Source organism: Lycorma delicatula, chromosome 12 (genome assembly GCF_047948215.1).
Source record: "Lycorma delicatula isolate Av1 chromosome 12, ASM4794821v1, whole genome shotgun sequence".
Classification (NCBI taxonomy): domain Eukaryota; kingdom Metazoa; phylum Arthropoda; class Insecta; order Hemiptera; family Fulgoridae; genus Lycorma; species Lycorma delicatula.
In genome coordinates this window covers 70,347,630-70,477,038 of record NC_134466.1, presented here as the reverse complement: position 1 = coordinate 70,477,038, position 129,409 = coordinate 70,347,630, and the positions used below count along the sequence as shown (strand labels likewise).

Below are 129,409 nucleotides of genomic sequence, written 5' to 3'. Positions count from 1 at the left end.
ATTCTAACGAACTCCGTCATATTTTATATTTCTCGTTAAAAACATGGGTAATATCGAACACAGCCTAATATGTTCAGGCATTTAAAAAAAAAACAATCAATAAAATTAACAGAATTGTTAAAAATAACTTCTAATGAAGCTCTCAGTTGTATAATACCGAGCTCAAATTTGACATTAATTTAAGCCCAAAATTTTATTTTATAATATAATTCATAAAGAAACAAAAAAAAAAAACTGTCGCAGAACTTTTCCTACGGTGCTGTTATTTGAATAAAACTTAAAATTTAACATTTACAGTAATAATAACAGAAAATTATTACGTACTTTTTTTATAAAATAAAAAATAACAAACAAAAAAGATTGAATAATGAGCTTCATAAACCGTTACAGTAGTTAAACAAAAAGATTATTCAAAAAATAATCCTACGTTTAATATCTGTTAACTTTTTTCTACCTTGATATCTCATTTTAAAAAAATATACGTCAAATTTTATATCCATAATAATTATGCAAGTGAAACTTGGACGATCGGAGTATCTGAGAAGAAAAGATTAGAAGCTTTTGAAATGCGGTGCTATAGGAGAATGTTAAAAATCAGACGGGTGGATAAGATGACAAATGAAGAGGTATTGCGGCAAATAGATGAAGAAAGAAGCGTTTGGAAAAATATAGTTAAAAGAAGAGACAGACTTATAGGCCACATACTAAGGCATCCTGGAATAGTCGCTTTAATATTGGAAGGACAGGTAGAAGGAAAAAATTGTGTAGGCAGGCCGCGTTTGGAATATGTAAAACAAATTGTTAGGGATGTAGGATGTAGAGGGTATACTGAAATGAAACGACTAGCACTAGATACGGAATCTTGGAGAGTTGCATCAAACCAGTCAAATGACTGAAGACAAAAAAAATAATAATAATTATAGGCGACCTGACACGGATTCATGAGTTATATTAAAAACTTATATTAAGAAAGACAGCTCTTTTCAAGAATAACAACCCCTCCTTATATATAGCTTACTAGGTGGTAAAGCGATTTTCGATTGCCTTCTTCGCAGAATCAAATAAAAAGTTGCCGATCCATCGAAATACATAATATTCAACAACACAAAGGTGTCTCTTTGTATTCAACTCGAGTAATAACTACATAGTAAAAATCATTTCTCTCAGGAAAAACCATTCTGATCGGTGAATCTTGTACCTACGAGCTTTATATTGATTACATCTATAAGGAAGACCGGGAATGTAAAGTAACAATTTAATGTAACCCTTTCTGTTATGAAACAAGTGTACCTATAAAGCAACTTGTTAACAGACTGGATTCATCAACGCGAAGCAAAAAACTAGTGAAGATAAATTGATAGAAATTTGTATTCATGTTCTTCTTATGGTGTAAGTGCACACTAGGAAAGGAGTTTTTGAAATTCCGAGTTTAAAGAGTTAAAATGAAATTTACTATATTTTTTTGTTTTAATTTCTCGGTAAGAAATGAAGGGAATTTATCTTGATTTTTAGTGTTTGAATCTTCATGTGAATATAAAAAAAAAAATAATTTCTACATTTTTTGAAATTCCGAGTCTAAAAGGTTTAAATAGATTGTGAATTTCTTTTGAAACCCGTCTAATTTTTTTTAACTTCTAATTAAAAAATAATGTCGACTTCATTTTTATTGTGTTTTTTCCTTGAAATTGGCGAAGAAAGGTTAAAAATATTTGAACAATGATTGTAATTTTTTCCGATTTACGATTATACAAAACGAAATATTCAATGGATTGGAGTTTGCAAATACTCTTCGGATAAATACCTAAAAACCACTCACGGTTTTTTTGAATTTCGATTTTTTAAGGGTTCGACGTTGTGGAGCGCGGCGCATCAACCAATGCAGCCACTGTTACTGTATGCGCGACGCGACTGACTGCACCTGCCTCCGACTACTTGACTAAAAAACATAAAAGTAATTAAAAAAATAATTGAGAAAACTTTATAACGATGTTTGTCGGGTAACACTAAGAACCGGGTAAAATACATTTTTACCCGTACGGTAACCGGTTATAAATAATATTTTTAAGATGGAGGCCGAGTGTTTTGAAACCCGCATTTTTAGAGCGCTCAAAGTATCGGATCCTGTACTGACCTACCTGTTGCTCTGAAGAAATTACAATGCATAGGTATTTTTTATAAATTTAACAGGCTTTAATTTTTATTCGTCACTATTATTCGCACAAGTATGGGTTTAATGACCGCTAACGGGGTTTAAATGGCAGAAAGGCTCCTGGAATAGACGGAATACCTGTAGAATTACTGCGCAGTGCAGGTGAGGAAGCGATTGATAGATTATACAAACTGGTGTGTAATATTTATGAAAAAGGGGGATTTCCGTCAGACTTCAAAAAAAGTGTTATTGTCATGATACCAAAGAAAGCAGGGGCAGATAAATGTGAAGAATACAGAACAATTAGTTTAACTAGGCACGCATCAAAAATCTTAACTAGAATTTTATACAGAAGAATTGAGAGGAGAGTGGAAGAAGTGTTAGGAGAAGACCAATTTGGTTTCAGGAAAAGTATAGGGACAAGGGAAGCAATTTTAGGCCTCAGATTAATAGTAGAAGGAAGATTAAAGAAAAACAAACCGACATACTTGGCGTTTATAGACCTAGAAAAGGCTTTCGATAACGTAGACTGAAATAAAATGTTCAGCATTTTAAAAAAATTAGGGTTCAAATACAGAGATAGAAAAACAATTGCTAACATGTACAGGAACCAAACAGCAACAATAACAATTGAAGAACATAAGAAAGAAGCCCTAATAAGAAAGGGAGTCCGACAAGGATGTTCCCTATCTCCGTTACTTTTTAATCTTTACATGGAACTAGCAGTTAATGATGTTAAAGAACAATTTAGATTCGGAGTAACAGTACAAGGTGAAAAGATAAAGATGCTACGATTTGCTGATGATATAGTAATTCTAGCCGAGAGTAAAAAGGATTTAGAAGAAACAATGAACGGCATAGATGAAGTCCTACGCAAGAACTATCGCGTGAAAATAAACAAGAACAAAACAAAAGTAATGAAATGTAGTAGAAATAACAAAGATGGACCACCGAATGTGAAAATAGGAGGAGAAAAGATTATGGAGGTAGAAGAATTTTGTTATTTGGGAAGTAAAATAACTAAAGATGGACGAAGCGGGAGCGATATAAAATGCCGAATAGCACAAGCTAAACGAGCCTTCAGTAAGAAATATAATTTGTTTACATCAAAAATTAATTTAAATGTCAGGAAAAGATTTTTGAAAGTATATGTTTGGAGCGTCGCTTTATATGGAAGTGAAACTTGGACGATCGGAGTATCTGAGAAGAAAAGATTAGAAGCTTTTGAAATGCGGTGCTATAGGAGAATGTTAAAAATCAGACGGGTGGATAAAGCGACAAATGAAGAGGTATTGCGGCAAATAGATGAAGAAAGAAGCATTTGGAAAAATATAGTTAAAAGAAGAGACAGACTTATAGGCCACATACTGAGGCATCCTGGAATAGTCGCTTTAATATTGGAAGGACAGGTAGAAGGGAAAAATTGTGTAGGCAGGCCACGTTTGGAGTATGTAAAACAAATTGTTGGGGATGTAGGATGTAGAGGGTATACTGAAATGAAACGACTAGCACTAGATAGGGAATCTTGGAGAGCTGCATCAAACCAGTCAAATGACTAGACAAAAAAAAAAAACGGGGTTTAAGGGCTCTGCCCATCAGACCCCATTGTGTTCATTTAGAAAGCCTACTTTCTTGAACCGATAAATAGTTTTGTCCTTTATTCGAGTCACAAAGCTTGTTAAATTTACGACCGTTAGGCTACGGTGCGTTACCCACCGGGTTGGTCTAGCGGTGAACGAGTCTTCCCAAATCAGCTGATTTGGAAGTCGAGAGTTCCAGCGTTCAAGTCCTAGTAAAGCCAGCTATTTTTACACGGATTTGAATACTAGATCGTAGATACCGGTGTTCTTTGGCGGTTGGGTTTCAATTAACCACACATCTAAGGAACGGTCAAACTGAGAATGTACAAGACTGTACTTCATTTACACTCATACATATCATCCTCTGAAGTATTATCTGAACGGTAATTACCGGAGGCTAAACAGGAAAAGAAAGAAAGGCTACGGTGCGTTATAATTAATTATAATCCAATAACATGATGGAAGCAGGAGTCATCGAAGAGCAGTTAAAATTTAAATATTACTAAGTTAATTGACTGTAAAACCATCAACCTCCGCACTGGGGCTACTGCAGTAACCATCTGTGCCACTCCGATACGATAAATTGAATAAAATAAACGTCTAAAAAAATAATAAGCGGAATTTAAAAAGATCGCATTATAAACTAAAACCGAGTAACTTTCTTAAATTTCAGTGTTTTTAGAACTCTGAAAACAAATTGAAGTCAAATAACATTAATCGTTAGTTTATGACGCAGAATTCAAAAAGGTGAAACTTAAAGAAGAAATGAGAAACTGTTATAAATTAGATCGCGACGGCTTTTTTTTTTAAATTTATTTAGAGATTAATTTAATATGAATTAATGTAGAAAGAAAAACCTGTTCACAAGAAATGTAGAAACTTGCAGTTTAATTTTTAAAAATATTTCAAGAATTATAATTAAAAAAATATGGATTTCAGAGAAACCATAGAAGCTGAATATTAAAAATTACTATGGGTTTTTAATCTGGTAATCCAACGCATAGGAAATATTTCAGGATAAAAGACACAATTATTAAAACCTAAAATTATCTTTTAAAATAAAGTTTTTGATACTATAACGTAAAAATGTTATAGTATGGCTTATCAAAGACAACAATAGACATATATAAAGGTATACTTTTTTCATACAATTTAAAAGGTTGGTAAAGTATTGCAGGGTACTTTTCCCAGGCCTTTTAAGTTGAAACTTAAAAGGTCAAGAGGGGCTGAGGCTGTAGAGCACGGTCACTCTCAGTATCTCGAGATTTCGCCTAACTAAGATCATATTTTTCTTAGGCACACTTGATAACGATTAAAAATAATATTTCAAAAAATAAATTTTTCAAAATCGCACCCCCACCCCAAAAAATTATTTAAATAAAGTAGTGGCTAAGCGGGTACAGTGTGTCATTAGTATCCCCTTTCACCACAAGGATCACTAATGTAGCACTGACGTGCAGCTGCTGTAGTCGTCTTTCTTTTTTGTTCTGTTTAGTGTCCGGCACTAGCTATTTGGTTTGATTAGCATTTCTCCCGCCACCACCCGATTCGATCGCCCTAAAGCATAAGACCGACTGTCTGTGCCACAAACGGCTACTGAGCCTCGAAACAGTTTAGCGACCGGTGTCCTAAATAGCTTCCTAGAGCTTACCTAACAGCGTGAGCGGACTAAGTGCGGTGCCATACACCACCGGATTACGTGTTCCAACCGCTCACTTGTCATATATTTACTAAAATGGGTAGGCGCACCCTGTCAACTACTAAAAATATATATGACATCCATATATTAAAATTTACTTTGTCCAAACAGCAACTCGCTGCCACGCCTTGGTCGCTGAATGCCAGAAAGTACCTGTCCACCACATTAAAGCGCTTGGAGCCCTAATTGGCTGGTTGTTAGTCATATATATTTCTAGGTTAGCTTCTCACAGCAGTGCGGTAGGAGTCTTTTCCCTTAGGTAAACTACTGATGTCGGTTGAACAAGCAACCGCATCAAGCAACTCTCACACGGTCGGATAATGCGGCTCTCGCCACATTGAATCGCCGCTTGTGAGCGGCCAATTTTCCCCTTGACCACTAAGTTCTAGGGTAGCCCGGTCTCTGACCTCCCCCCCCCCCCCCCACCTTCACGAGCGGGGCTGTCAAACATCAGGTGTTCATTTGACTGGACCTCCCCGCAGACGCACAGCTTATCAGCTGTCAGGCGGAACCGAAACAGATATTGTTCCGACACCAGTTTTGTTGTAACGTCACAGGTGAGCGGTAGAATTAAATAAATGAATAATATTTAAAGTGGCCGCTAGTACCGCAAAATCCGCGCGAATGATATACGGTAAGCGCGCTCGTTTTAATTACAATCATTGAATTAAATTAAAAAAAAATATTACATTTAAATAAAACTATATATATTTTTATAAAGATATATATAATATCATATATATATATATATATATATATATATATATATATATATATATATATATATATATAAGATATATTTTTTTTTTCACATTCAGATGGACCGCTGAATGTGAAAATAGGAGGAGAAAAGATTATGGAGGTAGAAGAATTTTGTTGTTTGGGAAGTAAAATTACTAAAGATGGACGAAGCAGGAGCGATATAAAATGCCGAATATCACAAGCGAAACGAGCCTTCAGTAAGAAATATAATTTGTTTACATCAAAAATTAATGTAAATGTCAGGAAAAGATTTTTGAAAGTATATGTTTGGAGTGTCGCTTTATATGGAAGTGAAACTTGGACAATGGGAGTATCTGAGAAGAAAAGATTAGAAGCTTTTGAAATGTGGTGCTATAGGAAAGATCAGATGGGTGAATAAAGTGACAAATGAAGAGGTGTTGCGGCAAATCGATGAAGAAAGAAGCATTTGGAAAAATATAGCTAAAAGAAGGGACAGACTTATAGGCCACATATTAAGACATCCTGGAATAGTCGCTTTAATATTGGAAGGACAGGTAGAAGGGAAAAATTGTGTAGGCAGGCCACATTTGGAGTATGTAAAACAAATTGTTGGGATGTAGGATGTAGAGGGTATACTGAAATGAAACGACTAGCACTAGATAGGGAATCTTGGAGAGCTGCATCAAACCAGTCAAATGACTGAAGACAAGAAAAAAAAAAAAAAAAAAAAAAAAAAAAATATTTTTATAGCCGTTCATCAGAAAAAAGCTGTGTGGCGGGAAAGTCCTACAAGTGTATTGTCAGTTTTTTTTTTACAAAAAAAAAAAAAAATTAAAATATTGAAAAAAAATCAAAATAAATTAAAAATAATTACTTTATTAAAAAAAGTATATTTATACATAATATATTTCCATGCTTATTGAAAACCTGAGGTATTGTTTTGATCTGGTATGATACTATTTATATAAGAAAAGTATGTACGAATAGAATTCAAACCAGTCCTGGCGTTAACAAACGGAAATAACGAAAAATATGGAAAGGTTAAAGCGTGAAAAAAATTTGTTTGTTTTAAACTTTGGCAAATTAAGTCTTATTTACTGCTAAAAATTATGAAAAACAAATAAGGTACACTGTATATACTCGTAAACATCTTGTATCTTACGCCGTGGCAACACACACACGCGCACGCGTGCACACATAGAGAGAGAGTGAGAGAGAGAGTTTTGGGGGGAGAGACAGAAAAATCGCGTTCACGTAAATACCATCAATCAAGATTTACAATTGCAGACTCAATCTACGCATAATTATCCTTTTTAACAACAGGTTTCCACGGAATCCACGTAATTATCGGAACACTATTTTTTACAGCCTTATTAATACGCTAAATCACTCGTAGTGATTTTCAAACACTCGAAACCACCGAAAAAAACTTTTGTACATTTTTAAAATTCAGTTTTAGATCTCTTAACATTTATATACCACTACTTCTGGTTATTCCTACTACATAACTTAATAGCCTTACAAAATTGAGAAACTTGTTTTCTAAGAATAAAATCAATATAATTTTTTTTTTCAAATATTAAAATGCATATAGTTAAGTGTGAAGAAGGTATGTGTAATAAATTACTAAATTAGTTGATGTAATAACCGTTATTCTGACGATACTAATATAATCTTTGAATATAAATAATAAACTGCGTATTAAATTTATAAAATAGGCCTATGTTTATATTGCACATGAATTGAAATTTTTATTAGATCTCACAGAAGATATTTATTAAAATAATTCAGAAAAAAGTGAATAATGTAACATACGTTATAATAATTACATTGCTGTTCAAGACACCTGTGCTGAATTTAAACAAATAAACATTTCCATCCGTACCTAGTCGCTTCTTCCTAATGAATCATATATAAAGGCAACGATATTATGTCATAAAGAAAATATCAGTCGGCTTTTGATCAGATCAAGCAAGTAAGCTGTAGATAAATTTATTGTCTTGTTTTGAATTACGATATTACAATGCACACCTGATTTAATTACCTTGAAATAAAGGTAGAGTATTGTATTTATATATATATTAAAAAAAGAAAGAAAAAACAATATTCCTTCTTATTTTTATAATTTTATATTGTTTTTTTTCAAAATATTTAATAATTTTTATACAGTAAAAGAAAAACATGCTACCTTCTTCAAGTGCTATAATTACTGAGCGAGAAGGAAAATATTTAGAAAAACATCGATACTCAGGTACGGTTGATGTAATAATGAGACAAACCGTCTCATCATTTCCCCTTTCATAATCTTTCTTACTGCGCATTAAGTCAAACTGTAATTCTGTAGTCGAATTATATTTGTTTAATATTAAACAAATATAATTCGTTTCCTTTTGAATACTTGATCCCTTTTTAAAGAACGTGTACCGCACGCGGGATACAATCAAAACGTGCGGTACTATCTTTTATGTTTATTTTGTAATTATGATGCTAGACCGATTTATACAGATTGTCCCATTTAAAACGCAACCCATCAATCACTCATCCATGAAATTTCAAAAGTCAAGCTTACTCCCTTACTCGTTACTGAAATGGACTCGTCCAACATCTGAACATCGCGGCGACGCAGTAGAACACTACCGATAGTAACAACGATGCAATCATAACGTTCAGCGTATCGCTAGAGAAAAGATGGTGTTTTCGCTAGATGAACGTGTTTTCATTGTGGAGTCGTACTTCAGTAAGAAATCAGTGATTGCAGTGCAAGATTTGTTTCGCCATAATCACCCAGACAAACCGGCTCCTAATAAAACATCAGTATTAAGGTTAGTTGCAAAATTTAGAGAGACCGGTTCTGTTAACAACAAGGAAAACAAAAGATCTGCGTTAATGTTGAATACAGATACAGTCGCTGAAATCAAAGACCGATTACTCGCCTCGCCAAATAAATCGATCAGACGTTTGTCTGCTGAAATTAATTTGTCTAAATCGACTGTTCATCGGGCGACCAAAAAATTACGATTACGCCTTAACGCATTCAAACGGTTCATCGACATCTTGAGCCCGACAAAGAAAAACGGCTACAATATTGTCAACGGTTTCGTCGATTTCAGCGCGAGGGAATTAATGTTACGGATTCGTTATTTTTCACAGATGAAGCACGGTTTCATTTGTACGGCTACGTAAACAACCAAAACAGTAGAATTTGGAGCGCTGAAAATCCCCACGTTTATCACGAAAAACAATTACACCCGCAGAAGTCGGACGTGTGGTGCGCGATATCGCGGAAGAAAATAATCGGTCCTATTTTTTTCGAGTACACCATTAATGCAGAACGATATCAGGATATTTTATTTCGTTTCATCGCACTCTTGGAAGAAGGAAGACAGACACTGCCGGCTACAACATGACGGTGCGACATCGCACTACGCAGGTTCAACTTCTGATTTCGTCGAGGAATCCTTTGGTAATCGTGTTATCGGTCGAGGCTTGTGGCCACCAAGATCTCCAGATTTGACTGCGGCGGATTTTTTTGCTACGGGGTTACCTCAAAGAAAAAGCCTACAGCGACAAACCACGAACACTTTAACGATTGAAAGTCAATATTGAACAAGCTGTATTAAATATCCAGCCACAAACTTTGAAAAAATTTGCTGGAAACGCTGTAAAAAGAATTGAAGCTTGTATTCAAGAAGATGGCGGCCACTTCCAACATTTACTCTAAATGTAAGGTAATGGATGGTAATAATACAAATTACATTTACATTTACACATACCTTTTTATTATTTCAATATCTACCAATATAAGGTTGGGTTGCGTTTTATATGGGACACTCTGTACATTCCAATCGTGAATCGAACCGCAAAACAACCAGTTTACAAGCCGATGTACTACACAGACCGGATATAATAGAGGCCCTGTTTTACATGATACTATTTTAAATTTGGAATATCCATAATATGAACGCAACAGAGTGAAAAACCGCGACGAGAAAGTAAACGGGAAGAAGTAATAAAGTAAAACGAACCGATTAAACGATGGGAAAAGACGATCCATCCTGAGATGAAAAAACGCATAGCGTGAGAAACAACGAAGAGTAAATGTCAAATTCAAAGCTATGCAGCGTTCAGATGATGTGGAAATTTTTACTTAGATGGGAACAGCAAATTAGTGACCGATGATTTTAGGTTGATCGGCTTAAATAAGAAAAATTATTTTTTTTTTTTTACGATTTAAAAAGAATTAACAGTAGATTATTTCTTATAGAAACAACATCGCCGATTCGCGGAATCGTACGTGTGGAAGTATCGAGTGAAATTACACGCTTTTCGGGAAGGTAGTCACTAGTGTTAAAATTATATAAAAAAAAGAAACGAGGGCGTTCGCGCTACGAAAAGTTACGGCTTGGCCCAAGGAGATTTAAATCTGAACGCAGATAGTATAACAGTGTTAAGGAAGAACAGAAAGATCGATAACAAATCAGTCACTCCGTATTGACAATCGAGCTCGGCGACGATTTTGCGCCGAGCTCAAGGTTTTAAAGGTTTTAAAAAGGTTTATAAAGGTTTTTAAAAAAAACCTTTATTTTGCTTTGTTTTACATCGTTTACATCATATAGCATTTTTAACGTGACATTGCTAGGTATTTGAATGGCAGACAAACCACTGTAGACTTTATTTGCCTTAAAAAACAAAACCATCATGTCACATATCACATACACTCACTCGATATTTACAATTATGTAATAACCATTAGAACCACAATCACCATATGATAAACCAACTCTTCTCTTCTCATATCTTCCGGCCAATTACAGCTTTTCTATGTTGAATTTTCCTAATTAAGCTTCTATTCTCGTTAACTCTCCTCATTATGTCTTCATTTATTGTTTTTTCTGTACATTTAATAGTCGCTTTGCTATCGGAGGGACAAGTAGACGGGAAAAATTGTGCAGGCAGGGAACGTTTGGAATGCGTAAAACAAATTGTTAGGGATGTAGGATGTAATCCACCGGATTGGTCTAGTGGTAAATGTGTCTTCCCAAATCAGCTGATTTGGAAGTCGAGAGTTCCAGCGTTCAAGTCCTAGTAAAGTCAGTTATTTTTACACGGATTTGAATACTAGATCGCGGATACCGGTGTTCTTTGGCGGTCGGGTTTTCAATTAACCACACATTTCAGGAACGGTCGAACTGAGAATGTACAAGACAACACTTCATTTACACTCATACATATCATCCTCTAAAAGTATTATCTGAAAGGTAATTACCGGACGCTACACAGGAAAAAAAAAGGGATGCAGAATAGGGATGTATGGGTATACCGAAATAAAACGAATGGTACTAGACAGGGAATCTTGGAGAGCTGGATCAACTTGTCAAATGACTGAAGACAAAAAAAGTACAACACTAATCTTCTCAACATTTCGTTTCAAATGCGTCTAGCTTTTCTCTTTTTCATTTTCTAACAGTCCACGTTTCATTTACTTCTAGACGTATATTACAAACGTAACACCACCAGTGTTACGTTTGGAAAGAAACATGAATGTTTCTATAAAACGCTTCCTTAGTCGTGGCAAAATTTTTCCTTTTTACTTTTTTTGTAATCTTGTATTAACACGGTATTTAAATATCTATACTGTTTTTACTCGTTTAATTCTTCTTTCTTTTGAGCAGATCTTCATCGGTTTATCATCTAATATCGTCACTAATCCAATATTTCAAACATCAATTTTTCAGTCGTGTCTTTGTATTTATAAATTAAAAGACACGACCGAAAAATTGGACGATAACCGGAGAAAAACGGGACGTGTAAAATAGGAGGCTAAAGTAAGAAACGAAAACTTACTGCGATGGATAGGGGATGGAAGGTAAACGCTTAAAAATATAAAAAGGAAAAGATGAATCGGTCGAGAAGAAAATGTCGATTGTTGAAGACCGGAATCGAGGAAACGCCGGATGGAAACAAGAAAGAGAAAGGAGGTAACAGATAATAGATTCGATTAAGATCGGAAGAAGAAAAGAGATCGGCACACAATCGTAACGCATGGACTGTATAGCGAATACCTATCGGAAGGTAGAATACAATTAATCGATTTACAGCTGATTTTACTTGTTTATTCGTTTATTCACACTTGCGATTATAGCCTCACGCCCGATTAAAATCGCCTTCCTTTCTCTTTTGAACGAGAGATGAATCTGTAGCGTATGAAAAAATTCCGGTCTTTCTAACTCAAAACCTTCCGGATGGTTGTTTAATGACCGAAACAAACATTTAATTTTAAATTTTAACTTACATTTAAATAATTTTTTTAACATTTTATTGTTTCCCATTTTATTACAATAATATTTTTAATTATTATTTAAGTTTTCACTTTTAGAATCCCGTACAAATTAAAAAAAAAAAAAATAGAAATAAAAAAATAAAAAATTATTTTACTTTATTGCAGGTTTTATTGAGACTGTAAAAAAAAAACAGGCTGAAAAACAGTTGTAGGACTTCCCGTCACGCGGCTTTTTTTCCGATGCACGGCTTACACGCACAACTTAAAAATATTTATCATTTTATTTAAATATATTTTTTTACAGCTGTACGTCAGTGCTATACACTAGCGCTCATTGTGGTGTCAAGGAATACTATTGACGCAGTATACCCACTTAGCCACTAATTTAGAGATATTTTTTGGGGTGTGGGTACGATTTTGAAAAAACATATTTTTGCAAAATATTTTAACAAATAGGTCTAAGAAAAATAGTACAGGCAATTTGTCATCAAAATAGGCTGTATTTGAAAATCCTTACCTACCGATTGATCTTTTGTCCATACGTTACGGATGATGAGGGAAGCTTAACTCCAGATTTTTAACATCCCCCTTCCATAGATTTTTGAAAAACTCGAAATGTTTTTGAAATGCGTTTTTCTCTGAATCTATGTATTTTAGAGAAACGTTTTACAAACAAAAAATGTAGAGGACATTTTCCTCTACAATTAATGTCTTTGAAGTTATGCCGTATAATTTGAAATTGAAATACTAGGTGGTGCTGAACTTGTAAACGAAGTTGTAAGCGAGTAGACCGGTTTCGAACACGTGCCCAATTCACAACATTTTCACAAGCTACAGCTCCAAAACGGTAAGTCGTACAAGAAAATTGTTTAAATAAAAGTTGTCTGTTTTTTGAGATTAACAACTTTTCCAAATGCAATACAGACGAAAAACAATTTTTCCGGTGAAAACCCCGAAAAAACACGTCTTTTACAACCTCAGCGCCACCTAGTATTTCAATTTCAAATTATACGGCATAACTGCAAACACATTAATTGTAGAGAAGAATGTCCTCTACATATTTTGTTTGAAAAACCTTTCTCTAAAATGCATAGATTCAGAGAAAAACGCATTTCAAAAACTTTTTGAATATTTCGGGTTTTTCAAAAATCTATAGGAGGGGATGTTAAAAATCTGGAGTTAAGCTTCCCTCATCACCCCTAACATATAGAAAAAACATCAATCGGTAGTTAAGGATTTTCAAATAAAAATACAAATTGACTGTTCTAATAAGACTTCATTAGGCGAAATCTCGAGATACTGAGAGTGACCTTGCTCTAGTTTCACCCCTTTGACCTTTTTAAGTTGAAAACTTAATGGCATCAATGCAACATATACAGAACTAATCTGATCGAGTTTGGTCAAAATCGGTCCAGTAGTTCTGGAGATATAAAGTGTGAGACACCGAACACACACACGTATATACGAATATCCGGAATAATTTCCATCCGGTTTTTTGGGTTCCTTAGGTGTCAAAACATAAAGATCCGGTGAAAACTGTTTATGCTCAAACTGGGCATAGAATACTTTCCTTTCTAAAGCTATAGCGCTAGACTAGAAAGTAAAATATTTTATTGCCAATTTCAAATTAGGCTGCGATTCAAATATGTAACTCGATTTTGATTTACCCGTGAATTTCTTTAAGTATATTACCGTAGGTTTAAAAAAAATAAATGCATGCAAAATAAGTACAACAAAATTATTAGATAGTTTTATGTTACTTCCAAAAATTTTCTAATCTCCAATTATGGAAAAAGACGAAATTTAAAAAAATAAAAAACATCAAAACCCACCGGGTCGGTCTAATGGTCTGATTTCGAAATCGAGAGTTTTCAGGTCCAAATCCTAATAAAATCAGACGCTTTTATTCGGATGTGAATACTAAGATCGTGGATACCTGTGTTCTTTGGTGTTTTTTTTAGCCTCCGGGACCACCGTTAGCTATCGCTTCAGAAGATGAGATGAAACGGCCCAATTTTGTAGCGTGTGAAAACAAGGATTCGAACCCGGGACCTCCGGATGAAAAGCCGAGTCGCTACCACGGAGGCCGGCGAATATAAATCAAACCTACAGGAACAGGAACATATTTAAATAAGAAACTATTATGAAAATTACACCTAAACAAGTAACTTCTCACTGTTTGTTAACTATTTTTTCTCTCAGTGCGAAACGTTGAAGTTGCACTTCAAGGTTTCCGTAATTTCGTTAACAGATTACATGAAAAAATACTGTTGAAATATGTTTATAAAACAGGAGCGAAAGCGAAAACGGATTTCGACGGAGTGTTAAAAACAGTCGCTTCAAATAAGCATAGAATATAGCAGACCTTGAACATATTTGGTCTGGTATAATATTAGTTACGTAAGTAAATTTGATCGTATATTTATAATGATTTTAAAATAATTAAGTATTAAATAAATCAGTAATTATTGTACTTATAATATGAATGTAAGTATGTAAGGTACAACAGAACCGTTCTGGATATACAAACGGCTTATTTAATAACAAACAAACGCAAGTTTAGTCGTGAGTCATGCTCAGAACTATTATACATTGTTATGAATGATATCAAAACAATTTTCCCCACCGTTCCACCGAAATTATATGCAGATTCAGCATGTCGATTAAAAACGACATTCTGTGATTTAAATTGTAACAATTTCCTGCGTCACAGTACGCTGTAAGCTTATGCCATTCATAAAATTCTTAGAATCCAACCGGTTTCTAAGAATTCAAGTTCTACGAAGTTATTCATCGAGAATTGACTGTCAACATAATCGTTATAAAAACATTAGATTACATAATGAAGATTATAAACGCACAATCTATTAACTCTTTTCTCACAGGAAGGAAGGAGTTAGAGATTTAAGTGAATAAATGAAACAAAATAAAAAATGCTGATAGTTTTTTAATAGTGGCCGACAAAGCTACGGTGAAAACTACTGCAACTTTTAATTTTGAAATCACTCATTTATTTATTTTCGCAATTACAGGCTAATCACCCCAATTAGGTTACTTATGAAGATGTAAATATTGTAGCGTGCGAAATAAAATACAAAGTCTGTCCGAGATTCGAACCTAGAATTTTCCGATTGAAAGGGAGACAGATACAGTTTCGCCGTGGAGGTCGATGCGATATTAAAAACTGAAGTACGACAACGATCTGTCATTAAAAGAAAGATTAATAAATAAATATATTTTTTATCTTCCAAAAACTGGAACGCTGGAATTTATAATCAGCAGTGAAAAACGTACGATTAATTTTTTAATCTTTAGTTGCGTAGGAGAAAAAATTTCCATCGACTTGCCCTATCTAAAAAATACGTATTTCAAGTTAGTAACGTATAGCTAAAAAATTGTTAAATTAAAATTTTATTGGATAATTAGCTGTAAATTAAATTATACATGAATTATACCGAATTATAATTAAACACAGCCATGAAGTTAATTACGCTACGTTGCATAATTAAGATCTGCTAACTTGATATAAAGTAAACGAACCATTTAAAACTATTAGTCGAAATTAAATCGAGCCGATTCCGTATAATTATCTAGCTAACTTCCTCAGCAGGCTTAAAGAATATTTATTTTTATAATTTACACTATATATATTATATATTACGTAGTGTTCCGGGAGGTATTCCTCGAACTTCAGGTACTGATTCAGGACACCAAAATGAGCAAAAAAAGTTCATATCGACATAAGTTCGGTTTTGCTTTGTTTTCCTTCTGGTCGCCATTTTGTGATTTTCAACAAAAACGTTATTTCTCATGAACGGGCAAAGCAAATCTAAGTAAGACTAGTATCTTGTTCTACAAAATAAAAAATTTAAAAATGGCAGCCATTTTAATTTTTTAATCTTCCATACCTTTGTAATTATTTGTTTGATCAAATTTTTCATTTCACGAAATTTATTAAGCATTTTATTTTGAACAAAATGACACCTTATTTGTAAACATCCGTTGTCAAACAACCGAGTTATTGCTGACAATTAATCCTTTCTTTCTCTTGTTTAGCCTCCGGTAATTACCTTTCAGATAATACTTCAGAGGATGATATGTATGAGTGTAAATGAAGTCTTGTACATTCTTAGTTCGACCATTTCTGAAATATGTGATTAATTGAAACCCAACCACCAAAGAACATCGGTATCCACGATCTAGTATTCAAATCCGTATAAAAATAATTGACTTTACTAGGACTTGAACGCTGGAACTCTCGACTTCCAAATCAACTGATTTGGAAAGACGCGTTCACCACTAGACCAACTCGGTAGGTTTGCAGACGATTAACCCGGCAGTAACCTTTCGCACCTGCCGTACTGAAAAGCGTATTGTTTGGGGAATACGTCTCGGAACACTCCGTATACTAGGTTTCTCTCTTTATCTGTTTAACCTCCGGAACCAACGTAAGGTATTACTTCAAAGGATGATATGTATGAATACAAATGAAGTGTAGCCTTGTACAGTCTCAGATCGACCACTCCTAATCCAACGGCTTGTTATAGTGGTTAAACTTGTCATCGCAGATCAGCTGATTTTGGAATCGAGAGTTCTAAGGTTGAAATCCTAGTAAAAGTAATTACTTTTATGCGGATCTGAATACTAGATCGTGGATACCGGTGTTCTTTGGTGGTCGGGTTTCAATTAACCACACATCGCAGGAACCGTCGACCTGAGACTGTATAAGACTACACTTCATTTACATTCATACATATCATTCTCTGAAGTAATACCTCATGGTGATTCCGAAGACTAAAGAGAAAGTTAACTATTGCTTAGATGTGAAGTTAATTTTAACCAAACCACCAAAGAACACCGGTATCAACGATCTTGTATTCAAATCCGTAACTGGCTTTGCTAGGATTTCAACCTTAGAACTCTCGACTTCGAAATTAGCTGATTTGCGATGACGAATTAACCACTAGACCATCCCTGTGGGCATACAGAGGTCTGAAAAAATTCCTAGGTTTCAAGAAGGAATAATATTTTTTGCAGTACTATTTTTTATGCGTAATCTTGAAGCTACAACTATTAATTTTTAGTTTACACATTCTCCGTCAGATAGCAGCTAGGTAAAACTATTGAAAAGACCGAGTTGTATGAACCAGGGTTTCAGTACGATGGCGTCGACATAAAAGAAAGCAGTGCGTGTACCGGTTCGCAGAATCATAAACAATGACTGTTGTACAAAGAAATTATACGCCAGTCTATCGTAGAAATTCTCCAAGAAATGAAGAGCGTATGTATGAGGTGTGAACAGTTTTTGGAAAGCGAAAGCGTTCTGAATGAATACTAATCAAGTAGGCCTAAAACAAGTCCAAAAACACAGAAAATATTCGACTGTCTTTCAAACGAAGTCGGGAAATATTCAATTCGTAGTGTTTCTCGTCGACTAAACGTTCTTTAAACCACTGGACGTGTTCCTGTTCGCAAGCGATTGGAACTTCGTGCTTAAGCGCTCCAGTTACTTCGTGAAATTAAACTTACGATAAGCCGTAATTTGTAACGACATCATTCTATTTTATGATGAAGCAACATTTCACGTTCATGGAGTCGTGAATCGACATAATCGTCGAGTACGGAGCTCGGAAAATTCACACAAATAGGTGGAATTCATTCGCAACTGTCCGAAAATGAATACCTGGTGTGGGATCATGCATAATCGAATTTTTGGGCCTTTTTTTTTCACGAGCAGACTATTACGAGCACAGTCTATTCGGACGTTTAAAGAACTCTGTTTCTTTGGACTGAAAGTATGGAGAACCTAATCTTCCAACGAGATGGAACCCATACTCTGATCATTTTCAACGTCAGGTTCCCAGAAGGCCGGATAGACAGAGAAACTCCCATCCCTTGGTGGCATCCAAGTCCAGTTTTAACGGCGATAAATTTCTTCTTTTAGGTCTACGTAAAAGACATCATATGCAAAGAAAAAGTACATTCACTCGACTACCTGCGCCAAAGAATAATAGCAGGCGTGAAAACGATTCCTCCAGACGCTGTCCAGAGTGTAAAGAACGAGGTGAATTATCGTTTTGACGTCTGAAGGGCTACAAACGGCGCTCATATTGAGTTATATTACGAGGAAAAAACTTTTGACTTTCGTGCAATAAAATGCATATCTTTGCGATTTTAAAAGTAATAAAGAAAATTCAATTTAAATCGGCGGAGTTCTTTTTCGGGCACTCGGTATATATTAGATTATATTTTTAGGATAAAATCTTATTCCACGTAAATGAATCATCGAGCAAGGTCAACGGTTTTAAAAGTTATCTTATTATGAATTTAACGTAACGTTGATGGAATAAAATTTCCCTCGTTTACGTAAGTGTAACCTAACCTACATATTATAACTTCCATTACTATAGGTCAATAAACAAGCAATATTTAAAAGTTATTGAAACGAATCTACTTCGTAATTGGATTTTTTCATCGCATAAATTCATAAAGGTATTTTAGACAAAGCCCCAAAAGGGCTTCTGAGTGCAGGTTTTGCAACTCTTAACATTCGTGGTTTCAACCGCGAAGGTAAAGAAGGATTGTGAGGGAATAAGTGTTACAGATGAATTACTATTTAAAAAAAAAAAAATGGGCTTAAATATAATAAAAGAATGGGGAGTTGACTTCTAGCCTTGATTGCAACGATGATACAATAGCGATTACAACATTTCGTGAGGTTATAAATTTTATCTTTGTTTCTATAAATTTCCCACCATATTTCCAAGTGACATTGTTAATTTACATACCTTATTTTCAAAGCTGAATGAAATCCAAATAAATTCCACTTAATAGATCTATTAAATATATATACAGCTAATAAATTATTCTAATTTTACAAGTACGGATTTTTTACTTCCTTGAACGATATAAAGGAAGTATTATAATCACGAAAAATCTCGGTTTTAAATTTCAATATAAATATACATTTTGACCAACCCTGAAACCATTTTGACTAGTTTCGGCGTGAGGTATGTACATATGAATCTCGCATAACTCAAAAACGATTAACAGTAGGATTTTGGAATTTTGTATTTAGATCTGTAGTAAAATCTAATGGTGCACCTCCCCTTTTGATTGCAATCTACTGGGCCAAAAATGTGTATACAGTCAAACCTGTAAATAAATCTAGAATGTTTCTTAACTGCAGTAATAAGCCCTAATTGAGAGTTTTTCAACGATATATCATGTACTTATTTTCACCGGTTCCAGAATTATAGCCGAATAAAATTTTAATTAATGAAATATTTGGATCTTACAAGGGAAGGCACATCGGTTAGAATCCAACTTATACATTTTTTTTTTAAATTTAAATATATTGCTTTATTAATAATTATTAACCTCTGATTGTAAAAAGTATTTAATAATAAATAAAAATTCAATAATAACAATACGAAAAAAAACCAGAAGCTATTAGTGAAATAAAATTTTATGCACTTTTCAAATTAATTCAAAAATTTTTACAATCAGAGGCTAATAATTATTAATAAAGCAAAACATTTAAATTTAAAAAAAAGTTAAAAAAAAAATTGTAATTGTGAGCTTGAACGTCCTCAACCTTAATCTTTTACAAATTTAAGTATGTTGAAAAATTTGTTATGTAATTAATAAAAATTCAAGTTTCAAAAGTCGGAGGAGTAAAATTACCTTAGTATTCTTCCTCAGAATCTGTAATGACAGTAGCGTTGTTATTAACTCCATCGTATAGCCAGGATACAGTGAAGCAAGACTGGACCGTAAATGACGTACTCGGGTCTTGTAATCCCTGTATTTTCTTTTGAAAAAGAACTCTGCGTGATGCCCGTGCAAGTGGTACTTACAATTTCCTACCGAGAAACGTTTGAACGCACTTTTCGCCACGCACGCTCGATTGTCTATGTATGAACTCCCGTGTCCGGATGTATGAAATTACATTTGCGGTTCGTCGCTAAATGTTGGTAGCCCTCGCGTTGTAAACAATTAAATGTCTTCCAGCAATCGCTAACGATTATTGTACCGAAAAGAATGATAGGCAATAAGGTGGCGTGTGTGATACCTGGTGTATCCAATTCTACAAGGTATTATATTGCTAAAAAGATCTGAAACAGTAATTTGGATTTACAATGTATATAAATTTAAAAAAACCGGTTATAGGGGTCCCCTACTGAAATCCAATTGTTTGTGTATATAAAAATAAAATCACCTACACGTATAACTTATTGTATATTTTTTTTTTTTTTGTCTTCAGTCATTTGACTGGTTTGATGCAGCTCTCCAAGATTCCCTATCTAGTGCTAGTCGTTTCATTTCAGTATACCCTCTACATCCTACATCCCCAACAATTTGTTTTACATACTCCAAATGTGGCCTGCCTACACAATTTTTCCCTTCTACCTGTCCTTCCAATATTTAAGCGACTATTCCAGGATGCCTCTTAATATGTGGCCTATAAGTCTGTCTCTTCTTTTAACTATATTTTTCCAAACGCTTCTTTCTTCATCTATTTGTCGCAATACCTCCTCATTTGTCACTTTATCCACCCGTCTGATTTTTAACATTCTCCTATAGCACCGCATTTCAAAAGCTTCTAATCTTTTCTTCTCAGATACTCCGATCGTCCAAGTTTCACTTCCATATAAAGCGACACTCCAAACATACACTTTCAAAATTCTTTTCCTGACATTTAAATTAATTTTTGATGTAAACAAATTATATTTCTTACTGAAGGCTCGTTTAGCTTGTGCTATTCGGCCTTTTATATCGCTCCTGCTTCGTCCATCTTTAGTAATTCTACCTCCCAAATAACAAAATTCTTCTACCTCCATAATCTTTTCTCCTCCTATTTTCACATTCATTGGTCCATCTTTGTTATTTCTACTACATTTCATTACTTTTGTTTTGTTCTTGTTTATTTTCACGCGATTGTTCTTGCATGGGACTTCATCTATGCCGTTCATTGTTTCTTCTAAATCCTTTTTACTCTAGGCTAGAATTACTATATAATCAGCAAATCGTAGCATCTTTATCTTTTCACCTTGTACTGTTACTCCGAATCTAAATTGTTCTTTAACATCATTAACTGCTAGTTCCATGTAAAGATTAAAAAGTAACAGAGATAAGGAACATCCTTGTCGGACTCCCTTTCTTATTACGGCTTCTTTCTTATGTTCTTCAATTGTTACTGTTGCTGTTTGGTTCCTGTACATGTTAGCAATTGTTCTTCTATCTCTGTATTTGAACTCTAATTTTTTTAAAATGCTGAACATTTTATTCCAGTCTACGTTATCGAATGCCTTTTCCAGGTCTATAAACGCCAAGTATGTCGGTTTGTTTTTCTTTAATCTTCCTTCTACTATTAATCTGAGGCCTAAAATTGCTTCCCTTGTCCCTATACTTTTCCTGAAACCAAATTGGTCTTCTCCTAACACTTCTTCCACTCTCCTCTCAATTCTTCTGTATAAAATTCTAGTTAAGATTTTTGATGCATGACTAGTTAAACTAATTGTTCTATATTCTTCACATTTATCTGCCCCTGCTTTCTTTGGTATCATAACTATAACACTTTTTTTGAAGTCTGACGGAAATTCCCCTTTTTCATAAATATTACACACCGGTTTGTATAATCTATCAATCGCTTTCTCACCTGCACTGCGCAGTAATTCTACAAGTATTCCGTCTATTCCAGGAGCCTTTCTGCCATTTATAATTTTGTATATAATTTTTATTTTTAACGTTAATCACACGAGGTTAGCAAGCGAAGCGAGCGTAGGTTATGTTTGATTAGATTATGTTGATTCCGTGTAATGACGTATCGCACACCATATCAATATAACCTTTTTTTTTTCTTTTTCCTGTTTAGCCTCCGGTAACTACCGTTTAGATAATACTTCAGAGGATGAATGAGGATGATATGTATGAGTGTGAATGAAGTGTAGTCTTGTACATTCTCAGTTCGACCGTACCTGAGATGTATGTTTAATTGAAACCCGACCGCCAAAGAACACCGGTATCCACGATCTAACATTCAAATCCGTGTAAAAATAACTGGATTTACTAGGACTTGAACGCTGTAACTCTCGACTTCCAAATCAGCTGATTTGGGAAGACGCGTTAACCACTAGACCAACCCGGTGGGTTACATCAATATAACCTATCCAAATATAACCTACGCTCGCTAACTTCGTCTAATTAACGTTAAATATACATATTATATATATATGTGCTAGTAGACAGCTTCATTGTATCCTGACTATGTGATGGAGCTGATAACAACGCTACTGCCATTACAGATTCTGAGGAAGAATACTAAGGTAATTTCACTCTTCCGATTTTTAAAACAGGTATTTTTATTAATTACCTAAAATATTTTTCAACGTACTTCAATTTGAAAAAGATTAACAACGTTGAGGACGTTCAGGCTCACAATTACCAAATATATATGTCGGATTCGAACCTATGTGTGCATGGTTAAGGATCCGACACGTTCTCACTTTCACCACAAACTACTTCAACGACGTGAAACAAAATTAATATATAACTAATATAAAATGCTGATATGGATACCGCAAAACAATGCGATGCAATGTGGTATCCACTACAATGCAACGGTGTAACTGTCCACTTTATTATACAATTTGGAGGATCGTATCTCACTTTCAAATGAAATATGTTTAAATGAAGCGTAACAAAATATGTGTATATGTAATTTAATAGGCGTATAAGGAAGTGATACGGTATCTACATAACATTTTTTTACTAAGGTTAAAAATGAATTAGTAAAATTTATGCGTGAAGATAAAGTTCTAGTATCAAATTCATCTTTGGTCTTTTTATTTTGGCATCTCGTAATTACGATTTATCCTAATGATAAATTTTATGTTTATATTTATTTTATCTTATATTATTTCATTTTATAGTTTATTTATGTTTATAATTATCACTCACATGTTCTTAAATATATTTAATAAACATTTGTCAAAAAATGACTCATCTTTTGTATTATTTAGAATGTTAAATGTAGTTTTTTTATTATTTCGTTAACAGCAATCGTTTTTATTGAAATTAGTAGTCAATCTGTATTTTTATTTGAAAATCCTTACCTACCGATTGTTTTTTCCATAGGTTAGGGGTGATGAGGGAAGCTTAACTCCAAATTTTCAACATCCCCCCTCCCATAGATTTTTGAAAAACTCAAAAAGTTTTTGAAATGCGTTTTTCTATGAATTTTAGAGAAAAGTTTTACAAACAAAAAATGTAGAGGACATTCTCTTCTACAATTAATGTCTTTGAAGTTATAATTTGAAATTGAAATACCAGGTAGCGCTGAAGTTGTAAAAAAAGGGTTTTTTCGGGTTTTTCACCGGAAAACATTGTTTTTCGTCTGTATTGCATTTGGAAAAGTTATTAATCTCAAAAAAAACAGACAACTTTTATTTAAACAATTTTCTTGTACGACTTACCGTTTTGGAGCTGTAGCTTGTGAAAGTATGAAAATATTGTGAATTGGGCACGTGTTCGAAACTCGTTTACAAGTTCAGCGCCACCTAGTATTTCAATTTCAAATTATACGGCATAAGTTCACAGACATTAATTGTAGAGGAGAACTTCCTCTACATTTTTTGTTTGCAAAACTTTTCTCTAAAATTCATAGATTCAGAGAAAAACGCATTTCAAAAACTTTTTGAGTTTTTCAAAAATCAAAGGGAGGGGGGGATGTTAAAAATCTGGAGTTAACCTTCCCTCATCACCCCTAACCTATGGAAAAAACAATCGGTAGGTAAGGAGTTTTAAATACAGCCTATTTTGATGACAAATTGTCTGTACTAAATGACACATCAACGCTTGACAACGCTCTGTATCGTACAGAACGATGCATGATATAGACGAAATGAACATTTAAAAGTCTATAGAGCGACATGCAGTTAAAATTTGCCAACCGTCTCTCTTGTACGCAAATAATCACTTCACAAACTCCAAATTCCAATTAAATTAAAGGAGAACTGGTATAATCAGGCATTACATATTTTTTTTGTTTTTTTTTTCTTTAGTCTGCACGACCACCGTTAAGTATCGCTTCAGAGGATGATATCAAATGGCAGCGTGTGGAAATTGCACCTGACCGGGATTCGAACCCGGGACCTCCGGATAAACGCCGAGATGCTACCACTCGCCCCACGCAGGCAAGCATTATATACACACTAAATTTGTATTGAGACCAGACTGCATCAAAATCAAACGCGCAAACAAAAAATAATCGCATATAAAACAGATGAGATTTTATTTCGGTAATAAGGAATGACTCGGATGAAATATACAGCGGCATGAATTTTATCGCTTTTACTTTCAAAATGAATCGAAATAAAAGTAAGATAATGAAATGTGACAGAAGGGATGATAGTGAGAAATTAAATCATAACATAGGGGGAAGACAACTTCCAAAAATAGAAAAAAAAAATTATTTAGCCGGTAAAATAATAAAAGGTGGACGAAGTAATGCTGATGTGAAGATTAGACGTTTATCTAAGCAAGTACACTTCGTAAAGTAGAGCGATTTGCTAGTATCAAATGCGGATCTAAGGGTTAAAAAGAAACTTTATCAAATCTTTGTGTGGAGAATGACGCTTTACGGTATTGAAACAAAGAGAATATTTAAAATAGAAAGGAAAAGAAGAATCCACAGAGATATATTTTACACTAAGATGTAAAAAATTAATTATAAAACGGGAAGAGATGTCACCAGAATCGTTAGGAAAGTTCACGTTCCGATTCAAAGAAGGTGCAAGTATGACCAAATGACTTTGATCCTTTAGATGGCAATCTGCAAAGTTACACAAGCTTACGTTTAGTTGCCGGTTTGTGGCGATCGAGTAAAGAAAACAATTTTTAACATTCTCTGAAAAATGGATAAAATTGGAGAAACCCTGAGGGACATAAAGAGTTAAATTCTACTTTACAGGATTCTTCCCCCTTCGTTTCCGACGATAAAAAAGCGGGTAACTGAATTACACGTCACAAAAATTCGTAATGCAGAATTAAATGTTACAGTACCTTCGGTACTCGAACATTTAATATAAAATGCCAAGCAAACCAAGCTTGAAATACTTCTTCAAACGAACTTGAAAAACCATGCTTGGAAGCATTTCTCCCGCCACCACCCCATTCGGTCACCCTAAAGCACCCGACCAAATGTATGTACCACAAACGGCTACTGAGCCTCGAACAGTTTAGCGACCAGTGTCCTAAATAGCTCCTAGAGCTTACCTAACAGTGTGAGCGGACTAAGCGCGGTGCCATACACCACCGGTTTACGCGTCCCAACCGCTCATTTGTCATATATTTGGTAAAACAACCCCGTAAACTACTGATGTCGGTTGAACAAAGCAACCGCATCAAGAAACTAACTTACTCGAACGCGCTTAAATCGCAAAAATCTATGTCGACAGTTTCCACTACATTTTATAGAACATTTTGGTTATAAAAAAGCTTTCCACTCATGGGTGCTGGATTGTTAACGTGTACCGTTAACAATCAGTCGCAATCGACTGAATATACTTCTCGACGGTATCTGGACCTATTTAAACGCGATTGCGTTGAGTTTCTTTGACGTTTTAGATTACAGTAGCTTCCTTCTTTTTCCTGTTTAGCCTCCGGTAACTACCGTTTAGATAATTCTTCAGAGGATGATATGTATGAGTGTAAATGAAGTGTTAGTCACATTCTCAGTTCGACCGTTCCTGAGATGTGTGGTTAATTGAAACCCAACCACCAAAGAACACCGGTATCCACGATCTAGTATTCAAATCCATGTAAAAATAACTGGCTTTACTAGGACTTGAACGCTGTAACTTTCGACTTCCAAATCAGCTGATTTGGGAAGACGCGTTAACCACTAGACCAACCCGGTGGGTTAGATTACAGTAGCTGAAACACGGATTCACTACTATAATTTAGCGTATAAAAAATGTCCCGAGACCGACCAAAATTCGAACCGGGAACTTCAAAATGAAGTTTGAGTCGCTATGATTCCGTCTCGAAGGTCAGCAAACTGGATTTTTCTACGTTTATTTAACCGTTTAAAAGATTAACAATAGAAATTTAATTTTTGTTTCCAAACTGAAACCGCATTTATGAATCATTAAAGATTTAAACTTTAAATTCTGTATTGTATTGTAATATTCTGCAGGTATATTTCACGATGTATGCGATAACATATAACGTATTGATTCTGAATTTTTTATAGGCGTATAAAAAAATAATAATTTTCGATTATAATTATAAAACATAAACGGTTGACGTCAACCGCATTCAGCAGATTACTACTGATTATTTATGTCTGAATAATCAAAATGTACCACGTGTTAAACCGAACTTGCACGTGTTAACATGTTTCGTTTTAACATCCCGTTACTCACACCGGTTTTATGTTGCTGCACGTTGATTTGTCGGCATTTCCTGACTGAGAATTGTTTTTCTTTTTGTTTAACGCGAAGGATTATTATTTAATATACAAATTACTCATCGTATGATTCAATATTTACATCATTTACGCGCGTATTTTATGACTAGGCTGTAGCTAAGCGGTTAAATTTTTATTACGCTACTCACACAATACGACATTTTTCTTAGATTCTTTGTTATAATTAGTAGAAAATAAGTCATTCGTAATAAAGATCTGCTGGGGATTCCGTTTGAAACTGGCTGTGAATAATATAAAATGGCCGCCACTTTGATAGAGTTAAAGCCTGATGTTTTTATTCAAAATTTTTGTTTTTCAGTACCCTTTAAAATGACGTACCACAATTCTACCTTTTCCATTTAATATTTTTACGCTGTCTTTCCGCAGGGGTTGGGAGTATGACGGTCTGATACCGAAAGATGGACACATAGCAACAATATTTATAGAATAATTGATGCAGTCTGACATAGAAAATATAAACCGTTTGAAAAGAATTTCCATTATCATAACCTGTTTTGTGTATTTAAAAATGTCGGCACCGCTTGAAACGTGTATTGGAAGAACAGCGTCCTGTGGTATGATTTTTACTTCCCAGTACGAAGTAAAGGAAGTATTGTGATCGTGAAAAATTCCGGTTTTCAGATTACAACGGAAATATCCATTTTGACTATCCCTGAAAACATTTGACTAGTTTCGGCATGACGTCTGTATGTACCTCGCATAACTCAAAAATGATTAGCCGTAAGATGTTGGAATTTTTTATTTAGGACGGTTTGGATCTAGTTGTGCACCTCCTCTTTTGATTGCAATCGACTGAACCAAAAGTGTCCAAAAAAGCCCGAAATCCAAAAAAATTTGGACTTTAGACTTTTTCTTAGCTGGAGTAATAAGCCCCATTGAAAAATTTTTAACGATATATCGTAAGTAGTACTTATTCACATTGGTTCCAGAGTTATAGCCAAATAAAATTTTAATTAATGAAATATTTAGATCTTACAAGGGGAAGACACATCGGCTTGAATTCGACTTAATCTCCTTTTTTTAAAATTTAAATATATTGATTTATTAATACTCATTAACCTCTGGTTACAATGTTTTACAATGAATAATTATTCAATAACAATAAAAAAAAAAAGAAAAATTATCAGAAATTATTAGTGAAATAAATTTTATATACTTTAAAAATGTGTATATCTAATAGGCGTACAAGGAATTCATGCTTATTTTTATCTCCTCACCGTCCTAAATTCACTGGCGGATGTTGGAACAGTACAATAAAAATTCTAATAACGGTGAACATGTTTTTAAATGAGTCGAACAGTTTAAATCGGGCAGAACTAACATTACTGTAACGGGAAAGCGGTGGAAATTTCGACTGGCGCTTTGAAAAATTACATTAATGAAATTTGGGAAATCGCTGAAATTTGTAGTGTGAATATCGGCACTGCCCATACCGTTACCCGTAAACTGAAACGAGAGGTAAATATGAAAAATTAAAATACACGACTGCCAGCAAAAATTGTTCTTTGTGACAACTTTGAATATAGTATAACTTTTTTCTAACTTTTTAAATCTATTTAAATATTAATATGAGTATATACATTTATGTAGCCTATGACACTCCCGGTAACGTAAGGATTCCTATGCGAAGTCAAACATCTAAATCGGCGGTTCAGCCGTTTTGATGCTACGGTGGAATAAACAACATACACCCTAAATAAAGTACTTCTTTTATTTTGGTCAGTAGTGTAAAAACATTCTTTTTAATTTTACAAATTCATAAGATTTTTTGTTAAGTTTGTTATTAAAAGTCGACTTTTTTTATTTTTCATAAACTTTATTAAATCAATTTCCTTAGAATAAAATTTTCTACCCGTTTTGATAATAAAATGTACGTATTTATTAGTCATTTAACAAAATTATTCTACTTTAAAACTAAAAAAAATTCTTTTCGTCACCGAATTTTTCTGTTTTACGCTGGATATCATGAAAACTACGGGAAATTCAGTACTTCAGTACTGAATTCTCGTAGTTCAGGAACCTGTTTTACTCGGTTTTTCAGGTCCAAAAACAAGAGACCATCAAGTTAACCGCTAATATACTGAAATTTCAAGGGGGGGGAACTGAAATCCGCGCCAAATATTTCTTTATACGTAACTCGATAAGAAAGCGTTTTCGGACATTTGTATCAACATTCTTCTTTATTTCAAGCCCTAGAATCAGTTTCCAAATTATATCCCTTTCCTTTTGAATCACCTGCGTGTATATATATATATATATATATATATATATATATATATATATATATATATATATATACAGGTGTCCCATATAAAACGCAACAAAACCTTATATTGGTAGGTATTGAAATAATAAAAAGGCATGTTTAAATGTAAATGTAATTTTCATTATTACCATCCATTACCTTACATTTAGAGTAAATGTTGGAAGTGGCCGCCATCTTCTTGAATACAAGTTTCAATTCTTTTTACAGGGTTTCTTGCAACTTTTTTCAAAGTTTGTGGCCGGATATTTAATACAGCTTGTTCAATATTGACTTTCAATCGCTCAAGTGTTCGCGGTTTGTCGCTGTAGGCTTTTTCTTTGAGGTAACCCCGTAGAAAAAAATCCGCCGCAGTCAAATCGGGAGATCTTGGTGGCCAGAAGCCTCGACCGATAACACGAATTCCTCGACGAAATCAGAAGTTGAACCTGCGTAGTGCGATGTCGCACCGTCATGTTGTAGCCGGCAGTGTCTGTCTTCCTCTTCCAAGAGTGCGAAATAAAATATCCTGATATCGTTCTGCATTAATGGTGTACTCGAAAAAAATAGGACCGATTATTTTCTTCCGCGATATCGCGCACCACACGCCCGACTTCTGCGGGTGTAATTGTTTTTCGTGATAAACGTGGGGATTTTCAGCGCTCCAAATTCTACTGTTTTGGCTGTTTACGTAGCCGTCCGAATGAAACCGTGCTTCATCTGTGAAAAGTAACGAATCCGTAACGTTAATTCCCTCGCGCAGAAATCGACGGAACCGTTGACAATATTGTAGCCGTTTTTCTTTGTCGGGCTCAAGAAGTCGATGAACCGTTTGAACGCGATAAGGTCGTAATTGTAATCGTTCGGTCGCCCGATGAACAGTCGATTTAGACAAATTAATTTCAGCAGACAAACGCCTGATCGATTTATTTAGCGCGGCGAGTAATCGGTCTTTGATTTCAGCGACTGCATCTGTATTCAACACCGACGCAGATCTTTTGTGTTCGTTGTTATTAACAGAACCGGTCTCTTTAAATTTTGCGACTAACCTTAATACTGATGTTTTGTTAGGAGCCGGTTTATCTGGGTACTTATGGCGAAACAAATCTTGCACTGCAACCGCTGATTTCGTACTGAAGTACGACTCGACGATGAAAACACGTTCATCTAGCAAAAAACACCATCTTTTCTCTAGCAATACGCTGAACGTTATGATTGCATTGTTGTTACTATCGGTAGTGTTCTACTGCGTCGCCGCGATGTTCAGATGTTGGACGAGTCCATTTCAGTAACGAGTAGGGGAGTAAGCTTGACTTTTGAAATTTCATGGATGAGTGATTGATGGGTTGCGTTTTATACGGGACACCCTGTATATGTGTGTGTAGCCTATGACACTTCCGGTAATGTAAGATTCCTACGCAAGATCATACATCTAAATCCATTCAGTCGTTGAGCTTTTATGGTAGAACAAACATATATACATACACCCTAAATACATTATTACACTCCTTTCTGGGCAGTCATGTAATAACGCAAAATATATTCAAGGTTGTGAGATTGTCAATCCAAAATCTCAGACCCCCGAATTCACATTTGTACGTAACTTAAACGACGGTTTTTAACGGGAAGTAAAAACCTTTTTAGACGGCATACAAATTTATGATGAAACTCATAAGCATCATTTTGAGCCGGAATCCGAACGTTAGAGCGTGGAACGGAAAAATCCGAGTTCGCCCGCCAGGAAAAAAATTCAAAACCTACGTGTCAGGCGGTAAAAAGATGATAATGGTGTTTTCGAGACTGTAAAAGGCCAATGTATTTCGATTATTTGGAGGAATAACATACAATCAACAGTGCCTAATGGTAAAAAAATTAATCTCGAAAAGCGTAATTATTCTGCACAGTAACGCCCGCACCATATTGCTCAAAAGACACGGAAAGCTATACCCGCCATTCAACGGAGTCGAGATGTGTTGCCACATCCACCTCACACCATTCATTTTTTTGTCCTCAGAGTTTTTACGTTGAACCGTTTCGGCAAGAATGAGCGTGCTATTACTCATTGGTACTAAGAGTTTAGAGTAGAATAAAGTAAACAGCGCAACCACCGCGCAGCTTGGTCATGGAATGCTAGACGGGTGGAATAAGATTGAGTCTGTGGTGTAACATACGAACATCTGCGCCCGCACGTATTCCATCGCTGCATTCAATACGCATACGTGATGAATGGCAACTAGGCGCGCTGTTTGATTTTTTTTACGAAATTTTCTTTTTGCAAATTTTTTCTTTTTTTTTTTAAATTCTCAGTTTTATTCTTTACAAAGGAAAATAGGACAGTATCAATCGGATAGATAATAAATAATGATACTCTATTATTTTGTTTTTAAATAAACCATGTTTTATTTTAGTCAGTCAAGTGGCTCAATGCCAGTAATTAGTTACTGCAATAAAATTTTCAGTTTGCATATCTGCAACCGCACTGTCTCTGAATACGCTTTTTCAAATTTTAAAGCACGATCGCGACATAATTTCTAGTCTTCAGCCATTAATTCAGAAAATTTTTGTTATGCCATTTGCTTAACTTGACCGATATTTTGCCGCGGTAAAACATTCTTTTCGGCTATCTGATTCTTTACTCTTACCCGATCGGATTAAGTTCAGAACGGTACGGTGGCACTCTTAAAACACTGTTTCCGTAATATTACAATATTTTGTCAAAATAGAATCGTTCGTATCGCACTTTATTTAACTTCACCGATCGATAAAGTTGGACTTTTTAACATCTACGGTGAGCTCGGAATATTTCTAATCGGCAACCGTTCTAATAACATTTACTTTCTACAATTTCAGTTCGGAAAAACGGTGTAATTTTTACTTCCTTGAAGAAGTAAAGGGAGGATTGTAACTGCGAAAAATTTCGGTTTTCAGATTTCAACAGAAATATACATTTTGACCATCCCTGAATCCATTTTGAATAGTTTCGGCGTGACGTCTGTACGTACGTATTTAAGTATCTCGCATAACTCACAAACGATTAGACGTAGAATGTTGAAATCTTGAATATTGGACTGTTGTAACATCTAGTTGGCACCTCCCCTTTTGATTGCAATCGACTGAACCAAAAGTGTCCAAAAAAGCCCAAAATCCAAAACATTTGTATTTTGGACTTTTTCTTAACTGCAGTTATAAGTCCTCATCGAGAACTTTTTAACGATATATCAGAAGCGGTACTTATTTTCATCGGTTCCAAAGTTATAGCCGAATGAAATTTTAATTAATGAAATATTTGGATATTACAAGGACAAGGCACATCGGTTCGAATCCGACTTCATTTCCATTTTTTTTCTTCGATTGAAAAAAAATCGTAAGTTATTAGTGAAGTAGAATTTTATCTCATTTTCATTTTAATTCAAAAATGTTTACAGAGATTAATAATTATTAATAAATCAATATATTTCAATTAAAAAAAAAATATATATATATATATATATTAAAAAAATATCTGTGAACGAAGTCGGATTCGAACCGATATGTGCATTATTACGGATCCGACACGTTTTCACTAGAGCGACGTGAAATAGAATTGATATATAAACTAATATAAAATGCTGATCCGGTCACCACAAAAAAAAGAATGTGATGCAATGTGGTGTCCGCCACAATGCGATTGTGTAACTGCCCACTTTATTAAAGAATTGGAGGATCGTATTTCACTTTCAAATGAAATAAGTTAAAATGAAGTGCAGCAAAATACATGTATATGTAGTTTAACAGACGTACAAGAAAGTCATGTGTTGCACACATCAGATTTTTTATTATGGCAAGGTGCATTGTCGAAAAATAAAACGGAACGAGGTGAAAATTTGGAATCGATTTTGTTTTCAGCCGTTTTTCTTAGTTATCGGTACTCGCTTTGTTTCTGACCAGATTAGGGACTTCTCCGGCGTGCATCGTTATCGATCTCTGTCCTTTCGTTATAGGTTTCTTGTAACCGTCAACAGAGTCATACGTGTATAGGACCCCTCAGAAAAAACTACTCGGCCGTCGTTTCTATACCTCTGTAAATTTTGAAAATATTTCCGCGTTTTTCCAGTAACACCTTTCCGTTACCGACAGTCTTTTTCCACCTAAAACCCGTATTCCGTAATATATTTCTTACATTTCACGCGTAAATTCGAAATCCAAATCTTTATATTGTATTTTTAAAATCGCTAACAAGTTATTTAACGACGGTAATATTTTATTGCGTATCTAAAAATTATATACGATGTTCCTTAAAACGTATCTTTGAAAATCATCGATACTAACTTTTTTCTTTATTCTTTTTCGAAATTTTCCTCGTGTACTGAAAGTTACATTTTCACAAAGTTTATTTTTTTCAGTTACAATTTTTCGCATCGTGTGAACTAATCAGCAACGCGAGTTTGTGTTTCTGAACGTAACATATCGTGATTTTTTTCTGAAATTTTTTTGTAGATGTTCATTATAATATATTTAGTCTGGTTTATTATAGTCACTCCCAATCCAGATCTACAATTATTGGTTGAGGCATTACACATCGTAATTCTAACTGAAAATACACTGACTGCGGAAGTAGTATTGAAAATACTAATTTTAGACTGTGAAAGGAGTATTGATCAATACTGTTTTAACAAAAGGCAGTACTATTTTATTACAACCACGCGAAGCACTAGACAAGAATGCACCGACGTTCGCCTTTTCCCTCCAACACACATGTTGTTCTACTGCGCATCGTTGTGTTTAAGCTATATTAACTTGACGCCCTCTACTAAAGTCGGGTTAAAAACTTGACGACTTAATAATATCATACTTTTATTTTTTTTTCCAAATATTTAGTTAAAACTTGTTACTACTTGAAGAAGATTATTCGCTTTAAGTCGGGTTGTTCACCGGTATTTAAAAGTTGTAATATTTTATCTAGTTTTCATATTTTATCTCCGAAAAAGAATCGGTGAGGTTTTCTTTTCATCGCTACCTTCAGAAATATAATATACGCAGAAAAAAACTGTTCGGTAATTATATAATGAGACCGATGTACGTTCAAAAAGACGATTGTAAAAATTCTCGTTACAATCTATTTTTAACCGCTAATCGTAACAAATTGCAAGGGAGTAGCTGAGCGGGGTGGATCGATCCAGGGTAAAGTTATCTAAAGCAATATCATATTTAAGTAATGTAAGAAAGAAATGAAAGGAGAGTGTGAATGGTAAAACGGTGGACAGAGGTAATCGATGTCTACATGTACATAAAAATTGTTCAGCAAGACAACGGTCGGTAACGAATTACCTTTTCTTCCGTACATTTACAACCGAATCTCTAAATAATTTCATATTGTTAACCTTTTTACTGTATTTTAAACTCTGAACGAAATAATATAGATTTTTTTTTTTTTGGTCTTCAGTCATTTCACCGGTTTGATGCAACTCTCTAAGATTCCCTATCTAGTACTAGTCGTTTTATTTCGGTATACATCCTACATCCTTAACAATTTATTTTACATATTCCAAACGTTGCCTGCCTGCACAATATTTTCCTTCTACCTGACCCTCTAATATTAAAGCGACTATTCCAGTAAGACTTAATATGTGACCTATAAGTCTGTCTCTTCTTTTAACTATATTTTTCCAAATGCTTCTTTCTTCATCGATTTGCCACAACACCTCTTCATTTGTCACTTTATCCACCCGTCTGATTTTTAACGTTCTCCAATAGTACCGCATTTCAAAAGCTTCTATCTTTTCTTCTCAGGTACTCCGATCGTCCAAGTTTCACTTCCATATAAAGGAACGCTCCAAATATGTACTTACAAAAATCTTTTCCTGACGTTTAAATTAATTTTTGATGTAAACAAATTATATTTCTAAGGCTCGTTTCGCCTGTGCTATTCGTCATTTTATATCGCTCCCGCTTCGTCCATCTTTAGTAATTCTACTTCCCAAATAACAAAATTCTTCTACCTCCCTAATCTTTTCTCTTCCTATTTTCACATTCAGCGGTCCATCTTTGTTATTTCTACTACATTTCATTACTTTCGTTTTGTTCTTGTTTATTTTCACGCGGTAGTTCTTGCGTAGGACTTCAGCCGTGCCGTTCATTGTTTCTTCTAAATCCTTTTTACTCTAGAATTACTATATCATCAGCAAATCGTAACATCTTTATCTTTTCACCTTGTACTGTTACTCCGGATCTACATTGTTCTTTATCATCATTAACTGCTAGTTCTATGTAAAGATTAAAACGTAACGGGGGTAGGGAACATTCTTGTCGGACTCCCTTTCTTATTACGGCTTATTTCTTATGTTCTACAATTATTACTGTTGCTGTTTGGTTCCTGTAAATGCTAGTAATCGTTCTTCTATCTGTGTATTTGAACCCTAATTTTTTTAAAATCCGGAACACTTTATTACAGTCTACGTTATCAAATGCCTTTTCTAGGTCTATAAATGCCAAGTATATCGGTTTGTTTTTCTTTAATCTTCCTTCTACTATTAATCTGAGGCCTAACATTGCTTCCCTTGTCCCTATACTTTTTCTGAAACCAAATCGGTCTTCTCGTAACACTTCTTCAACTGTCCTCTCAATTCTTCTGTACAGAATTCTAGTTAAGATTTTTGATGCATTAAATATAGATTACATTTAATAAAACTAATAAAAATATTTACAAAAATCCAATCGTTTTATTTTTAAATATGCATTTTTTAATAGTTATATTTTGAAAATAATTTTACAAAATTTATGCACGAAAAATAGGGTTTTCTACAATCAAATACATCTCCCTTATATTGTTTTTATCACTATTATTTACATTTTAACCTTAATGCCGATTTCCGTAGTGGAGGAGTGTTGTTAAAGTCTTGGTCTTCCATCCGGTGGTCCGGGATTCGAATCCCGGTCATACATGGCATTTTTAATACGCTACAAAATTTTCCATTTCCATATCCCACGCTCAAACTTCAAGCCTATGTGGCGATATCATCAAACCTAAAAAAAATTAAACAATGTCTCTCTTGATGTGTTTTTGAAATTGTGTAAATAATTTTAACCGTATATTATGAATTATACATATTTATTTATCCCCCTCCCACTAACGTATGCGCTGCAGTCTGTTCAACCGAACAATAAGGAACCCTCCACGGCCCAATGAGATGGAGATCATGTAAGATAAATGAGGTGTAGTCTTGTACAGAGATTCAGGCTGACTATTCCTGAGATGTACGGCTAATTGAACCCTGACCACCAAAGAAAACCGGTATTCACTGTCTAGTATTCACACGGTATAAAAGCAACCGACTTTCATTAGATTAGTAATAATATATTAGCAACAATTAATTAATTGCGGTTGACGGAGTTAATTGTAAATATATTTTACTGCTATTTTAATTAATTATTTTAAGCTTGTTTCTTAGTTATAAACAAAATCTTTCTTTTTGATATTTTTATTATAATTTACCTAAACATTTGTAATCGTTATGCATCACGTATAAGTTTTCAAACCCATGTTTAATAAAAGCACAAATGCAGAACGGAATTTATCACATGTTAAATTTTTGGGATCAGAGTACGTCATATTAAAGCGCAGCAAACCAAGAATAATTTCATATAAAATAAAATAAAAGTTTTCAGCCGGACAGCTTTAAGATTACTATGCTATCTATTATTCTGAACTGAATCGTATAGAAAATATCTGGTCACTAGTGAGACGACATATCGCTAAGAACAATACAAAAAATATTTAATCGTAGAAAAACATCTGCGAGAATATTTCGAGAGTATAAGTCGACTTTAATTTAATTTGGAAACCGAGTATGTGAAATCATTAAAAAAATGTCAGCGATTAAAGGAATGTTAATAATCAGTGCTGCGGATAAATGATGATGCAAGCAAATTACAGTTCACGAATAGCGAATAAATTACTCTTGTATAAAAACCTTAAACGATTATCAAAACCAAATATCAGCTGAATTTTTTTACGAGTCGCTTCTAATAGTAATAATAAAAGCGATTTATAGTTAAGGTTATAAAAACCATGTCGACAACACTGACGCAGTAAATCGCTGTTAACTAAGCAGATGTTGTATAGACAAGTATAATGCGGTTAATTTTTAAAAAGATTTTTTTTAAATACTTATTTGTTCTCGTAGATTATTACACTATCAAAAACTTATAAAAAATAAACATACCGTTTTTATTTTACGAATTATCTCTAAGTTAAACTATTGTTTGAAAACTGATATACAGCTGTCGAAAAACTATTCGAATCGAAAGCGGTCAACGACAAATCACGATCGGTTAAAAAATATTCATAAGAGTATAAGTGAAAGGATTAATTCACCTTCAGATTTTTGTAATGTTATGAAGTCGATAAATTTTTATTAACGGGAAGGATGTTTCTCTTCTCTTTATTAAGTAATATTTATTCATTTATCACCGTATATTTGATTTACTAGCATTTCTTCCGCCGCCACCCCGTTCGGTATTCCTAAAGCACGAGACCGAATGTCCGCGCCTCGAACGGCTACTGTACCTCGAAACAGGAAGCGACCTGATCGCTATAGCTCCTGGAGTTAACCTAATTGCGTGAACGGTATAAGCAGTCTATTAGACCGGTCGCTTTTGTGACCGGCCGTTCACTTATCATATATTTTATAAACGGTTAAGGGCAGCCCGTCTTATAATAAAACATATGAACGTCAATTAAAATTTAATCTCGTTGAAAGAACATAATATATGACAGCAATTCGCTGCCTCGCCTAAGTCGCTGTGCCAGCAAGTGCCTGTCCATCCTTTATAGCCGCTTGGAACTATAGATCGATGGTTGATCATTATTCAAGGGTAGCTTCTTCCAGTGATGCCGTTAAGAGTCCTCCCTTAAGAAAACTATTGACGCCGGTTGAATAATGCAACTGCATCAAGGAACTTTAACACGGTCTTACAGTACGGTTCATGCCACACTGACTCGCCGCTTGTGAGTGGCCGATTTTCCCCTTGACCTCTAAGTTCCAGAGCAGCCCGAGCTCTGGATCCCCCCCCCCCCAAAGAGCGGGGCAGTCGTACATTCGATTGGAAGGGATCTCCCCGCAGACACATAGCTCATCAGTTGCCAAGCGGAACCTGAATCTACATCGCTTCAAATTTACGTGGTTAATGAGTACTTCGGCTACCGTTGCCGTTAAAAATGATCTCGAGGCGTACCATACTCCCAAGTCTTGTATAAAATTATACGACGACCTTCTCTTAGTCCTGGTGTTGTATTCACGCTGCCGTGATCTAAAGCCTCATCTGCGAGCAGGAGATGGGCAACTGTACGAAATTTTGATCCGATGCATTGCGATAACCGTTCCGCTCCGCCCGACTCAAAACCACATCCCAAACACCTCGAATACTTACCTCTTCGAAACTTCCACATGGGTGCTTGAACGTTAACCACTAAATCGACTGGAGGGCCTTTCCCAATACGGTAATAGCCTCGTAGGAGGTTGTTTTAAACACACCAGCGCATACAATGACCACTCCTTAAATTTAGAATAAGTGCTCTATTGCTATCCAACCTATGCGCCCGTACAGCTGCCGCGTAAGTGATCTTACTTTCAAAGACACCCGGTATACCGTGTGGAATTGACGTCCCGACAGCTCATACTCCTTCCCAGAGATCCTTCTAAGTTTTTGCTTCACTGAGACGGCGTCTGCCGCTACTTGCTTGAAATGGTTGCTAATCAGCAACGTTTTATCAAACGGTACACCTAGGTACTTATGAACTCTCACTCTGCTGATTATACAGCCTTTATATTAAATGTAGGGTTTCGACTTAACGACAATTTGTCTGCGCACTTCAGAAGCGTATACTTCTCTTGGGCACAAAAATCTTTAAATTTTGATCGTACATCCAGCCCTCTGCAACTGACAAGTCCTCTTGCGCTCTTTCTTCCGGCTGCGGTCGTGAATTACCACGAACTAAAAGGAGACGGTCATCGGCGAAAGCCTGACCGTAACCCCTTCTGCAAATATCAATCCCTGAAAAATCAGGTTTCACAGCACAGGACCGAGAACCGAACCGTACAGGCTTTCACTGATTAAGGACATTTCCACAAATAAGCGCGCATCTTTGAACAGAGCCGTACGGTTAGACAAACAGTCACGTACACTGGCCTGTAGGGCTTCGGGAACAATGCGGCGTTCGAACTCATAGAAGACAAAACTTCAACACAAGGAAGGAAATGCTGCCTCTATGTCAATAAAAATAGCCAAAACGTTTTTACAGTGGGCGCTTTCCACCTCGGCAAGAGCATTTAAGATGCAATCCTCGGTGCCAACCCCTTTCATGAAGCCGTATTGTCCTCGATTAAGAAAACCGTTCGTATCGATGTTTTCTCGGAAATTCGGAAACAACCTCGGTTAAAGCAGTCGAGAGAACAGTCTATCAAGCGGCTGTCTTATGAAGGCGGCAAATGATGGAAAATATCCGGGTCAAGTTGGTCAATCCCCGGTGCCTTTTTCAATGCCGTTCGAGAAACCACTCGGTCTATATCTACAAGATCCACAGTCTTCACGCTAGGGAAGAGTGTAAACCCCCGTCCAGACGCCGACCTCTGCTTCACCTTCCGGAGCATCAAGGAACGCCTGGTAAGTCGCCACAGATGTTAAAGTGTGGTCTCGACCAGTAAACCGGCATCGAACGCCGGACAGTACGTGCAACAGCTATATCGTTGTATACGTTTAAATAAATGAAATCTAATCACAATGCTGGTGATTTCTTGAGGCTAAAAATCCTTAATATTGGAAAACGGATCTTTCCCGCCGACTATCGACACTGGAGCTCGGCTAGGCATGAATCCAAGCGCCGGCTTACAGCGCCCCGATATCTTTATTCCTCCGCTTTCCGCTTACCACAACTATTCAACAGTTCGGGTGTGCACGCCGGTTTCAGGTTATTAAAGCGGTGGTGATTTACTGAATAGTGCTGCGACCCAGACTCCTGTAAAATCTTTACAGGAGTAAATCGTGTGTTCTTTGGCAATAACTGAACGAAACCCGATTTCGTTTCACAAGATACCTAACCAAAAATCCACTGTTGTGGCAGTATCCGTCCCGCAAGGTTCTTCCATCGCGTAAACATATTTACACCCACCTCTATTACAAAGCCGTCGCCATCTATCTTTTTAGAAGGCTTACCGGTCAGTTTACGGACATAAACCTCTCGCATGTAGTTATTCCAATCGATTGCAATACCCGAACTGCCGATGATCGTAAAACCGACATCACTTTCTCGCTCCGATCGTATTTCAATCGGCAGTTACGACAGGCTATTTACGACTTTTCGAACCGTGTTATTACATAAAAACAAAAATTAACGTAAATAATACCATATTTACATTACACAATCGGTACGGCTACTGCCCCGATGGACGCGTTCACAAAAAATGAATTATCTAGTTTCCATTCCGAAAAGTTCTATTAAACAGAACACGTGGTTTTGCAATAGCCAGCAAGCGCAGCTTCCTTAGAGAACGGAAATTCCCGCATTATCATTTTGTTTTTAATCACCAGCAAGGTGAAATAAACCAAACAGAAACATAATTACAAAACCAATACTGATAACGTTGAAAAGGAGTTATAAAAGCTTAACGCTATTATATTTAAGCAGATAATGTTTTCTCCATAAAAGAAAAAAAAACGAATAACATACGATTGTTCAACTGAAATAAAATTACAAACGGTAGAAAGTACGATAATCTTAAAAGAATCGGAATGATCCCCTTTTATAAAAATAAAAAAAAAAAAAAAATACCATGAAATTTTGTGGATTAAAAGAAAGGTGTCTGAGGAGAAGTAAAGTAAGACCAAAATCATATTTTAACTGTAATTTATCAAGCGAGTTGTTCTGTTAATTAATCTGTAGTTCTTTACGTCATTTAACAGTTTAACTTCTGCTTAATTTAAAGATAAAGTATTTTACCCACCCTCCCATCAACCCCCCCCCCCACGGGCGCGCGCGAGCACACACACACACCAGAGTTATTTTCATTGACGTATTAAAAATTCCATAATTTGATTTCTTTTTTGTAACTAAAACAAATTCATTTATCACGAGGAAAAACCCAGTAAATTACTATTTTTTTTTTTTCATTTTGTTCTATGAAATAAATGTATTAATGTTTGTGGAGAATAAGTTAACATTATTTTCGCAAATGCTTCTCGCGCATGCATCGTTCGTTTTTGCATTTATTTAATTCTTAGTATTTTATACGAGTTTAATATTTTTTTATCTCTAAATATGAATTAATATTCATAGTTTATTAAAATATTAGTTAATTATTTACGCTTTATTACATTTAATTATTATTAATTTTAAGAAATAACGTATGAGTTTCGTATCATATACAGCACGGCACAAGGAAACAGGAAATTTTAAGATAACTCTCACAAAAGTAAAAAAACTCTGATGTGGACACCAAATGACATCTTTGTACGCCCATTACATAATATGTTCAGATTTTTTTAAAATGAAAAGTACATAAAATTTTATTTCATTAACAACTTTTCATATTTTTTTTTGTATTATTATTGGATTATTTATTGTTAAATATTTGTTTTTTACAGTCATAGGTTTACAGTTATTAATAAATCAATACATTTGAAAAAGTTAAAAAAAATATATGTATATGAAGTCGGATTCAAACCGATGTGCCTTCCCCTTGTAAGATCCAAATATTTCATTAATTAAAAATGTATCTGGCTATAACTCTGGAACCAAATGAAAATAAGTACCACGTATTATATCGCTGAAAAGCTCTCGATGAGGGCTTACTGCTGCGGTTAAGAAAAAGTCCAAAATTCAAATTTTCAACATGCTACGGCTAATCGTTTTTGAGTTATGCGAGATACATACGTACAGACGTCATGCCGAAACTAGTCATAACGGATTCGGGGATGGTCAAAAAGGATATTTCCGTTGAAATCTGAAAACCGAAATTTCTCACGATCACAATACTTCTTTTACTTCGTACAAGGAAGTAAAAAATAAATTTTGCAAGTTTTATTGTTGAAAACGAAAAGTAAATTTTACAAAAGAGAAAAAAAAAATTCAATTTCTATAAACAACGTCCAAAAGATTATGGCCATCGGAACCTATTCATATCTGGAAGCGAATGCTGAGATTTTGCATGGTACTTTGAAACATTTCCACGGGAATCGCAGAGATTTTTTCTCGAATCCTCGTTTTCGATTCAGCGATTGTCGTCGGGCGAGTAGTGAACACTTTACTTTTGACGTGGCCCGACAAGAAAAAAAAGCACACCGACAAATCTGGTGATCTTGGTTGCCAATGAATGTCGCCAAACCGTGAAATTACGTGGTTACCAAAAATCTGTTGAACGGCAGCCGTTGATGTTCTGACAGTATGGGTTGTAACTCCGTGTTGCTGAAACCAAGGATTATGATCAGGAAAGATTTGAAGTCGATCTGCTGAAAAGGTTTCAAGCATATCAACAAATAGTTCAGATGTTACTGTCGTATTCTCTCTCTAATCCTCAAAGAAATAATGCCCGATCACAGCTCGCGTTGACACGGCACACCAAACTTTAATCTTTTGGCTTTGTAATGGTGGTTCGTGCCATTGACGAGGGTTTTAAGCCGCCCGGTATCTGCAATTCTGCTTGTTTACATACCCGCTGATATGGAAATCAACCTCGTTCGACATGAAAAGGTTGTCAACAAAATCGGGTCTTCATTAATCTTTTCAATGATTTTATCACAGAATTGTTGTCGCAATACGTAATCTGATGGGTTTCAGTTCCTGTACAACTTGAATTTTCTAAGGGTGAAACTTCAAACCGCTGTGGAGTATTCGACGGACGATTATACGGAGTAGATTCGATGCTGATGCGCGTTTCCTTGCCGATGGTCATGGACTCATTCCGATCGAGGCCCGAACTGTTTTAATGTTTTCTGGGGTTCTTTGACCTCCTGGTGGTTTTTTTTATTAGAGCTGAACCCGTCTCCTAGAAATTCCCAATCCATGTCTTGATGGCTTGGCAACATGGAATGTGACCATGACATCCCAAATTATAATGATAACGGCATTCCCGTCGAACAGCAGTCACATTTTCACCATTCCATTTTGACTAGTTTCGGCGTGACGTCTATAGGTAAGTATTATGTATTTCGCATAACTCAAAAACGATTAACCGTAGGATGTTGAAATTTTGGATTTACGACTCTTGTAACGTCTAGTTGTGCATCTCCCCTTCATTTTGCAATCGACTGAACAAAGTGTCCAAAAAAAGCCCAAAATCCAAAAAAATTGGTTTTGATTTTTTTTAACTGCAGTAAGAAGCCCTCATTGAGAGCTTTTCAACGATATATCATAAGCGGTGCTCATTTTCATCGGCTCAAGAGTTATGGCCAAATGAAAATTTAATGAAATATTTGGATCTTATAAGAAGGCACATTGGTTCGACAAACTTCATCTCCTTTTTTTATAACAATAACAAAATATCAGAAGTTATTAATGAAATAAAATTTTACGTACTTTTCATTTAAAAAAATGTATATATGTAATTTAATAGGCGTACAAGCAAGTCATGTGGTGTCCCACATCATAATTTGTGAAACATCTGATTATTCGTTTTTGTTTTATCTTGTTGAAGATTACATCATGATAATTAAAAAAATATAGTATTAGATAGATGTAAGTTTTACATTTATTTAAAGAGTAATAAAGGTACTTTTACTCTATTTCAGGTAAAATAGGAATTAATAATTGTATATTTGTTGGAAGTGTTTTATGGAAACGGCATTTGACAGAGTGCAGTGGGAAAAGTTACTTGAAATTCTAAAAGAAAAAAGCTGATTGGAAGGAAAGGAGGAAACTGATGAGAGAATTGTTTGTGAAGCAGAATGCAGCTGTAAAAATAAATGAGAATCTCACAGCTCGGTTAGAATTAGGCACACGAGTGGGCCAAGGCTGCTGCTGTTTATCACCGACACTGTTAATTCTTATATCAAGGAAATGTTTAAAGAAATACTGGATGCCCAAAAAAAGTAACCACGATGGAAGAAATATAAATTGTGTCAGATTTGTTGACGATCTGCTGATTGTAGCTAAAGACACTTAGATGTTAAAAGGAATAAAAATCCATTAAAAGTAGGGGTGAAGGAATATAAGATGAAAATAAATGTGAAGAAAACAAAAGTTATGAAGGTGTATGAGAGGTAAAGTATGGATGTTGTAACAGCAAAAGGAAAAATTGAACAAGGAAAAGGTACAGATAACTCAGGACAGTGCTGACTGACTGAACCCACGGGGTTGGTCTAGTGGTGAACGCGTCTTCCCAAATCAGCTGATTTGGAAGTCGAGAGTTACAGCGATCAAGTCCTAGTAAATCCAGTTATTTTTATATGGATTTGAATTCTAGGTCATGTATACCGGTGTTCTTTGGTGGTTGGGTATCAATTAATCATTCATCTCAGGAATGGTCGAACTGAGACTGTGCAAGACTACACTTCATTCACCGTCATATATATCATCCTCATTCATCCTCTGAAGAATTATCTAAAGGGTAGTTACCGGAGGCTAAACAGGAAAAAGAAAGAAAGAAAAAGTACTGACCGACTGAAGGAGTAAAGAAGAGAATTGGAAACCCTTTTTTTAAAGAAAAACCTAATCCACAGCAACATCGATCTGAACTAAAGGAAGAGATTGGCAAAATGTTATGTTTGGAGTATACTTTTGAACGGTAGGAAATAACATGGTCCCGGAAGGAAGGGGAGGATAAGATCAAGACTTTTGAGATGTAGAACTGGAAGAGGATGAAGAAGATAAAAGAATGGACAGAGTAAGTAATGTAGAAATATTAAGAAGAATAAATATGAAGATACAACAATATTGACGACTATAAAGAGGAAAGGAAACTAGATGCGTATAATTAGGAGAAAAGGAATAATTAATACATTTCTCGAAGGCTCCATTGAAGGTGAAAAAAGAAAAGGAAGGAAAGGTCTAAAAAAAAAATGACATAAAGCGTAGTGAAAGTTATGTCGAGATGAAAAGAAAACCAAAAGACAAAAACAGATGGAAACAATTGTGGTGCCAGCGACTTGCTAACAGGCAGAAAACCGCATGATGATGATGAATGTTAAAATCTTGAACATATTTGCAAGTACATTTTACAACAAGGATGAAATGGAAGGATAAAAAATACACGATAAACTTTTGTCGGGAATTAAACCCAAGACTCATCTAATTGAATTCAATTATTATTTTTTAACCCAAGATCAAAAATTATTATCGGAATGTAGGATGAGATCTCTCAGAGGTGGAGTAAAAAAAGTGAAGAATGTACTGTAAACAATATTTTGAAGATAGAATATGGAAAAGAAAGGGAACCCAACTTATGAGAAAGCCTAGTTCATAAGGGATGGTGGAAAAAAAATTAACAATGGAACTGCTGACCCCCCCGTATGACAGAGGATACAGTGAAGATTAATTATTATTAAAAAATTATACACACCAGAATCTTAACTGTACACAATGTCTCAACCTTTTATCTAGTAGGTTCTAGATCAAGCCCTAGTTGGACTTAGTATTTTCTCATACACTATAAAATTTTAATGCTATGTTTCCTCCAACATACACGTTTCAAGCACTGTAGTGAATAAATCATCTAAAAAAAAACGCTTGATAATTCAGAATGTACCCACACTGATAATACGTGAGATGCAGTCTTCATTCGAAATACACATAGTTTGTGTATTAGACTGTAGCCCCCACTAAATATAGCCACAAATATGGCTATATTTATACTATATATATTTACATCCCTGTACGGTTAGTATACAAACTAGGGGTGCGACTGTAACGGGCCCTGAAGAAAGTTGCGCTAGATACCTGGAGAGTTTTGGAATATATTAATCGATTAAAAATATATATTAAAAAAATATTTCTTTAAAAGTCACTTTTTAATTAAAATTCACTATAAAATAAAAAATATGGATTTTATGCCATCAGAATAATGTTAACCCTTTACGTATAAAAATAAAAGAACCAACATTCTTTGTTATGTATTTTAATCATTTTTGAAAAAGTTTGGTTATACTTTGAACAGACCTTGTATAGAACCTTAGTTATAAATTAATTGATATCAGTAATGACTGGCCATCACTGCTGTTATTAAGATAATAAGAACAATTACTAGTAACTTTTCCACTAAGATCACTATAGTTTCTATATTTAGTACTACTCTTAGCTTCATTTTTTAATCACTTGTTGACATGTTTTGGAGCCACTTCATTGTCAATACAACACAGTACAACAGGTTTTGACAATGGAGTGGTTACAAAACGCATCAGCAAATGTTAAAAAAAAAAAAAAAAAAAGGTAGGTGGTACTAAATATAGAAACTGGCCATCATCTTATCACCAGTAATGAATCTATATGCAAAATTGTAAGACAATTTGATGAAAAATTGCTTCTAAGATTTGATCTGGCAATGCAAAAAATGGAAGTTACATAAGAGAATTAAGAAAAACCTAACAGTACTATTATACATTTTAAAATACTGCAATCTTGTATTACGAGTATGTATTATGAGCAACAATAAATACTTAATAATATATTTTAAGTTTTTGAACGCTTTCTGTTAACTTTTATAAAAAATAAATAAATAGATCAATGAAGTATGTGATATTTATTAAAAAAGAAAAAAAAACAAATGAAAAACTAGCACAAATCTCAGATTTGGTAATTTTTGTAAAATATTTGGTAAAAAAGAAATTTTTCTTTTGTTATGATGGTTTTCATCAAGTAACAGCTTCATTCATTGATTATTTGAGAAAAGAAATTAACCACTTGTTTAAAAAAAAAAATAGAATTAGAATTCAGGATATAGGAAATGTATAAAGAATTCAATACTGGGTCGACGAGTAACAATGAAAAACACTTGTAAGTAAGCAATACTAGCATAAAAAACCTGTAATAGAAGCGATTAAGTAATAGAAGAGTTAGTAAAAATACACTAACTCTTTTTTTAAAAACATAACAGTTTCAAATTACAATAAATATTATTAATTAGAAACAATAAATTACTTGACTGACCTTCATTTTAATTTTACCTTTTATATCCCCTGAATTCTTCAATTTAGGTTAAATGATCTGAAGATTTTTACATTGTAGATAATACAAAAAATTACAGCAGATCTGACTGTAAAGAAGAAGTGCAGCGAACAAATAGAGTGAAATATGAAAAAAAATTCAAGTTTGTTTTCAAACAAAAGCTTTTAAGGAATAAATTGTGAGAATACAATTTTTTCATTTATATTTAATTATTTATTTATTTAAATAATATGTAAGTAATCAAAAAGGGTTAACAGGTACAACAAGATTAAATATTACAAATTTATTAGCCCGTCATTAATAAATAATGGTAATAATACAATATAAAAATATCTACACAAATATTAACAAAATAAGTCATAATAATTGTCATTGGCACAAGCATTAATATTAATTAAATTAGCGTTCTATCTTGTTTACAATTAACACTTAAAAGTTAATGTTTAGTCATATTTAGGCATTCAGATGTCATATTCTGGACAGTGACCTGATTCATTCTCGCACAGAATCAATTGTAAATGTTTGAACACATAAATTTTAGTTGTTTATTAATAATATTAGATACAAATATGAAAGAATAATAATTAACTTTCAAATACAAAACAGAACAAAATTATCATTTCTGCTGTAACCGTGTTTTAGTCTTTTCTTTTAACTGTCCACTAACGGTTAACAAAAATGGCAACTTAACTTTTGGTGAATAATCTGATTATTTAGATAAACTACAAGAATATAATTAGTAAACTAATTCTCATTCCGCTAATGAGATAGGTAAAGTTGTGTAAGAAGATATGACTATAATCTCTATAATTTATAACTGAAATGTAACTCCGATAATATTTTTCATCTTCAAAAAATTAGTGTATTTACAATATCATAATAATACAATACGTATAGTAAATAATCAGTGTATTTATGGTTCTGTAACAAAAAGAAATGTTATCGTGTAGAATATCTAAAAAAGCATTGCATTTAAATTTTTTATATCTACTCGTAAATAAAACAAAACGTCATATGAAAAATGTAAAATCATTGGTGGAATCTGAAATGATTTTTATATAGGGCAGAAGTGTTTCTTTTTAAACAAATTACAATTTATTACAACATTTTGGTTTTAACCGTAGTGAAAATTAAGCTATGTACGGTTATTATATCCAATAAAGCTTATGCTACAAAGTTAATTTAAAAATAATAACGATCTATTAAAAAGATAAATTATAAATAATGGGAAAATAAAAACTAATTTTACTCATTTCAGCAGATAAAGGTTATGATAATTTTTTTTTTTAAATATTGCTGTACATTCAATAAATGTAAACAATGGATATCATTTGTTGCAAGATGAGTAATAAGATAGATATCACTTACATCTAATCGACTGAATTACTCCAGCAAACATATGTTATTTTATACAGACAGAGCTATCAATTAAAATGAACATGCAATGTCAGTTTAATAAGTGAACAAGAAAGTAAGTACAGCAATGTAGAAAAAAAAATTAATTATGTTAAAGTGCATTTTAAAAGAAACTGAATGATTTTCTGCATTCGTCCAATATCGCAGTTATAGTATTTTTCATCTAGTATTTCACTCTAGTTCAGTAAATCTATTGCTTATTTATGCACTGTTTGTTGCATTTGTTCAGTTGAAAAAAAATCCAAGCGATTTTTTTATCAAGGAATTTTCATTTATTCCCTCCATCCTGTTTTTATTTAAATTAATACTTAGAATATATAGTTATTCTTTTAAAAATTTAATTTCTGGTTACATACACAGTATTTTTACTGTCTACAATTAAAACCATTTCTCTGCTACTTTAACAAAAAAAAAAAAAAACTTATATTTGAAGAGAAATAATCTGTGTTTTAAAAATGTGAGGTGCAAGTTATAAACAATTCTGTGAAAAAATAAAAGCAGTTATTAAACAATTAGTATAATTTCAAATATAATAATAATCACAGGTATCTAAATATCAGAACAGCAGAATTTGCAGAAATCTTTATTGAACTAGTTTAAAGGAAACAACAGTTTTCATTAACAAGTGATGCAATGTTTTAAATAATGAAAGTAACAATTGCAATTGTGTTACTAGAACATTTCTAACTAGAAGATGTTCTATATAGTATATTTTTTAAAAAGTAAAAAATTATTTTATTAAAAAATAATTAAGTTATAAAAAAATTAAATAAACTAATGAGACAGGATTACAAAAAAAGGTTTTATATGCGATTATTATTTTCTATACTGTTAAAATTATCATTGATATGAAATGTTAAAAATGTATTACACGTTAACAATTTATTTCTTATAATTTTCTCCATTAACTTTTGTACACAAAAAAAAGTAAATAAATAAAAAAACAAAAGACTTGGAGCTATCACAGACATCATCATTCTCAGTCGATAACTTGTGATCCTGTGTACAGTGCTTACAACATTGCTAATATAGTGAGGTACTTTTTCATACTTGCTAAACCACAATTCTATTTTATGTTTTATTTTAATTTTTACTCTGTTAGATTAATTTCATTATAGAGCTTAACTTATAAAATTCAATAGAAAGTTATCAAGATTTACTGTTCACAGAACTGGTAGGTATATTATTAATTAAGTATTAAAATTCAAAAATAACAGTGATTTATCAGTTTTTTATAATGTGGATCAATTTATTAATAATATTATTTTAATTATTCTAGCTAATTTAGTATATTATTAAATAAAACCACATTGCGAACAATAAACACTCAGTAAAAGTCAATGTTGGGTTATTTCATTTTAATTCAACAATTTTTCAAAACTTATTGCATCACTATTTTTAATTTTGATGATATTTGGTTTATGATAACTACCTCCCTTGTAGTGGCCAAAAAATATTTTTTTTTATTAAAAAAAAAAAAAAAGTTTTTCTTGGGTAATAGACTATTTTCTAATTTGCCAACAGGTAAAAACAGCCATTTTCATCGCTTTTTCCATGAGTTGTAGAATTCTTATTTTACACCATACAGAGGTCAAAAAGGGCTTTTTAGGAAGAGTAAAAATGGAACATCATCTTAGTATACTCAAAATTAATTTTGTTACATAACCAAATTTCATAATGTTTACTGAGATTATTACAAACTGTTGTTTTTTCAAATTTTGAAAAACAGTTACATCAACCCAGAAAAAAATTAGTATTTTAAGTTTATTACCAAGCAGCTGGAGCATTCAAAAGATTCAAAATGGGTTTAGTGTCACTCAGTATTTAGCCTGTCAATTCAAACAATTAATTAAAACAAGTAGAATTTTGCCGCAAGTCGGCAAAAAGAAACCCAGTCATGTAATTGATGAAAGTTTTATTAATGTGTCCAAGATTTTACCAGAATGATGGGCACAGTTGAATGATGCCAGGCAAGAAGGCTAGTGTTTCTGTAAGCCAAGCTGACGGGAAGGAAATTAATATTAAAAAAGACTTATCCTATGTAACTTAAAAGAATTGTATGCTACCTTCAAAGAAAAACATCGTTTAAAAATTGGTATCTCAAAATTTGCTGATTTAAGACCTAAATCTTGTGTTCTGGCTAGTGAGTCAGGTATTCACTGTGAGTGAGTGTATGTATGTGTGTGTATATGTGTGTCACCCACCAAAATGTAAAACTAATGTTATCAGCTCTGAAAATGAAATTTGATAATACAATTTTCCTTTCAACCATGGTATGTGAAATGTGGATGCTGTCACAGTGTGAAAAATGTCCAAGCACTAATGAAGTGCTCAGATTACTGCATGAAAGCTGGGATTATTTTGATTTTGAAATTATTTTCAAACAGTGGGTTTCTGTTGAATGTTGTAAACTAACTACTCAAATTCTTCCATTTGAAGAGTACTTAGAGATAAACTTACTAAAAATTTAAATAATCTAAAAAGGCATTTTGTTGCAAAGAAGCAAGCTAATTTGCTCAACATTAAAAAGGAGAACTTGTTGGAGGGTGAATATATTGTAATGGGAGAATTCTCAAAATTTCCCTTTTGAGATACAGGCTACCTTCTAAACGTATGCCATACTACATCCATTTCTCATATATTTTAAAAAAGAAAGGAAATTACAAAGCCAAAGCTATATGTGATTAGTGAGTACTTGAAGCACAATACTACATCGTTCTTCTGCTTCCAAAAGCAAGTTATAAATAAAGTAAAAACACTGTTACAAGTTAATTTTTTTTTTTTACTTTTCTGATGGCTCCTCAGAAAATTTATCCAGCCAAGGATAAAAACAAAAAAAATTTCATAAATTTGTACTACCATCAAAAAGATTTTGAAATCGCAGCTGAATGACTTTTTTTGCCTTATACCATGGAAAAGGACCATGTGGTAGCATTTGTGGAGCTGTACAAACGACTGTGACTAAAGCAACCCTTCAAAGGACAATCAACAATCAAATTGTTACACCTGAAATGAACAATTATTGCAAAGACAATATTAAAAATATAACATTTATTTTCTGCTCTAATAAAGGCGTTCAAGAGACTGATGAATACCTCAGTTCTCATTATCAGGTAATCACAACAGTCCCAGAAACAAGAACCTTTCACAGTTATGTTCCAGCAAGTTAAAAATGTATTCTGAAAGTCCAGGCGACCTCTGAATCAGAAACATTTACATTAGTATCGGTACACAAGGACATTAGTGTTTCTGATTGCTTTATAGGTTTACCAAAGCGAAAATGTAAAAATTATGTCTGTATACGATGGCAAGTGGTGGTTAGGCGAAGCCATTGAAGTTAAAATAAATGAAAATAAAAAGAAATATTGAATACACTTTTTCCATCCACAGGGTCCTGGTACTTCATTCAAGAAATCATTGAGGGATAATCAAACATGGGTTCGACTGAAAAATATTTCAAAGATTCTCACGCCTTATGTTATGTTAGTTAAGTTTGTTATCAAAAAGTGCTAGATTTATTCATAGCTTCCATTAGGAGATGTAAAATAAGGTAAAAGTGAATTCAACAACTTGTTAATGTAATTGAATTGTTTATCATTTTGTAATTATTATTTATAATTTTGTAATTGACTGTTTTTAATTATAAATTTATTCATTCTAAAGAGTTTAGTTGTAATTTTTATGATCTGAAAAAAATATGTAACATCAGCATTTTTTGATATGTTGTTTATGGTGAGAAGGAACAATGTTTTTAGCGGTTTTGTTGGCTTCATTACTCGTCAACCCCTTGAGAAACAAAATAAATTTTATGTGATTTTAAAGTACATAAAAATTACTTACTGCTGAAAACATTTAATATTTTTGCCACCTGTCCCACCTGTGGTTTTTGGGTCACAAAAATGAGACATTTTCAAAATCGTATGATTTGACGGCCATTTTTTTTTTAATGAAGGACACTTAGTAACAACCCAATTTTTTTTTTAAGTACTAATAGTACCTAAGAGTTAAAAGGTAAAAAACAGGCCTGTTACTTTAGCCCTTCATTATTTATTTTGGGCCCAAAATTTGAAAAACAATTTGTAAACGTAATCTCAGTAAACATTACGAGATTTGGTTCTGTATAAAAATTAATTTTGAGTACACTAAGATGAAGTTCCATCTTTACTCTTTCCAAAAAGCCCTTTTTGACCTCTGTGTGGTGTAAAATAAGAATTCTACAGCTCATGGAAAAAGTGATGAAAATGGCAGTTTTTACCTGTTGGCAAGTTAGAAAATAGTCTATTACTCAAGAAAAACTTTTTTTAAATAAAAAAAAAATATTTTTTGGACACTACAAGGGAGGTAGTTAATTAGCTAGAATAATTAAAATAATATTATTAATAAATTGATCCACATTATAAAAAACTGATAATCACTGTTATTTTTTAATTTTAATACTGAACTAATAATATACCTAGCAGTTCTGTGAATAGTGAATCTTGCTCACTTTCTATTGAATTTTATAAGTTAAGCTCTATAATGAAATTAATCTAACAGAGTCGAAATAAAAATAAAGCATAAAAGAAAATTTTGGTTTAGCAAGTATGAAAAAGTACCTCTCTATATTAGCAATGTTGTAAGCACTGTACACAGGATCACAAGTTGTTATCGACTGAGAATGATGAGGTCTGTGATATTTCCAGGTCTTTTGGTTTTTTATTTATTTACTTTTTTTGTTGTATATACAAAATGTTAAAGGGGAAAATTATAAGAAATAAATTTATCAAAAAACCAGCATCATAGTAAGTATAAGAAACATATAACGTATGTCATAACTGCACTGAGAAATGCACTATGCTCCTAAACTAGAATAAGATCCATCTCATTAGAGGGAAGCTATACGTTTAAAGATGAAGTAAAATTGAAAACAGTGAAGAATCTAAGGAGAAGCTACTAAGAGGCAAAATGTAAGACTATATAATGTTAAAAGAAGAAGAAAGGAATGTGTTCAGACAGCAGCAGTAATGGCTAAGTGATAGAAACTTACACTTTTCTAAAATAAGTTGAAATGATAGCGGTGACAGCACACTGATAGTGTAATTTTCTTTGCAAAGAAAATTTAAGTTTGCATCGTCTCAGAATGTATTAATCTAAATTTGATCGATGAGTCTTTGATCCTTGGTGTCATTTAAAATATAGTGTTTAACAACGTTTTTGTAGATCAGGCTTAAAAATAAATAAATCATATTACTCCTGTTTAATTTCAGATAAATAAACACATCCAACCTTTTTACTTGAGAGCCAAGAATGAAGATTACGAACAACCTGCATGCACACAAAATTTTCTTCAACACAGGAAAAAGTTGTCATTGTAGAATAAAGATGAATCTGTTGTTAACACTTTACAATCATTCACTTCCTTAAACACAATTATCAATTAAAAGCACTATACTGACTACAAAGATTTTGGTGACTTTGTAGTCACCTTGTTTATATTAAAAAAGTAATTATTCTAGAGACACACTTAAAATTTTAAAACTGATAATTTTCTTTTTAAATAAATGAGAAATATTTATATTAACTGCTTACCATTAAAATAGAAAGACTAATTTTAACAAGTAACAGTCGAGTAGCCAGGTATTGTAATATATCCAGTTTGAAAAACTGTTCTATCAGGTGCTTGATTAAAATTTAATGCAAGTAATTTTTCAGCTGCAAGCGGATGCCATACACCAAAAGTACAAGATTCATCTTCAGTGATATCAAAATAATGACAATGTGAAGTCAAACGCATTGACGGAATATATTCAAACATATTTACATATGAACAGTATGGCAGAAGTAATGCTAAGCCTAAAATAACAAAAAATAAATGCTACAAATAATTTTGCAAGTTTTTTTAGGAGTTATATTTATTTAAGTAACTTAAAAAAATATACTTCACAAATTTCATTTTATGTTATATCTAAATATAATAATATAATGAATGGTTCATTAAAATCATTTTGTTTTTTATTAATTTCATAAAGCGCTAATACATTAATTTTTTTCACTAATAGTTTCATTATCTACTGTAATAACGACAGGGTTCTGTTTTACTCCAATGACTGAGATAGTGAATATATATATATATCTCTGTAGCTTTTAATATTAAAACTTTTTTGTAAATCCACTTAACAATTTGAGATTATGTTAAATTAAGGATATGTATACACAAGTGTGTTTACTTTGGTGATAATAGCTACAGAATAACGGTATGATGAAGTTGTTTTGGCTTAAATGATCATAAATCACATACTTCAGTATATATATATTTTTTTAATAATAATTAAATGTATTGAAATCAAAATAATATAATGTATTTAAGCAAAAAATTAATATCTTTTTATTTTGTGTAGAATAATACTACGTATAAATCAATTTTTGGTAACCAAACCTTTTATCAATTAATTTTTTTAGGGGCCTAAAGGCGGCTATTCAAAGGATAGCGACTACACATTATCACTGGGCTTCAACCAACCATCGGCCTTCAGATCCAATGAAGATTCTTGACGGGCTGGATTTTATGTCTGCTCAGGAGTACTGCCTTTTTATACTGATGTGAAGAACAACTACGATTTCAAGTCAGATCACTCACCTGTACTTCTGACAATCAGTATAACTTGGCACTTTCTGTTACATCTCTTGTTTCCTTATCGCTCAGTACATCTTCGACCGATAATGTTGGTCAAAGTCTTTCACATTCCCGGGTTTTTTCAAGCGGATTAACAATCATCAAAGGATTATTAATCGGGACTAACATACGGTTCCCATGAGTACCGGCGATACAGTGGACCACTCCAGCAGAGCACGCACGTGTATACTGAAGCTAGAGCTAAATATACAACTGGGTTCACCCAGGTGCCCAAAGACATTGTTCGAGACTCACTATGTAGAGCCATCCACCCATCAATATGATAGTTTCCAACTTGGCTTATTGTCTCATGTCATAAGGTGTTGCAACACCACCGAGTGTATGTATAACAAAATTTATGACAAATTGTTCTTAAAAAAAAAAATATCTGCTATGGTTGAAAGGATGCTAATGTGACAATCTGAAGGAATTTCTATATTAAATGAAATGTTGAATTAAATATGTGATGTATAATATACACTGGTGTTGCATTAAATATATGAGCCAAAATCAGAAAACTAATGGGAAACTTTATTTCTTCTGAATATTGGCTTCACAAACATCCCTTCTTGTAAACTGTATTTTTTATTAGTTAATGGTTATTGCAACTTTTCTAATATGATGCAAGAATAAAATAATAAATGTAGAAAGGAATTTTTTAAAGTACAAAATGTAGTATGATATAATTTTATATGGTGATACTGTAAAAAAGCAGTAAACAGAAATGAAAAATTGCTTTAGAACATCAATAAAAATTATTACAAAAATAAATTCATAAAAAAATAAAATAAGTATAACTAACTAAGATGTACATAATAAACAGGGACTTTTACAACTTTTTCTCGGGTGTGATTCATTATCAGTAAAGGGTTTAACAATATAACCAAATTATATATTGACCAAAATTATACCATGTTGTGGTTTAGACGATTTACAAATTCTATAAATTGCTTAAATAAATGTAATTATACTGATTTTAATGCTTTAAATTATAATTTTATTTCGCTATTATAAAACTTACATACATGTCCACACAATATGCTATATCTTATACCAGCATAGTACTCTAGGTATGAAAATATTATGCATAATTCTATATTTAATTGTATCTCTTCCATTGTACAATGTAGAGTATACAAAAGACATACACACTCACTAGATGTGGATTGTAAACTGAAAAATTTCCTACATTTTTTGTTAATTTCTAAAAAAAACTTAAGAAACACTCAATCACAACTACTTTACAGCATTCTTATGGGTGTTTAAACATTTTAATCAGATATATTCATACCATTTATATTGCAGATAAGAAGAGCATTCAAAGTCAAAATTTTAGTGGCCTTTAAATTCGAACTAATCTCCAATACCCAATTATTAACATAACATTACAAAACTGCATTCTGAGTACAGAATGTTTTAATTTTTTTGAATTTTCTTTTCCCATTTTCGTGAAATATAGTAATATAAACAAGAAAGATGGAAAAATAAAAGTGAAAAAGTCCTTCTGCAGCTGCAGGATCAACTTTTGTAGAGCTGCTAATTTTCAAGTAGATTAATTTTCTTTTAATATTTTATACAGTAAAATGTAACAGTTGTCATTTAATTATTCATTTCATCATTGTCATTTCATTATCTGGGCTGAGGCAGCTCCATATTCACTCCCTTCTTTTCCTAGCTAAATTATTCATTTAACTTGCATTTTTTAACATTTATTTTACTGAAATTAATCTTTTTAAGATTCATATTATTCCTCTGTACTGTTAAATTATACTTTAATTCTACTTATTTAAACAACCTAGTTCAAAATATTGAAATAAGACTTATCTTACCTTAATTTTACCACGACAGTACTTTTGTGGGATCCTGCATCCTCAGGAATGAAATATTTAATTAAACTGCATATTAGAAATACTAAAATAATGAAAATTGTGTATTAATTTATTATGTAACTCCTGCTATCTGTTGCAGTTTTTAAATTATCTGATAGTTTAAACTAAAATTCTGTCTGTATTTATATAAGTAATATTTTTCTGATATATTTAATTTTATGTCATCTTTATTAATTTCTAATACGTCTAAATTTTTGTTAACATCAGAAGTAGCATTTTATAATTTCTATAATATTCAAGAAATTTAGTTTTAATGGATCTACTTGTTTTTCATATATAAATACAATCACAATCATTACATTTAATTTTATAAGTTCCACAAAAATCTTTTATTTTATCATTATTATTTTTGCTTTTTTATGTATTTTATTATGCGGTTATTAAGTGTATGCTTGTTTAAATATTTCCTTATTGTAAATTTTAGTAATGTTTTCAATGATATTGTCAGTAATACATAATACTTCATCTATATGTTGGCACTTTATTATGTATTGTTATTATGTATTTGTACTTATTATGTATTGGTAAGTAAGGTTTTGTTATTGTGTTTTGATAGTTGTTTTTTATAATATTATTAATTAAAGCCATATCACATCCATTTTCAACCGCTACATATTTTATGATTTTTATTTTATTATTTAACTTTTCTTTCTTATTATATGTGTATTTGATTTGTCTATTGATCATATTTGTACAAGAGTTAATTTTATAAGATCAAGGGTGATATACTTTCTGTATGAATTGCTATATTATTAGATTTTTTTTATATATACATAAGCAGTTTTCATGGAGAAAGTTTTAATAATTTCATTTCAAAGTATTCTAAGCGACCGGCACCTAATTACTACAAAAAATCAGGAAAATTAGGTTATCGTAATAAAATGATACCTAAAAATCCAGAAGATGGAGGATTTTTCCGTATGCGCACAGAAGTGTGGGCTTGTAAAAAATTCCAAAGACGCCATAAATCTCTAGGATCAATTAAATGGAAATTAGTTTCTGGGCTAGAATCTCTGTGTTTTATATATGGACTAAACACATCAAAATCTGGATCTTTTAACCACTGCAAACAAAATTAAAAATTTACACAATTAAAGCTACTTTAAAACATGACTTAATTAAAATACACAATTAGATTATCTGGTAGCTAGATTTTATTAAGCATATCAACAGTGAAAATGAGAAGATAATTATGTTAAAATCAAAATTTAGATTTAAAGCACTTTCATTTTAAAGTCATTACGTTTATGGCTATGCATGGCTAACTTTCACTAGTTACTGGATTTTTTTAGGATGTAACTACAATACATTATACATAATTTTTCTTTCAGGTATTAAGTTTTTGGGTGTTACAATCTTACAATCGGATCTGCTATCTCATTACTGACATTCTAAACTCCTTCTACCATTAGGATTGTATTTGAGATATATGTATTTAATATATATGGAACTCTTACTTTCTGATGCTCTCAGTACAAAGTCTGCTCAATTCTGATGATAATCCTGGATTTTTTAATTCAAACTGTAAATGTAAAGCTCCCTTCACACATTATTGTTTTCCTTAAATTTCAGTCTGTTGTGTATCCAGCCACTAATCTCAGAAATCTCATTTCATTTTTTTTTTATATATGTACTGATACCTTAGTCCATGTTTTACTTCTATGTATACATCAGGATTGGCGTAAACCTTGTTCTTTAATGTTTACTTAATTATACCATTCGTGTAATTAAACCGCTCTTCTTCAGACAGATATCTATTTAATTCTGATAAGTAACATCACAATCCAGGAAGTATTGATTCATAGTGTTCTACCATTAAGGCAGCTCCGGTCGTGGCTAATGCTCTCCTTTTTTTTTTAAACCGCACCAGGGCTTAAGAGAAGTTGCCTCGATTGACATGATGTGACGCGGCGATGACTAATCACCACCCTACAGAATTGTCCACCCTTTGGACCTTCCCATCGGAGAGATGCTCTCTACCTTGTTCTATCTTTTGCTGACCTCTTTGTTTTAGCATATTTTCCTTTTTTCATAATTCCCCATCATTTGAAATGTCTTCCTTCCCTTTCCTTTCTTTCAATTCACAAAGCCTTCTACCGCATCCACTACTACTAACAACCTTCTCATACAAGGTCTTAGCCGGTTCCTTTTCCAATATTCAATCACATTTAGCATTTTCCTGCTTTCTCTGATTCTCCTTAATATTTCTTCATTTGTTACACGATCTAGTCATCTGACATCATTCTGCGTCACATCCACATCTCAAAAGCCTCAATTCATTTTTAGTCTGCCTTTCTCATCATCCATATTTCAGCTCCATAAAACATTCTGCTCCAAATAAAAGGTAATATAAGCTCCTTATTTGTTCAGTCATTAAAATCATCAAATCATTCATATTACATGCATTCTTTGATCCTGTCAACAAAACACCATAACCTTTGATTCATCTGCTATTAATGTTAAGGTTAAAATATCATCTCCCTGTAGTTTTAATAATGTAAGTAGAAGTATCTTCTTGCAATCTGCTATGACAGCCTGAACTCTGTGAACAAAGCTCTACATAACGTGTCATACCAAACTATCACTATAATATTACAATACATTATATTATTATATCACTATGTAATACTAAATTTACATAACTTACATAAGTAAAAAATTAAAATGGAATTTTAAGTTTCAAATAAGTTCTTGTAATATCTTCTTTTTTTTCAATGGATATAACAAGGTTCCTTAAAAGTAGTTGCAATTGGGAGCTACACACTTTTTTAACATTTATAACATTTTTGGAAACCATTTATAGAAGTCCCTTCAGCTGCTTCATTATATTATGATATCCTTGAATATCATATTATAAGTCCTTGAATTAAGTTTCTTTTTATTGTTGATTTCATGCTAGGAATGGTGGATGTTGTTGAAATGTTCACTGTACCATGCAAAGTAGTTCTTGACTACCACAAAATAATATGTTGGCTTTTCCTAACACAAAAGAATCTTATGGTTTGGTTTCCATTTTCTATGACATTTTCAACTGACTGCACTTCACAAATGATGGACAGATATAGCTTGTTCAATGTTTTGCTTTTTGGAATGAATTCAAGGTTGACAATAACTGAATAAAAACATCTTCATAACTTTACTCTGCTCTTACCCAAACAAAGTTTCTGTGTTCAAGATGATACTAATTTTTATTAACGAACAACAAAAATGCAGTCATCTGTATTGTGGAGAATATGGCAACTTACAACTAATATTCATTTTTATAGAATAAAGTTATTGATAATTCAATCTCTGATTCTATTTTCTCAATTCTTATATCATCCAGAACAAAGTCAATATTTGTCACATTATGCAGGTGCTCACTATGAACATCATCATCAACATTAACATGATGCATTCAGAAATGCAAAGAATTGAGTGAAGTGTAAATAGCAAATAAAAATAAATATGAATTAGTTTACCGATTCTTATGTAACTATTTTTATAAAATTCTAAATAATGTAACATATTAACAAACAAAAATGTTTTGGATATTTTTGCAATAAACATACAATTTTGAAAACTAAATAAAACGCATATAAACAAACCAGCTTATACAATCTCACTAGCAACTTGTGCAACATTTTTAACTTTGTATTGTGTTTGTCCAAATGCATGGAATACATTTATAAAGTTGTACGTTATTTTTTTTAAATATTATGCTAAATAGTGCAATAAAAGAAACAAGAAAAATCCTTTTCAGCATGTAATCAATTAAAAAAAAATTATTCAGGGAATTATAGCACTCATATTACACATTCAGAAAATATATAGTGTTTTGTATTCAGATCCTACACGAATTACTTTTTGGTTAGGTTACAGATTTTTCTTTGTACATTTAAAATAATTATTTTGTAAAAGAAGTACTTTCACAGAATTTTTTATAATTGCTTTATTTATATGTTTAAATCATGATAAATATATATGTATTTTTTTTTATATCTATGCATCGTTTGTTGTACGTACTACATTGCTGCTGCAAGGAAACATACTTTTAACCTCTATAAAAGTTTTATTTTATGTTTAAAAATTGCAGTGAGGTGGGAAAGTATTAATTATTGTTAATATTTAATAATTAATTAAATAGTAAAGATAATTTTTTTGAAAAATTAAATTATTAAATTAAAGGGAAGATTTTTAAAGGGATAAGTTAATATATTTGTAATTTTAATTAATATTCAACTAATAAAGGTTTTTATCAAATTTCACTTTCAAATTACGTGAAGGATATGATGTTTTACCCATGACATAAGACAGTTAAAGAACACTACAAAATCAATTTGTAACTAAAATCGTAACAGTATATAATAATTATTATCGATAATAATAAGATATTTTTAATAATTAACATTAGCGCTTTCATGGTGCACACTGCTTCGTCAGATGTAAAAATTACAATAAAATAAAAAAATTAAAAGAGTAGAATGATATCTCTTTTTGGTTAGGTTGTAAACTAGTAATGGAGGGAAATTTTAATTGACAAACTTCTCTTAAAATCTATTTTAATTTTTACATCTGATGAAGCAGTGTGCACCATGAAAGCACTAATAAAAACAAGCAGTAATGAATTTCATTTTATTATTATCAATAATAAGAAATAATTAAGTAACATATGGTAGGTTAACAACACATTAAAAAAGTATTACAACGCTACTTAGGACAATAAAATCATGACTGCTTATCTGTCAAGACATCATAAATAAAAATAATCAATAACATATAAAATCTGTCATTTCCCAATAGTTGAAACTGGGGTTCATAGAATGAATCCATGTAAATTTTATTTACATGGTGTAAAGAACATAATTTCATTCAGAGAACTTTTAATTGATACAATAATATTAAGTAAAATACAAACCTGTTTTAGAGTGGACGTATAATTAGAAGGATCCCAAGCAACAAGTTTAATATCTTTATATAAAGGTGAGTTTAAAAAATTAAATTCAGGTTTTGATAACACTTGTGAATTTAAAATACGTATGGTAGTCTTAGAACCAACATCTTTTTCATAGCCATCTGTTGGAGCATGATTGAATCTTAAAACAAGATCATGACTATCTATAAACATAAAAAGGAAAATACAAATAAATAATAACAGTAAAAAAAAAACTTTATACACAGCAACAAAAGTAAAAAGATAAATTAATAAATTTCAAGCAGAAACAAACAATAAGCTGTTATAAAATGGTTATAATTGAAAAAAACTGCATAATTAATGATTTATAATAAATAAAAATTACAAAATACATTCAATATAGAAAAAAATTAAGTATGTCAAACTCTAGAAATTTTGTTTAAATGTACGTAAGAGAATTGTACAAATATTTCTTACCACTATAAAAAAGTAACTAACAAAAATTTCACAATAAAATTCTTTTTTTAACTTCTACATACCTTAGGTAACATTTTATACATAATCACCCAGAACATTTAGATAATATAATACTATGTAACACGTTATTGTATACACGTATTGTACTTGTCCAATACCAGTCATTAAGGGAAATTATGAATTTCTTTAGTCCTTTTATCGCTTGTGATACATATCCTTCCAAATGAGGTTTTTAGTTACAAGAAGAGCTGGAGGAAATCACTAAGGGCCAACTCAAAGCTGTAGAGTGGATGGTCAAACACTTCCTACTTTAAATTTTTAAGAAATTGTGTAACTTCACTTTACTTACAGTTTATCAGTTAAATATGCAAGGACCCATCTAGCACAAACTTTTTGATAGCAAAATGAATACATTTTATAACTTAGTAGGAGAAAAACACGAGGAGATTTTTCAAGGTTATGTTATATCAAAATGTATCAATGTGCAGTGCCAAACTGCAAGATGACTTCATTTACATGACACAGCAAATCATTTTTGACAGCTGGACACTAGATTCTATTCAATGATACCAATGTTCTTGCCATATTAAATCTAATTCTCAACGTTGTTGAATCTTTTATTGGTTAATTACTTTTAACAAAAAAACTAATATAATAATTTTAATGAATGAGTCGCAGAAGTGCATCTACCTTTTAAGAATTAATGAAACAGGAAACTAATAACTTACAACAAAACCAAATCAAAGATCTGGAAAAACTGACCAAATCTAACCTTAATTTCTGCAAAACCTATGTTAAAAGCTTTTTAATACAAAGCCAATTTTAATAAACAAAAAAAAACCCGAAGCAAATTACTAATCTAATCTAAATATACATACGATTATTACAAATTATAAGGCTAAAAATAGAAACAAAAGAGCAAAAGTCAACTATCAAAGAAGAAATCTTCATAGACTATACGGCAAGCGGTAAAATCAAAAGATAATTTAGTAATAAATCTCTCTTTGAATTTCAGGGAGGAGTGGATGACGAGTTTTCTGCACTGAAACAAGAGCATTTCGTATACTATTTCCACTTTCAAATCCTATCTTTCTGAAACTGGATTTTCTGGGATGGCTGCTAAAATGTAGATCACAGCTAAATATAGAAAAATAACTAAAGAATGCTTATTTCTAATATTAAACCTTGCTTCGAAAAACTTTGCTCTGCAAGAGAGGCCCAAGGGAGTCACTAATAATTATTAAACTTATTTTTAATTTACTGTTGATAAGTTAATTATTAAATTACATTGTGCAGTACTGATACAATCCTATTTATAAGTGTATTATATCAGTGTAAATGTATATTCTATTATTTATTATGTCAGAACGTATTCTGTTTTGCTTTCCTTTCAGTAAATTAATACATTTTTTTAATATTTTCTTTTTGATATGCTTGCGTCCCCCATTTAGTGTTACCAGGCTCCCCTACGGGCGCGCACCCCACAGGTAGAGAAAAACTGGGTTACTACAATCGAGCTGGCCTTTAATTTTGACTTGTACAGAAGAATATACAATTGAGTTCTTATTTTCTAAGATCCTCAAAATATAACACAATTTTCTATAGACATGATTTTTCTGGTTTGAAAATTTTCATATCAATAGAAATAATTGATAGTATTACAATAGATGCTTGTTCCAGTAATTATTTTACAATGTTTGAATATTTTTAAATTTACCATACAATATCAAATAATTGACACAAACTTATAAAAAATCAATACTAATAAATCCATTAAAGATTGTAAACTGTATCCCTAACAATTTATTTCAATCACATTTACTACTCCTTAGAGAGAAGAAGCATCTTGGTAAGTAAAATGAAAAAAGTATGGATAAAATGCCAAATTCCAACTTTACGTTAAATAACTAATTCCTACACATCAGCAAAGTAAACAAATCTGGGCACAGTTTTGTTTTGAACAGATAACTATTAGCAGTCAGCCTCTTGTTGCAAATGGATCATCATATTGTAAAAACATCACGTTATACTGTACAAAAATTTGCAGAAAAAATAATCATATCAACTACATATGAGATTAGAGCTGTTGTACTGTTTGTTGCTGAATGAAACAGTGTTTGTAATTTAGGAGAATTTAGAAGGCCTAGTACCTGAAGGCATTTCAAGTATTAATTTACTGTACAGCTAACGGAGAGGAAACAGAATCCCTGGACAGAACAACTCATCCCTTATTACATTAAACTAATTGTGTACACGCTGAACACATCTGTATATCCTCAGTATTAATCTACATTAGCCTGTTACAACCACAAACTCAAAATGGAGAAGAAAGGATCAAGAATAAGAAAAAGGAGTGCATGCTGATAACAAACCATCCTCAAAGAAAAGACAGTAAGAGACAAACCATCCTGCACGATAACTCTTCTCTAAAGAATCAGCTTCTTTTTCATGGTCTTCTCGAAGCGTTGAGCCGGGATAACCCCTTAGAAGGTTGCAGCATTTTAACCCAGAATGGTAGTTGTACCCTACTGAACTTTAATTTCCATTAACCATCTTAAACATATATTGGGGAAAAAATCACTGTTTCTGTTGAAATGAAAGTGCTGTAAGAAAACAGGCTCAGGCTTTCTAAATGATAAAATCTTAACCCGATTCTGAAATTTTCTCAAGAGTGGAAGCATCTAAATGAACTTGTGAAAGTTTAGAAAGCATGTAAATCAGAGGTTGTGAAAAAAATGAAAATAAATCAAACATCTTTAATTTAGTTTAATTAAATATTTAAAAATGTGAAGCAGTTCTACTTGAAATAACTTACAATAATATTATTTCAGTTAGCAACTGAAATACCTGCTCAGAATATAATACAAATATTAAAATATAAATTCATAAATTTATAATAAAATACATTAATATATTTACCAATAAACGATCCAAGATTTGAGTTTTTAAAAGCGCCAGAGTTACTTATAATAGCGCAGTTATTATATCTTTCATCTAATGAGAATAATGGAAAATTTGGTATTCTAACACCTAAATCAGTACCAGCAAATGGCTCATCTTTCCCATCTATAGTTCTAATATGGGGGGTTACTTTCGATAATTTACAAACTAATTCCTGAGATGATCCTGAAATAAGAAATAAATAATAATAATAATAATTTAAGGTTTAATTAGCTTACATTAATTAATAACTAATTAGCTTTTCAACTTCAAAAAAAAAATTTCATGAAAGCTGCCACAGAAAGAAAAATATATTAATGAGTTTTATGTTGATTTTTTATATATATCTGTACATGCAATTAAGAGCTTTTATTTTAATATGTATTCTCCATTGACCTTTTGTTGTTTTAGAAAAACTAGTAAAATTTTTCTTGAGAAAGTTATTAAAATTATGGTTCAAATTTTAAATTTAAAACAATTTTTTGAGAAAACCTAAAAAAACCTTTACAATAAACTATAAATAATTAGCTATACAAAAAACCTCTCAGTGCAGTACAAGAGTACCTGCTCATAAAATACAGTACAATACTCATGAAATACAGTATTCATGAAATACAGATATATTAGTTATACTAATAGATATACCTTCATGTTTATTCTTCTGTACTTCTGCACATAATTCATGTCGATACATAAATTGTATCCACATAATTTATTAAATCTTTTTCTTATACATCTTTTTTTATATCTTTCTTTTTATTTAACATGTTAATTTATGCCAGCATTTCGTACTGAAGTATACAAGATTTGAATCATTCATAAAAAAAAAAATTATTCATTTAATTTTTAAATGTGGCAGAAAAGATATTTAATGTATAAAACAGATTAAAAATTTAAAAAAAATACAGACAATTCAAAATGATTTTTCTGATTTCAAATAACTATTTTTTCTTATCAATCGTAAAACTAAAACTAAGCGTACACCAATGAAATTAAAAATCTTAAACTTTTAAAAGATCAGTTAGTGAAGTGAATAAAAACCAGTATTTACTTTTACTTGCAATTATACAAGTGTCTACTTGCAGTTCTGTGAATAAACAACGGTAAACCAAATACTTGACAAGTATTCTCTTTACTTGTAAAATAGGGAAGTGAATAACCTTTACTTATCAAGCGTTTACTTGTAACTACAAGACTTTACTTAAAACGAGTGAATATAATCCTAAGTTCGGAACAGTATTGAAGTATTTACAGGTAGAATTTCAAGGTAGCTATTTAGTAACCTTATCAAACTTTCATTTAATTTTTTATACTTGGTATGGCTGCCTTTGTCAACATTCGTCAACCAAAATCTTACAAAGAAAGGCGAGTATTGAGTCCAAGAAGATATGAAGAACTAATTCATTTTACAAAAGAATCAATTGAATTTTTGACGAACACTTTTTTGGAAGAAAGTAATGAAAAGCGAGGAAGTGCTCTGTCATCGCAACAGAAGATGGAAGTATTTTTGCGGTACTTATCAGACCCTGGATTTCAAAACGGTGTCAGTGAAGAATTCGGGATTCACCGTTCTACAGTATGCAAAACTTTTGATTACGTTCTGAATAAAATAAACGAAAAGGCATCCGAGTGGATTCACTTTCCACAGAATGCTCATGAGTTAAATGAAGCCAAGAGAAAATGGAGTTCTCGCTTTAAAATGCCGAGCGTAATATGTGCTGTGGATTGCACGCACTTAGAAATAAATAAACCAGCACGCTACGGAGACTGTTACGTAAACCGTAAGAAATATCCCAGCATCAACGTTCAGGTAACATGTGATTCCACTGAAAAAATCACTAGCGTTGATGCTTCTTGGCCGGGTAGCACCCATGACAGTCCCATTTGGAAACGGCGCAGTGTCTGCTAAACCATGGCTAAATTTAATGGTACAGTATGCCTTTTGGGAGACAGTTTTAAAACGCTGTTACGAAATCATTTTATATGGCATCTAAGTCTCTTATTTTGTTTATACGATGTAAAATGTTTTATTTAGACTAGAAAGAATATGACCATTTTTTTCTCACAAAATGTATAGCTTATCTTACTAGCAACATATCGATGTATTGAAACACATAATAAATTATGATATACGGCACGCAAAAAAAAAAAAGAAGGAATTTGTGGTCACAAATACGTCACTTTACTTTAGGTCTATAAATATCTTTTCTGACAAATGATATCGGTAAACATGTAACACATAACGATTCGTAATGAATAAGAGTTTACAGTAAAAATGGTTTTTTGTCAATATGAATAGCCTTTTGAGTGGTGGGAATTTTTATAAAACGTAGTTTTCTGAATCTACGTTCACTTATACTAACATATGTTACTAATCTGTGATTTATGACACGGGTTTTTCATCATATTTTGCCCAATTTTCAACTGATTTGCTTGAAAGTATTATTTTTAAAATCAGCAAACTATGTTTCATAACAGAAAGAAAAAAAAATGTCGCTAATAAAAAACGCGGTAGAAATGCGCAAAATAATTCTGCAATTAAATTATCGTAATTTTTGAGGCAATCAGATACCAACATATTTTCGCGGATACCAATCAACCGCGGATCATTGTGATGGGAAAAGATTAAAACAAAAGAAACGTTTGATGTATTGACAAACATGTCTGAACATGATGATCTACAGCATATGAATCATATAAGTGTTTACTTGATAAGTAAAGAAAATACTGGATAAGTAAAAGCAAAATGGGAAAACTACTGGCAAATACTTGGACAACTACAAATGTTACAAGTGTTTACTTATAAGCATTAGTAAAAGTTTATTCACTTAGTCTCAAGGGTTTACTTTACTTGACCAGTATTTACTTTAAAGTAAAAAGTATAGTTTATTCACTTCACTAAGTATTATGCTAGGTCCCTCTAATAACAGTTCATGTATTCAGACCGACAGGAAATGGTAAATTAACAGCACAAGGCTTTCAGCATTCAAAATGTGTACTGATAAATAACTCTGCAGATTAGATTTGGTATGAAACTGATCTGCTAAGCATACTGATTGTACATCAGTAATATACGCGATTAATTGGATATTTGTATAAATGCAAGATCACAGCAGAAGTGTGCATGCCTGAGTAAATATAAAAAGAATAGAAACAAAGCAATGCAACCCAGTAAGTTAATCTAACATATGTCAGTTGACAACTATTAATTTCACAGGTGACAGTTTGTATGTTCTAAGGGAATGTTGAATTATAATGCCGTGCAAGTTGCATTTACTACAAGCTCTAGGGCAGCAGTACAAGTTACATTCAATATTTAATTTTAAATTATACCATTTAAGGTTAACAATTTTCCATTGTAAGGTAAACCATTCAATCATTCATTACAATATAAATGTTTGCAGAAAAGACATGGAAAAATTATACGCAACAATTAAGCAAGAACAAGACTCATCTAAGATTAACTTTTTCTGTGCTACTCCCAGAGTAAAAGTTTATTCTTTTCTTTTCATCAGAAAATACATTAATTGTTCATCCGTATCTGAATTGCTGTGAAACAGGCTACTTTCACTTAAATCAAGATTCCAGCGACTAAATTTTCCATCAAAGTGGGTGCCACTTAACCGGCATGTAAAGGTTCAATTCACTATTACCTCGATGACATGCATCCATGTCATTAGATAAGTCTCACTGTATTCCATGATCTGATCTACAACTGGCCTCTTAGGTTATAATTTTACATTACACATCTTTTTCTATAGATACATCAGAGAATGGATTTCCAAAACTCTGTATGTACAACAAAATGTCATTATTATTGTCAAGAAATCAATAACAATAAACATGTTAGAAGTTTAACAATAATGTGATTACAGGTTTAAAGTACAAACATATAAAAATTTTGAAAATTGCTGACATTTGTAGTGAGTGTCGGAACTCTATTCCAATATCCATGATAAGCTGAATTACTGTAAAACGTCTTCAAGGTGGGTTCTGAGATGGTCGACTCAAAATTACAGACATCTCAGTTCAAGTTTGTATGGAACTTAAATGATGGTTTTTTGTAAAAAGTAATGCATTTTTAGATCGCATTGTAGCTCGTGATAAAACTTGGATTCATCATCCAAAAACACAGTTTCATCTTTGATGAAGCAAAAACACAGTTCGTCAAAGTAGATGTGTTTAATCCACATGAAAATTAATTTTATATACTGCATAATCATTATCAATAAACCATTATAAATAAATTAGTGAATAATTCTACAATAACCTTAAATCACTATCTAGTTTTTAACTATATTTTTTTTTTTACAGTACTAAGTATACAGTTAAAAACACTAAAGTAAATTACTACTATAATACACAGGTTTTGTAAAAACAATTTTCTAAACATGATTCAGTAACATTTTAAAATTTTCTACCTTGACATCAGATCTAAAGTACTAGCAGCTTCCCTAAAAAATAAACTATCATAATGAATTTGAAAGTATTAGACAAAAAAATTAAAGACAGTTTACACAAATATATTAAAGTCAGTTAAACAAAGTAAAAAGGAATTCAGGAAAAAGAAAAATATTTACCTCACAATAAAATAATTTAAAAAACCAAACTTAAAACAATAGTATAAATTCTTGAAATAAAATGCACCTAAAAAGAAATGAAAAACAATAAATTAACCAAAATAATATAACAAAAAATAATAAAGAGTAAAACTAAATAACTATGATAATAATAATAAACCAACATTACTACATAATCAAAAGGGCACTGATACAAAAAAAAGGCTTTACAAAAAATTTGTTTGAGATTTTCCAGTATATTTTTTGTGGCAAGAGCATAATTGTGAAGAAAGCAGTACATCCATTCCACCCTTGGTATAAGATGATCTTTTAATTTTTTCAGACATCCAATGTTCTTTCTGTTATCGCCTTTGCACATCACTACATACTGCAATACATTTTGTTCAATCTATGCGATAGTTTTTAATAGCTTCATAAGATACATCAAAAAGACATTGTCCTGTTGCACGACCAGATCTTGATTTGCAAAACAACATATTTTCTTTGATTGATTAGCCCCTATCACATTCATATCTCACAAAACATAAGAACTGAGAAACGTTTGCCAAAACTGTTGATTCATCAAATTGAATATCAAAAAATTCACTTGACCTCACTAGCTGAATTAACTGATTGTGAACATCGGCAGCCATGACATAAATTTGCCTTGCTACTGTATCGTTAGAATGTGGAATTTTTTTGCTTCTTCCACACCTAATAACATACTGATCATATCAATTGCAGCAAGCAATATGAGGTTTTCTGCAGTTGTATGGGGTTTGGACATCTTGGCTACTCTTAATGCTATGAAATAAGTTGCTTCTTCGCTGTAATTTTATCAGTATGACTTGATTTACAAATAGAAGTTTGTTGATTTCTCAGAGTATGTAATTTTTTTCAAAAAATTCAAAGAGTTTGCTTTTATGATCCAGATGTTTAATTTCCAAGTGTCAAATTAATTCTGATGGTTCATGCTTTCATCAGAGAGGATTTGAAAGCAAACAACGCACCATGGCTTTCCATCCAATGAGGTAAAACCATAATTTAAATAATTGTCATTGTACAATTTTGTCTTTTTACCAATTAATTCACCAGATGTAGATGGCTCAATTTGTTTTTTTACAAATTTACCCATTTTGCATAAGAATCTAATTTAAAAAAACCAGTCACACTGTTCAACTGAACATTAAAAAAAACTGAACCTCAATTATTATTATTTTCAATGAAACTACATTTTTAAAAATTTAAATAAAGGCACCACATGCACGCTTTGCATTCAAAATTAAAGTGATGTTCTACAATCCCTTACACCTCTTTTATACTGCTGAGAGCATGAGCATGATGCATGATGCATGAGCATGATGCATACTGCTGAGAGCATGATGCTGAGAGTATGCATGTTTGAAACATGATACTCTCACAGTGAATATCATGCAAGCAGACTGAATTACAAGAAACATGTACACAAGTTGAAACCTGTAAATTTCTCATGTTTGTACACTTCATACAAGCTATTCATACCTGTCGCAATCAACTCAGCTAAATATTTTAACTAAGTTTCACTGGGTTGTGATAGGGAGGGGAGGGGTCACAAAATATTCATTATATATTTTTTTCACTTTTTAGGGGTCATGGAGCTAAAAAGGTTGAAAATCACTGAATTAGACTATTCTATAAGATTTATAACAGTTACTCAATAACTTTATTGTACTATAATAAAAGTCTCCCTTAAAGTATATTAACTTATTAAAAAGTTTTAAATAAGAACAGTAAAAAGTAAAAACAATCAACATGTTCAAATAATAAAAACACATTCAGGGTAATAAAAAAGGCACTAATAATGAAAACTATTAGGCAGATGCTAATTACATATAGTTGCTATTTTACAAACACATACACACTCACATACGCGCACACTAACTACTGTATACTTAACTACTACTGTAGTTAAAAGATTGTTATACGACAAAGATAAAGAAACTCAATAGCTGCTTCTCCAGTTGCAGAAAGAGAACACAGGAAATAACCCAAATATAATGAATATGAATTGCTTGGAAAAAATCAATAATAGTATCTAGCAATGTTATACATAAGAGTAAATATAGTTAACTAAAATACACATAACAAGAAAAATCACTCATAAAATGAATCTAGCTTATAATAGATAAGAGTTCAGAGTTTTGTAAATAATTAATTATTTACATCCCTTTAATGAATGGAAATACATTTCTTTATGATCTAAATTAAAAAGAAATTACAATGAATGACAGTCTTAGATAACAGTCTAAGATATAATGCAATGTGTAATTTCTGACAATTTTCCAAGCATCAAAAAAATGGTTGAGTACACTACTTTGAAAATACTAAAACAACAACTACAATGTTACAACTAGGAACATTCATATGTCTACATACAAAAGAGCAAACAATAATTCTCTAGATATCCACAATGTAAGTAAAAATGAAAAGTCAAAATTTTTTTAATGTATCTAGAAATAGTATTTACTTTAATAAATCTGGTATTAGACATGGATGTCGGCAATTTAAATTAAATAATGAAAAATAAACGGATACTTAAAATTTTTTTTTTCTATTAACATTTTGAGACAGCGACTGTCTAATAGGCAAGTGATCAAATTATTAATTTTACGGTCTAGGTGGATGAATATCTATACTAATAGTACACAATATGCAACTAAAAAAACAAATTACGCGATTTTTAAATAAGTGTACTGGGAAATTCTAAGATGAGGTGAAAATCTGTGCCGGTAGGGAAATTCAGTGAAGCAGAAAATTATGGATTTTTTTTTCATTTCTCAAACAAATTTTCTTTCTGATATAACCCACATGCCCTAGCACATTAGAATTGGTAAATAAATATTAGTGTTATGTAACCTTTACAGTTGTTATATAATAATATGCAAGAAAGCTTTTATATAACCAATTTTTCAGATAACTGATCGTCTACTGTAACTGGAAGTTACATGCTCTAGTACATTTAAATCCACACATTACAGTGGATAGGTGGATATATAAAACAATCAATTATACAATTATTGTAAAAGAATTTCTGTTTCTCCTCATTTTTTATGACCACATAGATCACTTTAGTCAGTCCATTCCCAAAGTCTCTTCAAATGGACTATTTGAACCTTGTGGTCCTCCCAGTACTTTTTCATACGTTCTAATCTGTGTGTCCTTTGGGAGTTGAAAATGTTCATGTTATGAGTTTCTTTCTTGTGAGTGTGAAAAGTAAGTATTTTTGTCCTTGATTTTTTAGTTTAATTTTATTTTGTCTGTAGCGTCTTCTGTTGCTGAAAGGCCAATTTCCTTCAGATCCTCTCTTATTTCACTGATCCATCTGCAACCTGTATTGATGTTTTTCGAGTCGAGACTGTATGAACCAACTGTTTCAGAAGTCTTGAATCTTGCATCTTTATGATGTGTACAAAGAATCATAGTCCCCTCTAATGCATGGTATCAGTGATGGGTTCTAACTCTTTATACATGACTTCATCAGGCATGATCCAACATTGCCTGTCTTTCTGGTAATTTTTGTTGATGCAGGTTGTTTGAATTCTTCTTTTGATATTCTGGCGTCTGTCAGTCTTTGATTGTTCATTCAGGTGGAAGTGTTACTGCTGCATACATGGCTTTTGGTTTTATAACTGTGTTGTAATCCTATTTTTGGATTTATGGATAGACTTTTTTACTGTAGGTCTACTAGGTTAATTTTTGTGTATTAGCTAGTTGCATCGTGGCTTTTGCTGTCTATGGGCTCCTGCTGCATGGAAGGAAGCTCGTGGAGGGAGGTTGAACTCTGAGCCACTAAGCTTACAGGATGCTTGAGCTGTGGGGGTCATTAGTAAAGGATGACATTTAGCCTGGCAAAGACCATGATGATGCTCCTCCAAGGCCGTTTGGCAGTGAGTCCATGTTTTGATGGCAGGCCAGCATATAAAGTATGTTCAGGTTCAAAAGTACCACGGGATGTTTCTTCATGAGGAACTGCAATTTAAGAAGCACCTTTAATATGTAGCGGAGAAGGCCTGCAAAGCCTTCTTCGGTATTCAACGTGTGGTCAGTCCTGATTGGGGTCTTAATTTTAAGAACATGAGCTAAAGGCATGTGTGATGCTGTTATGCTATATGTGGCGCCTGTTTGGAAGGATAAGCTAAAATATAAAAGTTATCAGGACATATTATAATGGGCTCAACACCTAATATTGTTAATGGTAATGGGTGGTTACTGTACTATTTCACGGGAGGCAATCTTGGTGATTGCAGGTGTGAAACTGATAGACTTGATTGCGTCTGAGAAGTAGAAGTGGTATGTTGCTAAGAACAACTGGTGAGCTGACTTTGGATAAAGTTTGAGAAATTGAACATGTCAATGTCTTGTGGCAGGCTAGATGGGATGAGACAGAGGGTGGGCGTTATATGCATGATCTCTTTCCAAATGTTGTTGTTTGAAGGACGCCTCTTGAGTAACCCTAATAAAAATGTGATGCAATTTCTTTCCAGCAATGGTGCTTTTAGGGCTGGACTGCAAAAATTTGACCTGATAGATTCTGGGATGTGTCCTAAGTGTGGACAATTGGGCAACACCTACCATGTTCTTTATGAGTGCTCGAAATACGAGTTGATGCACATGGAGACCATCTGTCAGCTTGATCTTATCGGGTCGGCGTTAGATCTCCGTGTAAACTGGAGAAGCCAGGCCGAATGGGCAATATTGGAGTTTTATAGTGTGTTCTTGGCAAAGGAAAGGATTGCTGAGGAGATTTAGAGCCCTGTTTGGATTTTTTTTGTATTCTGTTTTTGTTGATGTTTTGTTTTATAAATTATGTTTTTGTTGTTTGTCCTTTGTTTTGTTTCAATGTTACTATGTTGTTATTCTTCTGTGTAATATTTTTATATTTCATGTTGTGTGCTGAACTCACTTTTACCTTCTATGGGTAGGTAGTTCATTTCCTTTGTTTAGTTAAGTCCTTTCAGTCTTACTTGACTCAGTAAGATGTGTTTTGTTTTGAGTTCATTAAATAGTAGTACACCGATGGGAATGTCTCTAGTGGCATTCGCATCAGTGGTATCGTGACCAAGGTGGACTGGAATATGTCAAAAGCCGAGGTTTCGAAGATGACCTCTGGTAAAGACCATAAGGGCTAGTAATGGAGGGGTGGTGGAGAGTGTCTTCCCCTACGGGGGTCAGGATGTTTTAGCTTGTTTGGATTCAGGTTTTTTCATTTCGTTATTTATTTCTCCAAGGTATTTAAATTGGGTAACTATTTTGAATTGATTACCGTTTATGTTTACTTCCTTTAATTATGTTGGTTTTTGGTACATAATTTCTGTCTTTTTGAATGATATTTTGAGGTCAATTTTATTTGCAATGTTTTGAAGTTCTAATATCTGTGTTTTAGCTTCATCGATGCCATTTGCTAACTGTGCCAAATCGTTGGTGAAGCCAAGGCAGTTTGTTTTGATTTTTAGGTCTATTTTTATTTTTGCGGGCATTTTTTGAGTTATCCATCATTTCCATCTCCAGAGGACAGTTCAATAGTAAAGTGAGAGTTCAACACCTTGGTGCAATTCTGTTTTGATCTAAAATGGTTCTGAGAGTTCAACTCTGAATTTCACTTTTGGCTTTAGTGTTTGTGATGGTCAGTTTTATCAAGTTTAATTTGTGATGTAGTTCGAGGTTTTCAATAGGGATTTTTTTCTGTGGATATAATCGTATGCTTTCTTGAAGTCTACAAACATTATTACCATGTCTCTGCTTTTTTGTAGCGAGTGGATGAGGGCTGTTTAAGTGTTCTAATAGTTCTTTGATCCAGACGATTAGCAGTTTATGAAGGGCAATTTCTTCTAGTCTTCTCACATGTTTCTTGATCTCTGAAAGGGTCTGATCTTCTCTTACTGCTTTGTAGTTCTCCATCTCACCCAGTGCTAGGTAGACTTCTTTTACTCTAGGAGAGTTGATGTTTTCTAGTGGTGTTGTAACTGGGATGATGGTGTCAAAGTTTAGGAGTTCTATTTGTTCTTCTCAATTTAGGAGTTAGTTGAAATATTTAGCTAGGATTTCCACATTGCCTTTACTGTTATGGGCTAGATTGTTGTTTTCATCCTTCATTAGTAGGGTTGGGGGTTTGTATTTTTGGAGTTGTTTTTTGAAGGTTTTGTAGTAGTCTCTTGACTGTGTTTTTAGAATTATAAATAAATATAAATCTTTTACAATAAAGTAAGCAGATGCCTATTTTTAGCACAAAAACATGAGGAAAAACCGCTTCCCCATAGGAAAAGAGGAATTTAAGCTACTTCAGAGGAAGTCGAGGTAATTTAATCTAATTCTATTTGATTTATCTGTTATAAATTACACCTTTGATAAAGGGAAAATATAAATTTACAATTATTTTTAGACTTTGTATTATTATTATTACTATTATAGTAATAAAACTACCATTATATTTACCAATATTGGTCGACCTGACACCATTGAAAAAAACATTATATGGATTATCATTCTTTGATTTAAATACACTGCTTTCATCATGCATTACTTGACGAAGCCTTACAATCAGTTTGTTTTTAAATGCAGCCAACCTACAAAAAAAAATATATAGAAAATAAATTCACTATTATTTTACACGATCCAAAAGTTACTTTACAATTCTAATTTTTAACCACAGAAACAGTCCTATAATAATTACAAGGGTGTTTTTAAAGTAAGATGTTTTGAATTTGCTACCTTTACATATGATGTAAACAGATTACACTTGGACAGGTGCGTTATTTCAAGCAACAGTCAGCTGTCAGCAACAATAGTTTAGTCATTACATTGTAATCTGTTTATATTTATCTATTTATATTGGGTGCTAAAATTCACGACCACACAGAGTGTGAGATATAAGGAGTAATCTTCGTACAAAAAACAATTCTGTGGCTGAAATTCACAGGTAAATTTGTAAGGTTTACAGGTTGAATATTATGAGTGATGCTGAAGTAAGACAGTGATGCCATTTGTTTTGAGAAGGGCAAACGAATGTTCACAATTAATAACTGCCTAAAATATGTTGGAACGTAGTATGTGATAACAGATGATTTAATTGAAAAAGTTGTCCAAAAAACTTGATAAAACCAGCATTAACCGTGCCATAATTAGCATAACGTAATCATGACATTATTCATTAACCATATTAACGTAACTGTGCCATAATTGCCTTTGATTTTCCTGATGTTTCACGATCTTCGATTTCTGAAGTTTTGATTGAAAAATTGGCTATAAAAAATTGTTTGCTGTGCGGTGGCCAAAGATGTTAACCAACATGCACAAGCAAAAATGTCTTGCTGCAGCACGTGAATTTTTGTAGTTATGAAAATGAGGGTGATAAATGTTTGAACACATTGATACTGAAGATAAACCCTTATCTTATTCTTATTCAAATGTAAAGATAAAGCAGCTGTAAATATGATGGTGGCATTCATCATTTCCTAGCTCTAAGAAGTTCAAAAGAGAACATTTGGTAAGAAACCTATAGCTACTGTTTTTTGGTGACTTATTTGTCAAATTTAGTGATCGCGGAACTGCTGTGAACACAAATATGTATGGTGAAACGTTAAAAAAAATCTTAAAATAGTTGTAAAAAACAAACAATATTGAAGACTATCCTGTACGATTTTGTTTTTTCATTACAATGTTTGGCCACACATGACAAATCAGACAGTGAGGCGATTGGAAAATTTTCAATCATTCACCCCATCCTATAGCCCTGATTTTGCTCATGGCAAATACAGTTAGTTTTATGTGTAATTAATAAACTTTGCTCATGGTTCTCAAATTTGTTTTTCTTTCATAAAGTACCTTGCTTTAAAAACACACTTCATATTTATTTTTATAAGATAAAAATATTTTTAAATAATTCTGTGAGTTGATGGTTAAACATCATACCAGGTCAAACATCAGTAGAAAAAAAATTTACACATATATTTTTAAATTTATGTTAATAAAATATGATTTATTTATACATTTTCTGAACCATTTTCTAATAACATGCAAAGATTAGTTTTAAAAATTCTTTCTTTTTCAAATTTTTATACAACTCAATTCAACACTTGATATTTAAAATTTCTTATAAAATAAAAAAACCTATTTAAACAGAAAAATAATAATGTAACTCAATTTTTTTAGTCATGACTTAATATTTAATTACATCTAAATATCAGTACAACAGGTGAATGATGATAGATAACTTCCTTAATAGCTTATGTACTATATAATTTATTGAGCCTGTTTTCCTTCTTTCACTACTTGCTGTGGTTTGTTCATGGAGAGAAAGGTGCTTCTTAAAATAGGCTAGCATAGAAGAAAGAGTAGAGTCCGTCTACCTCATTTCTTTGCTCTACCAAAGATCATATATAATCATCATTCCTTACAATTTTATATTTCTGTTTTTAATACTGCTATAGCAAAATTTTAATTTTTTAAATGTACATAATTTCTTCTTTTTTTTCAACATTCATGATTTTTACATGCAGTGCAGTAAATATTTACAGTCAAGGTCAGTTCATTTTGTCAAATGCAGTTCATTGGTTTCTTTTCACGAAGATTGATATTTGTTACAGTTTAATGTATAACTTACTACATTTTCTTTTGTACTTTTCCATGAAAATGTATTGCCATTTCATATTTTTATACAAAAATATTTCACTGGCTGCAGGTATAAGTAAGCATAATAATAATAATAATAATAGTACACTAATTTTTTAATATACAAAAAATTGCACATGAGTAACACTGAATAATTTTGAACAGTTAAAGACAGACCAGTATACAACAGTAATAGTACTATCACTGAACAGTTAATTTTACTTAGTCTAATTTTCAGTGACACAAAAAAAAAGTTATTTCTCTTCAACTTTGAGTTAACAAGATTTAGAAACCAGTGTATAATCCCTTCCCGATCAACTTTCATTCATCTAAAAAAAGTTTTTTTTTTTTCATAATTATGTTATAGACAATTAATTTATTAGTATAAAGGGAATGAAGTGCAACAGGAAGGATGATATTGAATTAAATATTAAAATATGGGACATAACGTGCCAAAAATTGAAGAATTTTACTATTTAGGAAATAAAATTACAAAGGATAAATGAAATAAATTAAAGATAAAAAGAAGTTTTGCACAAATAAGGGAAGGTTTAATAGTTAAAAAAACATCCACTAGTACTGAATATAGATTAAGAATTTAAAATAAAAATTCTTAAAAATATTTCTAAGGCGTTTAGTGCTGAGGTAGAAAAAAGGATGGTATGAAATGAAAATGGCCTTTAAAATATAATGGTGCTGTAGAATATTAAAACCAAGGTGGGTTTATAAAATTCAAACTGAAGAAGGGTTATGTCGTACAAAAGAGGAATGAGATTTGCGACAATATTTTGTAAAGAGGAATTTAATAAGATATCCAGGTTTAGATAATTTGGTGATGAACAGACTGTATTCCTTTATAATTAAGGCAAAGATTAGAATATAAAAATCAGATAGGTGAAGATATATTAAATACATTGTGATTACACAGAACAGAAAGGAATGGAGAATAGTAGTAAGATAGTAAAATGATTGATGGATGACGCCACATACAAAATCACTATTTTAGCATGGAAATAGATATAATGCATATAACTTAACAAATTTCAATAATTCTACCTTCATAAATTTACTAATAATATTATTTAACAATCTGTGAGATACAAAGTTACGATCACAGAGCACTTATGTACAAGCTTTAAAGGATACCTTAAAAGTAACAGATACCGATAAGAATATGCAGTTAACAAATATAATTAAGGTAATGTTACTGGCTGCACAGATAATAGTATATAAGAGAGATAACTAAGGGTATAGGAATCATAGCTGAGGTTAAAAGATTAGTATAGAATAGAAAGGAATGGTGATTAATAGTATCAAATCATGTCAAATGGCTGATGACTCAAGAAAATAAAATGAGAAGATTAAAAATTACTATAGAACAAGATTCTGAAAATGATTACTGGATGTTGGAAATTAGGTGAATCTATAAAATATGAAATAGGGGTTTAAGACAAAATAAATAATTTGTAGCAGAATCTTGCAGAGATGAGTCAAATTGGTTGACCATGTATTAAGATATTCAGGTTTATTTAATTCAGTAACAGAAAGTTATTTTAGGATAAAGATTACAGAAGACAAAAATTAGACTATATAGGTAACTGACAGCGATATAAAATGCCAAATAGCACAGGCAAAACGAGCCTTCAGTCAGAAATATAATTTGTTTACATCAAAATTAATTAAAATGTCAGGAAAAGATTTTTGAAAGTATATGTTTGAAGCGTCGCTTTATATAGAAGTGAAACTTGAATGATCGGAATTCTTGAGAAGAAAACATTAGAAGCTTTTCAAAATGCGGTGCTATGGGAGAATGTTAAAAATCAGATGGGTGGATAAAGTGACAAATGAATAGGTGTTGCGGCAAATCGATGAAGAAGGAAGCATTTGGAAAAATATAGTTAAAAGAAGACAGACTTATAGGCCACATATTAAGCCATTATGGAATTGTCGCTTTAATATTAGAGAGTCAGGTAGAAGGAAACAACTGTGCAGGCAGGCAATGTTTGGAATATGTAAAACAAATTGTTAGGGATGTAGGATGTAGGGGGTATACCGAAATGAAACGACTTGCACTAAATAGGGAATCTTGGAGAGCTGCATCAAACCAGTCAAATGACTGAAGACAAAAAAAAGTAACTGAGGACAAGATGTAGTAATTATGTTGAGAATAAAAGATTACAACAAAACAGAAAGATATGAAGAAAAGTAAAAAAATAAGCAAATTAATTATGGCATATTATGTAATTAATATGAATAAAATAGTCCTTTTTTGCACGACAAAAAAGTCAGCTTCAATTTAATTTTATGTTCCAAGAAACAGTCAATTTTCCTCATTTAACGAAAGTAAATAAATATATTGTATTAAAATAAAACTGAAATGCTAAAAATAAGTCAAAGTAACTTCCTGATAAATATACTGCTAAATTTCACAAATAATAAAGAAAACTGTATATGCAATTTGATAATGACAGCAACAAATCTATTAAAGTCTATTATTCAACTGAAAGTCAAATAGATCACTCCTAAATAAACAATGGCTAGCAAAGAAACTAAACATAAAATTTCAACAAAAAACAAAATAAAACTGACAAATATATGTTTGGAGCACTTTTTTGACTTCATATAAGTGACTTTGACTTCAACATAATATTACATCAAGGACTGGGGTTACCTAAACATAAGGCCCAATAACTATATATGCAATACAATTCTAGTCAGATCTAGATATTGGATCTTTAAAATCAGAATGAAATCAATCTAGCTTTTTAACTTCTACAAGCAATATTTTGCAGACAGAAACTGATGATAATTCATCAAAATTATTATTAGGGAATTTTTTTTTTTTTATAATAGGTAACTTTCAAGATAATTATTAGGGCAAGTCAAAACATTACTTATATTTTATACATTCTTAATACTTTGTACTCGTGCTTTCTGTATGATAAATAAAACAAAATTAAAAAGGAAAAATAACATCACCGTACATACTGTGAATCAGTTGTCATAGAAGATTCACCACAGTTATCACCACAATTTGTCGTTGACTGAGGAAGATCTACGTAGTGGACATTCACAAACCGTGGCCTACTATTTCTCTTTACAGGAGCAGACTTTTGATGTCTCCATTCAACATCATGCATATCAACAGGAGCCAAATCCTAAATAATTACACAAATAATCTACTAATAAAATTCCCAATAGATTTTTCCTCATTTTAAAATAATCATTGAAATACATTTTATATGCAAATGCTTTAAGTACACAAATTTTAAATTACTTAGACAATTACTTACATTTAAATCCAGTTTTCTACATTCAGTAGCCTTAAGCAAGAAGTTTTAGGCACATTTGTATTGACAGATGTACTGCTTTACAACAATTTACTACAGCAGCAAGACATATGTTATGTAATGATAAAACTTTCAAGTTTTGGAATTCATGATATAATGTGTTTAAAAAATTTAATATTTTTTTAAATTAATAACAGTTAATTTTAATAATTTTACCCAGTGACATAACTACCTGAAGTAGTTATAAGGGTAAAACTAATTTTTGATTTAGTCACTGAAGGCAAGGCTAAATTTAATATAGAGAAGCTATTTTTACTTCCTTGTACAAAGTAAAGGAATTACTGAATCACAAAACACTTCGGTTTTCAGATTTCAATGAAAATATCATACATATGTATGTACTCGTATAACTCAAAAATGATTAGCTGTAGGGTGTTGAAATTTTGGAATTGGAACTGTTCTAACATCTAGTTCTGCATCTCCCCTTTTGATTGGTATTGAATGAACTAAAAGTGTCCAAAAAAAGCCCAAAATCCAAAACAATTTGGATTTTGGACTTTTTCTTAACTGCAGTAATAAGCCTTCATTGATGGCTTTTCAATAATATATCATAAGTGATACTTATTTTCATTAGTTCCAGAGTTATAGGCAAAAGAAATTCTAATTAATGAATGAAATATTTGGATCTTACATGGGGAAGGCACATTGGTTTGAATCAGACTTCATCTCTTTTTTTAACTTTTTTTTTTTAGACTTCATCTCTTTTTTTAACTTTTTTTTTTTAATTTAAATATATTGATTTATTAATAATTATTAAACTCTGATAGTAAAAACATTTTTACGATAAATAATAATTCAATAACAATAAAAAAAAGTGAAAAAATATGAGAAGTTATTAATGAAATAAAATTTTATGTATTTTTCATTTATGAAAAAAATGTGTATATGTAATTTAATAGGTGTACAAGGAACTCATGTTGTGTCAACATCAGATTTTTTATTTCTATGGAAAATTATTAATGTACCAAGGAAAATAAATTAAAAAAGTACCGGTACTTATACTGATAAACTTGATTTAAAGCATTAATAACACCAATGACACAGCAATCCTAAAATTAGCTTTAATATCTAGAAAACAATAGCAGCATACTGTTTTGAACTACACAGATTCAACACATGTGGTTAGGTAACACTGATAAATATAATTTTTGTTTAACAAGTGATACATGAAACCAACTTGTTTTTTTTTATGATTATAATGCTGGAAACAAATCTGAAGTCAGAATTTTTTCATTCCTGTAAGTTTTCCAAAATTTAAATTTTGAAAAGTTTTGATATGTGATGCATGACTACACACATAATTTTTCTATTTTATATGATCACTTTATATTTATGTGATCAGTATATATTTTAACCCTATTAATCAGTAGTTAACTGTGAAACAATACTGAAATCACACATCACATATCAAGACATTAAACTTCTTTATTGAAGCATACAAGAACAAGATTCAGCATGTCTGTACAATTCAAACCAACACAAAGATTTGTCGGCTTTGTTAGCCTACTGCTTTTAACAGTATAATCCCTTCAGTCAATCTAATAACTGTGCAAGTGAGTGAACAGTTGAGTCTCATAATGCCCCGTAAATGTGCAAATGATTTGTCCAGTTTTTGTAGAGTTCATTATAAAAGCATATAAAAAAAAAGTTACAACTTTAATTAAAAAAGCTTATAAAATTTACTTTGACTATAAAAATTGGTGATCAGGATAAGAAATGGGCTCCTCATATAATATGCAGTAACTGTGCGGTCCAACTTAAGCAGATGGCTAAAAGGCACATGAAAGGCCTTGCAATTTGGTGTCCCTAAGGTTTTTGCATGAACCAAAAGATCACTAATTGATTGTAATTTCTGTTTAATTATGCGTGGAATTTCTAAAAGTCTAAGCGCACTGTACTCCATCCTTCATTGCAATCTGGACTCAGACCTGTACCTCACAATGAATTCATTGCAGTTCCTAAAAACTTATTTTGTGAAATCAGTGATGAAGAAGTGGACAAATGGACATTATGGAAGAAGATAATCATGAGTCAGACTTTTAGTTACAAACCAGCAAGCCACATCTTACATCACAATATGAGCTAAATGATTCTGTAAGATTTAAACTTATCAAAAAATCAAGCTGAACTTTCAGGATTAAGATCACAAGGTTGAAATTCATCACAACAATCCTTCAGCCCAAGCACCACAACCTCAACAGGTTCATTACTCACCAGTGATGACTCCCTGCAATTTTTGGCTCTTTCCTAGGCTTAAAACCTAGACTTAAAGGAAATAGATTAAAGGAAAAAAAAACATGACAAGAAAACTTATGGGACTCACTAAAATTGACTGACAAAATGATTCCATAATGGAAAGATCGCTGGGATATATGTGTTACATCTGAAGGGGCCTACTTTGAAGGGGAGAAGTCATTAAGCAAAATAGTTTATCTTTGTTTTTAAGAGCCAAGATCGGATGGATACTTTTTGATCACACCTTGTACGAAAACTTTCAAACTTCTTAGCAGTAGATTCTAGGACAATGTTTTACCAACTAATATAAGTGTTTTTACAAGTCACAAGTTATAAATTTTCTTGCATAATGTGATTTTATTATAATCTGGAGATTACAGGTAAAGTAACGAAAACTATTAGCAATTCAGGTGTTTTGTTGCACAATAAGAAGCTTGTAAAAATTGTAGAATTATATTTGTGGAATTCTATTAAGTTAGAGTACTAATGAATATTTTTTATTAATTTAGTTATAATTGAGTTGTTTGCATAATTATAATATTGATCCTAGTTTTCTGCAATGTCACAGTAATTTCTTTTTAAATTAATAAGTTGACTATTTACAGTAATTTTGATGAATATCATTTATTCACCCATGTAGTGGAGATAATTTAGAAGATGTACCAATAGTACAGCAGCAGCAGAAGAGATTCTGTATAAGAATTTTGAACTTCAATTCGACAAAGAGTTTTATCAATGATTTAGGATGTCACTTGCCAATACAGTAGTTTTAGTGGCTACTCTCCATTATATTGCTCATCCATTAGGTAAAGACCTTTTATGCCAAAGCAACAACTATGTCATGATACACTGGATGGATACTGCAGTCAATTTCATATAATTGGACGATTCTTAGAATCTATGAGTCCATTGTATCATAAACAATGAAAAATGTTACGCTGGCAGTAAATGAAAATATTTATGGATAAGAGTAGCATGGCCTGAAAACTTTCCAGAAGAAATAAACATTTCCAAAACATTGCCAGGTTATTGATAGTCTCTTAAAAAAAGCCCAACAATGATGAAAATGCCTTAGCTGATTGAAAAGAGAGGCATTGTAGCAATTGTTTATGGAGCTAAATTAAATTATATTAACTCTAACTGGCCTGGGAGTATATATGAAGCATAAGCATTGTGGATAAACAAACTTTGCTTACTAATGACATATGTTAACCTCTATTTCAATGCATTTCTGGGTGACTCTGCCTTCCCTCTAAAAATATGTCTCATGATAATTTATATAACAGGACATTAGAAGTGCGGCTGACAGTCTGTAGAAAAAATAGCAAAAGCTAACAAATGATTACCAGTATTGGTGTCAGTACTGTCAAATGTTGGGTTATTAAATTATTATTCTATGCAATAATGCTAAAACAAAATGTGAATGATTCCAGAAGACAGATATCTATACTTAATAATGTACCTGACGACGAAGAAAATGAAACCAATGAAGAGGGACCTCCTCAGGCTGCAGCTGTCTAATGTAGTACTTAATTATAGAACACATTATTTATTACAAACTTTTTTTCATAATTTTGAGTTATTTTATTCTTGAAAACTTTTTTTACAATAATTTTCATAAAATGCAATATTATTTTTTCAAAGGACTACTTTTTTAATACAAATTATTATCATCAGATTTGAAGGTAGGGTTTATTTTTATTCTGATATTTGAAAATTCTAACAAAAGTGGGAGATTCTATTATGTGGGATATTTTCTTGCTCCACCTAGCCAAGAACAACATACTTTGTAAACAAATATTTTTACAAACTCTGTTAATAGTCATTAAACACAGCTGCAATATTTATACAGAATAGAGATTTTTTGGCTTACAATAAAAACATTTTATTTAAATAAAATTTAAAAAATCAGAAAATATTAATAATAAATACTTTTACAGAAGTACAGCACATAAATCAGTAACAAAGTAGCAATGTAAAAACACTGAAGTTGAGTAATAGTGCTTGTACAGGGAAGACGCGTAGTTTGTTGCTCTGCAGTCTGCTATTTTTGACTGGTTTTTGGGTACTTTTTTGAGACACAGGCAGTTGGTATTGATTGGGTAATTTTTTGTGGATGTGTTGATTAAATTGGTGCGATTTTGGATAATGGACATACTTTTTATTTAATTTTTTCTGTGATCATCCTTATTGTCAGTCAAAATAAGGTCGAGATTCGATTGTTTCACTGTTTAACGAGTTTGGACAGGAAACATAGTTGTCTACCTGAATTCAAGAGCAAAAGTAACGTCATCTCTGACACAAGTAAGAGACGTTATTTGTGATGCAAGTTCGACTTAGAAAAATTTACGACAATCCAGGTGAGACTCTTCATGTTTCTTAAGTACAATCCAATTATAAGGGAATCTTGCTTCCCTTGCAACTCCTTTGTCCTTCCTTACTACTATCATTTATCATTTCCACTAGTTTCTTTGCTGACCCTGGCCCCCTTTCTTTTACGCCCCTCCGACCCAGGATTTAAAGGTTATACATTTTACCATCCTCCCAACCCCCGTTATATAGCTGTGTGGTGGCTAAAAATAACCGGAATTTGACCCTGAACAATTAAACATTGTTTTCATGATTTTTTGTGTATTTAAGCAGTAATATGGAAATAAAACCATCTGAGCAGGCTTCTGCCCCTTCGCTGAAGAGGCTTAGAGTGGCGTCATCTGATGAAGAGGAGTGTTCAGCCCGGGACCTAGAAGTATTGTTTCTAGGCTTGAGGAGATTTCCTGGGGAATATTACAGCATGAAGCGCAAAATTAAGAACCTCAGTTGTAATCTTGATTCATTGATGGGAGATTTCCTGGAATTTATGGAGACATCTCCCCCACTTCCTGGGATTTTGACGGCAACCCAGGTAGAGTTGTACCACAGACAGGAGTCGATTCGTGCCATGCAAATTAAGAAGTTGGAGGGAGAGTTATCAGATGAAGAACTCTTGGACTTAGTTGACTGACATTGACCCGCTGATGTGTAGGTGACTACTGAGGTTTACATGGAACTGTGGAGTGACACTAAAAAACAGGTTTTTCTTGTTATATATAGAATAAACCAAGTAAAGCTTTAATTGGCAGCAGTTCCTTTGCCTCTTCTCTGCTACGTGTGGGAAGGGCTAAGCGAGGCCAGATAATCAGAGATAAAACGAAAGGTGAGGTTCACCTTGGTGAAGATTCAGAAAGAGTCAGCTGTGAGTTTCATACAATCATTTACAATTCCAAAGAAGGTAACAAAGAAGAATTGTTATGGCTGATCTACTTTGGGTGTTCAGAAGACTTCAAAAGGAAGGGTGTTTTGACCCATTTTTCATCTACCTGGTGGTAAGCTAGGGTACTCTGCCAGGAGTCTCCTGGCCTAGTGAAGAGCAGAACGAGACATATCGGGTTTCATCTGCGGAAACAGGGGAGGCGGGTTCTGGGTGGCAAGTCCACTCCACTATAGCTACAGTGGAAGAGCAGATTAAGACGTTGATGGTAAAGGCTACAGGAAGAACATGTTGATTTGCTTAAGGAAAAAAAGACTGGGGACGGCTGATGAAGCAGTCTGTGTAGTCCTTAAAAAAAATACAATCACTCTATTAAATCGTGAACTCATATATATTTAAACAATACTCTTTATCACAACTCTTATTTCATAACACTATAACTAATAAGGATCATACACTTTACTGCAAAGAAATATCATAAAACTAATGTAGTGTATCCACTGACAAAAATGCTACCTAGAAATGCTTTATGATTAATATTTAAACATATTTATATTTAATATAACTCTTTATAACATATTGTTAGAGCAATGATCCTACTTTAGTTCTTCTTACTATCCACTAACGTTCTTGTCTGTGATTGGCAAGGTTTTTGAGAAGGTCCTATTTTTGCATATTAATATTAGATTGGCCACTAATCATTTGCTGATGGATAACCAGTGTGATTTCAAAACAAGGCAAAGGCACTGAGGATGCCATACTCAAGGTGATGGATGTAGCTTCCTCTAGTCCATGTAAATATGTATTAGGGATTTTTCTGAACATGTTATAGGTGGTTATAAAACAGTCTCGCGGAACACAGTCTGTGTTATAGTTGGAGTCAAACCAATCGATATTTTGGCTAATGAGTGTAAGGAATGCTACAATTCCAAGGTAAATAACCTATTCACGTCAGAACAAAAGCAGGAGATTGAAGACCGGGGCCTTGAGTCTTGGCAGGTCAGGTGGGACGAATCCCCCACAAGTCGCTACACGAATGGTATATTTCCTACAGTGTCTGATTTAGATGCGACTGGATAGGTCTCCCCCAACTGGTAAATCACACAGTTTCTCTCCAAGCATCTGCCTTCTGGGCAAGTTGGGCTAAGTTTTGTTTTGTGGATTCGTGTCAATGGCCAGATTGTAGGACTGATGATACAATGGACCACAACCTCTACGTCTGTCCCCGATATGAGGTCGAATGTTCACAAGCTGTTGGGTAACTTGAGAGAATGAATTTTTTTCTAGATCTACGTATTAACTCGATGACCCATGAGGAGTGGTCTATAGTGGCTGGTTTTCTTCACGCCCTTGCAGTGTGTAGGTCTGCGGAGGGAGTTTAATTGAGGTACTCGATTGTGGTAGGATCCCGGGTGGCTAGGGTTCCGGCTTAGGCAGTGGATTGGTTGGAGGTAGGCGCATTGGCATCATGCCACGGTTATATTGGTATTGTTTGTGATTCGATTTGGGGCTCCCACTGGTGGGGGTGGCCACACCACCAAGGTATGGTAACTAGTGCAATTGGGGGTGTGGCTTTCCTCCGCTGGAGGTGGTCCTGATCGTGACTTGGTAATGCCACACAAAACACCATGATGGGACCAGGTGGTGGTGGGGGGTTTGTTCCCGGCTCCTGTGCGAACCGGAATGAGGTTACGTTTCCTTGCTAGGTGACTTAAACTGGTCAACTTATTCGGGTGTAGGTCTGAATTTCTATGTTACGCAAGACATAATTTTGATTGGTATGAATGTAGCACTTTAAACTCGTTTGTTTTCTGAGGCATTCACAGTCATGAACGGTGCTGTCAAATCTAGACTAGACACAGGGTTCGGGCTTCTGCGTTTTCGGTTAGTTAGTTTGAGGGAATCATGTTAGGTTGGATGTGAAGATGTCCGTTTGAGGCCTACGTGAAGGGGAAATTTGATATGTATTTTACTGATGCAAATGTCTGCCGAGGTATTTACATTGGTGGGATCCTGACCGAGGTCTGGTGGATGACTGTGAAATATAATCATTTAGACGGTCTACAGACGACCTCTGTTAAAGCCCCTCACGACTCAGAACAGAGGGGGTGGTGTGGCGATTAGTAACGTCAGAAGGTGGGTTTCTTCCCCCTATGGGGTTGGGATGGGCAATGATAATGAACTTAAAATAAGAGTAAAAGACAAAAAGGCAGCTGAAAATTTTAAAACTGTGCTTCACAGCGGAAGACTTTAAGGTTAGTGTTCCAACTAGGGCTGATCGGCGAACTGTAGTCCACATAAATGACATCGACACCATAACTAATGAGAAAACGATACTTGATTGCGTGGCAGTGGTCTTAGGCGGCGAGCAGTTTAAGGTAACGTATATTTGCCCTGCATACGGTTCTAGACAAAAGGCGACTTTAATCATCTCACATAAGGCAGCTAGGATGCTGACCGAAAGCTGAGTGCGCATCGAATGGGTTCAGTGCAGAGGTATCATTAGGGAAACAGAAGACCACTGTGTGAGAAAACTACCTGTGTCTTATGTGGATCAGAGCAACATTGCTCTGAACTGAGTAAGGTCTGTACCAAGAGGTCAAATAATGCTGTAGCTCAAAACTAGAGGGTTGAAGTATCAGAGAAATATTACAGAAGAATCAATGAAAAAAACCAGATAAGCAAGACAAATACATGACGTTGGATGTATGGGTCAATAAGGATGAGAGAACCTTGCTGTGATAAGTACGAAGAAAATTAGCTGAGGAGATTAACATCAGGGGCTTCAAAAGACACCTCCGAGGCTGAGTTATGCTTAATTCCAGATCTGGCCCTGAGAGGGGAAGCCTGGTGAGAGAGGAGGTTTAGTCAGTAGGGTGCAGGCATATATACACACTCTTTATAACATCTTCTGAAACCTGTTAGTGAGCCCCTCTGCTTGTATATGGGGTTCCTCAGACTCATTGAAAAAAAAAAGTAAAAACACTAGACCAAAATAATCTCAAAAGATGACAACAGCTGACTTGTGATTTGCAAAATTATTTGTGAATTATAACTGGCATTATTAAAAATCTTGTATGATTTTTAATAAAAATGATTTATTAGTATCTGTCGTTAGTAAATCATAAAATTTTACTACTATTAGGATACTGTACAAGAGTTCCCAGGAGTGACTGGGGATTAACCACACCTCTCAGGAATGGTCAATCTGAGACTATACAAGACTAAACTTCATTTACATTCATACATATCATCCTCTATATTATCCTTCTAATATTATTACTAAAGGAAAAATTTACATAATGGTAGTGATTAATAGTATAAAAATAAAACTTATCAATATTCTCAAAAAAAGTAATCATACAAAAAAAATTACAAACCTGAAAATAGTCTACTAATGGTTTCTTTTCTAATCGTGATGGTTCACTTATAGTAATTTTTTGTTGTTTAGATATGTAATGCCAATACTGAGACCATAATAAATATATATATCCACACATTCCAAAGCAAACTAAATTAATGAAAATCCAAACAGAAAAGGCTATAGCTTTCATATTTCTTTCTATACAAATTTAATGTATCTTTTAAATAAAATATTTTGTAGTTTAGCATTAAATTATTAAATACAAGTATCATACAAGATCAAAATATCTGAAACAAAAAAAAAAAATACAACCACTCTATTAAATCGTGAACTCATATATATTTAAACAATACTAATTTATAACAACTCTGAACAATAAAATCTTGTCATGCAACAGCTTACTTCATAACATAACTAACAAGGATCATACACTTTACTGCAAAGAAATATCATAAAATTAATGTAAATGTATCCATTGACAGAAACGTTACATAGAAATGCTTTATAATTAGTATTTAAATATATTTATATTTAATTCAACCAACTTTTCTTAAGTGGATAAATTTGAATGCAAAAATGTAGCTCATTCAATAACTAAATTCAAATTCGGTAATATTTCTACAAACTAATAAACACAATTCAATTTACATAATTTTTTTATATCTGTATTATAATGTCTACTACAAAGTTATATGACTGATCTGCTACTAAATAATTTTATTTTAATATTAAGAACAGACAAGGCTTCAAGTTCACACTTCGGAGCTTCTCAATAGGTAACATATTATATTATATACATAAATATATATATATAAGTATAATATCATAAAAAAATAATCATTTGATGATCTAAAATACTACATTTCGAACTAAAGATTATAATAACATGAAGTTATAAGAATCTTACAAATAAATTAACTGCAATTCAAATTCATCCGTCACAGCAGAAGCAAGGTTAGATCAGTTTAGATTTGCAGGATGCCAACTGTTGGATCAACTATTGACTTAAATTTTGACATTACTTTTCTGAGGATAATCCTGAATAACTAATTATATAATGAAATTACATTTTAAAAGAGAATATTTTTTTTGGCTCAATTAAAAGCATTCTTATGATGGTTAATAACAACAGAATTCAGACAAAATTATTTTTATAACAAACTGAAACAAATTTAATTGTAACAATTTTTGTATAACATCAAACATTTTCAACGTCCTACCACCCGTTATAACAACTTATTTTGTATTAGGTCACTTTACATGTAGCAAGAAAATAATGACCTGAGGAAATGCTTTTGTTTTATTTTGTGTTAATTCGTCTTATATATTTTTTAATGTTCAGCGTTGCATAATCTACATAATTTTAATAACAATTTTACTTTAATAGCATTAAAATTAAAAATTAATCTTTTAGAATTACATTCATATATTATAGTTAATTATTATTTTTAAATAGTGAAATGTTTATTTTTGCCCTAACTTTATTGCCCATTTTCTTTCTGTTATAGAAAAATATGTAAATAAAATTTCTCATGTTTATAAATTTAATGTGTTAAACGAAGTTAATCTACCAAAATAGTCGTTTGATTTAATGGTTTCCAGTTCTATGTTGAGTGTCAGAAGTATTTATTAAAGTCAGACCAATAATAAGGTCTTAACATCAATTTAACGGTTAGTTTTTTTTTTACATTCTTTTAAATAATGTTAATACGACTGTATTTGTTGTTAGACGTGAAATTTCTTTAGAATAATTAGTTTTTTGGTTTAGAAAAGGCTATTAGAAATCTACCATTGAGTTATTTGTTTGTCATTTAATATTAATACTGGATGCAATATATACCATACTATGCAGAGAGGTTAGGGTTAAAGAGTTAAGGTTAGAATTTTGCAAAGAGAGGTTAGGGATAAATTAACAAGGTATGGCAATACTTAACACCATCTGTTAAGACTTTGGCTTCTTTAATTTGTAAATACTTTTACATATTTATATTTGGTTATTATCATTTAAATGTTGGAGCTTTAATGTATTTAATAGGATTTTAAAATTGAAATATCTTCGGCTTTGGTCAGATTCATTCAGATATTTACAGTACACTCAGCTCCTTTTGTATGCATTCAGATGGTGATGATTCAGCAGCTCCTTACATGTCACTCTGTTCCTTTCAGATGCAGTAGACTTCTGACGATGTCATGGCTCCTTTCGGACACACTCGGCTCCTGACGAAGCAGCAGCTCCAGCAACATTATTTAAGCAAGTCCATCGTCATTCTTGTGGTCATTCATTATTAATTCTTCAGTCGTCACTCTTGTTCAGTTCTAGTTACAGCCAGTCGCCTACAAATGGCAATTATTCTTGTACAATCGCATTCAGTAACAGTTCCATTTCATAATTCATTTATAATAAACATTTAATAATGTATAAATAATTCATTTAATATTTCAAATGAACATAAAATATTCAATTTACTCATACAAAAGTATCATCAAATATAATAAAGAATTGATAATAACATCAACTTATGACTTTATTTAAGAATCAGCGTTGAACTTCATTTTTTTTGTACACCCTCTTGTAGGAAATTTATGTTTAATTGGAAGTATAGTCACTACAGAGAGACTACATCACATGTCCCGTGCTATTAGTCATGTGTATGATGGATACCTTACAAACAGTGTTATCCGCCATCGTCAGTGGCTGATGAGTAACTCAGAGTTAAACTCTGACAACTATTGGAGTTAACTTTATGGTTTATTCCTCTCTCCACAAAAATCTAACCTTAATCTTAACCCTAACCTCTCTCCACAGAATGGATTAGCATCTGAACAGGCCGCCATAACTAATAAAAGTGATAACTAATTGACTAGAGTGCTGATAATGTGGTGCAGACTTTGACTTTGCAGCTTTGATCACCCACTGCTTTTTGACATTTAGATCTTTGTTTTTCTGATCCTAAGCATATCTACTACGGTATATTGAAGTATGAAACAAATTTAAGTTAATGCGCAGAATTACCAATGACCTTTTTTTAGAGCATTTTATTATCTTTAAAATAGAAATTTTCTCATCTCTATATGATAATAATTGACTGAGTATGACACTTTAAAGAAAATTGACCATTTATTTAACTTGGTAAATTTGAAAATTTAAGTATTCAAGAAGGGAAGACACCATTAAATCCTTTTTAGCTTATACAAGCCTAATTTATGTGCACTATGTTACCTATCTTCTGAATGAAAAATAAACAGGAAATTATGGGAATTTGAATATAATATTTGCACTTATCTTACATTATTTGTGGTCAGATAAATTGATTAATAGATATGTTTAATTAAAACTAAATTTATTGTTAATTTCATTATGAAGATTTATGTAAAATACATTAAAAAAAATTTAGATTTTAAGAAAAATGTTTTTTCTATATAATCTAGCAATCTCCATGGCGGAGTGATAGTGTCTCGACCTTTTCATCAAGAGGGCCTGGGTTCAAATTCCAGTCAGGCAGTAGTATTTTTCATAACTAAAAAAATTCTATTTAATATTCTCACGCACAAGCTTTAAGCTTATATGGTGAATTATAAAAAAAATAATCTTCAATAATGGTACTATTGAACTTAATTGCATCATTTTTTACAATTTCATTATAATCGGTTGTCATTTAATTGAATTGCTTCAGCAACACCTAAGAATAGGTGTGTAATAAAACTACATGATATCCAGTTCAAGAATAATTCTGGGGCTGGTTCCAAGGTTGTTTTTACAGGATACAGTGTATCTTTTTTTTAATATTATAAATCTCCAAATCCTTTTTCAAGTATTTTTTTTAAATGTTCATGTTATTTTTGCCTGCTAAAAGATATTATTGACTCATACTGACGGCGGATTTCTTCTGTCATATAAAACAATGTATTAGCATTTGTATACAATTGTTGTTTTTATTGTACTTTAGATAGCATTATTATCAAGTAGGATTATTGTAGGATTTAAGATCTGTGGAATGTAATTCATGTATATTTTGTGTTGCAAATATCCAAATTATGTTTTACTTTTTTTTAATTACATCTAACTACATGTCAACATTTTATTTGGTATATATTAAGTACCTATATCTGTTTTAAAGAATTAAAACATATGTATGTAATTTTTATTCTAAAATGAAAAAAAAAAAAACATTTAAATTTAAAGCTGTTTTTTTATTAATGAAAATTAGAGTTAAAATATTGAGTTTCTACTTGCAAAATATGGTTGACCTTCAAATTTCCCTACTGGTTTTTTTTTTTTTAATCTGATGAAAAAATTTAGTTTAAAAGTAACAAATTGCTCCAAAAAAACTATCGACATTTTTCAAGATATTTGTAAAGAATTTATTTTTCTCTCCTTTCCACTTGTATATTTTCCGTCTCAATCTCAGTATGATCTCAGTCTAAACTTATATTTTTTAAATGCAATATTTTAAGGAACCTTACGAAATTTGATACTGTGATAAATGCTTATATTATTAACTTCTATCTCATTTGCTGTGCTAAATAGGAATGTTTAGTAGTCTTACGAATCTTTGGATTTCTTACTTGACTTGGACATTCATGTATTTTATTAAAAATGGTTCTACCTACTTGCCTTTGTTTATCTTTTTTTTGTTAACAAATTATTATTACTTCTGGGAGTCTTACGACCCCTTTGTTTCACCATGTTTAGATTATGGTTTATAGACTCATTAAAAATAATTTCAAAGCTACTGTACAAATATAAATGATGTTGTTAAACTGACTATCGGACTATTTTATGTGGTGATAAAAAATAAATTAATATTATAATAATAAAATTTGTCTAAATTGTATAATAAGAGTAATGTACATAACATAAACAAGCTCTGCACCTACTCAGGCTTGATATCTACAGATATTACAAAATTAAAAATTGTTTTAAAGTGAAACTTTTAAAGGATTAACCAGAGTACATTTCTAAAAATATTAAGAGAATGAAGGCTGTGACCGGTGGAGCAACATGGTGTGGTGAACCAGTAGGCTTGGCAAGATTTTTGGCACAAGTGATGTAGTAGAAGTAAAAGCTGCTGCTAGAGGATAATAGTAAATCTGTTTTTGTTAGAAGTTATATTGATGTCACGTCATAGTTTACTGGAATGGAGCAGGAGTATTTCTTCCTCCATAAGAAGATTATATATTGCACAATAATCTTCTATTTATTTATTTACTTATGAATATTCTGGATATCTCCAAATATCCCATGCAGATTTCTGGATCTGGGGCCCATAGGCAGCCACATCCCTTGTCCGTGACATCTGAGTGAGATTTGACACGTATCTTTGTCTTCTAATCAAGGATTATTAGCTTTTTATGACATCCAACCATTTGTTGGTTGTGCTAGATCTTTTTATCTGTTTGGTGGTACTCTCTCCATTTTGCCTGTGTTTCTATTACAGTATGCAATTGAATGGCTGTATCCTTTCTTTTTTCTGTTTAGCCTCCGGTAACTACCGTTTAGATAATTCTTCAGTGGATGATATGTATGAGTGTAAATGAAGTGCAGTCTTGTACATTCTCAGTTCGACCATTCTTGAGATGTGTGGTTAATTGAAACCCAACCACCAAAGAACACCGGTATCCACGATCTAGTATTCAAATCCGTGTAAAAATAACTGGCTTTACTAGGACTAGAACGCTGGAACTCTCGACTTCCAAATCAGCTGATTTGGGAAGACACGTTCACCACTAGACCAACCCGATGGGTTGAATGGCTGTATCCTAATTTTCTCATTCCGTTTCCTGAAATTTTTATAACGTTTCATGAAAGCACCCCATTTCAGCATGACTATGCTTAATATAAAGCCTATGTTCCATTTCCATAAATCAAGCAGGTGAAGACATTGTCTTGTAAAATCTAGCCAGATATATCCTTTCTCCTTAATTTATTACTTAGAATAGAAAATGGAGCTATTACCTATATAAAATTAGGGTATAAATACTATAAAAAAATTTGTATGATTCTATTTTTACATGTTTATTTTTGTAAATTTACAGATGTTTATTGGCTTCAACATGTCATCAAATAATGCAGAAAACAATAATAGCAAAGATATTAGTACTGCAGAAATAAATGAATACTCAAAAGTTCCTCAAAATGATGATACTTATATCATAGTTGTTGGACAACACGGTGATGTTAATGTTAGTTTTATTAATAATACTAACATTAAATCTGAACTGAATTTAGATACTGCACAATTCCTTAATGAAACATCACACAATAATTCTTCTACTTGTCGGTTATGTATGTCTTATGATAATGATGTAGATAAAAATTTGATATCGATATTTGGTAATTCAAAATTGAGATTTATTAATACGGATATTATTACAGCAATAAAATCATGCGTAGGTTTAGATGTAAGTAAGCAATAATATGTATACAGTTAACTATTACATATTTTTATTATATATCAATTTATAGAAGAAGCTAGTGGCTTCTTTTATATCTTTTATTTATATGATTTGATAATGTAATTTGTTCTCTAATTAGTTGGAGATCATTTATAGAGCTTGCACTATTATTTTGTGCAGCGTATGTGTTGTTTACTATAGAAAGGTGTACATTAATTTGTTGCTTTATGTGATTTGTTATAGTCTTTTTTTTTTGACTGTGGTAGTTGTAAATCATATAACTACATATAAAGTAGTAAGAGTCAGAATCGTCTGAGACTAATGATATTCACTCTGTAGCCGATGTCTGCGTGAATAGATTGTCATTTATAGGATTAGTGAGGCGAGGTGATGTAACTTGATTTTTTAGTATTTTATTTGTGATTCAGGGTACAGCCAAACAGTAAGCAAAATGTTTACTCAGTAAGGGCGCTTGCTTTTAGATGGAACAACATATGTTAGAGGAAAGGTTTTCATTCCCAAACTGCCAACACTCCAGTCTTCATTAATCCAACATTTCCAATCTATTGTTCACTAGTTATACATTACATACTTCACAGATTACCTTTTAATCCTTTTGTTTTAAACCTCATTTTTTGCCTCCTTAACCATTCTACTATACTGTACAATAATTATGTCTTTACATAATTTTTTTATTGCTACATATGTAATCTTAAACTGTTTTTCAATAAACTAATTTTTCTTAATTTCAATACAAGCTGAGCAAAGTTACTGTTCACAGAACTGTTAGCTAGTAAACTGTTAAATTCTGTGTTTGTTATATTTACCCTCCAGAATTAAAAAGTAAGTATGAAATTGCAAAAAATGGGAGAAACTGCATCCATTAAAGTCAAAACTCGACTGTCAGCTGGAAAGGTTCTGGTCACAGTATTTTCTGATTTCAAATGAGTTTTGCGTGTTTTGCTCATGAAAAAATTCCTTCCTTATTGTGGACTACACTGGAGCACCCTCCATACAGTCCTGAGTTATTGTCCTGTGATTAACATTTGTTGGGGCCACTAAAATAAGCCCTTGTGGGACAGAAATTTGAAGATAATGCTGCTGTTGAACCGTTTGTACCCAGTAAGTTAACGTCATGGCTACCTTTATTTTTTGATAGTGGGATTAAAAAGCTACTTATTTGCTGGGAAAAGTGTGTTTCCAAAAGAGGAAGTTATGTAGAAAGATAGTATTGTATATATTTTTATAATCCTTCAATAAATTTACAACTGACCTTACATTTTCTGTAATAAGATACTGAAATTCAGAGATTAACACATTAATTTACAATATTTCAAACTCCAAAGGCCTGTGAGAAATGAATATCTATAGTGGACGATGCTTTTTTGCTGGTCATATAGTACCTTCAGTATCAGTTATGGATTTTCTGTCCATCCGTATTTGATATTGTTATTACATTCAATGTATTTTCATAATAAGTAGGGTGTTGCTCTGAAGTCTACTGACAGCCATTTCCCAGTCTGAAATGGATTCCCATTTCATACTAGGAATGTTAATATATACTACAGAGATACTATTTACAATTAGTTAAAGTCATACCTTACTGCTATATGTGGTCCTTTGCTTTTTTATTATTTATTAATGAACATTGCATTGTGCCACAGGCACTGTAATTAGAATATTGCTAATTTTGTGGATAGAATTCCAGTTAATGATAACAGAAGTATTTCTGTTGTCACTGAAGCAAAATTTCTCGATGTTTTATTAAATGACAAATCGTCCTGGGATGATCAAATTTATTTTGTTTGCAACAAAATCAAACCCTACTGTTTTGCTTTGAAGCACCTTAATGAAATGTTAAGCAAGCCTCTGATCATTATTAAACATTTATTATGCTTATGAATATTTCCATCTTGAAATATAACATCATATCTTAGAGCTCCTCAAAAAATTATGGCAAATTTTCAAAATATAAAAATGGTCTGCTGGTTCATTTTTGGCAGTCAAGTATGAATTATATAGATCAGTATTTAGAAAATTAAAAATGTTGGTTTGCATTTCTATTTGTGAATTTGCAATCTGTTAAAAAGGATAATTACTTGCTCTTAAAAAATAACCATGAACTCTGAACTACTCTATCAAACAAGATAACAAAACTGAAAAAAAAAATTTTTAGCTTACAAGAAAGAATCTTACGCTTCTGTCACCATTTTCAATAAATTATCAAACCATTTAAAAGATTTTCCCAATAATTTATCTAAGTATAATGAGAAGACTTTCTATTAGAGAAACAGTTTTAAAATGTTGTCTGTTTATGAATTTTTAAATAATACTAATCAAGAAAAACCCTGTATTTTTTGCATCTTTGTTAAGTGCGTACATTAATGTATGCTCAAAAAATCTTCATTAATACCTTCTAAATTGTGATTTCTGTTGCTATTTTTTATACTTAGTTTTTTCATTTACTTACCCTACAGTATTTTATGTGTTTATATTTTAGATTATTAATATGAACTTTAAAGTTTGTTGATGCTGCCCTGATAAAGATTTTTATCATAGTTTCCTTTGATTAAATGCTGGGTCAGTTCTTTTTTTCTTTTTGTTCCGTGATGTAACATATCTACTCATTTATGATGTGCTCTGTATAATGCATTATTACCTGTTAATTGAAATAAACAATTTTTAAATTAAGTATATTAAATGTCAGAATTTTTAGTAATTGATCAGTGTATGTGAAATTTTGTAGGTGAATTGGTAGTCAAAAGGTTTTTTTTATATTTTTGCATATTCTCTAATGTTTTTTTATTTTAATTTTTTAATTTAGGTTTCAGATGATGATGATTTACCAAAAAATATATGCAATTTTTGTTTATCAAAACTTGAAATCTGTTGGGCATTTCGGATGCAGTGCTTAAAATCTGATAAATTAATGCGAGAATTAAATCAGGTACTTGTGTCAAATCCTATTATCACATTATACAAATTGTCTTGTTTAAAAATGTTTAAACATATTTCATTGTTATTTATATTGCGAACACAAAAGAATTTATTCTTAGTTTTGTTATTCTCTGTGTGTTGTGTATTTTATTTTATATTACTTTGCCTAAGAATGTTTGTCATCATTATACCGCTTATGTATTTTTGCCAAATCAGTATTGCCAACCATTCAGCTATATTCATGTTGGTTTATTCAGTTTTAATAAGTGGACTACTTTTCTTGTTTGTGGTCGTCTGTATTTTTTGTGAAACTATGTTTATGTTTATAAATAATTGGAAACAAAGTGAATATTTCTTTAAATTCTGCTAAATGTTATGTATTTTAAAAGAAAGAAATTGTTAATACATTAAAAAAGTTAACATTAACAAAAAATTAAATCTACAAGGGCTGTTCTTTTTTAACTTCCGATGAGTTATAAAAAAAAGACATTGACATAACAAAATGATTTTGTTACTAAAAGTTGAATAGTATCTTAACTTATTTTTCTACTTAATTTCCAAAACTATGAGGCATTTGTCATATTGTGACAACCGCTTTCCAAAGTCCTCTTCAAAGAAGTTTGCTGCCAGTGAGGTAGGTATGTCTTGACAGCCTCCTGAAGTTCCTTATTGGGGGCAAAGTGTTGTGTGCCCAACCGTGCCTTCAATTCTCAAAAGAGGTGAAAATCAGTAGGTGCTAGATTTGGACTATATGGTAGATGGTCGAAAACTACCCGCTTGAATTGATTGAGAAGGTCTTGCGTCACATTAACGCAGTGTGGTTGTGCATTGTCATGGATCAAAATTATCCTGGATGAGAGCATGCCTTTTTTCATTTGTTCTGGATCGCACTGCAGAGGCGACATAAAGATTCATAATAAACTTCCTTTGTTATTGTTCTCTGCTCCATAAAGTGCACCAACAAGACACCTTTATGGACCCTAAAAACGGTAGCCATTGTCTTCCTGTTGCTCAGTGTCTGTTTGAACTTTTTTAGCTTGTTTGAAGAAGAAGTATGCATCAACTGCAAAGACTGTTGTTTGGTTTCTGGGTGGTTATTCTGGATCCAGGTCTCATCGCCAGTAATGGTAGACTTTAAAAACTCTTCCCCCTCATTGTCATAATGTGTGAGAAACATTAAGGCTGATACCATTCGCTACATTTTGTGATCATCACTCAACATGCACACAGTTTTCAGTATCCTAGGTTTTTAGTCACAGTGTACAGTAGTGACAGACTTGTGTCTTCGCCAATCTTCATCATGAATGTCCGTTCACTCTTCTTTAAATTTCCTATACCATTCCTGTTCACTGCCATCACTCATTAAGTTTTCACCATACACTGGCTCATTCTGCGATGGATTTCAGCAGTGCTACATCCTTCTGCTTGCAGAAAACATATCACACTTGGCAAGAGAATCGATCATAGCGGCCATGTTGCCATAGCGCTATAATGGCCATAGCTCGGGTCAGACTGATGCAATGGAACCGGCAATGGCAGAGGTTGTGGTGGGGGACGGCACAATCGCACGATGTACAGACCTGGCTCTCGCCTATCTCTTGTTTAATTAGATGTATGATCGGAGGTTTAAAAAAAACAGCCCTCATATGTGATTTAAAAAAAAATGTTAACTGTGATTTATGCAGTCCCGTAGGACTCTCGGGTGGCTAGGTCACCGCCCAGGCAGTTAACTGGCCAGAGGTAGGCGCTTTGGCACCGGCCTCGGTTAGATTAGTAGTAGTGGAGTTGTGTCGGGGGGTTCGCTCCCCGTGCACGATTATTAACTTTAGCATGGCGATTTGTCGAATTGGAGTGCACACCTAATGGGAGTGATGGATTAAATTGGTTGCGATCAACCAGGGTGTATTCCGAGAGGCCCTCCTAACCGGAGCTGCAGTGGGAGATAAGAGGTTATACTCAGCTCCCGACAGACCAAACTTTAGGACCTCCGGGACTTGCTTTATTGTTTATCTAGCGGCGGTGCTCCAATCGCTTAAATTCATACGATCCGTTGCGGTTACCGAAAATTGCTGATAGATATGCTGTCGTGGCGTACTTGATGCATCTATGTGCTGCGGCATGGAATAATTTAGACTGATTGTGGTAGGCGCGGGGTCTTCTTCTCCGCGGTTTTAGGCTTTTGCTTAGTTCTTGAGGGCAACGTGGTAGCGTTAGGTGTCAGCTGTCTTCTTCGGAAGACAGGACTCATACTATCTCTCGTGACGAATTACCGATGTAGATGTCCCTCGGGGCATCTGCATCGGTGGCATCTCCCTGTGGCCGGGCTGTACACTGTGTGTGGAATGTGTTACAGTTTGAGGGCAAGAAGATGTCCTCCGTTAAAGCCATTACTGGCAAGAAACGGAGGGGGGGGTGGTGTAGCGACCTGACACGCTACGAGGCGGGATCTTCTCCCCTCGGGGGGGAATTGAGATGTGATTTATGCAATAAATATATAATGAAAATCATGTAATAAAAATCTGTAGTATCATCTATGTAATAGATGATAGATTTCACATGGCAATGACTGTCCGTTGGCTTGTTCAGGAACTCTGTTTCCTGTTAGATGGTTGCACAAAGGGCTTAGGTGTCTCAAGACAGTGTTTTTCTATAATATAATCTCTATATTTATACACGCTTACTATAGATGTAAAATTGTCTTCTTTTCCTTTTTACAGGCCTCAAAACAGTTTTGTGAAATGACCAACACTGTTTCACAGTTGCATAAATCAAAGAAAAAACAGGACTATACAGAAAAAGATAAAGAAGGTAATTTAAAATTAGTTCTACATCTAGGTAGTAAAGTAAGAAAAAATTAACCGATAAATTAACAATGAACTCTTCATTTTATGAACAGTTTTTTTTTATATATTATGTATTGTAAATCTAATACACCTATACAACTCATAAAAATTTGTTACAACAGTTTTTTTTGTGAATGTTTTTTTTTTTATGCCATCCCTTGAGATTTAAACCGAGTGCAGACGGTGAAAAATTGAATCGAGTGAAAATGTTTTTCATAGCCTTGCGTTTTGTTATTCGACTTTCAAGAACTTTTTATCGCATGCTTTTCTTTTGATATTCCAAGAACTTTGTTAATCCAGTTAACACAACAGCATGCATGACCTTCTCATGACTTCTCACACAATGTGGACTGTCAGTAGGGGAATCCTGCTGAAGCAATGTCATCTGAATAATCATTTAAATTAGTCGAGTTAACAGGTGTGTATATACTGTATGTTTATTTTTAGTTAATCATGTAAACTACTAGCAGGCTACATTCATACACTGCAAGCTATAGTGGGAGCAACATCATAGAAACGTAATGGAAACACTGTGGGTACCAAAACCAAAATATGTCTGAAAATGCCAAGAAATAAAATATGTCCGAAAAATAAAATTATTTCCTTTCAAGATTTATGATTCAACGATGAAAAAAGAACAGTTTTGAAATGGGAGAGAGAGTTAATATAGACGAAACGCTACTCACATTTAGAGTACCCTCAGATAGGACTGTTGTTAAGGAAGTAGATAAAGCATTACAGTGAAAACGAGTGGACATGAAAAACAAGCTACAGTGTAGTACTTGCATTCTGTGGTGATGCTACTAAGTTGCCACCAACGATAATTTTCCAGTTGAAGAGTCAGCCTAAGGAAAAGATACCAGCAGATGTGGTTGGGCACATGCATGAAAAGCGTTGGATGGATGAAAATGGCATGAAGGTATGGATTGATAAAATATGGAGTCAGAGAAGGAAAGGTGCGCTACTAAAGAAGAAAGCTCTTGTACTTGATCAATTTTTTATCACATTTGATGGAGTTCATGAAGGAAAAATTCCAACAGTGCAATACATGTAATCTGCATCATTAATGTCTTTTATGAAAGTGAGGACCATTCTTTAAATCCTTTTAAGGATATGACTAGTATATGGATGATGATGAAGAAAAAGCAGAAATACGTCAATGGTAATGTTGACGTGTATGGGGGAGAAGATTCAGATGGCAGTGGCATGGATTTTGTGGAATTGTAAAATGTTAGAGTACTGTTCAAAAGCTATTAACATTATTTTGTTTAGTATTCTTATTTTTAAATTGTCATTCTTTTACTTGAAATTTTGTTTTTTCCTGAAAAATTGTGTAGAATTTTTGGGGTGTGTCTTTTACACCAGAAAATGCGGTATTCTGAATGAGATGTTGATTTGTATGTATGTCTGTAAAAGTATCTATTCTATTGTATTTATATTAGCATCGAAATGCATCAAAGCTATACCATCTGCTTAAAATATTACTTAATTTTTAATTTCAGACGGTATCTAATTGTTGATTTAGCATTGAATTCTTTGATACAAAGGTTATGCTTTGAAAAATTAGGGCTTATAATTTCAAACTGTTTCTTCTCTTCCTTCCTTTACCACTACACATTGTTTCTGTGAGTAAGATATTATCAAACCAATTAATGGGTACTCCTATTAGACTTATTTTTTGCAGTTTTTATGGAAGGAACAATTTTAAATCTAAAAAGAGTAATATGCCTTTTTCTTGTACATTGTTTATATTGCTCACTTTTACCATATAATTATCACTTTATCCGTATTGATTATCCTTTTCTAGGCTGCATTTTTCAGCTATTAATATATTATTATTTTCGTTTAGATAACATTCTAATCTACTAAACAATTCCATTTTAGATATTCTTGGAAAAGATGGAAACAAACTTATAGATTTGTAATACGAGGGTTATTTTTTTTCAAGGTCCGATTGATCAGAAATTAAAACCACATTGAAAATAAAAAAAATTTTTATTTGTAACAAGTACTTACGTAGTTACGCTATTTCTCTATATAGTCGCCACTCCGATTTAGACATTTGTCGTAGCGTGGTACCAACTTTCCAATACCCTCGTCATAGAACGGAGCCGCCTGTGTTTTCGGCCATGTTTCTATGCTGGTCTGCAACTCGATGTCTGTGCCAAAATGTTGTCCTCCTAGCTAGCTTTTCAAGTGATCAAAGAGGTGAAAATCGGATGGAGCCAATTCTGGGCTGGATGGTGGGTGATCAAACACTTCCCAACGAAAACGCTGCAGGTGCTTCTTTGTTACCGCTGCAGTGTGCGGCTGAGCATTGTCATGGAGAAAGACAATGCCTGATGACAACATTCCTCTCCGCTTATTCTGAATTGCCCTTCGTAGACGTTGAAGAGTCACGCAGTATGAGGCTGCAGTGATGGTTGTGTCACATTCCATGAATTCCACCAAGAGAACTCCATTCCGGTCCCAGAACACAGTAGCCATACACTTTCTGTTGGAGAAGGCTCGCTTGAACTTCTTGGTTTACTGGGAAAATGAAAATGCATCCTTTATTTGGATTGTTCTTTTGTTTCTTCAGTTTCGAAATGGACCCGTGTCTCGTTCCCTGTGACAATTTTGTTCAAAAAATCTTCTCCTTCATTGTGGTAGCACTAGAGAAGCGTTAGGGATGTGTCCATTCTCATTGTTTTGTGATGGTCGGCCAGCATCTTAGGAACCCATCTCACACACAGTTTGCGGTACTGAAGTCTCTCACTCACAATGATATAGAGAGCTGACCTTGAAATTTCAGGAAACGAATCACTCAATACAAAAATTGTGAACCGACAATTTTCTCGAATTGCCTCATCCACTCGCACAACGAGATCATCGGTTGACACTCGTTTCCTTCCCTGACCGCCTGCATCATGAACATCTGTATGTCCTGCTTTAAAGTTCCTGCAACATTGTCGCACTTTTCTGTCACTCATTGAAGTTTCACCGTACACATTACTTATTCGTCGATGAATTTTAGCTGCATTACATCCCTCAGCCTGAAGAAATCGAATTACCGCACGCTTTTCACACTTGGTAAGAGATGCTATTGTTGTAGACATGTTTACGTGCTAGCTGCATGTTCAGAACTAAACAAAGTGACGAGGTGTGATTGAAGGCCATACTAGAGACGCTACGCAAAGGTTCATCCGATTTTTGTGCGGGTTTTTATTTTGCGACCGATCGGACCTTGAAAAAAATAACCCTTGTATTATGTAATTATTAGATTCAAGAACTGCTTGCCTTCTCTTTCATAATGTGTAAGCAGTTCTGCAAATGGAGATGCATCGCCTTTTGCTGCTCATTCAGCCAGTGTGATACCCATTGCACTGTAACCTTTTTTTTTTTGTGCAACTATACCGGTCTTTGTCACTCCCCTTTGCAATAATAGCAATGCTTGGTTATCTATAGCGGAAACAGTTTACCAGAGCGTGGTTCATCTAGCTGTACTTCTGCCTCCCCCTAATTTTTTTATACCAATGCTCTACAGTGCTCCACTTCCCATAATAATTTGGTAAACTATTGATAAAGTATCACGTTTTAAAGTTTCAATCTTGGTGTGTGTGTATCGTTCAAATTTTGTTAATGTGACCCTAGTTCCATTTCTGCCTCATCTTTGGACTGCACTGACATTATTAGACATTTAATAAACCCGGAATAACATATTGGTCAGCTTCAAAATGCTTCAAGCTACACACTGCTGGTTGCTGTGAGTTATTCCTTGTTTAAGTTTTTGCACGCATGTGCACAGTACATTACTTTTGGAACCCTTTTACTTATGCGTATCCTCATACCTTAATGGTATGAGAATTATTATTAATTTTAAAAGCCACAGAGGAAATATCTGTTGATACTACTTGTTGACACTTAGAAGAAACCTCCAGAGGAGCAATAAATTTAGTTGTAATATCTTGATAAAAATGTTTATTTACAGTTTTGTTGAAAAAAATTTGCGCATCGGTTTTTCTATGCCAAATAAAAAAATAATTTGGCATCACCAATATTTTGTTTATATGCAAAAGTAATTCTTGAAATACACTTGGATTTACAGCACTCTAAAGCGAGTTATTATGCATTAATGTTGCTGCTTTGATGAAACTATGCTTGATAACTGAAATAATAAGCATTATGCAATATGTTTTGGATACGTGTAATAAGCGATTGAAACCACTTGCAGTAATTGATCTTTTTAGCTTTATTTGCTTCTTTAAGCTGTTGATCAACACTGATTTTCTAAGATTACAATTTTAAGGATTTTGTTACTTTAAAAAAACTGTCATTTAAGGAATTGTAGTTAGTTTATGCAACCGTTTTCCAGGGGATTATACCAGTCAATTTTTAGTTTTGTCAGTAACTGATCATTAGCACTGGACGATGATTGAATAGCACATTATTTATTATCCACCATTTTTACCAAAGTTTTAAGCACACATTTTATGCTTGGCAGACAGAAGTTTGGAAATTTATTTTGAAATAATTATTGCATCTGTCTATTAATATTTGTTTATAGATAATATTTTAAAATAAAAAACTCCTTGCAGCAGAAAAACTCATTTTACATCTCTACATTGCAGACACTTCATAAAATGAACACGACTGTAGTTTAACTAAAGGAAATTATGTTGCATTTAAAAAAGATTCAGTGTTGTCAACAACTTAATAATAATTTAAGTACAAATAAGTATAAAATACAATTTCATTGTATTTTAAATTATTCTTTAATCTTATATTTTGATGTTTTATAATTTTCATTTTTTTTTAATATAGATGTCACTGAGAATCACATTGTTTGTCATACAAATAGTGAAAATGATAATGATAGTGATAACTTATTGAAGATTGAGAATTCTATAAATAATCGTAATGAATTGAATCGTAATAAAAATCAAAGAAAAATATCATCAATAAAACACCGTAAAAGAAAACAGGTTCTTACACCAGTATCATGGGCAAAATTGAGTAAGTTTTATTTTAAAGCGATTAATATTTTAAGATTATGTTTTTAATTTGTAATAATAATTTATAAATTAATTTTTTATTGACATTGATTTAAAATTTAATTTTTTGTATCGATAAACCGAATGTAATTGTATAATAAAATGTTTTTAAACAGTCTACTTCAAAATACTTTAGTTGTGACTTTTCTCAGGGGTTGTTACTGTTTTTACACTCGTATTAGTTGATTTTTTTGGTAGCAGTTATTTTAGACAGATACGTACTTTATTAAGAATGCCGAAAAGTATGAGATCTAAATTGTATCTAATTGTTTATCATTGTTGTGTGTTTTCATATGTTAACATTTTTTATAATGTTCAGTTGAATTAAGATGTAGTTCTTTCTTTGTGTGTGTAAAATAGAAAGATTGTTGTGATGGATTATATCAGTATTAATGGATCTGTGATGAGGTGGTTTGAAAATATTCTCCTATGCTGCTGTGGAAGGCCCTATGGTATTTATTAAATCTTTGTTTCTGTGTTGAATATTGACTGTTTGACGATGTATATATAATATTGTACAGTTGATATAATTTAATTTTTATATTTCAGGAGCATTGTATCTGGTGACTGTTCTGTACGTAACAAAATTTAGAAATTCCATCTTATTGATTCTTTAAGTAGTTATTTAAAAAAAACTCTTTTAGTAGTTTTTTTATTAAATACTTTGTTTGGTTTGTCGTTAAAAAGGTTTTAGTTTCAAATTAATATCATCAGTAACCGTCATGTACAGTATACAGCAAATTGTTTTGGAAATTTAAAAACAATAACTAAATAAATTTTTAAGTACACACAATGTATTTCTTAGAATTTCATAGTGTTTTGCTATCTCAGTTTACTTCTTGAATTCTTTTCTGTTATATTAATTATTATCACTATTTCTGCAAAAGTAGCGTTTATGCATCAACATCTGTGAACATAAAACAGTAGTACGGAAATGGGGATACGGGCGCCAAACCCAAGATGGCGGCGGTCGGCCATCTTCGATTGTGACGTCAGTGGCGCTTGTAGCCCGTCAGTGTTGCCAACCTGGTTATATTTGTATTAAATATAATTATTGAAGTAATATATTTTAAAGGTTGGTAGCAGTGTTGAACAGCTGTTGTTTGTGACAGAGTTGAGCGGTAGAATTAAATAAATGTGAATAATTTTTGAAGTGAAAAAAAGTGGTTCGGCTAAGTTTCGAACAGAGGACAATTGGTTTTGTGTGATTGAGTTGACTGATGCCTTAGACCGTTCGGCTGCGGCGGTACAGTGAGTGACTTTAAACAATAATAGTTTTAAGTTATATCTCCTTTTTTAGTTTTAAGTTTTATTTATTTTTAATATGTTAGTTTTTAACGTAGTTTTAAGTTACATGTTGGAGTTTTTTTTTAGTGTTTTTTTTACCCGAGAATGGGTCTTTTACACCCATTCCGGATTTTGTTTCCTGTGATAGTAGTTTTAAGTTTTAATTTTATCTAACAGCTTTAATTACTTTTATTTATTTATTTTTTTCTTAAAAAAAAAAATATTTTTTTTTTAAATAATTTTTTTCAGCTGAAATAAAAAAAGGCAATATATGTATCTGCATGATAAAAAAATTAACAATAGTTATGACTGTGGGCTACAAGCACTTCATTTACGGTTCTTGGTCTCTTTTGGGCAGTGTTGTCATTGTTGGGTGGGAGTTTACGTTTCTTTTTGTTTATACTGTAGTGCCCATATGGAACTGTTGATTTTATTTTTCAATATGTAACGTTTATCGTCGTAAGACGAAAGTGATTTCTTTGACTGATTAATAGAGTAGACATTGTGTAAAGTGCTTTTTATACCATACGCAGTTGTGTACGTAACCGCATCTTTAAAGACTTTGTACAGATCGTGTCTAAGATCCTTTGCAATAGATACTCTACGAATACCCTTTGCAATATTCTTCTTATCGAAATCGAGAATGCTATACAACTTAGCACTAAGTCCGACAAACTCACGAATAGCTTTTCCATTCATCTCATCTGAATTTACAACGTCGTTTCTTCATCAACGATTACGTATGCATAACCGGACGGAAGATGTTGGGCTACCTTATCGGTATAACTTGAATTGGGTTTAGGGGTAGCAGTGTCCATCGGGTGTACAAATGACGAAATCTGCATACACCACATAAGGAACGCGAAGTGTGGACGAGTAGTCCCTAAACTTCATTATGCATTCCTTTACTTTATTGGGATTAGGTAACCTTACCCGTTGTGCACCATGTTGCTTACACTCGATCAAATGTTTGTCCAGATTTCGTGTAGCGACAAGTGGGTCTGATGAACTAAAGCGGTGCAAACATTAAGGACAATATTGACTGCTACATCGATGTTTCGTGAGACCCGAAAGAAGACGAGATAGCCCGTTTTTACCAGGTTTGGTGTTAATAAGGAAATTAAATTTATCTCGTCTACCCTGCAAGCAGCAATAGGTGTATGGAGTGGGTACGATCGTTTTCGGTAACGTACGGGTACACACGATCGTTATCTTCGTTATAACCGTAGACATTGATGCTTATTGTGGGGTTCATCACCTCGAAGCGATCAATGTCTTACTTTTAGTGGGTATGATATCCCGGTCCTGTTAATTACATTTTCGTGTCTAGAATACCATCGCTTAAGTTGGTGACGTCCTGGTTGATTGTAAAGGTATGCCAGCACAGACCAGAGGAAACATTTTTCATCATGCGGATTTTTACATTAATTATCGCCTCTTTTTTCACAAGTTTGTCTGGTGTTTTTATGAATGACGTAGAGGCTCCTTGTAATGGACGGTAACGAATAATGTTTAAATCTATATAATTTATTTTACTCATTACCCATCACTGCCGTTGTTGATGAACTTTGTCAGCGTCTCCTCGATTTTCTCCGTCAACTCGATCCAAAGTTCATCAATGACATCGGGGTTTTCCTCCAGATTGATCACCGTTCTGGTTTTACCGTGCAAATACAGATTTGTGAACGTTGTTTCCTCTCCGTCTTAGAGATGCGTCTGCTTCATAAGTTCGACATTTACAGCAACGTACCTGTGTAGAAACGAAAAGAAATATTAGTACATATTTAATTTTTTCTTCTTTATAGCTGAAAAAGAGATTGTTAATAACAAATACCATCTTCGTACACATAGTGAATAGTAATTTAATAACATTTATATAGTTACCAGTTTCGTTGCCATGAAAACGCCTAACTTCTTTCTTTAAACGGTTCAGGATGTTCGTCTGATACCGTAGAAGCGTTGAGTGAACGTATAATTCATCAGTCAGTCAGGTCCCATCGAAGACGGATCACATGGTCGTTTATTGCACGGATAACCGCTAGTGATATCCATTTCTGGTTATATCTGAAACAAATTAAAATATATTGTAAGATTTTTTTTTAACAAAGAAAGATTCTAATTATTTTGTGTTTTTGTGTGTATTTCAGGTGGTGGAAAAAATGATATATATTTTTTATTATTTATTATTTGGGAGCATATAATAGCAAAAAAAGAGATGCAAAATTTATTTTACTGTTTCATACTTCATTGTTTTTTTCATCCGGAAAAGTTAGTTTTAGTGTTTTATACTTCATTGTTGTTTTTTCATCCTGAAACGTTACGTTAATTTTACTGTTTAATTCTTCATTGCTGTTTTTTTATCCGGAAAAGTTTATTTTACTGTTTAATTCTTCATTGTTTTTTTCATCCGGTTAAATAAACTTTTGCATCTCTCTTTTTTTGCTATCTATATGTCCGCCTATATTTTTTTAATAATTTTTTAGTAATATATTTTTTTAAATATTTTTTTATTTTATACAATACATTTTTCAATATATATTTTTTAATTTTATTTTATTTCAAAGTTATTTGAACTTACCTTGCTAATTAAGATGAAATCACATGTGATAATTTGTGAACAGATATGAGATAATGATCTTGCAGCAGACGATGTGATCGCATTAAATGATAGATTGTGAATGATGAAATCGCGCGAGGTTTTTCGCTTACACCCCCCTAAACAAAAGTGGATTTAACCGGTTACAACTGACTTAGTGGGTTTTTATCGGTAGATAAGATTTTAACTGTTGACAAAATAAAAAAAAAACAGATGATTTGTTTTTTTAGGATTCGCACTCTAGTACGCATGCGCCGATTCGAATTCCAACACAATATTTAAAATCAAACGTAACAATAACATTTGTAATTGTGTATTTGGGGAAGCCAAGAAAATAATCTTCCTAACTCCATTTTTTATCATCTACTTTTACAGAAATATTTACATGATTTGGAAACATAAATGCCTACATTATTTTTCAGCTTGCTCATCCTTGGCTGTTGCCGATGAACTGTATTAGCAATAGCTGTTCATGGAAACTCATTCTCTGATTTGTTCTCAAGCTAGTAAAAGATTCTCTAAGTGTTAATAGAACAACTTCGGAAGTTCAGAGATTTCCTTGTTATCTTATTTCTTCATCAGATGTAGGTAGAATGAGATTAATCTGTTTTTAACTGAAGAGAAAATAATAAAAATAAAATAGAAACATAAAATTCATAGTGATTTGATGAAAGGAGCCAAAATAAGGGGATAATCAGATTTGTTCAAAAATACTGGTTTGTAACCGATAACAATTACATCATTAACTTCTATGAGAACATTAATTTTGACAGATAAATTTACTCTGTGGACTCGTGTCTAAGTAAGTATAGATCTGTATAATTGAAACTTGATCATCATTGCCAAGCTCATAAAAAGTCAGATGTAACAGCTGAAAACTCTTTACACAGAATATTACTTTGGTCCTGATTGATTTACCTGTAAACATTGGTTGTTTTACCTAAAATCAAAACATAAGTATTTTTAGCTGCGAGGACTTCATTATTCTACATAGAGACAGAGTGTAATATATTTCATTTGAATTGTAAAATGTTAAAGCTATTATTCTTTCAGTTAAATTGCCTGTGAGAAACTGATTTGTTTCATTATTAGAAGTAAAATCATGTAAAAATATGGACATAACTATTAAGAGAATATAACTGCAGTGCCAGTTTTTAAAAACGTTTTCATCATGGAAACAGTACAGGTTAATAATTGTAAAAATACATGTGAACAAAAGTAGTTTGACAAACTCAACACTGAAAATCATTTTTGTGAAAATTTACTGGTTCTTACCTCTGTCAGTATGCTTTCATTACTATGGGATCCAATTTGGGATCCCGCAAAAGTACTATTGTAAAAATTATATAAAGAAAATAAAAAATAAGGTTAAGAGTTTTCTTATTTCTGTACTTGGGTGATTAAGTTGATATATATATATATATATATATATATATATATATATTAATTTATTTTGATTTATTTTTTAACTTTTACCCAACTACACCCATAGGAAGAGTGGTATTTTACTTAACTGCAGTGTATGTTTGTTTCCTTCTGCAGCTTCACGGTTCCAACCAATTACATCCAAATTTTGGGTAGTAACAGGTCTTCAGTTTTAAAGTATCATAGGCTATCTTAAATTGTATTATCTAGATTCTAGCCAAAAATTGTGTGTAGGTTTGCAGAGGGAGTTTAATTAAGGTACTCGATCGTGGTAGAATCCCGGGTGACTAGGATTCTAACTTAGGCATTGTATTGGTTGGAGGTAGGCGCATTGGCATTGTGCCACGGTTGTATTGGTATTGTTTGTGATTCGATTCTTGGCTCCCGCTGGTGGGGGTGGTGTTGCTGCCGAGGTTTGGTAACTGTGCAACCGAGGGGGGGTGGCTTCCCTCCACCAGTGACGGTCCTGATCGTGACTTGGTAATGCCATGCGAGACACCATCATGAAATTGAGTGGGGGTGCAGGGTTTGTCCCTGGCTCCTGTGTGGACTGGAATGAGGTGGCATTCCTCTTGTTAGGTGACCCAAATTGGTCGACTTATTTGGGTGTAGGTCTGAATTTTTATGTTGCGTAAGACAATTTTGATTGGCATGAGTTTAGCATTGATTTAACTTTAAATTTGTACATTTTTTGAGGCATTCACAGTCACGAACAGTACTGTAAAATCTGGACTAGACATGGGGTTCACGCTTCTGCAGTTTCAGTCAGTTAGTTTGAGGGAATCATGTTAGGTTGTATGTGAAGATGTCCATTTGAGGCCTATGAAAAGGCGAAATTTGATATGTATTTTACTGATGCAAATGTCTGCTGAGGCATTTACATCGGTGGCATCCTGACAGGCCTGGCTGATGACTGTGAGATGTAATCAGTTAAGAGGGACTAAAGATGATCTCTGGTAAAGCCCCTCAGGACTTGTAACAGAGGAGGTGGTGTGGCGACTGATAACATCAGAAAGTGGGTGTCTTCCTCCTACGGGGTTGGATATATCCTGAAAAAATGCCTGTAAGAAAAGAAAGAAAAACTTGTTTAACTATTTTTTGTTTGTTTTTCATAATTATTCTAGGCAGATGTGTACAGTTAGTAGTCAGGTTTTTTTTTGCCCGAGTGATTGTGTTAATAGTATGATTCATGCTAGTGTTGGTTTTTTGTTAATTTTTATTATTTTCAGTTATTATTTGTTACCTTATTTTTTATTATTAATTTTTATTATTTTCAGTTACAATTTATTATTTTTATTACAGTAGAGACTATTCTAACCCTGATTTACCTTTTGTTTTTGGCAACCCAGATAATTAATCAGGCAACTTCAGTTAGGTTTTTACTAATACTTAGTTTATGTTGAATTCAAATGATTTATGATTATATTTATGTATCCTATCCTGTAACTGAAGATTAAAAATTCTTCAACAATATTAATCTATAGGTTCATAAATTGAAAAATTGATGTGCTCAGCCAGATACTGGGATTATAATACTATTAGATGTTCATTTATAATTATCAGAACGAGATAAATATTAAATAAATGTTATTTCTGTAATGATTGGTAATTATAATTTTCCTTGATTTATGTTGATTAAAAATCTGAGAATAATAGATAAAAAATGTCTTCTTTGAACGATGGAGTAACTGATGTTTGTAAGAAAATGCCTAATGCATTTTGTTTGCTGCAAAAATCTTCATATTTACTTAGTACGATGATTAAAAAATGATTAATTAGTTCTTGTTACTTCTCCACTTCCACCATGTTCTATTATCTACTGTAAATTAATGTTGAACCAGTAACAGTTTTCCACATTCTCAAAATTCATATGCAAGATGTATCTTTAAAATTCTCTAACGTATTTATTATCTTGTACTTTTTATTGCCCTTTGTTTTCTCTCTGAGGTGGGGAAATCTCTTAACAAACATCATCTGCCCACACAGATGGTAGTGTCAGGCTCCCACTGACTAAAACCCCTTCTGCTCTACAACATGCAAGACAGGACCCACCATAAGCATAACACAGTGTGGGAATTGCAGGATTACCTGTCACAAAGAAGGCAGTAATAAACTCAGCGGAGTCACACAGGTATCACTGAAACATATACATCCGCGTCCGGGCCTAACTCAGATTAAAGAAAAAATAGATTTTCTAAATAAATTAACAAGTTATTTATTAAAATAGATTTTGTTCATTTGAGATAAACCGGACATTCATTGTAATTATTTTAAATGCCTTGACAGAGAACACACTTTATAAAAAACCATTTATTGTGAAATCTGTAAGAATAATGAATATTATACCAATTGATTTTTAAAAATTCCATTATCGAAAATTTAAAAAAAAAATATATAAAACCAACATTTTTTTTATATGAAATCATATGGTTTTATTTTAAAATATTTTATTGTTTTTAATATTTTTACTACTTTTTCAAATTATTTGTAGCTTATTTTTAAAGGTGGTTTGTCTTAATTTTACTTATTTTTATTATCAAACAATAGACTAATTTTATTTTATAATTTATGTATTTTATTGTTTTACTGGTATAAAATTTTGTATCTAAAGGTAAAGTTTGATTAAATATAAGAAATAGCCATTGAGAACCCTAACTCAGTCACAAGAAAAATAAAGCATTCACTCAATCATTCTTTATCCACATACCTACTTTTCTTTCTTTCTATCTCTCTCTTCCTTTTTCATTTGTTTAATTATCTTCTCATTTTTCATTTCTTTAACATAAAACTTAGTTAATGATTATTTTTTAACTCGTATTGGGAAAATCTTTTCACTAAATGTTATTCTTGAACATTGCAATGTGTAAAATTTTGAATCGGGAATTTTTTACCATATTTTCTGTAGGATATTCAAGGAAGTAAGATAAATATTTATATTATTGATATTCAGATTAATAAAATGCTACTGTACTTTTGAATCTCACTAGTTAATCTTAATTTTTTCTTTTTATATGTATTGTATGTATAATTTTTGTTTCTAGGAAGATCTGCTCATAATGTTACCGATGCTGATAATAAGAATGGTATTAAAAGTAAAAATAATAAATCTATTTCTCGGTATAAATCTTCAATATGTTGTGAAATATGTGGTAAAAGAGGAAGTAGTGAAGAAGAAATAACAGAACACAAAAAAGAACACTCCCATGAATATCCGTACAACTGTAAGCTTTGTTTAAGATTGTTTAGAACTGAAGGTGCTTTAACGGTTCATGTACGAACAAATCATAAACTTAAGTTTACTATGTATGACAATTATCGTATGGTAAAATGTAATATTTGTCATGTTTCTATACAAAAAAGTGTCATATCTGATCATTATTTAGAACATAGAAAAAAGACTATATCTTCATAACTAACTAATTCATAATTAAAGTGATTAGTATATATAGTTTATATTTTTTTATAAAGGTTGTACATCGAGTAAACAGTGAAATGTGAATGTTTAAAAATAGTGGGGGTATAAATATACCATGGGGTATGTATATATGTAGATTATTTATTACAACAGTAATTTCTAGGTAGTCTTTGCTTACTGTAAAAATATTTAATAAATAACCAGTTTTTAAATTGTAAATTTTATGTACAAAGAATGTTCTTAATTAATGACATATTTTTTATTTATAACATGTATTTGATGTCAGATTCAACAATGTCTATAAAAAAATTAATCTACATACATTTTCTCTCGTGTGCACAGTTTGTTAAAATTGTAGCATTTAAATAACCATTAAAAGAGTTTGTCAAATGTCTGCAGGTAGAAGTTCCTACTTTCAAGTTCCTATGAGAAAAAGCACTTTGAGCATTACTTTCACTTCATTGTCTGTTAAATATATTCCTGCAACAATTCTTAAATAACGAGTAATGTCAGGTTTGTGTATGGTTGTGTCATGGTTTTCTGCCGGTATAATTTCAAAAGGTAGGAAATGGTTTCTTCAACATGCTGACATATTATCATGTAGAATGATTCTACTTGAGAAAGCCTGCCTGGATGTTTATTTTTGAATGTCCAAGAAAGATTTCTGAGAGTTTACTTATAATAGCTAGGGAATGACTCTTCCTTAATCTAAAATGTTAGCAACAATAATGCTTGGGCAGAATTTTGCTCATTCATTGTTGTGAGACTGATCTGATTTGGGCTCATCAATTATGAGTGATCACCCTTAGTGAATATTTCACACCGATGCCACACATTTCTGATTTCCATGACATCATAGCTTATGTTTACACTACTATTTCATGATTTTCATAAGGTTCCATTTTTTTGCGAATGAAAAACAAATTACAGAACAAACTTTCTCTTAAGATGTAACCTAACAAGAGCAGACTCATTTCAACTTGCTGCCACCAAACTGAAAACTCTCACAAAAACACAAAATTCTCACTAGTATTATTTTACATTGAAGAATCATAATTTTCCTAACCAATTGAGTGAGAAGATTGAAGCAGTACAGTATTTGTTGTGATTTGAAATAGATATATTACTTTATAGAACATTCATCATAATTAAATCACCAAGATGTTTAAAATTTATAATAAAAAGCTCTCCTGTCTTTTTTGTTTTATTTAACGTCTTCGCTTATAATTTTAAAGCAAAACATTAAAATGTATTGGTATTAACCTCATCAAACATAAATGTTTTGTATATATTTTTTAAAAATTTTTATTGAAAATGTGTGGAAAAGTATTATCCTAATGACTGTGTCATCATCATTTTTCACTATTCTGGTGATTTACTTAAAAGTTTACTATAGTATATGTTGATAAAGGCAATAGATTTAGTATCTTTTATGAAATAATTATGTAATTATTGTAAATAATATTTCATAAAATAGTAGTTTATGGTATTATGGATCTTTCTATAAGTTTGTGTGTGTATGTGTGTGTGTGTGTGTGCACATGCACACATACACAAGTGCATGCATACATGTGTGTATGGATGAGTGCACATGCATGCTTGCTGGTGCTCATCTATTTATAGTGATACTTATTAAAACTATGTACTTACATTCATATGAAAAACTACTTTATTCCTGAAATGATATTGTAGTGGGAGAACTAATAAATTAATAGCTGATGCAATACATTTACCAGTTTGGTTTCTATCCTTCCTTATCACTGCATCAAGAAGCAATGTCCTTATAAATGCATAGATTTTGTATCATTGATTTTCTTCTTTTCCAACTTTTATGTATTAACAGTTGTGAAATACCATTAAGGATTCATTAGTTTTTTTGTGCAAAAAAACATAGTAAAAATCTATATGCCAGTGATTTATTTATTTAATCTTTAAGTAAATGCAGTTACTTGACTCAGCTGCAGTTACTAGTGATGATAATTGAATTCAATGACAAAAATATTTTGTAAAGTGCAAAAAAAAAACTAAGTCTGAACAAGATTCAAACCAAAACTTTCCAGATCGAAGATTAACATGCAGATAATATACAATATAGATAAGAGACCTTATATTCATAAAAAATGGCATAAATTTCTTGAAAATGGACATTTAAAAAGAAGGAAGTTGTTCTGGGTGATCCTAAATCTATTTGATATTATGTACACAGTCCATATGCATCTGTAAGAGTGATTGTATGTAACTGTCTGTGCAGTTTCATTTTCCTTCCAGGCAATAAACGTGATCAAATCCGCACATGAAAAAGAACATAAACTGAAGAGAGGACATTTTATAGGCGACTTTGTTTCCCCCTTTATGATTAATAATGTGGTGCGCTATAATTGTGTTCAAAGTTCATAAAATCATATCCTTGCGCTCATGTTATTTTTTCTTTATATTGTAAATATTTTTACTTCTTTGTACGAAGTAAAGGAAGTATTGTGATCTAGAAAAATTTCAGTTTTCAGATTTCAATGGAAATATCCACTTTGACCTTCCGTGAATCCATTTTGACTTGTTTCGATGTGACATCTGTACGTATGTATGTATATATATATTTTGCATAACTCAAAAATGATTGGCCATAGGATATTGCAATTTTGGATTTAGGACTGTTGTAACATCTTAGTTGTGTACCTCCCCTTTTGATTGCAATTTACTGAACCAAAAGTGTCCAAAAAAGCCTAAAATTCAAAATTTTGGACCTTTTCTTAACTTTAGTAATAAGTTCTCATTTAGAGCTTTTCAACGATATATCATAAGTATTACTTATTTCCATTCGTTCTAGAATTATAACCAAATAAAATTTTAATTAATGAATTATTTGGATATCTGGGAGAAGGCACATCGGTTCGAATCAGACTTAATCTCTCTTTTTTTAACTTTTTTTTTTTAATATAAATGTATTGATTTATTAATTTTTATTAATAAATTAATTTATTAATTTATTGATTTATTAATAATTATTAACCTCTGATTGTAAAAAAAAAAATTATGATAAATAATAAGTTAATAATAACAATGAAAAATGAGAAGTTATTAATGAAATAAAATTTTATGTACTTTTCATTTTAAAAAAATGTGTGCAAAGATATTAATAGGTGTACAAAGAAGTCATGTGTTGTCCACATTAGATATTTTCTATGTTGGAGTCAGATTTTATCGATAACATTAATGATTTAAGATTATACATTTAAAATGTTGATTAACTGGTATTTAAGACAATAATTTAGGGAAAGGATACTTACATGTTCTAAGAAAACCTTTAACCGGACAACTTACACATTTGTACTAATAGTATGTGCATTTAAAATTGATAATCCGGATTTTTAGTCATAAAAAATGAAGTATCTAACAAACTGAATTCTTAGCATTTTCTTTTACAGAGGAGATTATTGCTAAAATAGCCTTTAAACAATCATTAGATTGTTTTACTATATGATTCATTAACAGAGTCTTTATGTTTCCAAGGCTTTTTCGTAAAGTTTTCTCTTTTAATTCATCTTTATTCTTAATAAACTAATCTGAAAAGTCCCCATTCTTTATTCACCTGGCTTCCAAAATGTCCCAAGTTTTGCGGTCTTATAGAGTGCTCTACTTCATACAAATATTATGCAAAAATCTCTTTTTAAATACTAAATTTATATTTGATAACAGCAAATTTCTGCATAAAAACATTTGAGGCTTGGGCAAGTATATTATTGATAAATAAAAGGTAATAATATTAAATAGTCAAGTACTCCCTGAGACTTGAGGCAGCTCCTGCCTTCGATTACTTGACTAAAAAAAAAATTGATGTGACAGTTATACTAGTGCGTGCATATGTATGTGTGTGTATGTGTGTGAGAGAGAAATAAACTAATAAAATAATATGTCTTATTTTCAAAATAGTAGAATGTTTACTTCCTAAGCTCTTTCAGACCTAATTTGCTCCTTCTTCAGTATAATAACTAATTCACTTGTTAATGGCGCTTATCTTTAAAGGTTATCAAACTCCCTTTGCAAATATTGAACAAAACATTCTACTTGTGTTTGTTCATTTATTTTTTTGTGCTCGTAATTTTCATTTATTCAAGATTGTCGAAATTTTGTAAATCACGTTATTAAAAATTAATATAATTTGTTCTAAAATATGTATATATATATATATAATAATTTTTTTTTCTGAAAATTCAAATATTTCATCAACATACTGACCACTGTGCCAAATATCCTCAGGTAACAAAAACAACCACCAAACACACTAAAAGAACTTAGAAAACCAATATCAAAAGTCAACTTTCACTGCATCCCACTTCATCTGTCTGTACAAAATTCTAAAAATACATCAACGAAAGCAAAAAAATAAATGAATAGTTGGTGGCTGTTTTTGTTATTTGAAATATATATATATATCAAATAATAGAGATATGTATATCTCAAATAATAATAATAAATATATCTATTTTTTTATATACAGAGGGGGTCCAAAAAAATGTACTTGCTGTTTGCTAGTCCATATCTCATGACAAATTTGACTTGATGTGATAGTTTTTGGTACTGAGAGGGGGTTATGGTATGTGTTCGAAATTACCACCATCAGCTTCTATACAACGCCCATGGTGCCGAACTGCACACCAAACTAAAGCTGTTAGTGTATCTGGTGTATGACAGCATTTAACTACAATTTTTTGCTCGTAGCTCGTCAATTGTTGCTGATTTTTGTCGATACACGTCATTCTTGACAGTCCCGCAGAGGTAGAAGTCCAGAAGTGTCAAATCAGAAGACGGGATGGGTACTCAACACCATCTCTTCTATCCACCCACTGTCTGGGTACAGTTTTATTGAGATACAACCTGACAGCTTGATGGTAGTGAGGTGTGACTCTGTCTTGTTGCACGTAAGAAAGTTCATTACCATACAGGTTTTGGATGGCAGGCAAAATCCTTGTCTGAAGCATATCAAGTACGCCTCACCAGTTATGGTACCCTCGAAGAAGAAGGGACCCATCAAACCGTGCACTGATAGCAACACCATGCACACCACACAGCAAGCCCCAGTAGTTTCACTGCCCTGTGCACACAAACGTGAGGATTTTCAGGAGCCCAGTAGACACAATTGTGGTTGTTCACAGTACCGTTAAGGTTGAATTGCGCCTTGTCATTTCACACAAACTTCCCTGCAAATTCCTCATCCTCACCAACAATGTGCTGAAACCATCCACAGTACTCCATCTTTTGATCTGGGTCATCCTCATTCATCACATGTAGCAGTCTTGGAATGTACACTATGCATTTTTCAGAATGCGTCTTATAGTTGACCAGCACACCCTACCTTTGGGCGCTCCCTGGTTTACTTATTTTTGCAGTGATTGCGTGAAATGTTGAAACACCAAAGCATTGGATACCAGACTTGTAGCTGTTCATGGTCGGCTGGATCTTTCCTTGTTCCACACTCTTTGCCACTGCCATTGTACCTTGTGAATGTTCTTGTACTTCCTGTACAAGAACACTTCACAGCCTTGCGTTCAACAAACGATAAGCAAACCTCAGCCATTGTTGCTACTCGACTGCCTTCTGCTGCACTTGCTAATATAACGCTTGTTCCACCACCAACATTATTTCGTGGTTATTTTACCCTTTTACTAATAGCTACCGGGCGATGATAACGCCCAGGGGTTTTTCGCCCACAAAAAAAAAAAAAAAAACTGCATGTGCGGCACAAATTGCCAGCTCCGCCTACCATGACAAATTTAATACCTTACACTATACACTTTATGTTAGTGAGTGTAGGTCTTTTTATTTACATATTATTTAATTACAAACAGTGAGTACATTTTTTTTGGGCTCCTATATATATAAACAAAATGAACAAACACAATGCAAGATTTAATATATCTTCCGACAATATATTTAAGGTATTTCTTAAACCTTTTAAGAAAAACACTCAGATATTGGGAAACACTGAGAAAGGAGCTGATGATTAGCTCTAAAAATGTCTTTGAAGTTGAAAAAGGTCTTTGAAACAAACACACTTAATGAACTTTAAATTATCATATTTTATCATTCTGTTGAACAAACCTCGTAAATAAATAAGAAATTTACTGTTATAATACTGAATATGTCTTGGATTTCTTGTTGATGTACTTTTGTAATATATACTTATAAACAGTACCAATAATGTATGATTAAAAATTATTACAGTAAAAACCATAAAAATGGAAGAATTCGTTCAAGTTGAATTTAAAAATTATTACTGATTACTACTTAATTGATCAGATTAGTCCATTCGATAGCAAGGAATCTTACAGCAAAAATTCATAAAAATCCAAAAAATGCATTTGTCTGTAATTGCATTTCAAACAAACCAAACATAAAAGGTGAAGATAGAACAGGATTACATTCTGCTTGTTCAGCTGAGGAATAAATAAGCAAAGCCAATGTATTTAAAATATTTTAATACTTTAAATATTTTAATTATGAAGTGCTGCATGCCTGGCATATTGAACATTAAATAATTAAGAGAACAATTATTTGGTACAGTGTTTTGGCAAAATTAGGTATTTAACAGAACAGAAATTCACTGTTTTTCTGTGGAGCTCTTCATGCAGAAATAACCATTAAGACGAGGTTATTATTTACCATTTACGAATAGGGCACATCAAACTTGCTCATGAATATAATAATAGGGACACCTTATGAATCAGACTAATGCACCTCTGTACGACTGTTAATTTAAATATTAGTAACTTTAGATTGTGGTTATCATTTAATTATCTTTCAATTTTGAGGTAATACATTTTTTTGACTCGCTTGGTATCTTATTATCTTACTAAGTATTATTATTTGGTATCTTGCTTATATCTGTGTAAATAATTAATTTAATGATTGAAATTGTGAGTTTTAGATGTTTAATTTTATTCAAGTGATGTTAAAAATATTGTGTTTTCAGTTTTACACTCCTGATTAACTGTGATAATTATGAGGTAATAGGATATGAATAAAGCCGAAAGCTCAGTTATCCCGTGGTTAAAAACAAATTCTTGAATTGTATTTGGAATTCATCAGCTGCTTTTCTGTACCTCCACTTAACTATTTTCCTTGTACTGTGATACTGGTTGAAATAGGTCATTCGCCCAGATAAGGATCAGAATTATCCTCTAAACCAAGCTGTTGAAAAAATATTTTGATATAATTGATGCTGATTGCCTGAGGCAATGATGGCGTCCCTTCTGCCCATATTTTGTTGAACTAGAGAGGCATGATTCAAGTTCATCATATGTTGATCTCTTCATTATTTTATAATGTTTTAAGCCATTTGATTATTTGATTAACCAGAAGATGAGGCAAAAAAATGATGTTCACTCTTCTTTGTTTTTGAATAACCGCACAGTTTCTTGACCTATATTTTATTCTAGAAATGTTTTGTACCATTCCTTCTAATTTATTAATGTTTTATTGAGTAGGTAGAATCATAAGTTTATGTTTTTCTGCCACGTAAAAAATAACCCTAGTAAAAATACAGTACCCAGTATGAAAATAAAAAAAAACTGCAGTACAATATGTACACAATAACAAAAAGAATAAATAAATAATTCACAGATCGTTGATTGTAACTAAATGGTAGATTGCTTATTAATACCAAATTGATTCAGTGAGCAATTAATTCATTTCTGTACATAGAAATAAAACATAAGTTATTCACTTTTGGTTGAGTAATGACATCAGTTGGTATAATAGAAACATCGTTATAAAGACTAAAACAAAAAAATCTTAATTTTTTTAATTTTTGACTCGTCACAATTAATCAGGCAGACAATCTGCCCCTGGTAGTCAGTAATTGTAAGTGTTAGGCTTTTCTATTTAAGGTTAATTTTTTTCTATTCAGTTGAACTGAAGAAAAAAAAGGAGTTGAATATCAGGTTAGTTTTTATTTGTCGGTTATGTTATTTACTAACATTTATGAAAAGACTAAATCACAGCGTGTTTTCAAAAATTCACTATCCAGTTCCCTACCAACTTTTCTTTCAGTTAATTGACGTCATTCATTACATATTGTATAATAATATAATTTTTTCCCAAGTTAATTCTGTTGGTTAAGGGACAACTCAAGGTGGAAAGACAATGTCAAATGATTTCTCATTCCAGTATCTGATGGAAATTATATTCCTAATACCATGACTTATTCATTTTCAACAGTTCATAAAGTTCATATTTGAAGACGATTTCAGAACACGGAATATTCCGTACTCTTAACCATAGCAGCAATATTGCCTTTTTACTATTTAAATTTTCTATAGGATGTTTTTTGTTATGATCATTTTTAACATTACTCAGCTGGCCATATTACACAGTATAAATTTGTTCTATTTATTTTATTTTTAAAAAATTTAATTTCAACTTTAATTTTTTAATTATGTTGTCATATTTATATACGAGATTTGTAAATAAAGTAATGAGACTAGTATTTTTGGCAGCCAAAATAGCAACACTGTAAAGTTACTAGTAAACATATGATTATATGAACAGCTCATTTATATTAGGTATTAATATTTTTAGTCTATTGTTGCCGTGTGATACATAAACAAATTTTGTGAAACAGGTTTTTGTTGTGCGATACAAAAATGAGTGATACTAATTATGAGCAACATTGTGAGAAAAACAACAGGGTGGAAATGTGCCGTGATCTTCTAGGGCGAATTGAAACTGATCCTGATTTTCTAAAAAATTGTTATTACTAGTGATGAATCTTGGATATTTGAGTACGACCCAAAAAGAAAACGTCAGAGCAAGGAATGGCATACTTCAAACTCACCACGTCCCAAAAAAAGCAAAAATGAGCAAATCAAAATCAAAACCACGGTAATTAATTTGTTTGATAGTAATGGCATTGTCCATAAGGAGGTTTGCCTACAGGACAGACAATCAATGTGTTTACCGAGAAATTCTTGAAAGACTGCAGAAAAGAGTTGCCCACATGAGACCAGCCATCAAAGACAACTGGATGCTGCATCATGACAATGCACCTTGTCACACTGCACTCTCAATTAATGAGTTTACGGCAAAGAAAAACATTACTGTAGTTCCTTAACCACCGTATTCACCTGACTTGAGTCCCTACAACTTTCTCCTATTACCAACTTTAAAAAAATGCCCAAAGGGCACCATTTTGGAAGAGTAGAAAACAAAAAAAATTGTAACCAACCATTTGAAGGATATTCTGGTTTTTGAGTTCCAACATTGTTATGAAGAGTGGGAAAACTGTTTCAAGCTTTGTGTGGCTTCCCAAGAGAACTATTTTGAAGGCGATTGGAAAGTAAATAAAAAGTTTTTCTCAACCAGTCTTATTACTTTATTTCTTTTTTCGTGTTTAGCCTCCGGGAATCACTGTCAGGTATTATTTCAGGAGAATCAATGACGATGATATATACAAGTGTAAGTGAAGAGTAATCTAGTACAGTCTCAGGTCGATCATCTCTGAGATGTGTAGTTAATTGAAACTCAACCACCAAAGATGGTTAGGTTGGAATGATGGACAACATTCTGAAAAGGAAGGCGATAGAGGGAGTTGAAGAGGAAGAGGATGTTACCTGGTGGGGTAGTGTAGGATGTGGCTGGATAGCCCTGTTCATGAGGAGTGCGATGCTGAGGTGTCTCACTTCCGATGAGTGAGCGGGGACTCCTGGTGTGAGTAGTGTAAAGACCGAGTCCCGATCGGAGGTCCCATGTGGTGTACCTCTGATTTGAGGCAGGCAAATAAAGACCGAGACCCGGTTAGGGAGCCTCCTTGGGAGACCCCTGATTTGAGGCAGGCAAGTGAGAAGACCTAGTCCCGGCTGACCGGGTGATACCCCATGCCGGGGATGGCATAGCCGGCTTCGGCATGGTTGCCCAGAAGGTTAGAGGGAGTGGCACCCCTAGGACCGAGTGTGCTTCTGCGGTGGGTCCGGTCTTAGGGGGATGGGAAAAAAACCACCAAAGAACATCAGTATTACTTTATTTACAGATCTTGTATATGTAGTTTCAAGTTTAAAATTTTTTTTTTTTAATTTTGAATTTTAAATTAATTTCTATTTTTAGATGTTTATTTTAAATTATATTATATTTCTTTAATCTATATTTTGATTTTATTGAGAGTGTTACGTGATTTTGATAAAGAACTTAAAAAGTTAATAAAAAAGAAAAATTACAACAGAGGATGTCGGTTGCCACGAAAGTGCTTTTAGAATAATTATGAAAAAATAAGGTAAGGGTCATCTCATTTACTTTGTAATTTTGTACTTTGGTGGATAAAGTTGGTTTTTGATTATAAAAATACAATTCAGTTAATTATAGTTTTTTATCTTTTTTTTTTTGTATTTTACGTAACTTTTAAGGAAGTTGAGATGTTAAAAATGTCATGTTGTTGTAAGAAAAATTTCTCTTAACATAAAGAACTAATTAACCTTTTGCTATCTGTCATTTCAGAGATGGAATTCAGTAATTTTAAATGTAACTCCCCACAACTCCAATGATACTAATTTTAGAGTCGCATTTAATTGAAATACCGAAAAAAGAACTGCAAAAACAAGAGGTTTCTGTCTTACCCCGATATAAAGTACTGGTCTCAAATGCTTTAAATGTACAGTGTAATCTACTTCAATTTTTAATTGGGTTAGAAAAATAATGAGCTGTCGCATTTTTTTTAAACAATTTCATTAGAAGTAATTATTTAAAATATTTGTTAAAATTACACAGCGTTGAGTAAGTGAAAAGTTGATTTTATATCTTAATTTTACTCTTTAATTTATCTTACTGAGTTTTAAGAGGTCATTAATATATACTATAAAGTAATAAATGAGTTATTGAAATTTAACTGGTCTCTTCAGCAATTGAGTAAAATGTTTTCCCTTTGTAGATTTACAGTAAGCTAATGTAAAGCTGTGAAGGCAATAGCGGTGTTGCACGTATTCTTTTATGTCTCATTTAACATAACTCTTTTCCTGATGTATCGCATTGTGGTTTGGTTTTATAACTTCAATTTTGAGATAACAGTATTCACCTTACAATGTGATTAAATTTCTAAAATTTATTTCCTTAATGTTTTTTGTAAATAAACATTTATCAAATCAATCTTTTCTCTTTTCACTGTATTTCAAAGAGAGGTTTTATGAAAAAATGTGAATTCACTTTAGACATAAAGTTAACAAAGTAGATTGAGTTTTAACACTAAGGCAATTATTTAATTAAAGAACCTTCTTCTGATTTTTAGTAGATTTCAGAGTATTTTAAAATTAGAAACTTGATTGGTTCACACAATTATTTAGAAATCTTTTTATCTCATATATTACCCAGTACATTAGCTAGATGTACACATTTGTTGGTAAGAAATGAAATACATATATACACGTTTTTGACAAACTGAAAAGTAATTTGATAATATTATAACAATTCAGTAATATTTTGGAATTCCTTGTATAAAAGATCTTTGTTTTTACCATCCACATTAATTTAAGATTTCTTTTCACCCCATTCTTAGATAATTCACCCAAAATCATATAATTTTCTTGTTAGCCATGAAGGTTACAAAATAATGCTTTTGTTAGCTGTAGAATAAAACCAGTTTTCTGACTGGGTTCATGCAACCAACATATCTAATGAAATTTATGTATAGTTATAATTGAATCCCATGTTAAAGTTTTTAGAGTTGTAATATCGCTATGGAATTAATTACAAACTATAGTAAATAGTGTACATCGATTTGGTTTTAGCAATTTCCATAAATCACTGCTGATGTAAAAATAAAACTTTATCATATGAATTATTAAAGTATTATTTGAGGAAGTTGAATAAATTAATATTTCCTTATTACTTTCATATAATGTATAAATAAAATAAGATACATTAAAAAGATTTATTTGCTAATTAACTATAACATATATTTATAAAATTAATAAACTGACAATTATTTTTAATTTTATGAATATTTTGAAACTGAAAGAAGCTATTAAATTGTTTTATTTTTTATTGTTTGCTACATTTTATTGATGTTTCCACATATAATATTTATTTATTATTTGCAATATAAAAAATTTTGTGTCATAATAAAATATTACTTTAATTTATGCTGATTAATATAAAATAGTTATTATATGTAAATATTTGTTCAGCAAGTTTTATGTAAACAAATAAATTTAAAACATATTTTGTTTTAGTCGGCATTCTTAATTTTTAAAAAAATTATTTCTTTGGTCATAAACTGTTGTAAATGTAATGTTTGTAAACCGTATCTTATGAAGAACATTTATAATTAATACAATTATAATACTTTCAATTCATTTTTTAAAAATAACAATTTTTTATCAAGGTATGTACCCAAAGTTTAAGTATATTTTTTTAAAAAATATTTATTTGCTTCTGTTAAAAATAAATGTATGATAATTTATAGATATAATATTAGATCCTCGTTTCCAAAATATGTTATTGTTTGTGCGAGTGTAATGCTAAAAGAGAGTCT

The 129,409-nt window shown here is 32.3% G+C and overlaps 2 protein-coding genes across 4 annotated transcripts; one reads left to right on the top strand and one right to left on the bottom strand.

The window, feature by feature from the left end:
• Positions 1-47,552: 47,552 nt before the first annotated feature.
• On the bottom strand, positions 47,553-91,936 carry SiaT (beta-galactoside-a-2,6-sialyltransferase). Its single transcript, XM_075379614.1, has 9 exons — positions 91,874-91,936; positions 90,983-91,253; positions 81,759-81,928; positions 76,596-76,726; positions 65,545-65,751; positions 62,152-62,351; positions 58,143-58,317; positions 54,282-54,545; positions 47,553-48,218 (listed from the first exon to the last, which is right to left on the bottom strand). The coding sequence occupies exons 2-8, from the start codon at positions 91,154-91,156 to the stop codon at positions 54,304-54,306; spliced, it is 1,299 nt and encodes a 432-aa protein (XP_075235729.1). The 5' UTR covers positions 91,157-91,253; positions 91,874-91,936; the 3' UTR covers positions 47,553-48,218; positions 54,282-54,303.
• A 387-nt stretch (positions 91,937-92,323) lies between these two features.
• Positions 92,324-119,414, top strand: LOC142333137 (uncharacterized). 3 transcript variants are annotated; one of them, XR_012758538.1, is made up of 7 exons: positions 92,326-92,637; positions 97,003-97,368; positions 100,187-100,309; positions 103,017-103,107; positions 107,946-108,137; positions 116,525-117,018; positions 119,396-119,414. XR_012758538.1 is itself a non-coding variant. In XM_075380072.1 (6 exons), the coding sequence occupies exons 2-6, from the start codon at positions 97,003-97,005 to the stop codon at positions 116,893-116,895; spliced, it is 924 nt and encodes a 307-aa protein (XP_075236187.1). In that variant the 5' UTR covers positions 92,324-92,637; the 3' UTR covers positions 116,896-117,117. The 3 variants fall into 3 exon arrangements, 2 of the variants coding, with proteins under 2 accessions (XP_075236187.1, XP_075236185.1); XM_075380072.1 differs by lacking the exon at positions 119,396-119,414 and having other exon boundaries at positions 92,324-92,637; positions 97,003-97,149; positions 116,525-117,117; XM_075380070.1 differs by lacking the exon at positions 119,396-119,414 and having other exon boundaries at positions 92,327-92,637; positions 116,525-117,117.
• Positions 119,415-129,409: the final 9,995 nt, after the last annotated feature.

Bases quoted from the DNA above. Each gene is read 5' to 3' on its own strand.
- SiaT (XM_075379614.1), bottom strand. From the start codon at position 91,156: ATGAAAGCTATAGCCTTTTCTGTTTGGATTTTCATTAATTTAGTTTGC. The intron at 81,929-90,982 runs GTTTGTAATTTT...GTAATTATTTAG, and splicing joins CATTAGTAGACTATTTTCAG to GATTTGGCTCCTGTTGATAT. The intron at 58,318-62,151 runs GTTTGTATTTTA...TTTTGTTTGCAG, and splicing joins ATACGTCCACTCTAAAACAG to TGGTTAAAAGATCCAGATTT.
- LOC142333137 (XM_075380070.1), top strand. From the start codon at position 97,003: ATGTTTATTGGCTTCAACATGTCATCAAATAATGCAGAAAACAATAAT. The intron at 97,369-100,186 runs GTAAGTAAGCAA...TTTTTAATTTAG, and splicing joins AATCATGCGTAGGTTTAGAT to GTTTCAGATGATGATGATTT. The intron at 103,108-107,945 runs GTAATTTAAAAT...TTTTTAATATAG, and splicing joins TACAGAAAAAGATAAAGAAG to ATGTCACTGAGAATCACATT.